The sequence below is a fragment of the Colletotrichum chrysophilum genome (assembly GCF_026319265.1).
Source record: "Colletotrichum chrysophilum strain AFK26 chromosome Unknown scaffold_10, whole genome shotgun sequence".
Taxonomy (NCBI): domain Eukaryota; kingdom Fungi; phylum Ascomycota; class Sordariomycetes; order Glomerellales; family Glomerellaceae; genus Colletotrichum; species Colletotrichum chrysophilum.
In genome coordinates this window covers 286,596-421,684 of record NW_026517297.1, presented here as the reverse complement: position 1 = coordinate 421,684, position 135,089 = coordinate 286,596, and the positions used below count along the sequence as shown (strand labels likewise).

At 54.0% G+C, this 135,089-nt stretch overlaps 36 protein-coding genes across 36 annotated transcripts in view; 21 read left to right on the top strand and 15 right to left on the bottom strand.

Moving 5' to 3' along the window:
• The window catches only part of ATG1_1 (Serine/threonine-protein kinase), a gene marked incomplete at both ends in the record, with an annotated part of 1,476 nt that extends 777 nt beyond the window's left edge, over positions 1 to 699 (top strand). Inside the window, 2 exons of the mRNA XM_053175086.1 lie at positions 1 to 493; positions 548 to 699. The exon at positions 1 to 493 is cut by the window's left edge and continues 777 nt beyond it. Of these exons, the coding sequence (XP_053041030.1) occupies positions 1 to 493; positions 548 to 699 (645 nt within the window). The remainder of the gene's footprint in view (positions 494 to 547) is intronic.
• A 723-nt stretch (positions 700 to 1,422) lies between these two features.
• On the top strand, positions 1,423 to 3,716 carry COL26b_002156 (uncharacterized protein; the record flags this gene model as incomplete). Its single annotated transcript, XM_053175085.1, has 3 exons — positions 1,423 to 1,464; positions 1,598 to 1,713; positions 1,925 to 3,716. 3 exons carry the CDS (start codon positions 1,423 to 1,425, stop codon positions 3,714 to 3,716), a joined length of 1,950 nt encoding a protein of 649 aa, XP_053041029.1.
• Positions 3,717 to 6,383: 2,667 nt separating this feature from the next.
• On the top strand, positions 6,384 to 7,026 carry COL26b_002155 (uncharacterized protein; the record flags this gene model as incomplete). Its single annotated transcript, XM_053175084.1, has 2 exons — positions 6,384 to 6,710; positions 6,811 to 7,026. 2 exons carry the CDS (start codon positions 6,384 to 6,386, stop codon positions 7,024 to 7,026), a joined length of 543 nt encoding a protein of 180 aa, XP_053041028.1.
• A 222-nt stretch (positions 7,027 to 7,248) lies between these two features.
• Positions 7,249 to 8,091, bottom strand: COL26b_002154 (uncharacterized protein; the record flags this gene model as incomplete). Its single annotated transcript, XM_053175083.1, has 1 exon — positions 7,249 to 8,091. The coding sequence occupies one exon, from the start codon at positions 8,089 to 8,091 to the stop codon at positions 7,249 to 7,251; it is 843 nt and encodes a 280-aa protein (XP_053041027.1).
• Positions 8,092 to 8,461: 370 nt separating this feature from the next.
• Positions 8,462 to 10,021, bottom strand: COL26b_002153 (uncharacterized protein; the record flags this gene model as incomplete). Its single annotated transcript, XM_053175082.1, has 3 exons — positions 8,462 to 9,318; positions 9,361 to 9,869; positions 9,930 to 10,021. The coding sequence occupies 3 exons, from the start codon at positions 10,019 to 10,021 to the stop codon at positions 8,462 to 8,464; spliced, it is 1,458 nt and encodes a 485-aa protein (XP_053041026.1).
• A 1,234-nt stretch (positions 10,022 to 11,255) lies between these two features.
• Positions 11,256 to 12,212, top strand: COL26b_002152 (uncharacterized protein; the record flags this gene model as incomplete). Its single annotated transcript, XM_053175081.1, has 1 exon — positions 11,256 to 12,212. One exon carries the CDS (start codon positions 11,256 to 11,258, stop codon positions 12,210 to 12,212), a length of 957 nt encoding a protein of 318 aa, XP_053041025.1.
• Positions 12,213 to 14,189: 1,977 nt separating this feature from the next.
• On the top strand, positions 14,190 to 15,641 carry COL26b_002151 (uncharacterized protein; the record flags this gene model as incomplete). The annotated part of the gene is made up of 3 exons (XM_053175080.1): positions 14,190 to 14,328; positions 14,381 to 14,709; positions 14,772 to 15,641. 3 exons carry the CDS (start codon positions 14,190 to 14,192, stop codon positions 15,639 to 15,641), a joined length of 1,338 nt encoding a protein of 445 aa, XP_053041024.1.
• A 945-nt stretch (positions 15,642 to 16,586) lies between these two features.
• Positions 16,587 to 17,517, top strand: COL26b_002150 (uncharacterized protein; the record flags this gene model as incomplete). The annotated part of the gene is made up of 2 exons (XM_053175079.1): positions 16,587 to 16,783; positions 16,893 to 17,517. 2 exons carry the CDS (start codon positions 16,587 to 16,589, stop codon positions 17,515 to 17,517), a joined length of 822 nt encoding a protein of 273 aa, XP_053041023.1.
• A 146-nt stretch (positions 17,518 to 17,663) lies between these two features.
• On the bottom strand, positions 17,664 to 20,171 carry COL26b_002149 (uncharacterized protein; the record flags this gene model as incomplete). Its single annotated transcript, XM_053175078.1, has 1 exon — positions 17,664 to 20,171. The coding sequence occupies one exon, from the start codon at positions 20,169 to 20,171 to the stop codon at positions 17,664 to 17,666; it is 2,508 nt and encodes an 835-aa protein (XP_053041022.1).
• Positions 20,172 to 20,555: 384 nt separating this feature from the next.
• Positions 20,556 to 22,415, bottom strand: COL26b_002148 (uncharacterized protein; the record flags this gene model as incomplete). Its single annotated transcript, XM_053175077.1, has 1 exon — positions 20,556 to 22,415. One exon carries the CDS (start codon positions 22,413 to 22,415, stop codon positions 20,556 to 20,558), a length of 1,860 nt encoding a protein of 619 aa, XP_053041021.1.
• A 1,003-nt stretch (positions 22,416 to 23,418) lies between these two features.
• COL26b_002147 (uncharacterized protein) lies at positions 23,419 to 24,449 on the top strand (the record flags this gene model as incomplete). Its single annotated transcript, XM_053175076.1, has 2 exons — positions 23,419 to 23,463; positions 23,523 to 24,449. 2 exons carry the CDS (start codon positions 23,419 to 23,421, stop codon positions 24,447 to 24,449), a joined length of 972 nt encoding a protein of 323 aa, XP_053041020.1.
• Positions 24,450 to 25,805: 1,356 nt separating this feature from the next.
• COL26b_002146 (uncharacterized protein) lies at positions 25,806 to 30,005 on the bottom strand (the record flags this gene model as incomplete). Its single annotated transcript, XM_053175075.1, has 3 exons — positions 25,806 to 26,545; positions 26,597 to 29,903; positions 29,955 to 30,005. 3 exons carry the CDS (start codon positions 30,003 to 30,005, stop codon positions 25,806 to 25,808), a joined length of 4,098 nt encoding a protein of 1,365 aa, XP_053041019.1.
• Positions 30,006 to 30,368: 363 nt separating this feature from the next.
• Positions 30,369 to 30,705, top strand: MIC10 (Mitochondrial inner membrane organizing system component; the record flags this gene model as incomplete). The annotated part of the gene is made up of 2 exons (XM_053175074.1): positions 30,369 to 30,443; positions 30,511 to 30,705. 2 exons carry the CDS (start codon positions 30,369 to 30,371, stop codon positions 30,703 to 30,705), a joined length of 270 nt encoding a protein of 89 aa, XP_053041018.1.
• Positions 30,706 to 32,812: 2,107 nt separating this feature from the next.
• COL26b_002144 (uncharacterized protein) lies at positions 32,813 to 33,633 on the top strand (the record flags this gene model as incomplete). The annotated part of the gene is made up of 2 exons (XM_053175073.1): positions 32,813 to 33,184; positions 33,259 to 33,633. The coding sequence occupies 2 exons, from the start codon at positions 32,813 to 32,815 to the stop codon at positions 33,631 to 33,633; spliced, it is 747 nt and encodes a 248-aa protein (XP_053041017.1).
• Positions 33,634 to 34,061: 428 nt separating this feature from the next.
• RPL7 (60S ribosomal protein L7) lies at positions 34,062 to 35,585 on the bottom strand (the record flags this gene model as incomplete). Its single annotated transcript, XM_053175072.1, has 3 exons — positions 34,062 to 34,688; positions 34,878 to 34,989; positions 35,572 to 35,585. 3 exons carry the CDS (start codon positions 35,583 to 35,585, stop codon positions 34,062 to 34,064), a joined length of 753 nt encoding a protein of 250 aa, XP_053041016.1.
• Positions 35,586 to 35,991: 406 nt separating this feature from the next.
• Positions 35,992 to 36,754, top strand: RPS14 (ribosomal protein S14, S11; the record flags this gene model as incomplete). The annotated part of the gene is made up of 4 exons (XM_053175071.1): positions 35,992 to 36,058; positions 36,154 to 36,226; positions 36,385 to 36,545; positions 36,603 to 36,754. 4 exons carry the CDS (start codon positions 35,992 to 35,994, stop codon positions 36,752 to 36,754), a joined length of 453 nt encoding a protein of 150 aa, XP_053041015.1.
• Positions 36,755 to 37,200: 446 nt separating this feature from the next.
• Positions 37,201 to 40,684, bottom strand: COL26b_002141 (uncharacterized protein; the record flags this gene model as incomplete). The annotated part of the gene is made up of 2 exons (XM_053175070.1): positions 37,201 to 39,374; positions 39,427 to 40,684. The coding sequence occupies 2 exons, from the start codon at positions 40,682 to 40,684 to the stop codon at positions 37,201 to 37,203; spliced, it is 3,432 nt and encodes a 1,143-aa protein (XP_053041014.1).
• Positions 40,685 to 41,439: 755 nt separating this feature from the next.
• Positions 41,440 to 42,738, top strand: COL26b_002140 (uncharacterized protein; the record flags this gene model as incomplete). The annotated part of the gene is made up of 1 exon (XM_053175069.1): positions 41,440 to 42,738. The coding sequence occupies one exon, from the start codon at positions 41,440 to 41,442 to the stop codon at positions 42,736 to 42,738; it is 1,299 nt and encodes a 432-aa protein (XP_053041013.1).
• A 6,302-nt stretch (positions 42,739 to 49,040) lies between these two features.
• On the bottom strand, positions 49,041 to 49,456 carry COL26b_002139 (uncharacterized protein; the record flags this gene model as incomplete). Its single annotated transcript, XM_053175068.1, has 2 exons — positions 49,041 to 49,184; positions 49,253 to 49,456. The coding sequence occupies 2 exons, from the start codon at positions 49,454 to 49,456 to the stop codon at positions 49,041 to 49,043; spliced, it is 348 nt and encodes a 115-aa protein (XP_053041012.1).
• Positions 49,457 to 62,249: 12,793 nt separating this feature from the next.
• On the bottom strand, positions 62,250 to 70,042 carry PRPF8 (Pre-mRNA-processing-splicing factor 8; the record flags this gene model as incomplete). The annotated part of the gene is made up of 2 exons (XM_053175067.1): positions 62,250 to 64,729; positions 65,413 to 70,042. The coding sequence occupies 2 exons, from the start codon at positions 70,040 to 70,042 to the stop codon at positions 62,250 to 62,252; spliced, it is 7,110 nt and encodes a 2,369-aa protein (XP_053041011.1).
• A 945-nt stretch (positions 70,043 to 70,987) lies between these two features.
• On the top strand, positions 70,988 to 73,703 carry NIP1 (Translation initiation factor 3 subunit c; the record flags this gene model as incomplete). The annotated part of the gene is made up of 3 exons (XM_053175066.1): positions 70,988 to 71,339; positions 71,398 to 72,380; positions 72,435 to 73,703. The coding sequence occupies 3 exons, from the start codon at positions 70,988 to 70,990 to the stop codon at positions 73,701 to 73,703; spliced, it is 2,604 nt and encodes an 867-aa protein (XP_053041010.1).
• Positions 73,704 to 74,792: 1,089 nt separating this feature from the next.
• On the top strand, positions 74,793 to 75,554 carry COL26b_002136 (uncharacterized protein; the record flags this gene model as incomplete). The annotated part of the gene is made up of 2 exons (XM_053175065.1): positions 74,793 to 74,954; positions 75,117 to 75,554. 2 exons carry the CDS (start codon positions 74,793 to 74,795, stop codon positions 75,552 to 75,554), a joined length of 600 nt encoding a protein of 199 aa, XP_053041009.1.
• A 279-nt stretch (positions 75,555 to 75,833) lies between these two features.
• COL26b_002135 (uncharacterized protein) lies at positions 75,834 to 76,838 on the bottom strand (the record flags this gene model as incomplete). The annotated part of the gene is made up of 1 exon (XM_053175064.1): positions 75,834 to 76,838. One exon carries the CDS (start codon positions 76,836 to 76,838, stop codon positions 75,834 to 75,836), a length of 1,005 nt encoding a protein of 334 aa, XP_053041008.1.
• Positions 76,839 to 79,492: 2,654 nt separating this feature from the next.
• Positions 79,493 to 80,049, top strand: COL26b_002134 (uncharacterized protein; the record flags this gene model as incomplete). Its single annotated transcript, XM_053175063.1, has 2 exons — positions 79,493 to 79,994; positions 80,036 to 80,049. 2 exons carry the CDS (start codon positions 79,493 to 79,495, stop codon positions 80,047 to 80,049), a joined length of 516 nt encoding a protein of 171 aa, XP_053041007.1.
• Positions 80,050 to 80,503: 454 nt separating this feature from the next.
• Positions 80,504 to 81,644, top strand: COL26b_002133 (uncharacterized protein; the record flags this gene model as incomplete). Its single annotated transcript, XM_053175062.1, has 2 exons — positions 80,504 to 80,529; positions 80,981 to 81,644. 2 exons carry the CDS (start codon positions 80,504 to 80,506, stop codon positions 81,642 to 81,644), a joined length of 690 nt encoding a protein of 229 aa, XP_053041006.1.
• Positions 81,645 to 83,983: 2,339 nt separating this feature from the next.
• COL26b_002132 (uncharacterized protein) lies at positions 83,984 to 84,421 on the top strand (the record flags this gene model as incomplete). Its single annotated transcript, XM_053175061.1, has 3 exons — positions 83,984 to 84,030; positions 84,083 to 84,239; positions 84,302 to 84,421. 3 exons carry the CDS (start codon positions 83,984 to 83,986, stop codon positions 84,419 to 84,421), a joined length of 324 nt encoding a protein of 107 aa, XP_053041005.1.
• Positions 84,422 to 85,413: 992 nt separating this feature from the next.
• On the top strand, positions 85,414 to 86,127 carry COL26b_002131 (uncharacterized protein; the record flags this gene model as incomplete). Its single annotated transcript, XM_053175060.1, has 1 exon — positions 85,414 to 86,127. The coding sequence occupies one exon, from the start codon at positions 85,414 to 85,416 to the stop codon at positions 86,125 to 86,127; it is 714 nt and encodes a 237-aa protein (XP_053041004.1).
• Positions 86,128 to 86,878: 751 nt separating this feature from the next.
• On the top strand, positions 86,879 to 88,976 carry COL26b_002130 (uncharacterized protein; the record flags this gene model as incomplete). Its single annotated transcript, XM_053175059.1, has 3 exons — positions 86,879 to 87,073; positions 87,128 to 87,415; positions 87,474 to 88,976. 3 exons carry the CDS (start codon positions 86,879 to 86,881, stop codon positions 88,974 to 88,976), a joined length of 1,986 nt encoding a protein of 661 aa, XP_053041003.1.
• A 17,144-nt stretch (positions 88,977 to 106,120) lies between these two features.
• Positions 106,121 to 107,213, top strand: COL26b_002129 (uncharacterized protein; the record flags this gene model as incomplete). Its single annotated transcript, XM_053175058.1, has 2 exons — positions 106,121 to 106,349; positions 106,414 to 107,213. The coding sequence occupies 2 exons, from the start codon at positions 106,121 to 106,123 to the stop codon at positions 107,211 to 107,213; spliced, it is 1,029 nt and encodes a 342-aa protein (XP_053041002.1).
• A 646-nt stretch (positions 107,214 to 107,859) lies between these two features.
• COL26b_002128 (uncharacterized protein) lies at positions 107,860 to 109,910 on the bottom strand (the record flags this gene model as incomplete). Its single annotated transcript, XM_053175057.1, has 4 exons — positions 107,860 to 108,145; positions 108,198 to 108,397; positions 108,450 to 109,825; positions 109,886 to 109,910. The coding sequence occupies 4 exons, from the start codon at positions 109,908 to 109,910 to the stop codon at positions 107,860 to 107,862; spliced, it is 1,887 nt and encodes a 628-aa protein (XP_053041001.1).
• A 2,159-nt stretch (positions 109,911 to 112,069) lies between these two features.
• COL26b_002127 (uncharacterized protein) lies at positions 112,070 to 113,683 on the bottom strand (the record flags this gene model as incomplete). The annotated part of the gene is made up of 1 exon (XM_053175056.1): positions 112,070 to 113,683. One exon carries the CDS (start codon positions 113,681 to 113,683, stop codon positions 112,070 to 112,072), a length of 1,614 nt encoding a protein of 537 aa, XP_053041000.1.
• Positions 113,684 to 114,320: 637 nt separating this feature from the next.
• On the bottom strand, positions 114,321 to 115,847 carry COL26b_002126 (uncharacterized protein; the record flags this gene model as incomplete). The annotated part of the gene is made up of 1 exon (XM_053175055.1): positions 114,321 to 115,847. The coding sequence occupies one exon, from the start codon at positions 115,845 to 115,847 to the stop codon at positions 114,321 to 114,323; it is 1,527 nt and encodes a 508-aa protein (XP_053040999.1).
• Positions 115,848 to 117,272: 1,425 nt separating this feature from the next.
• On the top strand, positions 117,273 to 118,966 carry COL26b_002125 (uncharacterized protein; the record flags this gene model as incomplete). Its single annotated transcript, XM_053175054.1, has 3 exons — positions 117,273 to 117,670; positions 117,925 to 118,399; positions 118,628 to 118,966. 3 exons carry the CDS (start codon positions 117,273 to 117,275, stop codon positions 118,964 to 118,966), a joined length of 1,212 nt encoding a protein of 403 aa, XP_053040998.1.
• Positions 118,967 to 121,639: 2,673 nt separating this feature from the next.
• Positions 121,640 to 122,830, bottom strand: COL26b_002124 (uncharacterized protein; the record flags this gene model as incomplete). The annotated part of the gene is made up of 3 exons (XM_053175053.1): positions 121,640 to 122,322; positions 122,380 to 122,542; positions 122,603 to 122,830. The coding sequence occupies 3 exons, from the start codon at positions 122,828 to 122,830 to the stop codon at positions 121,640 to 121,642; spliced, it is 1,074 nt and encodes a 357-aa protein (XP_053040997.1).
• A 1,076-nt stretch (positions 122,831 to 123,906) lies between these two features.
• Positions 123,907 to 125,348, top strand: COL26b_002123 (uncharacterized protein; the record flags this gene model as incomplete). Its single annotated transcript, XM_053175052.1, has 2 exons — positions 123,907 to 123,952; positions 124,129 to 125,348. 2 exons carry the CDS (start codon positions 123,907 to 123,909, stop codon positions 125,346 to 125,348), a joined length of 1,266 nt encoding a protein of 421 aa, XP_053040996.1.
• Positions 125,349 to 133,926: 8,578 nt separating this feature from the next.
• COL26b_002122 (uncharacterized protein) lies at positions 133,927 to 134,417 on the bottom strand (the record flags this gene model as incomplete). Its single annotated transcript, XM_053175051.1, has 2 exons — positions 133,927 to 133,951; positions 133,987 to 134,417. The coding sequence occupies 2 exons, from the start codon at positions 134,415 to 134,417 to the stop codon at positions 133,927 to 133,929; spliced, it is 456 nt and encodes a 151-aa protein (XP_053040995.1).
• Between the last annotated feature and the right edge of the window lie 672 nt (positions 134,418 to 135,089).

The following is a 135,089-nucleotide window of genomic DNA, read 5'->3' as shown; positions in this document are numbered from 1 at the left end:
TCCACGGGTGTTGCTGCTGCCGAGGTTTCCAAGGAGAGCCTTGCACAACGCATCAACTCTACCGTACAATGGGTCCGGGGCCGCTTTAACGAAGTCTTGGAGAAGACGGAGGTTGTCCGGCTCAAGCTCATTGCCGTCCAGCAGAAGCTCCCCGATGATCACCCAAGCCACCCCAGCAACCACGGCGGAGAGTCTGCTTCCTCGACCGCGTCCGGCACGAGGGATGTCTACCTCACACCTGGTATCAGCGCGGAGAAGCTTATGTACGACCGAGCCTTGGAGATGAGTCGTACGGCAGCCATCGATGAGATTACAAACGAGAACCTTGAAGGCTGCGTTACCTACTACGTCACTGCCATTCGTATGCTTGAGGCTGTCCTAGACAACGATGAGGACACGGTCAAGCGAAGGTACTCCGCCTCGAGCAAGGAGCTTGTTCGAGAGGAGGTATCTAGCGATCTGGACAGTGACGACCAACAGGTTGTTAATCGAAGTAAGCCTCTCTGCCCTTATTACTGCGATCCATCAGCAAGCTAATAACACGCAGTGATTCAAATGATTACTGGACGCCTGTCGACCGTCCGCAAGAAGATGGCGATGATTGCCGAGGCATCGCGATCTCAACAGGCTATGCAGCTTCCAGTGCGGAAGCGAAGTGGCGATGTTACGCCGCGCAGCGTGCCCTCATATGCTTCTTAAAGGTAAGCTGGCACCAATCGGAGCATGGCTCCCATTGACTGGAACGACTTTAAAACAACACACTCTGCCTCACGGCCACGAACTTCAACTTCTGCTTTACATAGGCCTGGAGGATTCCTGTGACACGAATCTCGGATGGCAAGAGAATTCGGACAGGAGAACGGGTCAGACTTTTCATGCATCGGCGTTGGGGAAGGCAAACCGGCATATCATCGGTTCCAACCATTTCTTTTTCATCAAGGCCTGTTTTTTTGCTTCTTATTATCTCCATTGGCGTTGGGAATCTGCAAACTGCGAGGGTTTCTTCCGCAGCCACGGAACAGTCACGGTAGTTCTTTTTTTGGCGTCCGCACGAGGGCAGGGAAGGGAAAACACAGTACCTTGAACCGGCATAGCAGCTTGGCTTTCATTGTGTTCTTCTCGTCACACCAGGATGGCCACGGAAGGATGATGGCAGGTTTACGGCCGTCCTGCTGAGAGGCGGTACGTTGGACACTAACGGATGAATGTTGCATACCCTTTGAGGTTTTGCTCGCAGACACTGGATCTGCTTTCCTTTCTAGTTGTGTCAAAAATGAGATAACATTTCAGCAACTTTCTCTTGATCCGTGACGAATCTTGTGTAAACTCATTTGTCCATCATTTGTCGCGTCTGGCAGGTGAGTGGCACTATCTACCATCATCAGTAGACTAACACCGATACATCAGTTCATTGACCAAGGTATGATTGCGCTATGCCTAGACCCCGCAAAACAGGGATCCCGGGTACGTCGGAATGCCTGCCGGCGTCGGAGGTGAGCGAAAGTGGATCTCATCACCCCAAAGCCGACCTCATGCGCCCCGGATAACGCAGACAAGTTCATGTCTTGCAGGATGTTTCACTGATACCCATTTGCAGCTCTTTAGCTTCCGTGTTGTGCCACCTGTAGACAGATCCCAGGTCGGAGAGTCAAAGGGTTTCAAAGCCTCAAGATGCCGGTTGGGCAGCGGAGGTCCAACGTTCGGCGGAGCAACGTAACGGCCTGTCATCGGTGCAAGTCTCGCAAGCAGCGGTGCGACCAGAACATCCCGGCGTGCTCCAATTGCGAGCGCGCCGGCGTGGATTGTGTGGGCACCGACATTGACGGCCGAGTGGCGCCCAGAAGGTCGGCCCTTTTTCCCTTCCGGCGCACACCTCCGGAAACACCATTCCGTTGCCATGTAACTAACTAGACCGGCACATCAGCTACATCAAGAGCTTGGAGGATCGCATCGCCCAGTTGGAGACGCAGTTGATGTCACACGGTCTCCGGGACCAGAGCCATGATACGCCAACCTCTGTAGACTTCTCGGCGGTCGTCACTCATGGCGTGTCCAACTCGCCCTCTTCGCAAGGCCACAATAGCCAGGCGGACGAGGACCTCGTCGGTCAGATTGTCCTCGACTCACTCCGGGCAGACCACTTCTCCAGTGCAATAGCGAACCACAATGGCCTCTCGCTGCTCAACTCTCTGCTTTCGGGCCCCATCACCAAAGTCTCGCGGCCCGGGCTCAGGTCAGACCACCGCACCCTCTTCGAGGATCTGCCGTACGAGACGCGAATAGATATGCCGCGGGGCGAGGCCGCCAGCCGGCTTATAGACACGTACTTTGAGCACTGCGACTTCTTCTCTCCCATCCTCCCGTCAAAGGAACACCTGGCCGCAATGATGGAGCCCCTGTACGACGCTCCCGCGAACCTACCGCCCAGTAGCAGCCGCTCGCTGTCGAAGGCGAAGTTCAGGGCGTCCATGATCTTCGCCACGGCGATCCTCCTCATCAACAGGACGGACCCGTCGGTGCCCGTGGAGAGGTCCCATGTGTACTTCGCCGCCGCGATGCACATGCTCTCCCAGGACCCGGCCGCCGTCTGCACCGGCGACCTCGGCCACCTCGTCGACCTGCTCCTCATCGTGCAGTACTGCTGCTTCAGCCCGAACCTCACCGCCGCGTGGCACTTCCTCGGCCTCGCGACCCGCCTCGCCGTCGAGCTGGGCCTCCACAACGAACGGCAGCAACGACAACACGGCGCTGCTGCCGCCGCCGCCGTCGCTCTGGACCCGGCCCTGGTCGAGGAGCGGCGCTGGGTCTTCTGGGCGACGTACACCTTCGAGCGCAACCTCTGCGTCATATTAGGTCGGCCATTCTCGATCCCGGACGAGGCCATCGAGACCCCGCTGCCCCCGGAGCCCCTCGGCAACCCGCAACGCGCGCAGGCGCTGCACCTGATCAAGGCGCGCCGCTTCGAGTCCGAGATCTACGCGACGCTGCGGCAGCGGCAGCCCGCCGGCGCGCCGCTGGACAAGCCCGCCTGGCGCGCGAGCATCACCGCCCGGCTGCGCGAGTGGTTCGCCTCTGTACCCCCGCTGGACTGCGCGAGCGGCAGCAGCCAGCTGATGCCGCAGCAGATCTTTGGCGGCTTCTTCCACAACGCGTTCGTGAACGTGTACTACCCGTCGCAGCACTTCCCGGATCTGAGCGCGGCGGACGTGCGGGCGCTGGCGCGGCATGCGGCGGAGGGCGTCGCGTGCTACAAGAACTCGTTCCGGTCGCGCGAGCTGCGGTTCTACTGGCGGTGTATCCATAGTCTGTTCAAGGCGGGCGTGGCGCTGGTGTACTGCATCCGCGTGGCGGCGACTCTCCCGCAGCAGCAGCAGCAGGGGGAGGGGGAGGAGATGAATGTGCCGAATTTGATGGATACGGTTAATGACTGCTCGTCCATCATCTGGGCCATGGTCGAGCGGTATCCGCAAGGCCAGGCGTACCGGGACGTGTTTGAAAGTTTGGTCAACTCGGTCCTGGGCAAGGACGGCGGTGACCAGATGCAGCAGCAGCAGCACCCGTCTTTGGTTCAGCAGCAGCAGGCGAGTGCCGGTGACGAGCAGGAGCATTCCATCTTTGACTCGTTGTTTGCGGCGGCTTCGGAGGATACGGATCTGCCGTTTACCGCGATCGAGGCGCTATCTTGGGGGTTTGCGCAGCCGTCTCCTGCTGGGTGAGGTTGATTGGCTTTTGCCGGCTTCTTACTCCTTGATCCGGTGGCTTGCTGCCAGTCCCAAGGTAATCAAGACATTAATGGCGCTGTAAGAAGCCGCTTTATGGGAGGCAAGTATGTTGCTGTCGGCAACATCGAAACACCAACAACCTCGAGTTTAGAGTTGAGAACAGCAGCAAGGTCGTTTACATGAGACGTCAACCAGGAGACAGGTCAGTGTTCAACGGCAGGGTTATCTTCTGTATTTGGATAATGAGGACACACTACTAGCACGTCTCGAACACTTCATCCTCGAGATCTTCTCTCTTTACATTCAACCTCTTCGGCAGAAGTCTCTTCCAGTACACCTCCTCTTCCTCCACTTCATCCTCAACCTCACAGGGCTTCGGCAACGCCCACCCCTTCAAATCCGCCTCTCCGACAACCACCCCGCACACATCCCTCCTCTTCCCGCGCCTCCCCTCCGCCAACAACTCACCAGCCAGCCTCACCGCATCCGCCTCTTCGACCACGCCCGTCTCCGCAGAAATCCAATCGCCCGCCTGCGCCCCCGAGATCTCGTCCCTGCCCCAGTCCGCACTCTCGAGCAGCCTCCGCACCAGGCACACGCCGCCGACGCGCCTGCAGCGGCCGCACGGCCCGGATGGCTTGAGCTTCTGCTCGGCGGTGAAGAACTCGCACCGGGCGCCGGCGAGGGCGCACTGCAGGCACTTGCCCGGCGTGCATTCGCGGTAGACGACAGGCGGTAGGGGTGGGCGGGAGCAGGGGGAGCAGGGGGAGAGCAGGGGGAGGCCGTTGCGGTATTGGAGTTTTGGGCGGATGGGCGGTGGTCGTCGTGGCTTGGATGTGTGCTGGGCTTCGTCGCTGTTTTCAGGTTGTGAGGGTTTCATGACGTTGGTTAGTATATTGGACAAACTTATTTTGTGATAGAGTCGCACGTCTTGAACCGGCCGCAAGGGCCGTTCCTCAAAACTCTTAAAAGGTTGCGAGGAGGATAGGATGTTGACTCTGCTGACGGAGTTGATATCAGGTTCCAGCAGCTATGTTCAAACACAGGTTGTAAGTCAGATCCTATGTGTTTTGATGACCGCCAAACAATTCCATTTTCCTTCAAGCAAACAAAGAGAGAACAGTAATAGTAAACCCTCTAGACCAATGGGCCCTTGTCCTACATCAGCCTCCATTGTTCAAAGCTGGTCGTTGACATGATCGGCTTTGACATGCTCGGTATTCTCATTTGGGCTTCCGGCCCCTGGATCGAAACTAAGAACCCAAGTTTACAAAGAAGCCGATAACATGAGTGCCAAACAACACCGCAGAAGAGGATGTGATAGCTTCAACTTGAGGAGGGCTTGATATCCCTCTAAGTTAAGCCAAAACACTCTCTGAATCATACTGTTCGGAACACGTTATTTTTACCCCCAAGAATATCACACGATATTTCACGTTGATCTAGAATGCATGCCTTTACTAGGGGATGCAGCTATTGCGCTATCATCGCGATGCCAGCCTGAGTGTGAGGATACCATGCCGTACAAGCACCAAGTACTGTCATCTTCTTACCAAAATCCTCCCAGGCATCGAATTGCGACGGCAGTAACGCGGGTCTATTTACAGCAACAATGATGATCAACTTGGCCAGATCCAAACAAAGCTGAATGCTCTACAGAGTAGCTCAGAAGCTCAGCTAATGAGGTGTTGCATTGGGGGCGAAGACATAGAGCAGCTTCAACTAGGCCCCTTGCTTCAAGACCAGGATCAATTCGGTAATCTTCCCCAACTTTCTCAAGGTCATGATGTGTAGGCTTTTTGATTTACCGTGGAGAATTTGCTTGAAAGTTGCTGCCTGCGTGCACAGGGGGTCGCAGTCAGACAACCGCAGATCGCTTGTTGGGGTCTCAAAGCTTGATCTGTTGCTGCCTTGCAGATCATCGGCTTGGTTGAGCGACCATGTTACATCGAAACTCGGGAGCGATGCAGGTAAGAATGTTCCGATTGAAGATGAATACACGCTTAAAATAATAGTTGGAAGAATTCAATATGGTCACACAATTAGTGTCATGTGATACTACTGCTGTGGTGGTTTGTTGCAACACAGGTTGGACGATATGTCCCCGGCGTCATTTGCGAAGCATCGAGCATAAGCACTAGTTTCTACCGTGAACTATGATATACGATTTGAGGTCGACCAAAGATGATATGCGTGAGTTTGGCACTGGTCTCGGAATCTCACGATCCTTGGCAGTGAGACAAGGCCCTCAAAACATGGCCCCGAAGCTTATACCTTGAGTATGCCAAGACGTGAGTAAAAGCCGCCAGGATTTAGTTACAACATCACCTCAGCCCTCTGTCAATAAGCGGGCCGGTAGATCATTGAATCCTTCAGGATGCAATTGTGACCGCGGCTTGGCAAGATCAACCATGAGGCAGTGCACTGCCTCGCGATGATCGACGATGGGCGAGATGGTCCATTTCTCACAACAACCTCGGCTGAAATGTATGCGATCATGAATCATCAGCAAAACTGAAGACTCACGACCTTGTAAAATGTTATAAAAGTGTCGACTTCTTCTTCTCTTTTCCCGTCTCGTCAATTTCACAGAACATCAAACATTTCAGAACCCGAAGCCTAAGAATCTTCTTCCACTTCATTCCATTACCACTTTACGTCATGAAGACCTTCAACCTCCTCACCACTCTCTTGGCCGGTGTCTCCGCAGTCTCCGCGGCAGCCCTGCCGAGCGCCATAGACGCCCGCGAAGTCGCCGATGGTTTCTATCAGGTTTCCACCGACGATGCCGGCAACACGAAGACCACTTTCAAGCCTTGGGATGAGGTTGTCACGACCTCTGTCAGAGAGCGGTCGCCTCTTGAGAAGCGCAGAGAGGACTGCGGTCCCGGGTCCGTCAGCACTGGCGAAGCGGACGATGCGAACACCTGCCTGATCAATGGCTTCAGTGGGGATAACGTGTACTTGGAGAAGAATGCCTGGTCATACGTAAGTTTCCCAGTTTCCGTACCCCCAATAATTTTCCCTTGGTGTCCGTCTCTTGGTGGTCTCATGACGGGGAATGGCAATAGACTAACTCAGATCGCAGTGCGTTCGCGGCAACGTCGTCTCCTTCATCTGCCCTTACAGCCAAGGATACAAGGGCAAGGCAGACATCAAAGGGACTTGGTCTTATGTCAAGGGACACTGCGGGCCGAGCAAGATGGGCTACGCGCAGGTCTCCAACGGCATCGGCGACTGGACGGCTGGGTATGCTACCAAGGATGATCACTTCTGTACTGCGGACTTCAAGGTTGGATCTTGAACATGTCGCCCCCCTTTTCCTCGTTGCATATAGAAAGATGTCTTTCCTCTTCATCTGGTTGAAGATGCCACAAGCAGGGTAAATAATTAGTCACATTGCACGCAGTCAGAATACTCGTCACAATCCACTATGATATTTACTTTTGAAAGCGTCGTTCTATAGATGCCCGTTTCTAAGTGTATGTTGCTCCGGTCCCTGTCCCAAAACGCCGAATCGTCGCCTTCATTCATCTTCATCTTCATAATCAGCATCGGCATCATCATCATCATCCCCTTCCACTTCCGTTTCCTCATCCTTAGCTCGCTGCTGCAACTGCTTTGCCCACTTCTTCCCGCCCAAGTTTTCTTTCTTGGCCATCCGGATTACTTTGGCTTGAACTGACTTATCGCTCCTACCCAATCTAGCTCCTATCTCCTCATAATCCTTTCCGGCAGCAAGCATCTCTTTGACGGTAGCAACTTCGCCTCTGCCCCACATCTTCTGCGGCCTAGCCCCCGGCAGGAAACTCATAGGACCGAGCACCTGGTCGGGTGCTGCGGCGCCCTGGGGGTTGTTGTTGATGAACTGCCGGATCGCATTCAGACGGTTGTCCTGGATCAAAACTTGTTCCGCGGTCCAGAGGCAGCCGTTGGTGCCGCTGCCGCAGTGGTAGCCCGCCCACAGCGAGGGGGCGAGGACGGGCACGCGGGCGTCGGCGCGGTGCGCGATGAAGCGCTGCAGGCCGCCCATGATGGCGTTGGAGAGGTTGTGCGTGGTGACGGAGATGATGTTGTCGCAGCCGGGGCAGCGGGCGATAGGACCGTATTCGGGGTCGTTGCCGGTTGTGAAGCGCGTGTTCGGGTTGTAGGCGCAGCCGGGCGTTGCGCAGGTGTGGCCGATGGCCAGGGCTCGGTCGTGGGGGAGGGGGAGGGATTCGCGGAAGATGAGGCCCGCATGGTTGGCTTCGTAGTTGGCGGACCTGGTGTCTTGGGTCAGGGAGAACTGGCATGCTTCGCCGGCGTCGGCGGATTGGTTTGAGATTGGCTGGCGGCAGGAGGCGCAGAAGTACTTGATGTTGAGGCACATGATTAGTTGTACGGTCTTTTTTGTGTTCTTAGTGATCGGTTTCTGGTTGGTTTGAGTTGTTGGTAAAATTGTCGCAACCACGGACTCGTGGCTATCTATATGACATGAATCTCGCGGCAGCTTGTGTTGACAATGGAGACAATTCTCTTGACACTCAATACTCAACAATAATGAACTATGAACATTCTTAGCGGTTGGCTTGATCAACGCTGTTGTGTTCTTTATGTTAAACCATTAATTCAGGGGGTTTCGACGGATTCGACAAAGACTCGGTTATGGGTATTCCGTAAAACATCAGAAAGATTTCGGGTCATTGTCTCTCAGGTGTGCCCCGGTTTTATACCTATGAAAGCAGTTTGTACAAAGATGGTCATAGATCAAAGCGCTTCTCGTCCACAACGCCATTGTTCTCATCTGAGCTGGTCTGGGTCTTGCGGTTGGCCCTCCAGTATGTGTACATCAAAGCCAAAGTGTTGGGGATCGAAGCTCCGTACAGCAAAAGAATCGCGAGAAAAGCCTTGGGATACCTCGGAGCGTCGGACTCTTGGAAAAGCTGCTGCCCGGCGAGGCCTCCGAGATTGCTCCCCATCACCGCCATCGCCAGTCCAACGCTGCGATTGCTGGGCTTGGTCGAGTTGATGTTCAGCCAGGCATCGTTGATCGCCTGCGAAAGGGCGTTGCCCCCAGTGAGCAGCGTGAAGAGCGCATACTGTACCCACCTGTTCGCCCCGACAGGCAGCCCGCACAGCGCGCCGGAGAAGGCAATGGACCAGACAAAAGCCACGATGCACCAAGGCCCGCGCAGCCGTGTCTTGTCTGACGCGACGGACAGCGTGTAGGACAGAATGATGACGAGCACGTTGCCGACGGCGTTGAGCAGGTTGGCGTTCGTCTTGGAGAAGCCGAGGCTCTTGATGATCGTGGGTCCGTAGATGGCGAGGCCGCCCTTGGGGGTGAGACTGAGGATGTTGAGGAACATGTGCAGCCAGAGGCGCAGGTCGACGAAGGCTTCGCGGAGACTCTTCAGGGTGATTTCGGCCTTGTCCGCGCCCTTGGATTCGTCGCCGAGAATGATGCGGGTGCTAAGGATGGTGCGCTCGCGGTCGGTGAAAAGGTCGAAGCGGCCATGGATCGGGCGCGTGTGCTTTGGGCTGCGGGGGAGGAGGAGGACGTAGCCGAAGAAGATGAGGAGGGTGAATGTGCCCTCGACTGGCGCCGTTGTCAGATCTGGATGTGATAACGAGGATGGCTTTAAGGGGTTCAACTTACTGACAAAGAGCCACTGCCATCCGGCGAGCCCTCCCTTGCCGCCCATTTGCAGGATTCCTGCGGCGATCAATGAACCAGTCGCGGCGGCTGAATAATTACCGAAGTAAAATATTGATGTTCTCAGTGCCAGCTCGTCTCTCTTGTAGAACAAAGCCAGCATGTACTGAACTCCGGGGATGAATCCTCCCTCAAACAGCCCCAAGAGCATTCTCGTTGCGTAGAATGAGTGGACGTTGGTGCACCAAGCTTGCATTAGAGCGATCGTGCCCCAGATGGCGACCTGCAGTGTGAGCCAGACCGGAGCGCCGACTCTCTGCAGAACCAGGTTGGAGGGGATTTCTGCAATCACGATACCGGCCAACATCAGCTGATTACCAATGTTGACTTGGTTGTTGGTGATGCCGAGGTCTTGCGTCAGGGTGTCGGTGAGGGCGTTGCTGATGTTGGTTCGGTCGAGCTGGAGGACGTAGAAGCCGACGACGAGGAGAGGCATGAGATACCAGTCGAGTCTTTGGTTGAGCTGCTGTCAGTGGTTTGGCCTCGCTGGGAAACAAGTGCTAAAGACTGACTTTCTGACCACGGCCTTTTCTTCATCATGAGTCCACGACTCGCCCTCGGATGGGCTGTGGTTGGACGCGTCGGTCTTCTTCTCTTCCTCCATGGTGACGGCAGACCAATCAATGGAAACCAGAATGCCAAAGCGAGATGCTTGAGAGAATTCCAAATTAATGACCCGCGCTGGGTGATGTCGAAGATATACCCAGGCCAGCTCTTGGCTGCACGCGATCAACGGAAACCATGTCCCTCGCCGCTGTTCCACGGCCCCAGCATGGGCATGGTCCAATCCGAATCAGCGATTGCGCAATTGGCTTTCGTGGAAATGATCATGGAGTTGAGCGACGGAGATATGATTGTATTGATCCACATTAGTGAGAGGAGGGGAAGTCGTCGGAATTGAGCGTCGGAGGTCAGCGAAGCTGATCGGTTGTGGCATCGACTTCCTCATGTTGAACGCCAAACGATGTATTCACTTGCCGTCTTTGGATAACGTTAGAAGAACTTAAAGAAGGAATGATCAAAGCATGTAATCAAAAAAAAAAAAAAAAAGGAAGACTTCACTGTGTTTTCACGATTCCAGCGTCGTTAAAGTTCAGGATCAGAATGCCAAGGCCGAACTTACACGACTGAAATTCAATCCGCCGATCTACCTTTTTATCGAAGGTACATTGAACATGCATCTATAAAATAATAAAAATGCTAATAAGCACAAAAAGAACATCAAGTAGTTCCATCAAGACTGAGAAAAAAGACCCTTATCACTAGGTAGAGATTAGCCAGCAAGACCAATCGCCCGACCTGCAGGGGCCTGGCGGAGCTGCCGATCTCGGCCCCGGTCCAGGGTCTACCAGACTCTCGGGTCAGAGACTGGGTGAACAAACACGTGGGATTTTTTGTCCAACACACTTCCACTTGTGAATTTCATCGAAAAAAGAGGGCGTTGGTGCGAACGATAGAATATCTTAGCGTCTTGAGGTGACGTTAAAGTTGAGTTGCCGACGGAGCGGAGCTATGTCGCCGCCAGTTCGTCGATGACTTCATCAGTGGGGCCGAGATCGCGTGGGGGAGCTCTCAGCCCGCCGCACCGTCTGGGCTGTCATCTCAACCACCTTCCAATTTTAGAACCTAGACTCAGTCACATCCATCGAAGGCTGTTCTAGAACTTCTGTTAACATACCTAAATAGGTCCCGCAAATTGGGTACATTATCAGACCAACAGCCACCCCATCAATCAGCAATCTCAACCCCGAGGACACCCCGCAGTCATCCATCCCTGGTTACACAAGCCAGTGACACAACATCAAAGGTCACATCATCAACGGCCCCCTACCGCCAAGATGCCGCCTCCGCCAGATCTATCCCACCACATCCTCCCCGAGCCCGTCTCCAGAGAAATCTTCCAGACACAGATCCTCCCCGCCGACCTGCCCGCCACACTAACCCCGCACCCCACCCGAGCCCGGCCCTTGGCGGTGCTCATCGTCGGCCAAACCGGCGCTGGCAAAACCCGCACCGCCCCGGCCGTCCTCTCCGCCATGAACCGCATCAACCCCCCGGCGCACTTCATCGCAGACGTCTACAAGGCCCACCACCCTTCCTACCTGACTCTCATCTCCTCTCCGAACCCCGCGCACGCATCGCCGGCCACCGGCCCAGACGCGCGCAAATGGCTCGCCATGGCCGCGGCGGAGGCCATCTCCCGCAAGCTGGACGTGCTCCTGGAGAGCGCGTGTCGGCACCCAGACGACTTTCGCGACCTGGCGAGGATGTTTGGGGAGGCGGGGTACCGCGTCGAGGTCGTCGTGATGGCTGTCCCCGCGGCGCTGAGTCGGTTGGGGATCCTGCACCGGTTCTATGAGAGACTGCCGGAGGCCGGGAGCGGCAATCTGCCCATCAGGCTCACGCCGGTCAAGATTCATGATGATTCATATGCTGGACTGATGAGTGTTGCGGAGTGGATTGATGAGGTGGACTACATTGACAGGGTGCTCGTTGTGAGACGTGGAAACCTGGTTGTTTGCTCTGATGACAACAATGAGACAGGTAAGCTTAGTGGCAAGGTTGCGGAAGCGTTAAGGAGGGAAAGGGAAAGACCGCTCACCGCGGAGGAGAGAAAGGTTGCTGTAGCGGACCTGGAGAAGTTAGAAGCCCGAGATGGCAAGTTGGCAGTGGAAGTCAAAGGTCTGTTTGAACCGTTACTCAGGTCAGAAGAGCAGGGATATCCAGAGCTGCTACCGTTAGAGTTTCCACCCAGTACAAGGAAGGATGCTCTGCTTACGCTGGGTGAGGTATGAGGACATATACGAGCATAGTTATGCAGCCATTCGAGTTGGCAGATATCAAGGCATTGCCCCAGCTCTCAAGATATGGACCGAATGCAGACAGGCTTAGACGAGCGATTGTCCTGATTTTGCTACTATAGTATGGATGCCTCATTTGCTATATAATTTGCTATATAATTAAACAAGACTGCCTGCCACATGGCACTTCAGAAAGCTGCAAGCAATTTTCCTTTGAATGAACGGGAGTGATATGTCATATATGCCCGTCCTCGCTGAGTAGTCTGTCAAAGCAGCAGGGAACTGCTGTCGATTGCCATTTGCGCCCGGCGACGTTAACTCTATAGGTGACATTCGAAATCCTGCATTCAATACACAAGGGTTGCCATTGAGGCGTGCCGTCCGTCGCAACATGCAATTGGTGAAGTTGATGTTGTCCTGCCTGGCCCCCATCGGCTTGTGTCGGCAGGTATCCACCAGGCCCGGAAGGCACCACCCACACCGTCGCCGGTTGCCCACCCGGAAGGTAGTGGCTTCCGTGGAAGGTACCTGACTGCCCTGGTGTACCGGCAGGTTCGACATTGGTCCAAGCTCCACGCAGCGGGCAGGCCCTGACGTGGAGGGGCACGAATTGGAAGTGGAGCTGGGTGAGGTCACACCAACCTTCCAGAAGCCCCCGCGTAAATCGGCACACGTGACGCGGAAGGGTTGCCTGCCCTACAGAGCTCGACCACTAAAACTTCCCCGACAGGCCTGGTCCTCCAGACGAACATCATCACCAACACCTCTCATCTCAAAGGACAAGTAAGTACAGCGCCCCCCACCCCACGGTCATCGGCACGACGGCGGCGCAGAGCTCGCGAAGCTGCCTGCGCTCCTGTCGGCTGCCCGATTGGCCCGGTCGCATTTCGCTGGCGACATCGACTAACCGGTCACCAGCTTCGTGGTCACGATGAGAGCCAAGTGGAGAAAGAAGCGCGTTCGCCGTCTCAAGCGCAAGAGAAGAAAGATGAGGGCTCGCTCGTAAGTTGCACAACACATCGCGGGCGCGAAACTGCCTGGCTGACAACTCTTTCAGCAAATAAACAACTCGCACCCTCCCCTCGACCATGACCATCTTCTGAGATGACGACACCAAACACCATCACGCGATACGCATAACGGAATTGCACTCGCCAGCTTCTGTCACCAGCGACTCAGTCTGTCTCGTTTACCGGGACGTCTATATTCACACTGCGAATTGGAACTATGGGACTTGGGGTCATGACGATGATCAGGCACGCAGTTCCGGCGGCCTTGATGAGGATTTGATGAAGAATGGACCTGCCAACTGCGGTCGGGATGACTTTACGATGAGGATGCAGTGTTTAGGACAGCTGAAACTACGACGTCACAATGACTTCGAACGCAATCAAATCATCAGTGAAACCACAATATGCTTCCTGCCTGCCATGTGTCCTGCCTCCCTCCGTGATACTGTTCGAGCTCTTCGTGGGCTCTTTGAAATCAGACATGGTGATGAGAATCATTTCACCAGTTGGCGCCAGTTCACAGACCTTCAGCTCCAGCTTTGCGATTGCGAGCCGCCATGGCAGACTCTATACCATGCGCGCGACTCATTGAGCGCCGCATCTAGTACACAATAACTGTATCAATTCATGTAGCCCGATGCCATTGATGAAGATGATGCGCAACAGCAATATTCGGCTTCAATTTCTTCTCGCGTGAGCTGCATTTTTCGTCAATTGAGTGCGCAGAGCTGTGACGTTCGCGCAGCTCCAAGTGGGGTCGGTGCATGCGCCGGTAGCGTCCAGCTTGTTCCACACCGCCTGCCTGTCAAGGTGGTCGCACGGATAAACGCCGGTTTGCCGACAAGGGACTTTTTTTTTTTTTTGAGGCGTCCAGAAAATTTCCAGCAGACTCGCAAGCCAACTACTAGACGTCCAACTACCACCGGTCCGCACCCGCCAGTACCCAGAGACAGCAGAGACGATGGCGGACGCCAACGGAAGAAAGAGAAAGAGAGACGGCGACGCCGCCGCCAAGTCGAAGAAGAAGCAGGCTACCGACATGCCGTCAAAATTTACCATCTCTTCGATTTCACAGGCCAAGCTCTGCCCACCTGTCGTTGGTACGTACGATCGTCTCCCTGCGATTATTCACCATTCGCTGACAGTTTGCAGCCTCTTCCCCCGGCATTAGGATATCAAAGAACACTCCTTTTACCCCATACGTCAAGTCAGACATTCAATTGTCAGGCAGGCGCAAACAGAAGACCCCCGCAGTGGCGCAGGACCTCGTTCTGCACTCGAATACTCACCAGACGATGGACTACACGGCCAGAGAAGACGGCAACGGCGACTCCGAAAAGTCGTTGAAGCACTACATTGGAGTGTTTGACCCGAAGACGGGCAAGCTGGAAGTGGTGGAAGCCAAGAAGATGGTGGTTCGGGGTACAGCTAGAGCCAAGCAGGCCTCGGATGAGGCGATGACTGCGCCAGCAGACTACCAGGTTCGTCTCTATCGTCCACGTATGCTGTGCATACTGTGTATACTGTTACTGACTACAATCAGAGCTTCTACGCGCTCAAGACCGATCTTGGTCAGACCTTCGGTACGAGGAAAGCCAAGAAGGCCATCGAGTCTGTCACACTCAACGCCATCGATCCCAACAAGGGCAAGGCTGGCGCTTCGCCCCGCAAGTCTACCGCCGCGGACAAGGCAACGCTCAAGCAGATCGGCGAGATCACCGCGACTATGGCGTCCAAGGAAGAGCTCCAAGACATCGTCGACCAGGCCAAGCCCGTCCCCCGTCCCAACCTCGAGGCCGACGCCATCCAGGACGTGTACGATCCCGACGAGTTCATCGGGCGCGAGGTCCTCGCCGCTGTCCCCGTCAAGGACTGGATCGAGCCCACCAAGAAGGGCGAGGACGTGCAGGTCTACTCTAGGCACGTGGCTGCGCGCGTCAAGAAGATTGTCGACACTGGAAACGTTACCAAGATCCGCCTTCTGCGCTACTTCTACTTCTTGTTCCTGTTCTATACGATGGCACAACCAGGAAAGCAACGCGGCACGAAGCGTGTCCCTCCTCGCGAAAAGCTCAAGGAGAAGCTCGCCCCGGCGCCCCAGGCTGTTATCGAGCAGATTCGTCGCAAGTTCTCAGACGGCGGCGAGATCCGCAAGTTCCACAGCGATTTGCTTATCGCGCACTGCTGCGCTTTGGCTTGTATCATCGATAACTTCGAGGTCGATACTTCTAAGCTGCGGGAGGATATGCGTCTCGATCAGAAGGATATGAATACCTACTTCTACGAGATTGGTGCCCGCGTAAAGCCTGTTGCCAGCAAGGAAAAGGGCAGCAAGCAGCAACACCACATTGCTAAATTGGCCCTGCCACTACAATTCCCCAAGCTCAGATCTCTCGCATCCAAGCGCCGCTAGGAGGGCGTCGCGGGCGATGAAAAAGAGGTTCAGAGGGCGCGCAGGGAGACAATTCCTTTGCGCCAGGCCTAAGCAGTGGCGAGAACAACTCACGAAGGCGACGGCGGCGGCGGCGGCGGCAGCGGCAGAAATAGCGGGGACGGACGACAGTAGCCGGGAGAAGCAGAACCTACGAAGACGGACGACGGAAACAGACGACGGGAGCAAACCATAGGGATGAAAAGTGACGAGGCCGGCGGCTGTGGCACCGGCACCGGCACCAAAAGTAGTCAGGAAGGACGGGGACGAGAAGCGACGGGGCCGAGAGACGACGGGGAAGGAAAGTGACAAGGGCCGGCGACAAAGGCACCGGAGCCGGACGACAGCGAGGACCAGAAGATCTGCCGGACTACCGACAACTTGCATACTCTATCTACATGGCTACCATGGCTTACCTATAGAAAGTGCACAACCCAAGTGCACACGCCAATTGATGACCAAAAGTTTCGTTTCATGAATCAGTCGTATATGAATCAGATGGCCCGGGGCAGCAATCACGTCGTTGGCCCGTGAAATATGAATCATTAGTACCGAGCCAGCAGCAATTGGGAGAAACGTTTCCCGATGTGCGCTGCCAGTACTGACGCTAACACCCCGCAGTGGCACCCCCGTCCTGCCGAGGCATCTCGGTGCAGTCGTGGTCCAGTGTGTGTGTGGGGTCCGGGGTAACTCTCCCCTGGCACAGCTCCTGTGTCTCTCATAAAACTAACCAACCACCTGCGGGTGAGCCGCTGTATCTATGTTTGTAGCCTATCTATTTCATGCGGTGAGCTTTCGGGTATTCCTGTAGCTCCCATTTATTTCATTCCAATATTACGATCAGAAGTGAAGTAAAGAAGAACCGAATTCGAAGACAACAGATTGTAGAAGAAAGACCACATAGACACCGGCAGATCAGAACACACAATGGCTAGTCCCGAGGATCCCGTCGTCTCGCTCGAGTACCGCGGCCGCGTCGCGCTGCTCACAATCGACAACGACCGCAAGCTCAATGCGATGTCGCAGCCACAGTACTACGACCTCGCCCAGAAGCTGCGCGAGATCGCCACACATGACGAGGTCTTCATCACCGTCCTGACGGCCAAGGGACGTTACTTTTCAGCGTGAGTTTTGTTCTCCGTTTTCAATTCAATTCAATTCATCTTATCCCAATCACTCGATTTACATCAAAAAGCTCCAAATAAGCAAGAAATGTAAACTAACATCAAAAAGCGGCGCCGACGTCTCCATCGCCCGCGAATCCCCTTCCGGCGCCGCCGCCCACAAGCACTGGCTCCAGGGCTTCGTCGCCTTCAACCTGAACATCACGCAGGCCTTCTACACGCACCCCAAGATCCTCGTCGTCGGCCTCAACGGGCCCGTCATCGGGCTCTCCGCCGCGCTCGTCTCCTTCGCCGACTTCATCTACGCCACGCCGTCCACCTTCCTGCTGACGCCCTTCTCGTCGCTCGGCCTCGTCGCCGAGGGCGGCGCCTCGCGCGCGCTCGTCACGCGGCTTGGCCTGCCCAAGGCCAACGAGGCGCTCATCATGAGCAAGCGCATCTCCGCCGAGGAGCTGCTGCACACGGGCTACGTCAACAAGGTCTTCGACTGCGGCAAGGGCGAGGACGCCAAGTTCCGCGACCTGGTGCTGCAGGAGGTCGATGAGAGGCTGGGCGCACACCTGATCGGGGACAGCCTGACGGGGATCAAGGCGCTCATCAGGCGGCCCGAGATGGAGATTATGGACCGGCAGAACTCGCAGGAGGTGTTTGCGGGTATTGAGAGGTTTATGAAGGGGATCCCGCAGGAGGAGTTTAGGAAGATTGCCAGTGGTGAGAAGAGGCACAAGTTGTAGATGAGTTAGAAGATTCTGCTTTGCTGTAGATATGTTACGTCGCAACAAAGGAAAGCTGTATTCTAGATCATGACTTTTTTTTCTCTATTTCATTCTCTCACTCTAGTGTGTGTATCTCATCGTACATGTGACCGGGTATCTTTACATCATGCGAGCAAGCCGAATAGCAGGTTCGTCTTCTTGTAGTAGTCTTGTGAAGACTTGTTGATGCGCTGTCGAGCTTCGCTGCTGTCCAGGCCTGTCTGCTGGTAGACCTTCTCCTCCACAGCCTCAAGCTCACTCTCCTTGCCCATCTTGGAAGCGTCGAGGAAACAGCGTAGATATGAGACGTCATAAAGCCACTGGGTGAAGAGATCCCGACGCTGCTGGGCGAGTTCGTCTGCTTTTGGCGACGGCGCAAGTTCGGCATCCTCCGTGGAAGCTCCCTCTTTCTTTTCTTCATCTTTTTTGTCTTCCGAAGATTCCTCTTCCTTACTCTCCTCGTTCTTAGTCCCCTCGGGAGTGTCTTCATTTTCTTGCTCCTTTGCCGGGTCTTCGGGCGCAGGCTCAGTCTTGTCGCCGTTGGTTTCGACATTCGCATCCTTCAAGTCGTTCGTCGCGATAGCCTCAAGCCACTTCTCGCAAAGCTGCTTGCTGAGATGCTGCTTCATTACACGAACGGCCACCGCACTCCAGAGATCCATACCCGCATCACTCATCTCCTTTGAAACATCCTTGAAGAACCGGAATAACGTAGGCGACGGCTGCGTCGGCAGCTCGGGGCTTCCCTCCCATAATGGCCGGCTTACCACGGTCGTTTGTGAAAGTCCTTGGTTGACGAAGGTTTCTATCGGCTTGGCGGCCACGGTGACTGACAGCTTCTCGTGAAGAGACGGCACCACAGTCAACCCGAAGCCCTTGACCGCGTCGAGTTTGGGCAGGCCTTGGCGCACGTCGCGGAGGATGCGGAGGAGGTACATGGCCACTCTGCCGCTGTTCGACGCACCCTCCTTTGTTTTCCACAGGCTCGTGAGCTTTTCGTCGAGTTCCTTGAACGCTTTGGCGAGTGTGGATTCGAGCTTTTCATGCAGCGTCCGCGGGTCGTCTTTGCTGAGAAGCTGCTGCCGCGCTTCGATCGTCTCCTCGTCCTCAATTTCATCAATGTCGTTGTCCCAGCGCTGCCTTCGAAGCTGCTCCACCACTTCGCCGACTTCATCGATGATACGCCGCCAAGATTGGAAGCCATTGACGGCCTTGGAAACCGAGTCATTGCGGCCATACATTCTTGCGACTAATTCTTGCAAGATGTGATCCGCTCCGTTGATCAAGTCGATATCAAAGCTCCGCACATTCCAGAGGTCCACGGTCTGATCCGTCACACCGTCCTGCCATGAGTCCAAAGTGGCCGCAACCTCAGACCCAATGATATGCAGCTTGTTGACCTTGACCTCGAGGACGTGCAGCATGTGCCCGTTGATGGCACCGCGTAATTCGTCTAGCATCTCGGAAGGATCAAAACCTCTCGCTTTGCCACCTTCGCGGATCCATAGCTGCAGCACGCTAGTACGCAGCTCCGTGATGGCCTTGAATTCCATCATCCGCTCCATCGTCTTCTTGAGCCCTTCGACAAGCACCTCACTGCCTTTCTTCGCCCAGCTAAAGAGCATATCGCGTGCCTGTGGGCCATCCAGGTCGTCGTAGCGGATGAAGGGCGTGAAGAACTGAATCTCCTCTCCGCACCATCGCTCATAGACGTCCAGGCGCAGACCCTCAAGCCTTTTGAGTGATGGGTCCGCCAGCAGAGGACTTTTCTTGAGATCGGACAAGGCGTTTGACAGCTTGAAAGGTACTAGAGCCTGGACATCGAGCAGGGCTTTGGTGTAGAGATTCAAACTCTTGAGAACGTCGCCTGCGCCTCGCTGGCGCTCATTGTCCTCAACCTCGAAGGACATGGCCATGGCAGCTCCTCTGACCCGGAGGAAGTGATCGACCACATCACGGGCTCCGGAGCTGGTAGCCAGACTGTACGCACACAACGCTTTCAAGACGTCCTCCTGCTTCGCAGACTCTCCAGTCTTCTCCATCAAGCCATCAATATTCCGCAGGAGCCGTTTCCTCAGCACGACCAGACTCTTTTTCGTAGCCTCAACGACGTGACTGACGTCGCCTTCCAAAGCCTTCTCCTCTCCCAAGCTTTTCACCAAAAGTCGGCTCAGCACCAGAACCTTGCTCGCCAATACGACCCTGTCCCCTCTGCTCAGCTCCAGGCTCCCGGCCCCAGACCCCTTGAGCACGCGTCCCACGACGAGCCCGCAAGCCTCGAGGAGTTTTGCCCTCGCAACGACGCCCACGTCCCCGCCGTACAGCTCCTTTATGCTCCCTTCGAAATTGCTCAGCCCAGCGACCTTTGATCCGACGACGCCGCGCCCGCAGCGCCCGCCCATGCGGCCCAGCACGCCCTGCACGGCGTCGTTGTCCTTCCGCATCTGGACAATCGTGTCGGCTGTCCCGAGGAGGTCGCGGTAGGAGCTACCGACCTGCGTGCGCAGGCGGCTCGCTTTTTCGTCTATTTCGACATGGAGGGATTTGTGTATCGCGCGGATTTGGGGGAGGGTGTAGTTGGAGGAGAAGATCTGGGCGGAGGACGTGAGTGTCGAGAGGTCTGGAGTCGCCATGTTGGGCGTGGTAATTGGCAATTATCGACTTCAAAGTGGCTTTCGTCAATTCGCTTCGCATGCGATTTAGCTTCCGGAGCCGTAGACTCCTTTGCGCAGGCGTCGCGCTTGCCTCGTGGTTGGTTTGTCTCACGAAGAGTTGCTGATGTTGGAAAGTTGAAGCTCTTCTGGCCAGATGGAAATTGGTGGGGCCAGCTGTCTTGGAGCTCGGGGGTACTTCGTATGCTGTCACGGCTGTGCACATCCCACTTACGGCAATCTCACTCGACCCCGGATGAATCAAACACACACTTGCTGCGATTAACACATGAAAACTTGTGATTATGCCTCCCAAGTCTTGGAAACTTCGTGTTAACTCCAATTCTATTTTCCGACCCAAAAAGCCTACAATTTCCTTGCCCTGACAATGCCCGTTGTGATACCGGACATTTCTCCGCCATAACCGCCCTTGGGCTCGCCTCCCTTCCATTGGGCCTTCATGCTCCTCAGCTTCTTCTGCTTCTCTGCGTACTGCATCTTCTTTTTCACACGCGGGTTGCGGTTCTCCTTCTTGCGCTTTGGCGTGAGACCCTTGTTCTTCTCGATGGCGTACGTGATCTTGCGCTTGCCGTCCGCCCCAACGACCTCCTGCTCGACAACGCGGTCCGCCTTGCCAGCCGCCTTGAGAGCGTCGTAGTATGCCTTGTTCTCCTCCTTCTTCTTCTTGGACTTGGCCGCGACCATGTCGTAGTACTCATCGTCACCATCACCACGCAGCGCGGCAGCGGTCCTGGCGTCGTCCTCGTCGCCGCTTCCCTCGTCTCCGAGGTCCGCGCCGTACTTGGAGCCCTTTTGTCCACGGCGCTCGGCCTCGGCATTGAGACGGGCCTGGCGGTCGCGGAGACGCTCGCGGTAGGGCAGATCGTGATCTCCACCGGCGTCGCGGCCGGCGTCGGTGCGCCTGTTGGCCTTTTGCACAATCTGGGAGGTGTAGAAGCGCAGGGACTTCTTGCGAGCGGCCTTGTCGGCAGCGGTGCGGGCGTCGAGGATTTCTTCCTCGCCAAAGTCCGAGTTGTCGTCCTCGTCGGCGGTCGTCTTGGCAGCCTTCTTCGCCTTCTTGGTCTTCTTGGACGGCTTGAGGAGGTCGTCGAGGTCTTTGAGAGAGTCTTCGACAGCCTGTGCTTGCTTCTTCTTGGCCTTGGAGGCCTTCTCGAGCTTTCTGAGCCTGCGAGCTTCCTCTCTTGCGGCGGCAATCGCAGCGTCGTCTTCGTCCTCCTCGGGAATGACTGCTTCCTCTTCCGAGACGTCCATCGAGTCGACCGGGGCGGCTGGCCTGACGGTCTTTACTTGTTGCCAGGCCTCGCGGCACTCGAGAAGTGTTTCCATGACCTCGTGGTCACGGAGCTCCGCAGGATCCAGAGTCTTTTGTGTTGATGAACCGTCGCGGGATGGTGATGTGAGAATGGCGAAGTAGCTTGCGAGAGCGGCGACGTAGCACCCCAGAATCCAGTATTTGACAGCCTCGAGCGATTGGCTGGACTTGCCATGTGCCTCCTTCTGAAGGGTGACAAGCTGCGGTTGCAGGTCCTGGAACTCGTTCACCAAGTGCTCAAATTCGGGGTATTTGCTTTGGAGCATCTTCCTGCGCTCTTCGGGGCCCATGTCGTCTGTGATCTCGATGTCCTTAAGAACCTCGGTGACAACCTCCTGGTCCTCGGCTTCGTCAGGCTTGGAAGCCAGCCACTCTCCTTCGTCGAACAAGAAGTCCTCCTCGGACATCTTGGCCAGCTTCTTCTGCTGCAGGCGCTTGGCCTCAGCCTCTTCCTCGAGGGCGTCGGCCTCCGTCTCGATCTGGTCGGCATTGTAGTACTCCTTCTTCGAGGATCCCCACCAGCTTGGGTCGGCCTCGTCTCCTTCACCCTCTTCCTCTTCATCGGACTCAGCAACAGCCTGCCCCTTCTTCGCGGCCTTTTTGGCCTTCTTCAGCTCCGCCTTCCTTTCCTCTTCCTCGGAGTCGTCGCCGTCGTCAAAGTCCAAGACCTCCTCGTCCGAGTGCTCCAAGAACTTATCCTCCTCTTCGTCCCTCTTTCTCCTTTTCGACTTGGGCTGCTCGTCGAACATGATCTTGTCGCGGTTCATGAAGTACTCGTCCTCGGAATCGGCAACATCTTCGTAGGTGGTGATGGGACCAAGGCGAGCGTCGGCGGGGTCGAGCTCCTTGGGGCCGGTGCGCGCGGGCGCAGAGGCCTTTCTCTTCTTGGCCATTTTGTGTTTACCGGCTGGGTGTCTAGAGAGTCTAGAATCGGTTCGAGTGTGACGGGCGGCCGGATTGCTGGTGGGAATCAGACGTCGAGACGGACACCAGATGGGGCGAGTTCAAGATGCAGCTGCCGATTGCAAAAAATGTTCTTGGTTCACTGCACCGAGCGCAGAACTTTTTAGTGGAGACAGTTATTGGCGTCGTCGCTCATTGGTTGAATGGCCCAGCTAATAGTGGGGCTAACCCAGCCAATGCGACTCGGCTTCATTGAAGATGAAGATGCCTTCTTCGCATGGCTCTGTAAGTGTAGATATTTGCGAATACAATTGAGACGACGGAGGTCACTCTTGATTAGATTTTAGGTGTTTGAGTTATCTTACCTCCATGGAATTGATACAGAGTCTTCTGTTGAGTTTAAGGCAAGCTATGCAACATCCACCAAGAACGCACGAGTTAAACGAAAGTTCATCGGAAAACACTTGGGCGGGCTTCTTCTACTAGATTTCTTTAGCTAAGATTTGGCCAAGCTTCCTACATCGGCAATGCAGTTAAGGTCTATTTAACGTCTCGAGGCATCCAAACTTGAGTCCATCTACCGGCTAACCGCCATCGATTTTCTCCAAGATGGATCCATCTTACCTGGAGAAGTACATCGTACCCTTGGTCCAGGGGAGAGGCGCACTAAGACGGCCTGAAGCGCATCAAGGACCCCACTAACACGGACCACGGCGGGAGCTGCATTGTGAACCCCTCGAATGAGGTGAGCTTAACCCCGTCTACCACTCAACGGCTTTCTCCTGACCGACGCGTGCGCCCGACTACCTATCGCACGACAGTGCCCCCGAATAAGCCGAGGACATCTGCTATAAGCATTGACGCCCCCTTGCATCCTGCCTAGCGGCAAGCTGTCCTCTTCGCTCCTGATCACGCTCGATCGGTATGGAAAACGTATCACAAGCTGTGTGGGTAGCTCTGGGAGGTCTCGCAGCTGTCCTCTTCGCCTCCGCCATGGGTCTATTTAACTGGAAGAACCACATGCCCGTTGAGGGCAAGGTGAGTCTGCGTCTCCAAGCATCGCAAATGTCGTCTCCTAACGTGCAATCCCCCCTAAGACCATCCTCCTGACTGGCGCGTCAGAGGGAATGGGCCGCAGCGTCGCCCTCCAACTCGCCGCAAAGGGCGCGAACCTCGCCCTCGTCGCTCGCAACGCCGCCCGTCTCGAAGAGCTCGTCACCGAGTGCAAAGCCGCCGCCAAGAACCCCTCCACCCAGCGCTTCACCTTCTTCACCGCCGACATTACCCTCGAGAACTACGCCGCGCCCCTGCTCGCCGACGTCAAGGCCTGGAACGACGGCCGCAGCCCTGATATTGTTTGGTGCATCGCCGGCATGGCCAGCACGGGCTTCTGGATCGAGACCCCCTTCGCGCAGACCCGCCGCAACATGGATGTCAACTTTTACGGCACGGCGGAGATGGCGCATGCTATTCTAAGGGAGTGGCTGGCGGTCGATGCGCCGGTCGAGAAGGAGCCGAAGCATCTGATCATGACTACGAGTGTGGTGGCCTTCTTCACCGTTGCGGGATACGGGCCGTATGCTCCGTCCAAGTGGGCCATTCGTGGCCTGGCCGACACGCTTTCGCAGGAGCTGCTGCTGTACCCGCAGAACGTCAAGATTCACGTCGTGTTCCCTGGAACCATCACCAGCCCTGGTCTGGAGAAGGAGAACTTGACCAAGCCCCAGATCACGCACCAATTGGAGGAGCTTGACCCCGTACAGTCGCCTGAAGAGGTGGCTAGGTTGTCTATCAAGGGTTTGGAGAGAGGAGACTACTTCGTCACGGTGGCCTTCTTGGGCAGCCTCATGAAGTGGAGTGGTCTTGGAGGCTCTATCCGTAACAACTGGGTGGTCGACACCTTCATGATTTGGATTACCTCGTGGGTCTGGGTGTTCATGCTGCCTGATATCATGAGGCAATGCAGGAACTATGGCAAGAAGCACGGCCATCCTGCCACCTACCCCAAGCCCAAGGCGGCTTGAGCGCGGGGTGCTATGTATGATGGGAATGGTTGATACCCTTAATATTTAATACAAAAGTCACATGTTGATAAGAAGGATGTTTGTTGCGACTACTCGAATTTTAGACGAAGGAAATATTGCCAGTAACCTTAGGCTACCCAACACGACAGCCCTTGCATGGAATCGAAAGTCCTGGTAGGTGAGGTGCAAAATCCACCAACACTAACAAGAGAACGTCGCCGGTCTCCCTCGAAACGAATACTAAGCCTTCACTTCGTCCTCTTTTAGGACCCGAAGGTGACATTTACTAGACGAGAGCCCTGACGGAAATTGCCATACAAACTTTGCAGCCGTCAACAAAGCTCTGCCAGGATTGAATGATCGCCGCCGTCCAGCAACCCTGAACTTCGGCCTTGAATGGCATCTATTCATTGATCATTCCACTGACACTCAGTTTGAAGAGTCTCAAGGGGATTGCTTTTTATCCAACGGATCTCCAACACCGCCATCGCTTTTGACACATGACCAGGCCACAGTAACACTTGCAAGCGAACAAAGTGAGGACATCGAATTCTTGGTTGGGATGTTTCCATTACGATCCTGTCAAAGTCCGATTTATATACGTACATTAACTGTACGTTACCGTTTCCCATATCTTACTCTGCTAGTCCTATACTGGCCAGCTTTCAGTTATGTATTAGCAGCCTTTTAAATATGCCTGCGCACGACCTCTATTCGTTGAGAACACCAATCTTAGGGGTTTTGAGAGAAGAAATATATGCTTACTTTCTGGACTGCGATGATTTTTTACCGCAAATTGATTCTGTCTGTTGTTCAGGAAGGTATTCATCATATATACGAACAACGAAGGTGAGAACCAGATGGCGCGCCAGTAAGCAGGAGGAGTCACAGCCTCATGAATTGGTCTCTATACAGCCATTCCCGGCAATGCACCTCAACCAGTCGTGCGTCCTTTTGGTACTATAGCAATTACGAAATGTTGCACCACATTCGATTGGTGTTGCAGGTTAGTCATCTTGGAGTCTAATGAAGGGGTCATCGCTGTTATAATGCTGCATACTGTTGCGTGCCACTGAGCATCGTTGCTACGAGGCTCACAGCCAGAGCTCGAGTACTTCGGGACATTTCTCAACCTAATACTTGCATCTCGAGAGTTCGAGGAGCCCGCAACGAAGCTTGTTCCTGAACAACCGAAGTCCTCTCCTGTTTGCATTGATCCAACAAGTTTCCTAGACGGTGATGAGATGCACAATCAGACAAAAAGATATCACAAGACTTGAAACTCTGGAAGGCAGAAATGCTGTATTATATCTAGGGTATCTTGCACACGGCCACCACAATCCCTCTTGGCCTTTTTTACACACCGCTCCACTTCCCAAACTTGGAATACCTCCTGTACATCTCCCTCAAAATCGCTCTTCCGCTAGCATCCATGGCATCGTTCAAAATCTTCCTCACCTCAATCGGCGTAATATCAAACACGGAGTTCATACCCGGCTCAAGCGCCTCGCGGACATCCCTCGGGACATCCACGTCAAGCTGCATCTTGACATACGCCATGAGTACGAGGTACATGTGTCGGCCGGCAGACCTCTTGGCCGCATCGGTTGCGGAGTCGAGGGCGCTGAGGTGCTGCACGCGCGACACGGCGGCGGCGGCAGGCTCGCAGACCAAGGTGACCAGGCGGGTGAACTGCGCGGCGTGCTTCGCGCGGACAGCTGCGGAGGTCTGTTGGCGGGACAGGGCTCCAAGAAGGGCTTCCAGGGTTGAGACGAGGATGTGGTAGTGGCCCTCGAGACGGAGGCGATGCTTCTTGATAATCACCTCCATCAGTTTGCAAAGCCACTGGTAGACGCTGGGCGAGGCGTCGAGGAGGTTGTTCGGGTCGGTGGCGACGATGACGGCTGTGGTGCTGAGGGTGGTCTCAATGTTCCACTGCGTCATTGAGTTGGACTTGATGTCGAGCAGCTGCTGGAGGACTTCGGCTGTTCTGACGAATTCGCGGACGGTCTTGGCCTTGGTGAGGTATCTGATCAAAGAGCCGTGTGCGGTTGCCAGATCGAATGTCTTGGACTTCTCAAGGCCGGTTGGTGCTTCTGTGTTGCGTGTTAGCCTGAGATTGGCGACTGTGGTAGGATGCGACTTACCCGTCATCTGAGCGATGACACGGCGAATAGCCAGGAGCTGGCCTTCTGTTGATGCACCGGCCTTGGTAGCAGAGTCTTCCTTCACGCCTTCGAGGAGGCTTTGGATGTAAATAAGCTTCTCGCTGTAATCAAGTCCAGCAACTACAGCGTCAATACAATCCTCCAGAATAGCTTGGCGGTTGAAGTCGGACAGCGGATCAGGAGCCGGTCCACTGGGGAGGGGTGTAGCCACGGCGCTGCTGAAGAGCTCGTTGAACGAGATTGGGCGAGGGTCGGCAAGTTGCGATGGGAAACGTTTAATGAGGAAGGATCGCAGCTTCCAGCCGCTCAGGTGCCCGTTTGCGACGGCCTGCTGGCTTGCCTCTTCCAATTGGGACATCTTGACTTTCATTTGTTTGACGGCAGCGTCAGGCAAAGTTTCGGCAGCGTCCAGAGCAATTAACAACCGGTTGACTACAGTCTTGTCGACCTTCTGTTTGCGAGATGCCTTCGCAAAGTCGCCCAGGGCTTCTTGTACCCTGCTAGCAAGTGCGGAGGCAGTCTTGTCGACGTCGATGACAGCCGTCTTTTCCTTCGCGCCAGCATCAGGTAACACCACAGACAGGAGGGCCTTGAGGAGAGTCATCTGAGCAAAGGACTCGGCACTGGCAACATCCCCCAGTAGACTGGAAACTTTCTCGAAATATTGCACACGGTACTCTTGATGATCGTTCATCTGTCGAATAGTCGCCGTTGACAGACTGCCAAGAAGCAGGGACAACCCAACAGCCACCTTTGAGTTGTTCTCAGTGCAGGCTGTCGAGATCGAGGCAGCAATCTTTTGGAGATCTGAGAATGCCATGTCCTTGTAAAACGTCGGTTTCCTCATGATCTTGTCGACCAGCCCAAGAACCAAACTTGAATGCTCCGGGCTTATGTTTTTGACGGCTTGGATCTTGTGAATCAAGATTTCCATAATGCGCTCCCGCTGTTGTCTCGTCAACGCTTCATCGGGCACCCTCGAGAGCTCAACCATAGCCGTCCTGCTTCGCTTCTCAGTCCAGGGAGACGACTTTCCAGAAACCTGCGCGATAATTTCGATAGTGTGGTCAACGACTCCAGCCGTCAGCTTTCGGTCGCGCAGGTTATTTTCATTTGAGAAGACAGAATCCAGCACGTTTCCAAGCCGCGATTCGCTGTCGTTCTTGTCGCCAAGAAGCTTTTGTAGGTACTCTGGCATGGAACCAGATGACTTTGAGAGCAGCGAAACAAGTCTGGACGCAGCCAGCGGGTACTCGGCGCAGAACTTGGACGCATTGGAGGTGTCTGAAGCCAAAGAATCCCGCGATTCCAGCAGCTCTTTCACATCATCGAGCTTCACCTTCTTCAACAACCTCTCCACGAACGATGTGAGGAGCGAAGCGAGATCAGCCTGGTCACGGCCATCGGGGTACATGGCTAACCAGAACTGATACGCACACTCCAGAGCCTCGCAAGCATCCTCGTCCTCGAACTTGGCCTTTTGCAGTGCCTTCGTCAGATCGGCGCGAACGTTGTCCCAAAGCTTGGTCGCTCCTTCGTAGTCCACCCACGACACTGTCTTTGCGATGATCCTCCACCGCAAGGAGCGGATATCTGAAGGAACCTTGCCAGATGACCATACTTTAAGGGTCAAATCTGACAGTTGCGTGCCAATCGCATCAGCGTAATCATCGTTGGTTACAGCGCTGGCAATTGTGTTAAGGAAGATGAGCACTGCTGCGGGTCGAAGAGTCTCTTGGTTCTCAACCCATTCCAGGAGGCTCGTCAATTGCTTCGTAGTCAACGATTTCTCGATGCCGCCGATGAGAGTAGGGCTACGGTGGACTCGAGTAAACCAGACAGGCCTATCTTCGGAACGCAGAGTCTTATCCTCAAATTTGGAAAGCTGGTCGAACCACTTCTTCAGGAAGGTAGATAAATCACGGGCGCTTTCGAAGCCAGTGATCAGCGACGCAATCAGCTCGTTCATGGACACCTCGCTTGCCTCAGCGCCAGCAACAGTAATTCTATCGCAAACTTGATCAAAGAGCTCCATTCCCTCCTCGGATTGCAGGAAAACATCCGCGTCGCATTTAGCGATGAGAGAAAGGAGTGTCCAGTCGGTTTCGCTGGGGCTGCCAGTTATGGCATAATTACTGCACGCCATACGCAGGTCGTCCAAGGCAATACGGGCCTTGTGTTCGATCGCTTCTTCCAAGATCGATGTCATAACGCGCGCCTTTTCGCTGTTGGATAGTTGTCTGTTTGCACGCTCAGACAATCTGAACACCTCTTGCATCCAGGCGTCATTGGCTTTGGATGTGGTGAGTCCCCCAACAACCTGCGGCGCGGCCGAGGCCAAGCTGTAAATTACGGGCACCGAAACGGATGCGATACTTTGCAATATGCTGAAGGCGCGAGTGACAATCTCGAGGTCGGTTTTGTTGAAGTATGCTGATCTCGCAGGAAGAATGAGGTTGCGCTGCAGGAACTTCTCCAGCTCGCGCGTCCAGAACTTGGCCACTGCATCGCCCACAGCAGCGCCCTGCTTGAGTCTACCCAGAATGGAGAATGAGGCACGGGAGAAGTGTGTGGCTACCTCAAGCGCATCGGCGCTTCCCTGAAGATGCAGGTCCCATGCAGAAGAGAAGACTTTGACCCAGGACTCCTGGCCCTCGAACTGTTCGCCATCAGCGACGGCCAGCGATTGGTTGCAGAGCGACAGTAGAGGCGACAGGTATTCAACAGCATCGGCCGCAGGTTGCGCGAAAAGCGCCTTGATGTGCTCCGCCCCCATCCTGTCGTGCGCAGACCATTGCGCCGCCGGATCCAGTCGCGCCAGGAGTATCTTCAAAGCACTGAAAATAGCCTCGCCAGTCGCCAGACAGCCATCGCTAGATTTCAGACTCTGCAATTCGAACTTTGCAGCGCCGGCTCTTTTCCTCTTCTTCGAGTCTGTTGTGTCGGCCTCGGTGCTAGGCTTTGCGACATCCTTCAGCGTTTGCTGAAGAACGGCCATAAACTTTCGATCGGCGAGGGATTTTGCGAGAGAGAAGAGAGGTATTCTCTGGAACGAGCAGCCGAGGATGCGCCACGTCAAAGGGAATCGTCGGACAATCTCTGCTTCGTCGTTGTTCGTCTTCATCGTCTTAAGGAGCCATCGCAGAACGCTCTCCTCGGCAGCGGAGAACTGGCTCTGACCGGAGGATGTGAGCTGCTTCCACAGCCGATCGAGCTTTTCGCCATTGGCGCCGGGGCCAGTTTGATCGAGAGATCGCACAGTCTTAACCAAGTCCCTGTCTGCCGTCTTTGGATTGTCAGTACGTCAGAATGCACAGTTGGTCGATATTGGACTTACAATGGTCTCTGACGACCTGTCAGGACTCGCATCGGTCATTTCGACATCCATGGCGACCGTGCGACAGAAAAGGAACCCGGCAGACGTATGTTGTCTCTAAACAGGTAAATGTTTAAGTCGGCATCAACTCCCCGCGATGTTTGGCTTGAGCTTTCCCAAAATTTCGGGATTCTGCCGCCCCACCCAATCGCATCCAGTCACCGAATCTCACCGAGGTCTCACCGCCCTCGGGTGTTCAACATCAATTTGCCGGGTCTCTCCGAAAACATCATTTGGATCAAATCCACAGTTGAAGCTCCAAACCCGGACACCCACCAGTGCGTATCTAGTCAATTGCGTGAGTGTCGACGCCCAAAGCTGCAGCAGGCCGCATTGACGCTGACCAACATCTTTCCAGGGCTACCGACGACGACCATGGCTGAGAAATCCGTTCCCCCTTCCCCGAGCGCTGTCGCGCGACCCGTCAGTGAGGCACTTCTCAACGAGAAGGTTAGCTAGCTCCCCACTTCTAGATACACCAGAGGATTCGGCTGTTTCTGACATCTTGTTCTTGTAGTGGGACCACTGCCTGTCCAACCTCCTCGTCAAGTCCACCCTCGGCCTCGGCTTCGGCGTCGTCTTCTCAGTCCTCCTGTTCAAACGCAGAGCGTGGCCTGCGTTCATCGGTGTTGGTTTCGGAGCTGGACGTGCGTACGAGGAGTGCAACTCTAGCCTGAAGCAGGCCGCCAGGGAGATCAGGAAGCAGGCATAGGTCATGCCTTGGACCACCGTCGAAACGAGACAGACCGGAAGAACGGAGGCGAACTTTCGAACGACCGGAATGACACACGCTGTACAAAACCAACTACGTCACACGAGCACGTGAAGCTCGCCGGGGAAAGCCAGGAGCCGGCGCGTGCCCCCGTCGAGATCACCCTTTTTGGAGTCGGCATTGCTAGATTAGGACGGGGAAGAGCGATGGGAATAGAGCCATTTTCTTTGTTTGTCTACTCTGTTCGTGCCATGCTGCTTGCGTACTGCTACCCCACGAGGTCGAAAGTGGAGGGTGTTCTGAAATTTCTGTGTTCCTGGATGTTCCCGCCGTTCTGCCTTCAAAAGGAATAGGGAGATGTGCGGTGTTCAACCAAGCCCTGGTATGTGTTCCGAAGAGCAACCGTTATCCATCTCTGCCAAGGCGATGACCGAACCCAGTCGCCATCACCAGAGTTCTGACCGCTGCCTATACACCTGTATATCATTACCACCGATGTGCCTTTCGAAGTTTAAAGGTGTCATTGCTCGTAGGAAGGGATTTCACTGTCCCAGGGATCAAGATGCTCTCGAAGTCCACTGAAGAATGGTGATGCAGCATGTGATCGATGGATCCTAGTACATCCCCAAAAGACGTCTCTTTCGTTCTCCCTTAAGAACAGCAGAATCAGTAGAACTGGAAGCCCGCTGCCGCATCCTGCATTCCTTTCGCCTGGACAAGATGAGGTAGAGGGCGACAGTGATAGATACGGCCAAAGCTATGCTGACGAAGACAAGAGCAGCAATTTTCCAGCCTGATATGCCCTGGCTAGGACCAATTCCTCGTTCGTCGACCTCCCGGCTTTGATGTAGACCATCGATGGCGGCGCCTGTGGCGAGCTGGATGATTTTCGTGCTGACGGGCCGGGGGGCGTGACCGCTGCCTTGGTGAAGATGTGGTCTTGTTGTTAGATTGACCCCGGGTTGGGTATCGTTGGCGAGAGCCAGCTTGAGGGTTACAGATGTCATGGCGACATAAAACTATGTTCCAAAATGATACTTCGTTTCCAGGATTTAGGCAAAGACGTGTAGGATTGTTGAGAGTCGTAGATGATCAGGGCTGAGGGTGATCGACGGAATTGCGGAATGCTTGCTGCTTCCCAATCACCATTGTGAACTTTACCGAAGCTCAGTCGCTCTTTCTGCGATGAACCAGACCAAGTCTGCAAACGCAGGAAACTATGACCAGCAAGGTAGGCTCGCCTTCAATGACACAAGATACCTTCCGGGTACTCTTGGCAATGGCACTGGCATAATTCGTCTTTCAGGAGGCACTGACCGGCAGAGATCAATTGGAAGCTTTTACATTGCTGCTACCAACCTCATCTTGACCATTTTTAGGAACGCACTCGAGCAGCAAATGCAATCCACACGTTTCGTCACTTATAACAGGTCAGCGCCGAATTCCACACTCAGTGATCATTCGATCTTTGTTGACGTACTAAATCTGTTGTAGTGCCACTTATAAACACTTCCAAACTCGTGATATCAATTGGCTGCATAATTTTGACCGGACTCATTGCGGGTTGTCGAGACTGGCGGTTGACCAGACCCTAGAAAGCCGGGGCAGCTCGGCGATTGCAGCGTCTCCGATCTGAAGTACTCCACAGATCCGAACAACCGGCTCCGACAACCTCAATAACCGAGCCAACAATCTTTCAGATCTGGTCAAACATGCAAATACCTTGGTTCTTAGCGGAGATTCCGTTGCCCGGATAGAAGCCATTGAAACGGTAACGTGTAAGCTCGATCACAGATCTTTATGTCGGCCAATGGGCAAACCAGCCGCACCGCCGCCAGAGCTTCATATATGAGTAGAAATCCGTAAACAACGATTGGACAACAGACATCCTTCGAGCTCCCCCAGAGCTGACTAATTTCCCCCGAACTGCCCCCCAATGCCAACTGCCGCCACCTACCGCCCACCACCTTTTACATCATAAGCTGTGCTACACCCGGTAGGTAGCCGGAGCTGCCACCCTCTGTCTGCAGGTCAAATTTCTCCAAACCCGGCCCTCCACCTGCGACTTCAACGAGCGCATCCGACACCCCCCGAATACGCAGCAAATATGGCAACATCACTGCGCTGCCTCCACGCGCCTTCGAGCGCAAACGTTTTTGTGCAGCTTGCATGCCGCTCGGTGCCGACTCCGACGACGGCTAGCGCCCCGATTCTCTCGGTTCTGATTCCGAGGTGGAATACCGCCACCGACACCACGACAAATCACCCCGGCGGGGCGAGGAAGCACAGTACCGAAGCTCTTTCAAGGACAAGGCCGACGCCACAGAATTTTGCGAGGAGAAACGCGGCAACAAAGCACCAACAGATCCGCAAGTTTACGGCTTCGGCGACGAGGCGGCAGACGAGATGTGTCTATAACCCGCAAAACGACGAGGACGGGAAGGCGATGGTGCTTGAGATCACAGACAGGGCGGGCAAGGTATGTCCTTTGGTTTTGCCTCGTTGCGAGGCTTGCTGAGACCTGCGCGGAAATGGCTAACACAAGCTCCACAGCGTCTGGCCGACATCATGAAGAAGGACAACAACCCGAACCTCGCGCTCAGGATACAAGTAGAGAGCGGCGGCTGCCACGGCTTCCAGTACCTCATGAGCCTAGTGACCCTCCCAGGGACCGAGAACGTGGAGGACTGGTCAAAGGTCGTTGGAGAGGAGGATACGGTATTCCAGTACCTTCCCGAGGGCGCGGACCCTTCGGCGGCGACATTTGGGGGACCAAAGGTGGTGATTGACGAGCCGTCCTTGGATCTGTTGAAGGGAAGCAAGGTGGATTTCACGATGGAACTCATCGGCTCCCAGTTCAAGATCACGGATAACCCATACGCCACGAGCAGTTGCGGATGCGGGACGAGCTTCGACATCAAGATTTGAGGCATGAGTCAGCAGGGGGACCTGTACTACCTACGTACTAATATCAAGAGGGGGACATGAGTGTACACTACGGGGTTATGGTGGGTAGAGAGCGAGAACTTTGGGTATGCAGGCTCAACGAGCCTCGAGATAATTCCAGACTCACTACTTTTCACATATTAGACACACGAAACACTACTCTCTTCAGAAGAGGCTTGCATTGCTACTCATAGGGAATGAAGAACCCAGGCGTCGTCAAATGATCAATTCACAAGTTTCCCTTTTGTGGTTATCAACGCCGTGCAACCATGCCAATCATAAAAGTAACCCTTGGTATTCTCAACCCTGCCGAAGCCCGAGTAAAACTAAGACAAACCCGTCTTGTCACATTGCCAGATCCCCGATTTTTTTGATTCAATTAACCCATAACCCTAGGACAAACAAATAACTTAGTTCATCTGGCGGATAAGAGCGTTGATCTTCTCCTCGCGGTTGCCAAGGTCACCACCCTCGATGTAGTGCTTGAACTTGCGGGGGCGGAAGCCACCAGTGGGGTTGGAGAGCTTGAAGGGCCACAGGAAGTTGGACGCCTGCTTGAAGTTGGGGCCGACGGAGTAGATCTCGTGGATGAGGTCCTCCATGCAGACAATGCCGTACTTGCCGAGGTTCTCCTCGATGATGGCGTTGTCGGTAAGGGCAACGCGCTGCTTGTTGACCTTTCCGTAACCGCGCTTGTAGACGAGGTCCTTGACGGACTTGAGGTTGGGGTATCCGTAGGCAACCCAGGGCTCGATGACCTTGATCATCTCGGTGGTGGCCTTGGTGACCTTGATGAAGACACCGTTGTTGATCTGGAGGAGACGGAGGAGCTGGAGGATCTTGCGGGGCTTGGGGGGCATCTTGTTGATACCCTTGATGCGGATGAGGAAGATCAGGGTAGCCTCGGCGGGAACGTAGGCGGAGTCGTTCTCGCGAGCGACGCGGGAGAGGCGGACCTTCTCACGCTCGGCATCGCGGTACTCGGTGATGTACTTCTCAGCACGCTTGAAGATGACGCCGCGCTTCTCCTTGTTGGCCTTTGAGAGAACATGTTAGCAACTGTTGCAAGACAGGGTGGTGTTCTCAAAATGAGGCGTTGAATCCGATAAGTGTCAGACCCGAAAGAAGGTTAATTTCCAACAGCATCGACCGTAGTCTAGTCGTGAAGGTTTGTTGTGCATCATGTAGGGAAGGGTGAATGAAGAAATTGCGGCGAAGGCACTTACAGTCTTCTTCTTCTCGGCGGCGGCGTTGCGCTCGGCGCGAGCCTTCTCCTGAGACTTGCGCTTCTTGAGAAGGGTCTCGGGGACCAGGACCTGGTTAGAGGTGGGGACGGAACTGTTGATGCAACTCAGATTAGTACGCAGTCCGACATACTGCATGCAGCATGGAAGAGAGCGCCGGTGCGAGAACTGTAGCTGAAGCGCGACATTCTCACTATGGCTAACTCGAAAGATGACTTTGATCGGTGAGACGACGAACGCGGGAGGGTGTTTGTGCTCTTGTTACAGAGGCTGATAGCACATCTCCGGAGCGCAAGTCTTCTGCTCATCCGACAACACCTCGAACATGGACATGTTCAAGAAGGAGTGCGCGCAGATGCTTGTGTGCAACCAGGCAGACTTTTCAGCGCTGCCTGGTCGACCCCATCATGCGGCAAAGATTTTCAGGGAGAACGAGTTACCGTTCATCCCCAACACCCCAGACAACATCTCTCAATCCGCAAGCCATGTTCCAGGTCATGAAGGAAGGAGGGAGAGGCCCGGGAGGGTTCGAGCTGACGAGACCCAGAGACTTCACGACGAGGTGAAACTCATGTTCTCCAGCGAGAGGACCACGACAATCTGCAAGACATCCAACAACACCAGGCACGCCCTCGAAAGGGGAGAGTGCTGCGTTCAGGGGCAATGGTGAACGTACGTAGCGGCGGCCATTGTGAAGGCGGGTTAGTATTTGTCGGCGGGTGTCGTCGAAAATTTGGTCGCTGATCGGAAGAAGGAGAGGAGAGAGGAGGGAGAGGCGGGATCACGAAGATTTTGAGCAGATTCTCCAATTGCAAAAACTGGGACCCGCCGCCAAACGCAGGGGCCACTTTCACAAAAATTTCACCCTACACCGCTGAAGGGCTGCTCGCTTAGGTAGGGTTTTCCATAGCGCTAAGCCTGTTCCAGCGTTCTGCCGGCCGACACCGTTGAGCCCCGGTCAGGGCAGAGCCGTCCACTTTTCGAGCGTCGAACGCCTGTGTGAAATTTCCTTTGGTTGCGCGCATCGAGAGGAAAAAGAGCTTCTACCATTCCCGACTAACCACCACCGAAGCAATTCGCCAACACAGCAGTCACGATGCCTCCCAAGAAGACCACCCGCCCTGCCCAGGAGAACATCTCCCTCGGACCCCAGGTCCGCGAGGGTAAGTCGTGAACTTTCCGCTGCTTCGCTGCCTGCGGGCGTCGCGGCGTCATAATTGCAAAAAGATTGAAGACTGACATGATACCCCGCCAACAGGTGAGCTCGTCTTCGGTGTTGCCCGCATCTTCGCCTCCTTCAACGACACCTTCGTCCACGTCACCGATCTCTCGTAGGTCTCTCCCGCAAAGAAAGAAGTCAGTTGCGCGTTGTCGCAGAGCCGGGGAGGATTCCGAATTTCCCACGAGCTCGCGCGCCGCACAACTGATGGAAACAATGTCCCAAGAAGTACTGGTGGTTCCAGATGGCTAACGTTCTGGGTGATTCCAGTGGCCGTGAGACCATCTGCCGTGTCACTGGTGGCATGAAGGTCAAGGCCGACCGTGACGAGTCCTCCCCCTACGCCGCCATGTTGGCTGCCCAGGACGTCGCTACCCGCTGCAAGGAGCTCGGCATCACTGCCCTCCACATCAAGATCCGTGCCACCGGTGGTAAGTTGCCCTCCTAAGCCTTGCCTCATAACAAGTTCTGATCGTTCCGTCTTCCAGGTAACGGCACCAAGACCCCCGGCCCCGGTGCCCAGTCCGCCCTCCGTGCCCTAGCCCGTTCCGGCATGAAGATCGGCCGTATTGAGGACGTTACCCCCACGCCCTCCGACTCTACCCGCAGAAAGGGTGGTCGCCGCGGTCGCCGTCTCTGAGCGCCCGGTTGCTATCAATCGTCTGGGTGGCTCTGGGGCAGGAGTGCTCATTATTTGGTTTCTGGGTGGCATCGCGAAAAACGCGGGGAACGGCTTCTTAGCCTGGTCCCCATTCTACGCACTGTGACATGCCTTCTGCTGCGGGCGACAGTATCTATCGTAGACAGAATAGAAACTCGCCATAAATGGCCTGAACTGAAGAGTAGCTCCTGAACCCTACCTGAGTCTGTGCAACATTACTACGCTATTACCAAAGTGAGACGTGAAGGTTGTGTAGTGCGTGTGGTGTCTCGTTAAACGGATTCGGCCTTGATCTCTTGACGGATATCTAGTCTACCTAAGCTCTGATTTGTGTCTACCACGCTGACCCCAACTCCTGCTCAAAATGCAATTGACCCAAGTTTGCCCCTTTCTGGCGGCTTAATCAACGTATCTACGTACTTCCCTTAAAATCCTGGCTTGAGCGACCACATACCCCTGCCAGTGCTGGCTGTGCCTTTCTTGCTCAGGGTGGCGATCTTGTCGAGCGCAGACTTGAATTCGTCTGATTGTTTCGCCGTCTGACAATACGGGCTGAAGTGATCTACCAGCATCTTGCTGGGGACCTTGCCTCCGTGGCGCTTGATGAAGCTCTGGATTAGAAGAATAAAGTCCTTCTGCTTCAAGTTGCTGTTCGGTTTGCTGAGTCCCTGTCGATCGGCTAGGATGTTCATCACGCCAGATGAACTAGGTCCTCCCCGTCGGCGATGGGCGCCAGGACGGCCTCCGTCACCAACTTCACCAGTCCAGGTGACAGTCCCGATGGGAACGTTTCTTGCTTCCTCGCCGGCTCGGCGGAGGTGAGCTGCAGCCTGGGCGGCCACCTTTCTGGCTTCGTGCTCGTTCATCGCCCTGTCGGCCTGCACCGGCTTCTTGCCGTTCATGATCTGATCGTGCTCGTAAGCGCTCTCCACGGACCGAGCAAAGAGGTTCTCTGTCATGCGCTTCTCATCATGAACCTCCTTCTCTTCGTGGTACTCCTCCATTGCCACAACTCCAGATAGCTTTCGGACGGTGTTGACTTCCGCGTCATCCGCCTTGCCTACAGAGGAGATGGGCATGGCATCCTTGGATGGTTTGTCGTGCTGTACTTGAGCCTCTTCTTTGTTGAACTTGACCTCTGCTCCCTGGAAGATCTTGCTTCTGTCGGCGCTTGCCATGCTATGGCCGGCGTCGCCAAAACTGAAGAGGTCGTAGAGGTCAGATAAGTCAAAGTTGGCACGCTGTTTGGGATCCTTCAAGACCTTGTTGGTCATGAACTGCTTGAAAATTTGTCGGTGGTAGATCTTCTCCTCGATGGTTCCCGATGTCATCAACCGGTAGATAGCAACTGGCTTTGTTTGACCTAGTCGCCAAGCCCTCTCACGAGCCTGCATGTCGGTGGAGGGATTCCAGTCGGGATCGTAAATGATGATGCGTGTTGCGCCCGTAAGATTGATACCCAAGCCTCCCGTCCTTGTCGTCAATAGGAAAACATCGATGGATGGATCGTGGTTGAAGCGGTCAATCAAGGCCTGGCGCTGCTCGATGGGCGTGTCACCGTCCATGCGAACGTAGCTCACGCCGTCCATTCTGCGGATGAACTTCTCAAGAATGTTGAGCATCAACTTGGTCTGGGAGAACAACAGCGTTTTATGTCCGAAACGCTTCCACATTGGCAAAAGCTCGTTCACCATCTGCATCTTGCCTGACTTTGCCGGGTCTCCCCAGTCATACTTCGCATCCCTCTTCAGACGATCATCAAGTAGGTCCGGATGGTTGCAGATCTTCCGCAGAATGTCGATCCCGTAGAGAGCCTTCCGTTTCCTCGTCATGATCTCGCCAACCGCGTCAGAGCTTATAAACCTAGTGTACGCCGTGAGCTGAGATTGAGTCAGCTTGCAGAATAAGACCTGCTCTGTCTTCTCTGGAAGATCCGATGCTACGTCGATCTTGAGACGCTGCAAAAGGTACTGGCTGATGGTTTCCTTCAAGGTTGTGGCGCATTTTTCAGCTGTCATGACCTGAAGGTTGGTTGCGTTCGCATAGCCGCCCTGTTTGATGGGGAGCTCGAACTGCGTCCGGAAGCTCACCAGCGTGCCTAGGCGCATTGGGAAGATGAAGTCGAAGAGAGACCAGAGTTCAGTCAGGTTGTTCTGGATTGGCGTGCCGGAGAGAATGACTCTGTTCACGGTATTCAGGTGCTTGCATGCAACAGTGATTTCAGCGTTAGGGTTTCTGATCTTGTGGCCTTCATCAAGGATCGCATAGCCCCATGAGTGCTGCAGAAGCTCTTCGTTGTAGGATTGCAGACCGGCGTATGTGGTTACGAGCACGTGGCCGTGCTTGACAACCCGATTGACGATTCTCCGGGCAGCGACACGATTGGTACTTTCCCCTCCATCATCCAGATCAGAATCATCCTCATGTCGATTCATCATGCCGCTGCCTGAAGAGTGCAAGATGGAGACTCTCAGTGGAGGCCACCATCGGTGAAACTCGTTTACCCACTGCTTCATAACAGTTGCAGGAACAACCACGATGACGGGCTTGTCAAGCTTCTTGCTGTAGTGTAGAGCTGCTACCATGGCAATTGCTTGGACTTTCAAAGGATTAGCAGCGAGATCTTGTCACAGTGCTATTCCATAGCTTACCTGTCTTGCCCAAGCCCATCTCATCGCCGATGATGCCGCCTACGCCTTGTTCGTAAAGCTCCGCGAGCCAGTGAACTCCAGTCTTCTGGTATGCAAATAGAGATGGGTGGATGTCGCCTGGCAACTTCAAGCCGTTACCGAAGACATGGTCAGGATGGTCAGGCGACGGCTTGAACCATTCTTCTTCATCATCTTCGACCAGCTCAACCCCATCAGCTTCGGCGCGTCGCCGCCGGGCTCTGCTTCGCCTCTTCACCCAATCTGCTAGTCGTGATTTGTAATTGGATTCATTGCCATCGTCGACACCGGCCAAGTCGACCTTTCCATCATCGGCCGCAGCGCCTGTGGCCTTCTTCTTTGATGGGCCTTTTCGTCGCTTGCGGCCAGTAGCCTCCTCTTCGCTCGTGTCAGAAGCATACTGGCTCTCTGCCTCCGATACAGCGGCAGCCTCTGGCTCAAATTCCTCATCCGAGGCCTCTTGCTTCACCTTGCGCTTCTTTCTTGGCCGAAGGGAGAATTCATTCTCAACAGCTGCTGGAGCAGTTGGCGCTTCGGGCTCTTCGGCAAAGCCCGGCATACGCAGAACCTGGTGGGACTTTGGCTCTTCGTCATCGCTTTGAAAGTCGTTCTCCGCTGCATCCTCTTCAGCTTCCGCAAGAGCGTCTGCAAGCTCGCCTTCGAAGCCAGGGGGTCGATCACCGCCAATATTCGCGAAGGGCGTGATCTTGCCGGTACGGACGAGATACTCGCGATTCGTCTCTCCAGGGAGTCTTCTAGACTTGGTCTTGGACGATTCGTCTACTGCCGCTGCAGCTTCTTCGCGCCTCCTCTCTATGCGGGCCTGAAAATCGGAAATGTCGTTGTTCACATCCTCAATCTCTTTGTCGAGCTTGTCGATTTGGGTCTGGATCTTCCGAGATTTGTATGGGTTGCGATGCTCTTTCTCAAGATTCTGGCGCTCCTTCGCTCTTTGATTCTGAAGCTTTTCTCTTGTGGTCTCGAGCTTTTCAATACGCTGTTGGTCCCTCTTTTCGTCGGCTTCCATCAATGCGGCATTTGCCTGTGCTGTGATGTCTCGTTCCAGATCATCCTGATCTCTGATATCGGATGTAATGTTCCGGAGAAAACTGGCCTCGTCGACTTCTTCCTTCATCTCCGATGTTGCCGGAAGGTCATGAGAAGCGTTATCACCAATACTGTTGCCCTCTTCGCCGGCCAGTCCGTTGCTCGAGACGACGTCCTCATTTTCGGGAGCCATGTTGAGCGTCAACGACCTTCAAAGCATACAACGTGTTCTTGGTGAATGTGTCGACAACGAGATCCCTTGTTGCTATCAGGAGAGGCAGGCGCATTCGCGATGGGAATATCTAGGAGCAGGCGCGAAGCGCGGATACCTGCTGGCTGTCGAGGCGCTGTTGTGCAAAGCCGACGCGATGGACTTGTCTGATGGAAGTCACCTGCCCTCCTGAGTGAGTTGCTCAATGCAGCCTGCAAGAGCGAGCCTGGCGCGTCGCTTCAGTAACTCTCATCGATCTTTCACAAAAAACCGATGACGCCACGGCAAGGCAGAAGCGAACTGGGCGCGTTGTCATGTGAGCAAGGATCTTAATTGCCCAAAGGCAGGTTTGATTGGCTCATCGGAGTTAGATCGGCATCCTTGCCCGAGCGACAGGTAGCCACAGCCGTCGCAGTTTTCTCTAAGCTCAAGCCACACTATTAGGTCAGCAGGTATTGAAGCACAGTAGGAATTCGTCTTTCTATGACAGCCGTTTCTACTGTACATCAGACAGACCCGCATCTTCCTCCATCCGTCGTCGACTACGCCATACCATCTGTTCCCGCCGGACTTTGTTCACGACTCTCCCACCAGAGTCCTTCGGATTTCAATCGGCGGGGTGTTGCAAAAACACCTCCCCAGTCATGATAGGCGGGAGAGTCTCAACGCGTCTGCTCTCCACAACTCCTTGGGCAGCATCACGGTCCTTTTCCAGAGCCCTGCACAACATTCCAAAAATGGTCCCCGGATGGCTCCAGACACTTCTGAGCACAAACAAGAGTGCGCCAAAGCTCTATGCCTGGAGACCGTCTGATATAGAGGATCCGACCCTCTCTGAAAATCAGGCTAAGATCGCAAGCTCTGAGCTTGTTCGTCAGGCCGACGAGTCACGGATCTACGTTCTTGGTGTGGGAAATCTCGGCGTCCTTTATGCTACTTCGCTTGCATCGCTGCCAAACCCACCTGCTATCACGCTCGTTTTGCACAGAACGGAACTTCTGCTCTCCTGGCAACAGGAACCGGGCCTCGAAATCACCAGAGGCGGTGTGTTCCACAAGCATTCAGGATTCGACGTCGAGTTGTGGTCCGAAGAACCACCGCCAGCTCGTCAACCTCGCGAAGTTGCCAATGGCCAGAAAATTCGCAATCTCATCGTTACCACTAAGGCGGCTCAAGCTCTACCGGAAGTTGATCGCGTCCGTCGTTATCTCAATGGCGACTCCACGGTGGCTTTCGTCCAAAACGGCATGTGCAAGATGTGGCCACCGCACGGAACTACCTACAACTCGGAGCGTTATTCGCAGGGCCAGCCAACCCAACACCCCAACTGGCTGGCTTGCGTGACAACGCATGGTGTTACTTCCGCAGGCCGCTTTAGAAGCGTGCACGCGTCCGAGGCGGATGTCAAGGTTGGCCCAGTCCTCTTGAGTACCAAGTCTCCCGAAAGCGCGACCTATCTCTCTGATGCTCTGGTTCGAGCACCACATCTCAATGGGACTTCTGTTTCACGACATGATCTTTGGATCCTTCAACTGGAGAAGCTGGTGGTCAATTCCATCATCAATCCGCTCACCGCCATCCTCCGTTGCAAGAATGGGAAGCTGTTCGCGGAAGAGGGTAACATTGTCGCACAATTAATGGACAGATTGCTACAAGAAGCAAGCGGGGTACTCCGAGCTCTGGTTGCCGACAGCATCGCCACTTCGATTTTGCAAGCGACGCCAAATGGGGACCACGTATCAAGAGACAAAACGGTTTCCCCCGAGGACCTCGCGAAGCGCTTCTCTCATGCTCGACTCAAGGGGATGCTCTACGAAGTCGGTCACAAAGTCAGGCAGAATACGAGTTCAATGCTGCAAGACGTTCGAGCTGGAAAGCAGACCGAAATCGACGAGTTCAACGGCTGGCTTGTCGAAACGGCAGCATACCTGGGAGACAATTTGGATGTCACCAGTCACAAGATCCTGATCGATCTTGTGAAGAAAGGTGTCATTCTGGACACGGATTCGCTCAGTTCTCATTTCCCCCATTTGTGAGCCCTTGTGCTATTTAGTGCCTGAGGAAACTCTCGACACTGGCTTCGCAAATCGCAGCTCAAACCGCACCCCCTATTCTGGCTCCAGCCAAGGTGTGCCACGACGTTTCTTCATATCCACAGGGCTCCCGTTGATCTTAACCCGCCCCCTTATGGTGTCTATCAAGACCCGCACTCTTTTGAATCCAGGCATGACCATGCTGTTGAGCACTGGCTGCGACTCAGGGGAAGTCGATCGTGGCCTCCCAGCGATGGTCCTGCCGCCTTCTTTCACGGATGGAGGGTTCAGGTTCGGTAGGGTTCAGGGACAGGGTGTCTGCAGAATGGCCACTCCATGAGCGGGGTGACTTTGCGCTTCTGAGCCGGTCGAGTGCTCACGAGCGATCTCAGGAGCAAAAGCGTTGCCCCGCCTTACTCTGCGAGCCGCCACCTCTGCTCCCAGCCTCATGGCATTCCCGTCGCTCTAACGTGGCCGTTTCTCATCCACAGGCCTATCATGACCAGCTGTCTTAGTCTTTGCAACCTTCACGGGAGGTGCTGGTTCAGGTGAGGGAGATTTTCCTCATTCGCCACGTTCGCTTACCTCCCGCCCCTTAACGGACCACGTTATAGTCACCATATTGCACTTGATATACCGGTATAACACCTTCAACTATTACACCAACAGCACAAGTACCTTTGAAATTCACCGGAATACTTGGGCCGGCAACTTGATTCCTGAAAAAGCGCCTCGTTTCCCACAGATTGACACCCGCCGCTTACCCAATGTCGATGACAACGGCGACGGAGCTTTACTGACAGAGAAACTGTGCGAGCTACCACACGTCGCTATATGTACAAATGTTGCCATTTTGGAGGCATTGGAATTATTTCCGTTGGCTCTCATCACACATTTGTGTTTAATGGCAAACATCGGTCTTTTCCTTGATGGCTCTCGGCTTGTACTTGGCAGAACAGAATCGATGGAGTCGGGACAAATCGAACAGCTAGTCCACCATCAATGAAATACCGAAATCAATCGAAGCGGTCGGCCGTCGGCTTTTTCATCTCAAACACGCGGACTATGCATTGATATCTGTGCATATCAAACTTCATGTTCGGCCCCAAGATGTGGAGCTCTAGCAGCAGGCCATCGGTTCGAAAACCACTGGCAGCTCGATCTGAAGACGCCCTGGATCTGGAAGCCATCTTGCTCAGAATCACGCCATTCGTCTTATAGCGGCGCGGCCTTGGACCTTGTGCAAGGTCCAAGGAGCTTGCTTCTTCAACTGATACATGACAGACATGCGAACGACAGGTCGTTTAGGAAACAATCAATTACAAGCAGGGGACATTGACAAAAAGATCACAATCAAGGGTCACACCTCCTCGTCTTGATGTTTCTGTGGTTGCATTTATAAGTCACTCTCCAGGAAAACTTATCAGCGAAGCACAAGACAGTGTTGTGGAGAGACCAGCGGAGTCGCCAACGACAACTGCGATCCAATTTCATCAATTTGAATGGATCCAAGTTGTCTTACTGCGTCAATTCTCCGATTGGCCGGCAGGGGTGAAAAAAACTCCGGTGCATATTTGACGGAGATTTTTGGCGATGCCTGTCTGATGGGTTCTCATCAGCCCGATGTGGAGACGTCGAACAACTTCAATTTAGAAGACATCAGGGACGCTCTACGCATTACCGAAGTTCAAGGCACAACACCGCCAAATATCCCACAATAATTGAGAGCTCGCTTGCCATTATCCGGTTTCCTCGAGCAAATTTTTGTTGGCAAGCCAAGCCGTGGCCAAGGCCTGGGCCAGGTCAAGAAAAGGATGCTGTGTGGTTACATTGCAGAGCTGACCCGCATCGCGCCCACACGCAAGCGCCGCCGATGGGCAGGTCGTACGTTTTTCTAGCAACCAACAGTGCGCTCAAGTATTTTCAGGGAGTAAACATCCATCCTGCTTAACGGCCGAAGGCCTTCCGATCGGTTGCTGAAACCCTGAGTACACCCGGAGTCGGCTGGGTCCTCGGCTACAACCACGTCACTGAGCCGCTTGATCCAAGCTTTCCGGACTTGCGCACGGAGGAGTCGGCTGGTAAACCACCCAGGCCATGGGTTCCCTGCCGTACGGATTTCGGGGTCCTGCCTTCGTCATGGCGCTCAACCGCAGCCGGCCGGGGTGTACAACGACTGCGGCGGCTGAGAGCTTCGAAATATTTCTGCGGTCGTCGTTGCCGTAAAATCTCGTATGGATTGGCACGCTCACAGCTTTGCCTGGCCTGAACCATGGGGCGAAGCGGTGCAAATATGATGATAACGGTTCCTTGACCACTAAAACGGGACGATCCCTAGTCTGACGTCGGTCAAGCACCCCCCGGCTTCGCAACCGAGTCTCCTCACCGTCTGGCCCGGCAGTTCACACACAATGACCCATTATCAATCGCACACCATAGGTTTCACGTTTGGCGTATCATGCGAAGGCTTTTGCCAGTTCAGCATGAAGTTCGCGAACTACGTATTGACATTCGTCCGATCAGATTGCGAGCTGGTGAGGGGACCATTTCGCGCAGCTTCATGGGCCAGGAACAGAAAACGAAAAAAAAGCTTTTCTCCCAATTTATTTCGAACTCCTCGCATGAGACAAACGGCGATTCCCGTACGTCACGTCCACCACTCCTCTATTGACCCTCTTGTTTTGGCCTGCCTGATCTGCGCCATGCGACGCGTTTCTTGCGCCTCATCTTGTGGCTAAACGAGGTCACGGTCAACAAAGCTTATGCATCTAGATCGAAGGATACTCGACTTTGACTCTAGACCTTTGGAAGGGTCGAAGTTTCTGTACCGTGGTGCTGGAAAGACATCTTGTATGCTGGTCCCCCACATCCGGAAGGCGGCCTCCGGTTTGCACGTATCTTGAAGCTTAAACGCGATTTACTCAGAGTCCCGGCGTTGACAGTGAACACCACTACTGAAAAGGAGGGGGAGAGAGCATTTGGGTGGATGGATGGATGTTGCCATGCGTTTATGGAGCCGAGTCCCGATGACTGAACCTACCACGGCTGGTCTTACCTCCTGAGGGCGCACTCTCGCACGCTCTCAGGTTCGAGCCCGGCGCCCCGATGCAGTGATCAGTATCACCTCGCATAGGGTAGCACGCGGGAACTTCTTTCAGCCAGGCTAACCCGTCATGTCACTGTCACCACAAGACGCGACTCACGACGCCCTCGCGTGCATGCACCGCATATCACAGCGATCTGCTTGTTGGGGAGACAGTAGAGGATGGCACCCTGTGGGAACCACGCGTATGACAACTTTTCCGAGTGGTTGACCGCTCCTTTTCTGCTGGCAAGCAGGCACAGGCTTTGGCCTTTCGGCGCAGGTGGCTGGGGTTTGCTCGCTGCCGCCGCCGCGCCCGGGAGATGACGGGCTAGGGGGGGATATATCAGAATCCCGGTGCCATATAACACGCCTGGGCCGAGTGTTTCAACAACGGGGAGCCGCTGCCAAATCGGCCTTCATGGATGGACGCAGAGAGAAAAAGGACAGGACAGACCTGCACGATGGACTTAATGGCGCGTTATCAACTGGATCCCCTCTTGTGCGGGAGATCCAGATCATACGTCGGTCATCGTATGGACGGGCACAACAAGGTGCCAGGAAAAAGGGGACTTTGGGCAACAGGATCGGTCACGCCCGACACGGCACATGCGGAGCAGACGCCCACACTACGAACAATTCTCAAGCTGCCTTCCCTGTTCCACGGATCAGGTTCAGCACTCGCTCCAGGCCTGTATGCTTGCTTTTGGGCTCTCACATACGGGTTGCCTGCCCCGAGAGCCTGAGAGACAGAGCAACACTGTGCCGAGAAAGTAAAATACAGAGCCCCGAGTGCCATGCTATCTGCTGCCTCGCTCTCGCCGCTCTGCGCGACTCCCGGGGTTGGGCGTTCAGTATCCATTCCTCTCTCAAACGGCCCCTCCCCTTTTGATGGGCCGGTGGGCGATGACTAGGCCCCCCTTTCAACAATTACTCGGCAACTTTCTTTGGCATTTCAAACAAGCGCAAGCCTCGCGCCAGAGATAGAGTGCGAGGAAACAAAAATATAGAAAACCCGCCGATGTCAAAAAAGAGATCTGGCATGCGCGTCTCGCCTTGCGATGGGCGTGTGAAACGCGGGCGGAGGCGCAATCAATCACAGACAAACGACCTCGCCTATCCCGCTTTAGCAACAAGCCCGTCACCCGTCAGTCTGCGATAACACACCCCGGGCCTTGTTTAGTTCCCCGGACTTTTTTTGACGTCTACCGTCGACGCAGAAGCGCACCTACATGACATGCCCGCCATTCCGCTCGCTCGCCAAGCCACACCTGCCACGTCCGCGCTAAGGTCAGGGGAAAAGAACTGTCGTAGGAGAGAGCGGACGGTCTCCTTTCCTGCGGCCGACTTTACCGTTACCTATCTCGGCAGTTTGTGCTGATTTGGGTAGTAATTGCTAGGAGGGGCCCGTTGCTTTTACAAGCCGCCTCAACTACCTACCAACCTACATAATCGCCTTCCAACAAGCAAAGCAAGACTTGCCGACCCGATGTGTAACACAGGCAGCGGGGCGGAAGAGGGCACCGGAATGCATGACTTGCGTTGCCAACACCTGTGTGCCGCAGTGCGCCATATGCATGTCCTCTATCTTGGTCACAAATCTGGATCGTGCTGTCATTTCTTTTTTTCTCCCCCCTCGTAAACTCGGAAGACGCATGCGAGGTTGTAATTCTCGCATTTCTGGGGGCCCTAACTCGAAATGACTCTAGCCTTGACGAACAGGATTCTGGGCCCAGAATACGCGGTACAATGCTACTTTTCGTCCACTTGGCGAGGCCGGCCACTCTCACCGTTGGACTGTAGCTTTTGATGTGGTTCCTCACGATTCAGGGCCCCATTTCGTTGCGGATGATCTTTGGTCTAGAAGGAAGACAATAGCGGTTCCGGTGCCCCCACCGATAATATGGGTTACGGTACCCCCGGTGGGAGGGGTTCGAGTTCTAGCTTCTTTGATGGCCGCACGCAAAAGAGAATTTCGTCGCGCCCGGACGCGCGGATCATAGAAGCCGGACCCGTAATAACGTACTTGTTAATATCACGATCCCTATTACAGCCCTGCCTGGGCGTCGAAAACGGTTTGGACCGGCACATTAGCCTGCCGTTGGTTTGTTTCACGGACTGGTAGGGCTGCCCGTCTCGTCGGTATTCGGCGATGATTTACACAACATGAGGCCATATACAACCCGCAGATCCACGTGGTCCAGGGAAGCTAGAGCTGTTGCAAAGATTATTGAGCAAAGAAGTAGATTCGAAAAAAAAAACTGTTACGTAAACTACAAGATCTCGAAGAAAAAAAAGAAGTGAACAGAAAATCAAAAAGGGGGTAACATGTGGAAACAAATGATTGTGTGGTGAGAACGAATCGAAGAAAAAAAAAAGGTGAAAACAGAGAAAAAAGACGTCATCGTTGATGCTGAACCGCGCGTGTATGCAGAATGCTTCTCCCTCCCTTCCCCCCTTTTTTTTCCACCCACAAGACGCCACGCCATATTATGCGAAACCATCAACGCAGTCCCAATGGTGGGACGCACGCTGAAAGAATCTCCTGTATGGTGCAAGAAGAGGTATGTCGTCTGTCGAGAAAGCAAGTCGTACGAAGGATGGGATGAACAAACAAAAAGGCCGTATATTGCATAGTTCGGTGTGTGTGCCCCCCAAGTCTAATGTGTGTTGTGTCATGATTCGGAACCGTAAAAAAGAAGAAGTCGGTCGAAGGTGCGAATTTGAAGGGTAAAAAGGGTTGAATAAGGTAACCCGTGATGTCCGGGGGTATCTCTAGAATTAGGCGGAAGGGGAATCCAGCAAAAATGAAGCAAAAGGACTATGATTCCCTCGGCCGTGATCGAGGGGCAAGACATGCTGAAATCAAAGAGGCGATGTGCGGTTTGCGGTGTCAGGGCCTCCATCTCAGAGTAATGCTCGAAGGTCGGAGCTGGAGCAGGTCTTCGAACCCCTGCGTACTCTTTATTGTCGGTAGCCCAAGCTATTACAAGCAACGACGGCAGATTTATCGTAGACTCTCGCGTCCTCCCGACAGTCCGCGTGATTATTAGAGTGCGGTGTTTGGAGGAGTCGGTCTGAATGCTCTGGTTGGGCCATGTCGTTCCATGTCGCGTAATGGAGATCATCGCTGAAGGCAAGCTCCTCTTCATCACTGAAGCTGCTGCGTGTAGATGGTGTCTCCAGCCGGGGGCTCAGTTGCTCCCGGTGGAGACATTGAATGCTATAAAGGAGCACCCATACCACCCATCAACTCCTGGGCGCGCTCGCGGCAAGCGGCAGGGGTGAAGCCGGTCCCGACTTTGTTGGCCACAATGCGCCATTTCTCATTCTCGTAGTCTTGAAGTGCAGTGCGAAGCTTTTGGTCCTAAGCCAAAAGGAAGATTAGAATTCGTACTTGGGCATAGATTCGATGTCAACACAAGGGTAACATACCGTCTCGTCGGTCCATTGGGTTGTCTTAGCTTTCAGCTTCGTGCAGTAGCGCACTTGCAAGGTTCCAGATGATCGACCAGGGAAAAAGTCGGCGATTTGTTTCCAGGTAAGTGATTTGTTCTCCTTCAGGTCGATTAGAAGTTGGTCGTCTTCAGGCGTGAACTTGAGCTTCGGCCCTCGCGGTCTCGGTGCTGGAGCGGGCATGCCAGCTTGTCCTACCACGCTTGGAGCGCCGCCTCTGTCCCCGCCATCTCCATCGCGCCTCATTAGCTTAGAAGGGGGCCCTGTGTCAGGAAGTCGATGGTGGTGGTGCGTGGGAGGTTGTACTTGAACTCCTTGCCCGTAACCAGTTCCCAGTGGCGTCTGTTGCATGCTCTCGAGGTCAGTCTGCTCCAGATCCGGGATTCCAGGCACGGAAAGGTCGAGGTCATCAGGTCTGGGTCTCTTTGGGGCTCCGTGCGGCGCGTGGGACTGGGTGGGCGTTGTCATCGAGGGATACAGAGGAGCAACCACAGGACCCGGAGCACCATAATGAGGCGGGCCAAGATGTCTGGCATGCCCCATCTGGTGCGCTGGATCCATTAGTACCTGGTGGGAGTGGTGAGGATGGTGCTGCTGCATTCCCGGATGGTGGGAATGGTGGCTCGGGGACGGATCATGGAGCGTGGGCGTGTGTTGGGCGCCATGGTGAATGGAGCTCCTATGATGCTGCTGATGGGATGGCGTCGTGTCATAACCATGCTGCTGCTGACTCTGCTCGCCCGGATGCGACTCCTGTGCAGAGTAATCGACATTGTAGTCCCCTACTCGGTAGTTGCCCGCCAGTGTGCCTCCAATACATGGGTTCCGCCAGAGCGAACCGCTCTGGACGGTCGCCGGGCTCTGAAGTGAAAGAATTGGTTGAGCGAATGCCCTCTCGGGCGGCGTCGGGAGAGGGGAGGGTTGTTGGTGCGACGTTGCGGGGTCGCGAGCTGGGTGGAAGTCTCTCAAACTGCGATCCTGTGACAGCGCTATGGTGTCGCCGTGATGAGACCTCCCGTCCAAAGTCAACGAACATTCGTGCCCAGGCGGTGTGGAGAGAATGGTCGCGGTTGGGTGCGGAATCTCGGGAGAAGGGTATTGTGGAATTTTGAGAGATTGTTGGCGGTCGCCGGTGATTGCAGTGGTTGATGCTGGTGCTGATGCTGATGATGACGGAGACTGGAAGAGACAAGTCCCGAGTTGGTGGTGTTGCCGTCTTGTAGAATTAGTCTCCTCGTTGGTGGAGAGCTGTCTGACTGCACGGCCAGACGGATGGGTTCCCTTTGGCTGGCGTAAGGTGGGAAAAAATTATTAAGACGAAATAGAAGTCGAGGTAACCATGCTACCCTTTTTGAACTGGTTGTTGCCACGCGCTGTTTAAGCTCACGGGATCTTCCCTTGACTTATTATAAATCCCGTTGGCCCTGGACAGCTAATATAGTGATGAAGGGGTCAAAAAAGAGAAAGCGCGGGCGTGGGCAAGGGCTGCATTATATCGTCCGATGTGCCTTATCGAAAAGAGGAATAGAGGGCTGTGTGGGTTCCAGTCTGTCTGGTCCCGTCTGGGGGTCTGGTCGGTTGAGGCAAGGCAAGGCAAGGGAAGACAAGGGAAGGGGACCGGGCAAGAGAGGAGTCTTCTGAGTGACTGACTGAGTGCGAGGTAGGTAGGAGAACGAGGGACGGAGGGCCAAGGGTAGTAGGTATGGTATGCACAGGGTGTGAGGCAAAAGAAAAAGGGTACATCGACTACCGCCGCTTTTGTTCCCGAGTTAAAGCACATTGTAAGCGATTCGCCATGTGCGAGACGTATTCTGTTCCTGAGTAGGTTGCGGAGACTCAAGTTAACCTTGCCCAGTGATGACGGTAGCATAATTTGGGGATCTTATGCCATGGGTTTCGCTGCCGGATATAGAAGCAGGAGTGCCCCCGGCCGGCTCTGATGATGCAACGAGCGAGGGGTGGGCATGACAGCAGACAGCTTAGAACAGTTGACAGACAGGGTACCCGGGGGCCAGGTCTGAACAATTTCGTAACTCTAAGAAGCCCCCGGATAACTTCGATCAAATCCTGGAAGGAGGGCTAGGCGACCCAGACAGCAGAGAGGTCTGGAAAAACGCATGGAAGGAATCCAAACACCTTCAGTCGAATGAGGGATAGAAGCTGAAACGAGCCCTACCATGCGCTGGCTGGTTGGGAAGACCATGACAAGTGAAGTTCTGAGAAGAAGGCCGCCCATGTTGCTCGGTCCCCTGCTTCACTGAGGGGATGTGCACGCTGAGAGGAGAGGAGACGAAAGGTCAGAAAAGAGAGAGGGAAAAAAACAGTACCAGGGGTGGCAGCTCTTGGCCCAAGGCAGTTGACTTGGTGTGTGTGTGTGTGTGTGTGTGCGTATGTGCGGGAGCTTGAGTCCCTGGACCTCCTCCCCCCGGTCGGCCTTGACCAGGGTGTTTTCTTCGGGTGAGGACCAGCAGTGAACAGCGCAACCTGAACAACTCTGCCCATTCTGGCCAGTGCAGTGGAGCCGGTCGGGGGGCAAACAGCAGGTTTTGGGAAAGAAAAATGGCTGGGTGAGCGCTGAGAAGTCATGCCTTGGCCCTGAAGGGGGTATATCTGAAGCAGGGAGGGTATAGCAGAACCGTGAAGAGAAATCGCCGCTCTAGTATGCGATAGGGCCAGCAACACGGTAAGGTTGCAACAGCCACTCGTCCTAGTGGGCAGATTGCCGAGGGGTAAAAACCAGGGACTGCCGGGTGGGAAAGGAGAAGAAAAACCACGGCCGGCAGACAAGGCCGGGCCTTTTCGACGTCGAATGCTGGATCGACCCTGTGGTTTTCTCTGGCCCTGATCTCCAGTGCCGCCAGTTGGGGCTTGTGGCCTGCTTTCACCCCTCAGACTCCCGGCCAAAAACTCGGGAGCGACTCGGAAGACAACGTCAGTGGTCCCAGGAGGCATGCGACCCCGGTTGACACAAGATGAAGTCGACCGCAGCAGGGGGATTTGCGTTCCAAAGATGAGAAACGTCGTGACTCTTCGGTCTTCGCCTCCATGGCGAAGCATTCGAATCTGGCAGGTCAGGGCGCCAGATGGCCGTATGCAGAGCAGCGACTTGAGGTGTACAACTGTGAATGAAATTGGCCGAGATGAAGATGGCCGCGGCGCCACGGTTGAGGTTCTGCTTCGGCAATGCGGCGGCGGCGGCTGATAGAGGTAACCACGCCCACGCGGGTTGCGGCGCGCGCGCGCGTCGTCGTCAAGATGGGACGGAGGGGAGGGTCGATAAGACAAGACTAGTTAGCCTGTGGGGTAACACTTTTTTTGTGAAGAATTTTGGGAACTTGGGACGTGTGCGACTCGACGTCCAGGCCACACGATGGTGCCGTCGTCGAAACCATGGGATGATAGCCGTTCGCTCGACTTGACTATTCGTCTGTTTGCATGGGAAGCGCGCGCTGCCGCCGACCACGTGTGTTTGGCTGGCCCAACTCGACATATTCGTCGTTTCCACGGCCATGAGGGCATCCCAAGACTACTGCACAGCAACGTACACGCGTGCTCGCGCGGTTGCACCCACCCACCCGATGGAGCGCCAGCCGGGAATGTGGTGGGTGTAAGCAGATGCGGAAAAAAGAGAGAACCCCGGCTCTCGGCAATTAGGAGATTGTGCGACTCAATGCACATCCCGGGCTCTTGGTGCGTGAAGGTAAGCAAGTCATCATACAAGCTGCTGGTGGTCGCCCAGGACTGCATCGGCGCCTGGGCAAAAGGTACCGCGAAGTACCGTGTAGTCGAGCCAAGGTCAACAACTGCTGGCAAGGAAGGTTGGCTCGTCTCGACGAGGAGAGGGCCGAGCCAGTAGCAGGGGCGCTTGGACGAGAGAGGGCTGGGACGAAAAGTCGAAGAGGAGGGCTGATGAGGTAGGTAGGGCACTCGGACGGAGCACGGCGAAGGGCTGCCGCAGAGCTGGCGGTTGTGGTGCGGTCGAGTGTCTGGCGGTATCGCAGTGGTTCCGTGTGGGTTGCTGGTGGGCGAGAAGCCGGGCGAGTTGACTTTGTCGAGACATGATGGATCATGGGAGGGGGGTAGTTTTGAAGCTGGAGCAGGGGTCAGACGGGTATCGCATGAAGGAAACGCGTTTCACGCATACCTGGCAATTAAAAGATCAGTTATGCGACCCAGGGATCCCGGGCAATCTTTCTAGAAGGAGTGGGACTCCATTCTAGCGTCTGATCACCTTATTTCTTCGTCGTCAACCTTGAGGCTTGGAAGGTCCTTTTTTGCATTTTGGGGGTCCTCTGGGTTCGGTGGAGGGTCTCAGCCGCGAATCCGAAGGCTGGGCAGTGGTCATATCGGTCGAGTCTGTGGGCACGGGGATGGTGATCAGACGCGGACGAGGGCTTGGAAGGGACGGAGTGGGTGACGACGCCGGCGACGATGATGATGGGTGATGATGATGATGGGGGGGCGGTTCTGCTGGATGATGATGGTGGTGGTGGAGATTTGCGACTGCAGGGCAGATGACCAGACCGGACCACTAAAGACCGGATGGACGAGAAAGGCAGAGTTCGACCGAGACAAGATGCCAGGATTGTGGAAACGAGCGGACGAGGGAACGGACGGAGTAAGGTCGACGAGGCGTCCGAAGATGGTTGTGGTGGTGGTGATTATGATTGAACAAGGAGAGAGATTGCGAAATTTACGAGAATTGAGACAGAGAATGCAATGAATGCACGTCTAAATTGAAGCTGGTGTTGGTCTCGAAATTGGTCGCATACAGAGACGGAGACACGTTGTGAGGTGGTGTGTGTGAGTGTAAGCGTGTGTTCCAGCTTACGATTTCGTCATGTCCAAGTCACTTTTGCGGCAACAAGATGTGGGAAGGTACCTTCTGCACCTACCTTCTTACCTCGCCCGGCCCTACCTAACCGTTACTTGGGACTTTGCAAAGAAGGTACGTAGGGGACTTGGGGACTTGGAGACTTGAGGTGAGGTGGTGGTGGCCTCTGCGGCAGGTTCGGCTTCTTTCTCAAATCACGTCTCCTCGTAAAACTGCATTTGCGTTGGCGAGGATTGGAAACGTCCCGTCGTCAGGCAGGCGCGGACACAGTTCGCATTGAGAGCCAAGCCTCAGTCTGAAGACGAGGCAGGCACGTACCCGCGAGGGGGCCTTCCTTTCCTTCCTAAGCTTACAGTTGTTACCTTACCCCAAATGCAGGTACCGCAATGGAAAGATCAGGAACAGGCAAGTGCGATGGGTTGACAGAAGATGGGTCCATCAGCACCGAGTGGAGGCAATCCACATCGCTCCGGCCTGCCAACAGCACTCAGCGAAACGGAAACAAGAGGTCCAGAGCCATGATCCACCTGCGCCAGGTTCAGTGTTAGCGTTCACACTCAAAGCCCGTCCCCACAAACGGGTGGGCTGGGCCTTCCTCTTGTCGTAATATTTTTCTCCTAGGCGCCGTCCTGCCTACGGAAACCCAGCATGCCGTTGTGGTGGCATGTCGTCAGTCGTCAGCCTCCCCCTTCTTACCATCGTCATGAAGGGCCATCGGGTTCATGTTGGTCACCGACCGACCATGAGGCCACCGGGCAGGACCTGAAGGGGAGAAAAAGGCAGCAGGCACGCGGGCAGTGTCCGATGTCCGCTCCCACCTTGTCTTGATTGGATGTACTATGTAGGTGAGGTAAGGCACCTTAGATAGGTACCTTCGGAGGCAGGCACCGGGCACCTCGCATCTGCCTCCTTCCTGCCTGAAGAAATGCAGTGCAAGCAGGAGCAACTACAAGGCGCAGGAAGGTACCTTACAGAGTACGAGGGCGATGCAATCTGATGGTTCCTTCCCGTTCGACACTAAGCCGTTGTTGGGTAGTCGGCCAAGGAACCTAATACACCTTAATGGACCTTAAGGTAGGTTGGCACTTGGTTGGGGTGTTCTCATCTCAATCTTACCAAACCTAACCGCAGTCGGCCCTCACCTCCTTCTTCTGCACTGCACTGCACAAGACAAGACAAGACCCAGGCACCAGGCCATCAGGCAGGCCTCCAAGCGGGCGCAGACTGCAGACGACAGGCCATTGATCAAAGTGTTCGGACTTGGGGGATGGGATTCTCCAATTCTCCATCATACCTTGCCTTGCCTTGTCTCCTAATCAGGTCCGCCGCGACTGCTGCACTGCACGCTGCAACGCGCTGCGCTGCATTGCATCTGCAATCTACTGCCTGGCTCCCGCTCCCGCACTTTAGCTGCGCTGCACTGCACCACACCGGACATTGCACATGTCAGCTCCATGGACGGAAATCTCCATGCTTCCAGAAATCAGCCCCCAAAATTCATACCGGCCTTGGGTCTGTCTGTCTGCCCAGCCGTCCCAGCAGTTCGTCTTCGCCATCCTCGTCTCCCGCGCAAAACAGATTGATTATTGCCAATAACCGATCCACCTAAGACCCAAGATTACCCCGGTGCCCGCCAGATATCCTCCAGGTTTTCTTACCGGCGAGATCGCAATCTCAGTCCGAGGACCGACACTTCTTCTGGTTCACACTGCTTGCTTGCTCATCAACCAACGGCCTGACCGCCAGAAGAAACACCCCTTGCCGGCCACCCATCCATGCTTCCTTCATCCCTCATCCCTAGGGACTGCATGCATCGCATGGATTACATCTCGGCAGCTCGGCTCCAGCGTAGGACGCGGTGGGTAGTGCAAGATTGACAGCCACTTACAGTCCCATTACACGAAGGCGAGGTGCAGCCTGTTCCAGAGTCTGTCTACTCTACAACGAGATACCTGACCTCGCGTTTTTTTCAGCTCGTCATCCACTTTCCGCGTCGACATTCCCTCAAACACCTGGCCGTGCCGACACTGCAGCACTTCTTGTCTTGGCTGCCCTTTACACTTTGGGCCTCTCACATTACACCTCCTGGGAACATCCTCCTTGCCTCGTCTGAGGGCCCGAACTTGCCGCAAACCTTTTTCGTGCCCGTGAGTCCGGACCGTCAGTATACACCGGATGACAGCCGGCGCTGTGCCTGTACTTCAGGTACCATGTCAGGGACAGCGAACTACCTAACAATGACAACGTTGGTCTCACCTGAGGGACTGCTCCCCGGACTCGAGCCGAAAGCCTGCCGCGCTTCAAAAGGAGGCCATCATACGATCGACCTTTGCAGCGTGACAGCGACCCCCCTGTCTCGCCCTGCGAGCCTTCATGGGCTTGTGTCGCTTCAGCCCAAAGCTTGATGAACTTTCGTATTCTTGGCGGTTTGGGCCACTCGTCGCTCGGCGGAAGTCATCAAGCCTGCCTTGCCTGCCCAGCACGCCCAGCACGCCCAGCACACTGACACCGCCGAAATGAGCACCTAAACGCCGTGCCCTACCTCTTACGTTACATGCTTACCACTTCACTTTAGCTTACCGCCTACCAACACCCCGCATATTGCAACCATCAGACACTTGCCTCAGTAGCTTGTGCCACACCACAGAACCGCTGCCGTGCATCGTCTGTCTCACAGGGCAGGTCTCACAAGTCATTGTCTTTCCAGGGTTCTGACCCATTCCCCGGGACCGGGTCGGCCGACCTCTCCTCTCCGCCCACCGGGCACCCCCACCAGCAAGATGGAAGAAAAAAAAAGTTCAAGGGCTTAATTGCTGCTGACCGGCTGGCTTTTTTGGAGAAGGCCGTTGGAGAAAGATCCAAGTAAAAGTAAGATGGGAAGGGGTCCCTGATGCTGTCACAACTCACACTAAACCCGGTGGGTTTCTGCTGGACAACAGGTCAACCTTGAATTCCTGAGTAGCGCCGCCGCCGCTCTGATCGCACCTAGCCACCTTGCCAGCTTACTAGTTCAAGGGACCTGGTCAGCCGTTTTCCTCGTCGTCGAGGTTGAGGGTCCATTGGAAAAAAAAAGGCCCAGCCCTGTCGAAATTACACCGCTTCCCGCCCTCCACGTCTCCAACTGAACGTTAAACCAGCAAACGTGTCGCAACTTCTTCGGCGTCCCGATTCCGAGCGTCTCCTGAGATCCGCGACAGCCCCTCCCAACGACGTTTGATTTACCTTGCGCCACCTACGCTTTTGGGTCTGCCGACGAGCGAAGCGCCGCATCCAAGCCTCGCATTGGGTTTGGGAAGGAGAAAACGAGCAGACGATACGACAAGAGGGCCAGGCCACGAAGAAGACGGCCAACTCCTGTCCTCGATCTCGTAACTGCCGGGTCCCCCTTCAACCCAGCCGCCAGAGCCAAAGCCATCTCCGGATCGCAGTGCTTCATCTCCACCCTCCAAGCGCAATAGTTCGTCCCGACTGGAGAGGTCGCCCGATCCAACGCATCTTGCTCCTCGCCCGACGGGGGTTGACCCAGAAGTCATTTCGACGTCTTCATGCGCCGTCCTGTGGCTCATTCAACAGACGCTCAATTGCGGCGTCGACTGTGCTGATCGCCAATCACGTTCCCGAAAACAGCCACATCTCCACGACCAAAAATATCCGCACCTTGCCACTTTTTTCTTCTGTTCCTTTTCGCGAACCCTTGTTCGTCCAACGACGTTGCCAGGAAGAGCCCCCATTCCCGATGGCCTGGGCCAAGAGATACCCAACACGGAATGCATCGTCAATATCAGCCGCACCTTAAGCCCATCCCGACCCCATCTCCAAGGATGCAGCAGCTCGATGACGTTTCGTTCCATCGCCGCCACAACGAGTACACAGACAAAAAGGCCCGAGAGACACGGAAACAGCCCCCTTTTTCCCATGCCAATATCACGACAACGCTGCCGACATATCGGCCATTATGACCCAATCTTCGTCAACAGACACGTTTGCCAATCTGCCGCCCCAGCTGCCAATATCCACAGGGCAGCTAGCCTCTCCGGAGTGATCCAGCACAGCGTTTCCATCGCATCGACCTTGAACATTGGGAACCGCACCGAAAGGGGAAGCCCTGTCTTAAACTCGCCCAGTCGCATTAATGCATGAAATCTCCAATTTGCGCGGGCCATCTACCCCGCTGAATCAGCGATTAGACTGCCCACCATCTTCAACGGCCTTCCCGCCGCCTTACCGTTTGCAGCCACTGTCGTCCGAAGATAGAAGAGACAGAGACATCGCTAGACACCAAAAAAGAACTCCAACGGTCGGGGCCGGTGTAGCGGCCGCGGATACACGGGGCACAGCAAAGGCCACCCACGATGAACGACATCGACTCCACAGACGACGCAAAAAAACACGACTGACAGTCGTCACGCATGCAACTCCCTCCCTTCTTGGACCGCCGGGGTACCTGTTTTCAAGATGATCCCTTTCTTTCTCGGCACCCACCGTCCGTACCTGCATATCGTCCAGCCGCAAGCGAAGCAAGGCCCCCTGCCAACTTCTCCCAGATGAGAAGCTGCATGGAAGCCTTGGAACGAAAATCAGGAAGACCTTAGAAGTTTTGCCTCCCCTGATGTTCTATTCCAAGGCATCCACATCATCCGCCACCCCCGTGTTCTCCGACCTTGACCTGGTCATCTCGTGCCCCTCAATGACAAATTCCGGCAGTTTGGGCCCGGTCGAGAGTCGAACGGGGCTCTGCGTATGACGGGCGCCCGCGGAGGCAGCGTTCGTCTTCGCGTCAAGCGCAACTGCCTGCCAAAGTCATGACAGCTCATGACAGTTGTTGCTTGTTTTAGTGAACACCTGTTTGGCAACACGGAGGGGCCGTATAATGCCCTTCTCTATCATACTTTTTCGTGTTTCTATTATTGCTGCCTTCAACATCGCCAATCCCGTCTTCAGTGTCAATCTCGTTCGCGTGCCCTCGGGCATCCCCATCTCTGTCGTCCGGCCTCCATCATCACCGTCGGCGTACATCTTTTGTCTCCGTCCCCGTCTTCGCCGTCTTCACAGAGTTTTTCCAATCTTTGTCTTTGTCTCGCGGCCCCTCCCTCAAGGCCTTCCTCCAAGTGCAAGGTGGTTACGTAGCCCCTTGGAAGAGGATGTTTCACAGAACACAGGACGCATTAACAGGAACGAAATAAGTGCGGCTGACAGGCTGTGACAGCTCACATATCGTTTCAACTAATTCCAAACGCATGAAATAGAGTAGTTTCTTTTTTTAATTGGCAACCTTTTTCTTTTTGCTCTTCTTGTCCCATGCAAATCCAAATAGCGTTATTGGTGACACTGACAAACATTGCATTGTAGAGCTGTGATCTGAATGTCTCATGATAATTTCCACGGGACCTGATTTTGGCCGAGGTTGCAATGTAAGTGTCAGTTTTGCGATTACTGATGCTTGCGTCATGTATGTTCGTTTTGTCAAAGCTTGGCCGTGAGTAGATAGATTGCTTCTTTTACCAGACGTCATAGGTACGGGATGGGATGTGCGGAATAGGTTGTGGTCAAACATAATTGCAGTGCAAGCAAGATATGGAAAGCAAAGCGCGATGTGTGCGCGCGTTGGGTTGAACTAAATAGCAACAGAAAATTGAACAGAAAAGAAAACAAGACGTGCAGGTCAAGAAAAAACAAGAGAGAGACAGCGATTTTGACCGCCATGACCTCTTCCGCTCTATCTTTTTGGGCCAAGGCAATTCTGTGCAACGTGTCGGGACAACTGAGTGAGCTATTAACATGGGGACTATCGCGAATTGGTTTTTGTGTGTTTTTTTGTGTTCCATTGGGGGCCAATTTGTGAGAGGTGTGATACGAGGTGCTGTCGTTCCATTATTTTGGCTATCAACTGAGGGATTAATACACGGCGTAGCAACGAATATCGAGTTTCTGTGGGGATGAAGTAGACGTTGAATCGTGTCAGCCTCCTCATCGTGATGAGTTATACCTGATGCGATTCTTTGCTGTTTCAACATGGCTTGATGATCTTCTTGGAGCCAGGCGTGCTGTGGATTGATTCCGCTTTGCCAAAGCCTGTTCGAGCTTCCACCCACAAAGCTGAATGGGAATGTAAGAGATGGCTGATGTTGAGAACATGGTGAGGAGAGAATGGGTGGTGCATGTAGTAGTAGTTCTGGTTGATGCCAATTGCTGGTGTGCAGCGTTCTTGTAAACCGTTCTATGCTGGGACTCTCATGAAACCTTTCTGAGGATGCGAGCAAGAGGAAATGCGAGCATCAGGTTGGCCACAAGATGTATGCGCAACATGGCCGGCGACGCTGGCCCAATGGAGCTTCTGTTGCCCATGCCTTTGGCAAGTGTCCTTCTCTTCTTTCCATACGGCGATGAGAAATGTATCATGTCTACCTACTCTAACGGGAGGGCTCGAACACGTCTTAGAGTTGCGTATGGAGAACTACAGACATCTAGACAAATGGAAATGGGAGCTCTGTGCTACATGATATTGCATTACATATCCATGGACCTTCTCGGTCCAAAGAGAAAAGCGCTGAGCTTTTCAAGCAGTCCAGATCGTCACTCCGAGATCGTGACACTTATTGCGGTCATTGCCGAATGATTTTGGCTACAAGAGTTGATATCAGGGTCGTTGATTCCGGTTGGAATTTACTCAAAAAGATGGATTCCACATATTTGTTCATCATATCAGCCAACTTCGGTCGTCAAACGTTGTAGTTGCCGAAATTGTTCTCTATGAAGCCTCAAGAGCTCATGAAGTGTTTCCACAAAGTCCATCTTCGTTGTGTTAGCTTCCGCGACCAGTACGAAAACCACTAGCAACGTCTGCACATCATATCTGCTGCCCCCCTACTCCTTAGTGTCCTTGCTGTCGCAGCTTGATACGTTTCCGTAAGCTTGATGTGAGGTCAATGGCGGACGTTGGGCGTCTATATCTGCTCGAAATTTTGAAGCTATTATCGATGGCATCATTTCCGATCTCGTTATGGGTTGTTCCTGCAGTAATAGTTCGCGTTTGCGGTGATTGTACCACCAGGCGGGGGCTACGTTGTCTTTGGGAGTTTCCTGACATCGCAATGGACATAACCTTCGTGATAACAAGGTCAATGTACAAGTCAGCTGCAACTGAGTTTCGCAGAGACAACGTGGAGCTTGACACGCCAAGCCTGGGTCTTTGTTGTGATCGCGTGTTATACGACACGGACCGAGGGGTTATGTCAAGGCAGGGAACAGGATGCTCGTATTTTCACCTGAGGCTGATGTTAATCATTGGATCGCCGTCTTTTTCTCTGGTTTGAAGTACAAAAAGCAGAAATATTCATGAAGTGAAGTTGGTCCTGGTAGGCGTTGAGAATGAAGAGGGAAACAAGGCCTTAGGAAGGTATGGACGTTGAAGAAATGCGGAAAAAGAATTTTAGGCGACTCAATGAGTGGTAACTAGCATGCTGCATTTAGCTCTAGCAGAATCACCAGGTAAGGACCTGTCTCTGATACCAAGGAGGCAACACGGGAAGGAAACCATGTACCAAAGGTCCAGACTGTCCTGCCTGTCGAGCCTGTCTTCTCCGCCATCAAGCTTAGGGAGCGGTAGTGACGAACGGGGGAGAAGGTGACGAGGACGACGGCACTGAGAACTAAGATTTTTCAAGACGGTGAAAATGGACAGCGTCGAGGGAAGCTAGGGGATGCCAGGCGCGAAGAGCGGAGGCAAGGGGAACCCCCAGGGCACGCAAGGTGTAATATCAACGCAACAAACAACAAAGTGAGCGGTGAGGAATTCTATGTAGCAACAAATCAGCTTAGATCACCGGCACCCTCGTATCGGACAAATGTGTACTCTGAGGACGCCGGGATTGTCAAAAACCCACGTTAGGTTTGCTGCTAAAGACAGTCTACTTCTCAAAACTTATTGTCACTCATATTGGGACGCATATTTTTGGTTCACAAAAGTACACTTTGGATTTAATTAAAACCCCATGGGCTGCCTTTCTCAACGCCAGATGCCAGACTAATCATACAAAAACATGTAAAACCCCCCATGCCACCTTCCCCTTCGTGTCTTCTTTTTGTCAACTTTAATGAACAAGAAAATGAATAGTGCAAAGAAAAATCTCGCTCGCCTCCACCTTAGGCAAAGTTATCTTGCCTATCGACCCAGATGTCCTCCAATTCAGCAAAGCTGTGGAAGTGCACGGGGCGGTGCTGATCGCTGTAGAACGGCAGCGGGGTGTCGAGCTTGACGTGGATGGGCTTCTTCTCCATGCCGGCGAAGGCGGAGCCCATGAAGCTGTAGTTCCACATGCCGTTCTCGGGTACGAGGAAGAAGCCGCGGAAGCGGGGACTGAGGAGCAGCTTGCGCTTCTCACCCATGGTCGTGGTGAAGCCCTGCGGCTGATCGCTGCCCGTGTCCTTGTTCTCGGCGCCCCACTTGTAGCCTTGCGGGTTGAGGCCCCAGGCGGAGAGGGAAACGGAGCCGGGAGTGAAGGCAACGTTGACGGTGACCGTGTTGTTCTTGTCCCATTCGGGGTGGGCGTCGATGAGACGGGCGTGCTCGGTGACGTCGGCGGCGGACATGTAGGGGAGCTCGGAGCCTGAGGCTGTGTGGATGACACCGAGGGGCTTCATGCCGTCGAGGAAGTCGGACTGAGGGAGCTGCTGGGGTAATTGGACGTTGCGCAGACCGCCAATCTGGGGAATCATGACAATACACTTAATCTCCATAACCTGGTCGTTGTCAGGGGCGGGGGTACCGTAGAGGTATCCAGCAACCTGGACGCGGAGGTCGGCGATGGTGATGAAGCGCTTGAGGATGTTGTTGGGCATGACGTAGGTGACATCGTCCAAGTCGTTATCAACGGACGAGACGTAAATGTTGTTTGCCTTTGTGCGCAGGTTTGAGGTGGCAATTGCACGGGTGCGCCATTCCGTCTTGGACGCAAAGGTAGTCTGCTCGAACTGCGAGGTCGTAGTGACGATGATTTCCTCGCCGTGGACGTTCTGGGTCTTGGTCGTGACGGCAGTCAATTGTTGCTGTTCCTGCTGCTGCTTCTCGATCTCTGCGGCTTGCTGGCGTTGCATTGACGGCGCAGAAATCTCCATACCGAGGATGATATCACGGACTTCACTGCTAGTCAAGCTAGAAACGTTCACGTTGTTCTTCTTTCCGTAGTCGTTGAGGATGAGATCACGAAGTTGGGTTTCAACCTTGATCCAGTCCTCGTCGGACAGCGTAGGCCAGATGTGGTGGTCCTGGGTGATGACCGTCTTGTCCGGGCGCAGAATGAGCTTCGTCTTATCAGGGTTGACGTGCAGGGCACGCAGAATGAGGATAAGACGAGAGAAGGCGGTGTACGAGGAGATACTCTTGAGCCACTCGTCGTAGAGGTTGAAGAGCACCATCTGCGGCTCGGTAGCACGAAGGATCATGTCTCCTAGCTTCTCGACCTTCATCGCAGCCTGGAAAGGCAGTTGAAGCTCGGAGGCTCTAATGGAAATGTTCGGGAAGTCGAGCAAGTGGACTTCGAGAGGATCCAGCAGACCCTTACGGGTCACGATGAGCTGCTTGGGCTGCTCCTCGACAGGCAGGGAACGAATGAGGGCCGCCACTTCTTCTGCCGTCTTCCACTTCGCCAACTGTCCCAAACGCTTCTGACCCGCCCAAACGCTGGTGTGAATGATCTTCAGGAACAACTGACCAGTTCTGGGGTTGAAGATGAAGATGGCACCGTTGATGGGCTTGGTTGTCAAGTTACCCTCGAAGGTCTTGTGGATGGTAACACGGTACACGTTGGTATCGTCAATGAAGAGCTGCGTCTGGTTGCTGAAGAGCTCCGAGTAGTTCTGCGAATTCAAGAACTCCTGGTTGCTCTCCGAGGCGTACAGCTGCAGACCCTTGCGGATACGCTCTCTCAAGACGTACAAGGCAGGGTTGGCCTTCATGATCTTGGCCATGGCCTGCTGGATGAGGACCTTCAGACCGGGGAAGTACATGCCGTAGGCAGAGTACAGGTTGTAGGCCAGATCAATACCAATCATAAGACCAGTGGCCGAGGGGTAGATACTGGCACTGTCGGTGGTGTAGTCAAGGTACTTGGCTCTCGTGTATCTCTCGATGTCGTGAGAGTCGTAGTCACCATATCTCAGCTGAACATCGATCCAGAACTTGTTTGTTGTAGTCGGCTCAATGACATCCTTGGTATCGAACAGCAGGGAAGGCCGCGTGACGTTCCACTTGTGGCTGGCGAACAACAGAATATCTGCGCAAGAGCTGTTCATCTTGTACGACTTTCTGGGATGGATGGTCTCCTTCTGCACCGTCTCGATACCAAGCGACTCCAGTTCCTGGTCAAAGACTTGGCACAAGTCCATGACGACGGACTCGTGAATCTTTTGCCACAAATGGGCACGGAAGATCTGGATGAGCGAGATCTTGAGCGTGGGGATCTTGCCGTGAAGGAAGATGCCAGTAAGATCAAGTTGCACCTGGAAACCGACGTAGACGTTGGCTCTGTTGATCGTGGGTGACCACCAGAGGGTGAAGCGACGATTAGGAATCTGGTTCAAACCGGATCGTTGGGCGTTCGTCAACTTCTTGAATTTCATGGACTCTGTGAAAAAAAAGTTAGCGACGCTCTTAAGGGTGATGGACACGGATTCAAGAGAGCAAGAGAAGAACGACGCCGGAGGACGCCTGGGGACGACGGCGACGACAACGAAGACAGTGATGGTGCCAGCCGAAGGCAGTGATGGTGCCAGCCGAAGGCAGTGATGATGCCAGCCGAAGGCAATGATGATGCCAGCCGAAGACAACGACTACGCCGGCCGAAGATAGAAACAACGCCGACCGAAGATGGCGATGTCCATGACCGAAGACAGCGAAGATGGTCGGAGATGACGCTGAAGACAGCGACGAAAGTGGACGAAGGCAGCGACTACGCCAGTCGACGATAGCAACGACACCGACCCGGGCCGGCGTCGAAGATAGCGATGACATTGACCGAAGACAGCGACAGCGACGGCGCCGGGAGATGGCTTCAGGGAACGACCCCGGGGGACGACGCCGAGGGACGACGCCAGAGGACGACGACGGCGACGACAACACCGGCGACAACGGAGGCACCGCATGCCCGGCACAGACGCACGGGCCACTCGGCCGCATGGTCCGTGCGCAGGTCAACCGCCGGCCCAGACATCGCCGCCATCATCACCATGTTCAAAAACCTCCAGAAAATCAAGGAAAAATCGCAAAAACAAGGGAAGAGATGCTTTAGGACGTAAAAATTCCGCAAACCTTCGAATCCGCTGGCCTTTTCCCAGAATAAGCCTTCCCAGGATGGAAATCCGGTTGCCTTGAAGAGGGTGTGCTCGAGAATGGTCTCAACACCACCCAAGGCCTGGATAACGTCGGTGCGGTAAGCGTTCAGGTTCCAGAGCTTTCCGTCGTGTCTCTGACTGGTCCACCAGAACGGGTTGTTCTTCATGAGCTGGTAAATCTTGAACTCGGCGCGGGCGCGGAATCCCTTGTCGAAGCTGAGGGTGCTGCGGTCCTTCTGGAAGAGAGTGTTGATACGGGGCAGACCACGGTCCCAGCTGTCCTCGAGATCCTCCAGGGTGAGGCGACGGTTCTGCTGGTTAGCTTCCATGCGCTTCTGAGAGTACTCCGTCCAGACGCGCTGGGAGTCGATGAACTCGGCCTCCCAAGGGATGATGTAACGGAAGATGTTGGGGATGAGCGTTTCCTCGTCGTGCGTCATACCGGCCCGGTAGTGAGTGACGCCCGTGTCGGTCTGCTTGGACCAGCGCTTGTCGCTGGCGGGAATCAAGATGTGGGAGCCGGAGATCATACCCAGACCACCAAGTTCCTTGGGGGTGTAGAACACGGCCGGAGGGAAACGCGACGGCATCTTGGAGTTCAGACCGATCTTGACTCTCGTCTGGATCTTGGTCTCGCACTTGACAATGGTGTCGAGCAGGGTGACGGTGGACACAGCCGCCTCACGGTAGTAGGTGAAGAGCGCGATCAAAGCGGTGTTCCACTTGTTGGCAATCTTCGTGAATGTTGTCGAACCAGAAGACATGAGAATCTGACGAATGCGGTTGTTGAACTTTTGGATGTCTTCCTCCGTGACTTGGAGGAACGCGTGCGCCGTCCTCTCCTTGGTGGTGTTGTCCACGAGAGACCACACACTGTCCTTGACTGAAAAGTCGTCATTCTGATTGCGGCACTTGGGCAAAATGCGGACTTCGAAACCACACATGGAGAACAGCAGGTTCGGGTTGTCACGACTGTAGACGCTGGCGAAACTGTCGTCCCATTCGATGGTGGTGACGGAACGGGGCAGGCGGTTCTTGAGATCCCAGAAGACGGCCCTGCCAAGGTTAACGTCGTGTCTCATGAGACGCATACGAGAGTCTCGCGGCCAGCATTTCTTGCTCTTGTAACCAATGACGTTCTCAAAGTTGGGGTCAGGCTGTTCGGTGAGGAATCGCTGAATGAGATCGCGAGACTCATCAGCGGTGAAACGCAGGAAGACCCAGATCTTGTCAATGTAACGGGTGTACAGACGGATGGGGTGCCTGGTCTCAGTCTCCTTGTCACGGAATTGAAGGAAGTCGTTGGGGCTTTGCGGCGGACCGGCAATCTCACTAGCGCGCTGGGGACCGAGGAGGAGAAGGTCGAGGACAAGGCCGTAGTACTGGAACACGAACGCCGAGAACTGCAGACCACGAATCATACCGTAGCTGTTGACGTGGTTCATGTCCTTGTACGTCAATTGGACGTTGTTCTTCGCCGTGATGTAGTCTGCCAAGTTATGGTCCATGATCAGGCGGAGCAGCGAGTTGAGCAAGGTCAGCTCGATCTTCTCGTAAACCTTGGACAATTCTGTCTCAATCATAACGTTGCACTCTCCGTTCTCGGTTTCCCAGACCTTGTCCAGGTTGTTGATACCCTGAGCCCACTTGTACGTCAGAAGAGGCGGCACCTCAGAGTCGGAAGGCTTGATCCAGGCAGGGAACAAGTGGCGCTGATCGGCCTGATACCACAGGTACTGGTCGAGGTAGGCGTCGCTGATCTTCTCGATAGGCTCGATATCGTAAACCGGATTGATGGTGCTGTAGTTGTCGTTCATGTCGATACCAACTTCCTTGAAGGCACGCTGCGTAAGCAGGAAACGCTTGATTCGCTCCAGCGTAGTACCAGGGCTGTCGTAAGCCTGCTCGATAAGAGCCAGTTCCTCACGCTGGCTCTGGTTGAGACGTCCCTTGACTGAGTATGCCTCACGCAAGCGCTCCAAAGCGAGGATGAGAATCTTGGTGTCGTGCTTGTATGATACAGATGGGAAGGGGATGGGAGAGAACTTGCGAGACTCCAGCCAGTGAACCGTCGTCGTGTAGATGGCAACGGCCTCCTCACTAGAGACATACGGGCCGTCCTTCATGTGGTTGTGCTGTCTCTCTTGCTCAGCCTTGAGCCAGAGTCGAGTGAGACGGCCGACGTTCTTCTTGGCGACGGTCTTATCGACGGTCGCACCGCGGCGAATACGCTCGCGGTTGTAGTGTGCAACAGAAATCCACCAGTCAGCCTTGGCCTTGACGTAACGGAGAATGATGTTCTCGATGGGCGCGGGCAAGCCAGGCACCTTCCAGGGGATGTTACTCTTCCAGCATCTCCAGGCCTCAGACAAATGCTGGAGAACAGTGTTGACCTTGTTCTGCTTGATACCCTCAGGCATCATGTCCATCAAATCGGCCATAACGGAAGCACGCAGCTCGAGATCGAAGTGCGACTCGACACGCTGCTTTGTGACCGTCTTGGCAACGCCCTTGCTGTGACGTCCCTCGAATTGACGGGACAACAAGTTACCCAACCATCTCTCGAGAAGAGGAATGATACCGCGCATGAAGAAAAGCCAGACTCTCCAGGCGGGAGCCCAGAAACCACAACCGGGACCCTTGCCAACGGGCGCGGAGTTGAAGCGGTAGTAAATTAAGTGTTTCAAGTCCTTGCACGAACGAATCTGGTGCATGAGCTTGTACTTGTAACGGTACATACCAGTCAACTGACCGACGTGGTTGAAGGCATACAGGATACCATCAGCTAGCTGGAAGGCATCGATGTTGCCCAGACGGTATTGTACCTGAGCATCGACGATGAGCTTCGTCAAACGCAGGATTTCACGCATGAGATGGAATGCGTTTCCGAAACGAGACTTCTTTCGCTCCTTTGTGGTCAGGGTCTTCACAGGCTTCAGATTAAAGTTGTAGTCGAGATGAAGGTAGGTAAGGTTCTTGCGGTGAATGAGGAGGTTAAGCATGTTGAAACCTTGCCTGCAGACCTGGAGACCTGCTTCCACCCAATCGATGGTGGTCTGCTGGAAAAATTTCGTTTGCTTCAGGTTACGCATCAGATTCTGGTTCTGTTGCGCCTTGGGCTTCTTCTTGTGAAGCTCATTGAGAACAAAGTTCTTGAGCAGCTTCTGGTAAGATACGCGGACCTTGACCGGAGGCTTGTCGGACGGAGGGTGTTCCAGGTACCACTGCTTGATGAGAGGGACATCTTGAGCGCGGACCATCTTGCCTGAGCGGCGGTCGAAGGGGAAAGGAGCCCACCACAGCTCAATAGCCGAAGCAGTGTCTTCGTTGGACAAGTCCTCCTCATCAAGGAAAGGCTCGAAGCCAGCGGGAAGCTCAAACGCCTCGTCCTCAGGCTCTTCGTTGCTGTCAGGGCCAAAGATCTCGTCCTCATGGCTCACAGTGAGGTTCTTGGGTGCGACTGCTCGGGAAGAAATGGGATGAATCCTCCGATCGAAATGGAAGGCGGGGAGATCAGGGTTATCAGATCGCTCAAAGACAACCTGAGGGTGCGAGTGCCACGCCAAGTGAACGCTTCGAGGAAGCGAGTTGTAGAGGTACGGGTAGGCCACACGGAACTCTGTTCGCATTGCGTTTCTGAAGATGATTCGGTCAATGGCGTTGAACTCTCCAAAGTCCTCGTCGTTGGGGTCGATATCCTTGTACAAAGGCTCGAAACGCGGACCACCGGGAAGCGCGACGTTGAGCGCCTTTCCGGTAAGGAAGCTCTTCCGATCAAAGAGGTAGAAGTAGTTCTTGTCCACCACGTCCGAAATCAAAGGTCGACTCAGTCTGAACAGGGTAGCCATCTGTTGCAAGCTGAGGTTCCATGACCTGTAGCTCGGCCCGTTGACGTGGGGGGTATCGAGAAGCGGGCGGTGGTCGTAGAACCATTCGTACACGGCCGCGTCTTCGTCCTCGTTGAGTTCCATCTGAATCGGCTCGAGAGGCTCGACATCCTCAATGTTTTCGGACCACGACAGGGGCGGCTCTTCGTCGTCAAAAGGAGGGAATCGCATGCGCTTGAACAGTTGTCTGTCGGCCTTTTCTTTCCTCATGAAGGTCCACATCATTGCCCACTGTGCGAAGAAGACAGGCTCGATGACTCTCGGGATCTCGTTGACAAGAGTCAGGCATCCATTGACATGGTACAGAACCTTAACTTCTCTCGCCGACTCCCAAGGCATGGGCATATTCTCGAGCAGCTTCATGACGGCGTGCGGCATGAACTTCAAGGCACCCAGATAACTGCGCTTGTCGCTGGTATACTTCTTTTGCGATACATCGCCAATATCCTTGACGATCTTGCGCAGATGCTCTGGCGGCATGTCTGCCTTTTGTGTCTCGACGAATCCGCCCTTACGCTTCTCGCCGAAGCGGTTGCGCTGATTCCGCAGCCATTCCTTCTTCTTCTGGGCGAACTTCGCGATTTGGGGATCGGTCGGGGGGCGATAACCCGGAGGAGGGGGAGCCGGCGCGGCAGGAGGAGGAGGGAGCGATGAGGATGGCGGAGGAGGCGGCGGTGGAGGAGGACCCCAGCCGGGGGGAGGAGGTGGTGGGAATGACATCTCGACTCGATGATAAGACTCGTCTCGCGTGGGTGTGATATCGTCAAAGTCGAGGAGTCGCAGTCGCGACTGTCAAGACGCGAAAGTCGTTTCAGGTGTCGCAGAGCAGTTGTACTCGATTCCGGAAACCGATCGAAGCTGCCTGCAGATGAAAAGTTGATCGAATGGTCCCGCAAAAGTTCACAGCGATGACCGGTGTCGCGATGGTGTTGAAATTAGGCGGTGTTTGATGATTTCATCAATACAATGAACCTCGCCGCGCCAGCGAATTTTTTGGGTATGCAGCTCTCCCCCGGGGCGAAGAGAGATAATTGCGCTAAACCAGTTTGGGATCAGCGGCCTCACGTGAGAACGCGAGCTCCTGCAGCGGCGACGGCCACACTAAAGTCCGGCGGAAGCACCTGCCAGGTGGAAAACGGCGGGGTGTATCGGGCCAGGTTCAGGTTTAGTGGAGCTATCAGTTTAAACCTAGAAGGTGGCGTGGGCTGGTGGCTTGACTCTTACCTGGGTGGTGAGTCGAGGCAGGAGTGACTGGCAGGCTTAGTCACCCCTCCACCACGGTGCACTCATCCAGCAGACTCGTATCTCCGTCGCGGCGGCGCACACAGTCACCAAAAGACAGCTTGGAGCCTGAAACTTTTTGAGGTGGAGTCATCACACTGCCACCTGCCAGCGTTCTGGTGTACCGCTGCTCGCACCAACCCTTGCAGTCACCGCAAGTAGCCCACACCCCGCTGCCAGCTGCAACCCGGCTTGCCAGCTGTCTTTCGCTAAACCCCAAAATCCCCCACCAAAATTCAAATTTCTTTATCACAATTTGAGCCCCTCTCGAGGTTGACCCAGCCCGTGACAAGTCATCGACGACAACAACCTCCCGTGCACCCCCGCGCTTACAGTCGCATCACCAAACCCGTCGTACGAACGATCCGATAGCGATAGCCCAGCATGTCTCGCTTTTTCCGCGGCGGAGACGACAGCTCCACTGACTCTTCCTCTGACGAGGAGGAGCTCTACTCCGAGGAGGAGGAGGAAGAGGAGGAGCAGGGCCAGGAGGACTCTGATGAGGAGGAGGAGGAGGACGATGACGACTCCGACGACTCCGACGACAGCGATGGAGGTCAAAAGTCCGGCGCCAACCGTTTCTTGCGTGATGCTTCCTCGGAAAGCGAAGACAGCGACGATGAGGAGCGCGTAAAGGTCAAGAGTGCCAAGGACAAGCGCATCGAGGAGCTCGAGGCCACCATCAAGCTCATCGAGAACGGCCAGAAGAACGGCGACTGGGCCTCCATTTCCACAGGTGAGACGCGATGGGAAATCTGCGAGGTCGGAGACCACGTGCTAACGTGACGATGCAGAGTTCGACAAGCTCAACCGCCAAGTCACAAAGCTGCAGGATGCCGGCAAGACCCCCAAGGTCTACATTAAGACGATTGCCGAATTGGAGGATTACATGAACGAGGCCGTCGCCAAGCAGAAGGTCACCCCCAAGAAGATGAACGCCACCGCCGCCCGTGGATTGAACGCCGTCAAGCAGAAGATCAAGAAGATCGTCAAGGACTTCCAGACCCAGGTCGATGCCTACCGCGCCGACAACGATGGCTTTATGGAGTCCGAGGAGGAGGAGGAGAAGCCCGCACCCAAGGCCAAGAAGACTGCCCGCTTCGTCGATACCCCCGAGGATGCCCCTGCCGGCGACGACGACGAGGGCTTCGCCACCGTCGGAAAGGGCGGTCGCACCCTGCAGTTCACCCCCGAGAGCATCTTCAAGCACCTCCGCAGCATCATGGAGACCCGCGGAAAGAAGAACACCGACAGACAGGAGCAGATCAAGATCATGGAGAAGCTCTACGAGATTGCCAACACCCCCTACCAGCAGATCCGCGTTCTCCTTACCCTGGTATCAACACGTTTCGACCTTGGTGCTGGTGGCGCTTCCTACATGCCCCTCGAGCACTGGAAGGCCGCTGAGAAGGAGCTGACTCTGCTCATCAACGTTCTTGAGGCTAACACTGACTACGTCGTTGTCGAGAACGCTGAAGAGTGGGATGACGACGAGAAGCCCCCTGTCCTGGAGAAGGGCCAGAAGTACATCAAGGTCCCTGGATCCATTGTCTCCTACGTCGAGCGCCTGGACGACGAGCTCACCCGCTCCCTCCAAAACATCGACCCCCACACCTCCGAATACATTGACCGCTTGACCGACGAGGGCGCCCTCTACAACACCGTCTTCCGCGGCCAGCTCTACTACGAGTACCTCCGCAAGGACGCCGACCTCGACATTCCCCAGGAGAGCATTAACCGTATCGTGACTCGCCGCCTCGAGCACGTTTACTTCAAGGTATGTTCAGGAAGCATAAGTCATCATCCTGCATTCACTAACCCAATTTTACAGCCCGCCCAGGTTGTCAAGATCCTCGAGGACAACTGCTGGAAGACGGTCAAGGACACCGTCGAGTCCACCATCACCCCCCGCTCCCAGTCCCAGGATGCCGGAAACCTCGTCAACGTTCTCTGCAACTACCTGTTCAGCAACGCCGAGGGTATCCTCCGTGCCCGCGCCATGCTGTGCCAGATCTACTTCCTGGCCCTGCATGACGAGTACTACAAGGCTCGTGACATGATGCTCATGTCCCATTTGCAGGAGAACATCCCCAACTTCGACGTCACCTCCCAGATCCTTTACAACCGCACTCTCGTACAGGTCGGTCTCTGCGCTTTCCGCAAGGGTCTTGTCTACGACGCCCAGAACACCCTGCAGGAGATCTGCGGCAGTGGCCGCCAGAAGGAGCTGCTCGCTCAGGGCGTCATGATGCAGAGATACAACCAAGTCTCACCAGAGCAAGAAAAGCTGGAGAAGCAGCGCCAGCTCCCCTTCCACATGCACATCAACCTCGAGCTGCTCGAGTGCGTCTACCTCACCTGCAGCATGCTCCTCGAGATCCCCCTGCTGGCGCAGACCGGCTCCTCCCCCGACGTCAAGAAGCGCGTCATCAGCAAGACCTACCGCCGCATGCTCGAGTACCACGAGCGCCAGATCTTCACCGGACCCCCCGAGAACACGAGAGACCACGTCATGCAGGCCTCCAAGGCTCTCGCGGCCGGCGAGTGGAAGAAGTCGACCAACTTCATCCACAGCATCAAGATCTGGGACCTCATGCCCAACACGGAGGACATCAAGACGATGCTCTCCAAGCAGATTCAGGAAGAGGGTCTGCGGACGTACCTCTTCACGTACGCGCCCTTCTACGACACCCTGGCAGTCGAGACGCTCAGCAACATGTTCGAGCTGGACGCCAGCAAGGTCCTCGCGGTCGTCAGCAAGATGATCAGCCACGAGGAGCTCGCGGCCTCCCTGGACCAGGTCACGTCGACCGTCATCTTCCGCAAGGGCGTCGAGCTCAGCCGTCTGCAGAGCCTGGCCCTCGCGCTGTCGGACAAGGCCAGCGCGCTCATCGAGACCAACGAGCGCACACTGGAGCAGCGCACCCAGGGCTCGGCCAACGCGTTCGAGAGACAGGGCGGACGCGGAGGTCGCGGCGGCGGCAGGGGTGGCGCGCGGAGAGGAGGCGGTGGCGGCCCGAGGACGGGCGGCAACACCCAACGGCAGGCCGGCGGTACTCAGTTCACGGGCGGCGCGTTGGGTGCCGCGGTCCGGGGTTAAAGGGAAGAAATGGGGAAACGGGGAAACTTTTTCTCTCTCACGCTTGTATCTGCATTACGGTTGGTTGCTTTTAATTAAAATTACCGGCCGCGGGGTTCAGAAAGATCACGAGTCCTGGTTGGTAAGGTGTTTGTAGCTTCAGGGAATAGAAGCTGATAGAGTCATGATGTATATGACCCGTGTTTCTGTGACGTGCGTATGTACTATGTGACGGTTCCGTTCGTGATGTTTTCACTCTGATGTGCTGCTTCACGTGGCCTTTTCCACCTGTAATCCAGATCTGCCACTTACCAAAGCATTCAGTCCAAGCATCGAGGGTCCTCTCGTCCGTTGAACGCCGGCACCAAGACTGTGCGGAGCGGAGCAGAGCGGAGAAAAGCCGGACAGCCACACCGTACCGCGCGCGCGGCACACTCGCCCCAAGTCCTCAAGAGCGAGGTCGCGCGCGATACGGGGGCGTGTGGGTGTGTGGCGCACCCGGCCGGCTTTGAAAGAGCTGAGTAAGAAGATGACTTTGAACTGACCAACCAAGCGAGGCGCATTAGAAAATTTCTAGACTTGGATGGAGCAGGAAAGGAAAGAGAGAGAAGCGGAGAGGCTGGATTTTTGGACAGCGCGAGGGCTAACAGATAGAATCGCTGTGTTTTGACGTTTAGATATTGGATCTTAGAAGCTGAGATTGTGTTATTGTTCAATGCGGCAACGCTCTCAACTTCCAAGTGACAAATCTGACCTCTCCAATTCGTCCCAACGCCACATTTTGGCCCGCGCGTCTAGGGTGTTACCACCCGCGCGGTGTACTTCCTGGCAGCCCCTCCCCTCCAGGGTCCAAAGCAGTGACAATTGTCCGATCTGACGGCTGCTCTTCGTTATCCGAGAGGGACCGACCATTTCTGGAAACAGCTTAGCCCCCTCCAAGAAGACATGAAAGCGGCTGCTGCCCTGTCCAAGAGGATTTTGTCGCATACTCGTCGCATAGTTCATCCCAACCTTGGCTACAACAGCAACCCCGGACAACTCTGCTCTGCCCTACGCAAATTGTGGCCGCCCTCTAGGTTGATTCCAGATATCCGCAAGTTGTATTTTACAATGTCGTCGAGCGCCGCGGAGCAACAGCCCCAAGAGGCTTCTACTACTACACCAAAGGCCGAAGAGACTCCCGCCGCCGCGCCGGCAGAGCCTGCGCTGCCCCCGTTGTCGCCGGCCGAGTTTAAAGTGTACAACCAGATGGCTGAGAAGATGGATTACTTTGTAAGTCGAAAGCGAAAACCCGCACAGATCCTTTCCATTGCCTTTGCGTGGAGCTTCGTGGCACCCCGCCACCATCGACCCCCGCCATCACCAAGATTCTCTACTTTCCCAGTGTCCATCCTCATCCCGTCGTAAACATGCGCTGACCACAATGCTACCCAGCACAACCACTTCCGCGCACAATGGACAATCCTCCACGACGCCGCGACCTCGGGCCGGCGCCCGCGCAACATGTCCCTAAAACAATTCATCGACACGGGGCTGCAGTTCGCGCAGCACCTGACGGCGCACCACGGGATCGAGGAGCGCTTCGTGTTCCCGATGCTGGCGCGGCGCATGCCCGAGTTCCGCGCGGGGCGCAACGCGGACGCGCTGCTGCAGCAGCACCGGGCGATCCACAAGGGCATGGACCAGTTCGAGGCCTACTTAAAAGCGTGCCGCGCGCGCGAGACGGAGCTGGAGCTGGGCGTGCTGCGGGAGAAGATGGACAGCTGGGGCGAGGTGCTGTGGACGCACCTGGACCAGGAGGTCAAGACGCTGGGCGCGGAGAATATGAGGCGGTATTGGACGATGGAGGAGGTGAGGAGCATGCCCATGTGAGCGAGCGCGTGGGTGTTGGAGAAGGGGAAGAGCATAGCGTGGTGTTGGGTAGGAAAGAAGGAAGAGAAAATGTCATGAACATATCTGAGAACTCGTATTTACTTCCGGCGGGCGGTGTTCTGGCGGCACCGCGCGGATGATATCTAAATGGTAAGAAAATTAAAGTCACTGCATGGCCACATACCCGCATGGCCTCGTCTATCATTCTTGTAATGTACCTTTCCTTCCATATCCCATCTAAGAACCTTCTCTTGCTCCGTATCATATCCCCCTCTCCTTTTACGCGTTCGCAGTCTCCTTCCATAGCTGCCGCATCTGCACGATACCAGGGATGCTCCCCAGCAACCCAATACCCATCTCCGGCACGAAGCCCTTGTCCATGCTCCAGTGCACCGTGAGCGGGAACCACGCGGCCTGCCTCGCGAGGGTGCGCGACCACACGCCGAGCTCGTCCTGGTACTCGGCGCTCGCGACGTCGACCTTGCCCTCGCGCAGGGCCTTTCTGCGGCGCAGGTACTCGACCGCCAGGCGGCCGAGCTCGCTGCCGACGTAGCAGGACCAGAAGCGCACGCTCCAGCGGGCGGCGAAGCCCTGGCGCGCGGGGGACATGGGCAGGACGCCCTTGGAGGCGAGGTAGGAGGCGCTCTCGAGGGACTGGAGGAGGATGCAGACGGTGACCTGGAACCAGGAGATGAGGCGGTCGAGGGCGGCGCCGGAAGCCTCGTCTTTGGCCTTCTCGTCTGCGGTCTTTGTGGTGAAGGAGGTCTTCATGAGGCGGCGGAGCCAGAGGTACATGGGCAGCAGGGCCCAGAGGCGGGTGATTGTGCGGGCCTCGGAGGTGAGGGTCGCGAGGGCGCGGAGGTGGCCGGCGGTCTGCTGGGCGAGGGAGGCGGCGGGGGAGGACGGGGGCGCGGTGGAGAGGAGGATGGTGGCGTCCTTGGGGAGGGAGAAGGCGAGGGAGACGAGGCGGCGGGCGGAGCGGCGCAGGGAGGAGGTGTAGAGGGACTCGAGGGCGGAGGCGGAGAAGCGGGAGGTGTAGCAGAGGAAGCAGAGGACGGCGTCGATGCCGGAGGGGGTCGCCAAGCAGCGGGTGAGGTGGGCGACGAAGGCGTCGACGTTGGAGGGGGAGAGGGCGAGGAGGACGCGCAGGGGCACCTGGGGCGGGCGCGGTTGAGGCTGTTTTGAGGATGCGGCGGCCGGCGCGGGAGGAGGGACGATCGGGTCGCCGGAGGGGAGGTCGGAGACGACGGGCGCCTGGTCTGCTGTTTCTGTCTCTGTCGACATGGTTGCGGTGGTGATGGCCGTCGACGGCAGACGCCTCTCTCTGTCTCCTTCTGTGTGGTGGTGTGTGTGAGGATTGAAGGTTGAGGGAGAAAAGAGGAGAGAAGAAAAGGAAAAAAAAGAGCTCAATGCTGGGATGTTTCCAGGGTTTATGGAAAGCTTCTGGAGCTCGGTGTCGGTGGTAAAAAAGCTTTGGCCCGAGGATCGGAAGACGAGGAGGGATTGTGGGCTCTCGTTCGAGGTTTCGATGGATATCGACAGCTTAGGGAAGCACACGACGTAAGGTGTGGAGGTCGTCGGTGTGAGGCCGAAAATTGACGCAATTCTGGGGGAAGACGTTGTCGCCGGTGGGAGTTGCGTCGTTGAAAAGAGAAGGAGAGACAGCTGCTCTTTTTTTTGGGTGGACCTCAGAGAACAGAAAAAACAAAGCTTTGCTGCAGAAAGGAATTCAACCGTTGTTCAAATTAGCCATGTTCATGCGCCGAGGTGGATGCTGATTGACTGGGCTTCGACGGGGGGTGACCAGCCAGCAGGTGTCGCCGTGTCGGTAAAGATGCACGCGGGAGGCTGGGCGAGAGCTGGGTTTAGAAGAGAGTTTCGGCAGGAGCACACCATTGACGGCACAGGTGACACAACTTACAAGCCCGCAGCTGCAGCGGCGCCCTCCGTTTTTACCGATGTGCCGCGGCGTCTGCCGTCCTTCCATCATTCACAGTACTGCAGCCAGCGGACGGGACGCGATGGGATGGGATGCAGCGGCAGCGGGAAATCGACCCTCCCACCGTTTCCGTGACCTCGGTACTTTTTACTTTCGGCAACCGCGGCGGGGTCCCCAGATTCAAGACCGTTATCAGATGGAATTTCTGTTGGAGACTCACCGTGCTGCATCGCCCTAGTTTAGACTCTTGACGGTTGGTGAACCGGCTTGGAAAGCACTTCAGATTGATTGGCTCAACGAAATAATAGCTGCATTCACAAACAACTGTCGGGTGACATCCCGACAATTGAATGAGCATAAGATGCATTTGCACATGCACTGTGAAAATCGTCAATTGGACTTTGACCGTTTCCCCCGTGAATAATTATCTTATCCATCCATCTAATCGCCGAACATCTCCACTTTGGGAAATATTTTTATTGTGGATTTTGTCCTTTTCACCTTTTCAGAGTCGGAAGAGCTCCCGATCCGTGCGAGTTTGATAGACAGGCTTAAGCGACACATTTCTATTACTTTTCACACCATGTAGTAGCTACGTGATGGGCTTGCCGCGTAGCAGGATCAATCATGATGACAGATTGACGGCGCTACCTACCTAGGAATGTTGATGCTTACCTACTTGTTAACATAACGTATGTGCACATTGGGATCTTACCCATTTCCGGGCCAGCAAAAACCTTCGGCGTAGCTAGCAAAACCCGAAGTTAATCGGTAGCATTGCGCCATAGCATCGATTGGTATGACGAGGAAACTGTGAGAAGTGGCGCTGTTTCTAGGGAATTGAGAATGCAGACAGCAGTTGAGGGGTCGCAGCTTCCCACCTTTGCAGGCAATTCGTCTGTCTCAGCCAAGATCTTGGACAAGAGCCTTGCCCGCGAATCATAGAAACTTCCCTAGAGTTGGGTTGTGCGGGCTTTGTACAAGGCAAAAGCCGAGATCGAGGCAGTCACGCGGGTCACAAAAAGAAAAGACTGTTACACCATCCGCTAACAAAAGCTTCGAAAGGGAGCGACTTCCACAGGAAACGTACATTATCCTCACTATGTTAGATAATCATAAAGGCTAGATGACCAGGCCAAAACACTGGTTTCTTTTACAATCTGGTATTTCTGTTGGGCCAAGTAAGACGTGCTTGTACTGAAGGCCCTGCTAAGTGTGCCACTGTCTTTTCGCAGACCGAGTGGTAGTGTAAGGCGGAAGTGTCATGTTGTCTTACCCAGACCTTGATGTGGCAAACAAACGAGTGTGGAGGACAGCGGCCGTATTAGGAAGGACGAGGCTAGGCTGCAACCCTTTACCCTGCCGATCTCAAATTAGTGTTCAGCTACATTCCGAAGAGACAAACTTGTTCTGCCTGAGACCTGACCTATAATAAAGTCTTGGTAAACTTCTGCGCTGTACATAAATACCATATACATGCTCATCCCGATATCCATCATCAAGATTGTGGTGCCGTTTCATCACTTGACCCTCCTATTGCTGCCTAAGTCATTTACATCTTGCAATAACTTACATTTGATAACTTTGCACAGGTCTATTCCTGACTATGTATCAACCTTTAAATCCTAATACATCTTCGCAGACCTCAGCAACGCTCTGGAATACTGCACAGACTCGACGAATCACCGGAAAACCAGACAACAGACATGGGGAACACAGTCTTCCGCTTCGCGGGCTGCCTGATGAGCCCACGGACCAACATTCAATGACCCCCGACGAATTACCCAAAAGCCTGGACCCTTTTATAAAAGCCAGTATCTTTCTCTCTCTTGTCTCTGTCGCAGCCGCCTTTACCTTCGTCACTTGGATGTGGTGGACTCCCCAGGACGACCAACGCTGGCGTTCATGGGTGCTGGCAAACCGGCTTCAGCCCAGCGTGACACTTGCCTCGGTCACGATTCGCACTGCGGTTGGCACGATCGCTGCCACAGCTACAACAATGATCGCCTCGATTGCCGTGGAGCGTCGCGGTGTCCACCCCCATGCCGTCGCCCAAGTCTCCATCGCCCGATTCTCCAACAGCGGCCCGCTCTCGCTGGGATACCTCGCCATAAAGCACTCACAACTAGACGCAGTCGTCAGGTTGATGATTGTGCTTCTCATCTTGACAACTCTCGCCGTGCAGTTTGTCTCAACGCTGCTCGTGTCTGACCTCCAGCAGAGCGAGATCATCTCGTTCGCGCGGACGGTGCCTACCTTGTTCTACTATCGAGGTCGCGAGAGTCCAGCTATTTCGACACGGGAGTATCCCGAAGATAATGTGGATATGGGAGCCGATCCAGACTACTATTGGTTTCAAGGACCGCGCTCGGCCGAAACGTTCGCCGAGTACTCGGAGCCTCAGATAGATGTCGATGGGATAGATGATACAGGCCCGACCATCCGAGCGTTTCTTCCATTACCCTCGACGGACGCAAGGCAATCGCTCGCCGAATTTAGGGGTATGGCGCGTGTTAGTGATTCACGTGTTGTTTGTCTGCAGCCGGAAATCAGTAATCTTACATTTTGTGAGATCGACTTGGGCGATTCTAGGGTGGAACCTGGTATATGTGGTGTATTTCACCTCAACCATTCTGTAGCCGCTGCTGCAAGCTTGGATTGGCCGGAGAATGACGAAATTGCCTTCGTATGTCCTGTCTCTGGTGTTCAATCCGGAATGTCAGAAAACTTCTGGCAGGTTTGTCAAAATCATATTTTCGATCATCATTCGATGGGGCTTGAGTGGTCTCTACACAATCATACCAGAGGAACTGATATCAAGCTTCTTTGGCACGTGAGTCAACCCGCCATCCTGGGCGACCACAAATCCTTAAATCAATCAACAATCAAAATGCTGAATACGACAAACAACGGACCATGGACAAAGCAGGAGTTGGAAATCAGATTTCCGACTGATCCAGAAACTGCAATCAACGAGATCAAATACCTTTCGAGGAGCATGGCAGTCAACATGACGATATGCGCGCTGCCCAGACGGTAAGTTCCCAGACAGCCAAGGGCTTGAGAAACTTTTATCACAATTTCTAAAAGCTTCTACAAACCACAGAGTAGGATCAATACATCAACTTGATATACACGCTTCAAGGTCTCTAATCAGTCAGAGATCCCGAGCTGAGCCAACTTACTGTTGGGACGTTGATTCGGGGAGTTCCACGACAAAAATGGTGCGCAAACAACTCAACGCTATCGCGGACCCTTCCTCGGGGCCGCGAGCCCACAACCGAGACGCAATCCTAGCCATCGACCGAGACGGACTGAGTTTGCGTATGACCAAGGCCCGCAACGGCACGACATGGACCAAATATAGAACGAATCAGGCAATGAACAAATTTCTTAGTGGGGTGTTCGATGCATCGCGAGGCGCGTCACTAAGACTCTGCCCATCTTGCGTGCCGAAGCTGACACCATCTTACATTATTCCCGACAGCCTCTACATGCGAATATTTGCCGACACCATCACGGAGACGGGATCGCCCGCGCGAGCTTTACAGGCGCTGTACTTCACACTGGAGCGGTCGATATACTACAACAGAATGAGCAGCTACTCACTCAACGAGCCTGATCGTGAGGCCGCTGTTGCAGATATAGTGACATTTGAACCGATGCAGGTTCCGAAGGATTTCAAGGGATACTGGGCCGTTGCGGGCATTCTGGCCGTCTTTCTTGCCGCCTTCGCCGCGGTGATCTGGCTCTATCGCCCGACGCAGTACAGCCTACCGGGAAACTCTTGGCACGTCATCGCGCAAGTTTCTGAGAGTGCTGAGCTTGTCGAGGTCCTTCAAAAGGCGAGGTTGGCAACGGACGATGAGGTTGATAAGTTGATTGAGGGGATATCGTACCCCCCTTCCAGTCCTGTCAGCGGTGGCGCAACTTCCTACGTCAAGAAGGTTCTCGATGAAGCGCGGCGGCACTTCTTGGCCGGTAGGGAGTCCTTCGTTGCTTCGGGTTCACAGAGGGCAATGCCGCGTTTCGTTCTCCAGAAGGGCGTTTTTGTCGGTGTGCCAGAGGAGGAGATGAACACCACACTACGAGCCAGCGGCTTCCAGCGCTGCACGGTTAGGAAAGGCTCTGAGAGCGAAAATGTGGACTGAAGGCGGTGCTGCCCAGGGAAGAGCAGTCTATCTTGGTTTTGAAGGAAAAGTTGGGGTTATTCCAGACGCTTTTGAATGTATTCACAAAAGCTCGCAGGGACTTCGAGACTGCTTGGAGAGAATCTGAAAGTCATGCAGGTGTGTCTGTCGTTACACTCGCTTCGATGAAGACTGAGATTTACATCAATATCGGTTGACCTCAGGTTTGAAGACCTTCCCCAAAGATCGTGGTTCGGTTTCACGGTGAAGCCGACTCCTAGCGTACCGCTAAACTCCATGTCAAGTTTTGGTCACGAAGTGGACACAGCGCCAAGTTTTCATCACAGCCCGATGACCCCCATAAGACCCACGTAGCGACAACTGAGCCACTTCGTGATTCTCCATTGAAATGTCCACCGGTTATGATGATATGATCGCGAACCTGCTGACAGTGTAGATCGTACAAGTAGGTCCTCAAATGAAATTGCGATTGTGGGTTTTGACAAAATTTATAAAATGCTCGTTTCTCATGAGGTGGGTTCTTGATGGCGACAGTGGGCTCGAGATGACGTTGGCATGCAAAGGGCTGATAAGTCAACAGGCAGCTGAACGCTCTTGTTAGCAGTTATGATCCAGTTCTACGACGTTAATTTCCTACCACTAAAACGATGATTTTGATGGCGGTGTGAATCACAATGGGCAGTGTTTCTAGCTTATAATCAACTCGAGATCAGGGGCTTCCTAAAGGGGCAAGTCTTTCAACGGTGATCCCGTACCGGCATGCTCTCCGAGTGGAGCCAAACAAACCCGGCGCAACCGGACCGGACGGAGCAGGTCAGGATGTTCGGAAGGGTAAATTGTGAGTTGCAGTGAGGCTGACTGCATCATCACATTGCGTCGAACGGTCAAAGTCAGCAAGTCGCCCGGGAAGATCTTGCCGAGTTATCAGACGATAACATCGTGATGCCAAGAGGGCAACTCTGCCGAAGGGCTCATCGTTGTTGGTTGCGCAGCCCTAGACAAGACCTGCCTTTTTTTGACATGTTCGCGGGGATGCATAGCGCCCTAATCTCGCTTCGCGGTTCCTGTGCCTTGAAAGCTGTGTTGTTTGCTCCCACATGCCGTGAAGCACAGACACCTCCGAGGAGACCCGCCTCCCATCGGACCTCTTCCGCTGCGATGTTCCCAGCATCCGGCACCCGGCCGCTCGGACGTGAAATAAAGGGGAAGGAGGGAGCACTCTCTGGGTCCTGCGGTCCCCGCCTTCCGGGGGTGACGTGAGGGAACGCCTTGCATGACTAAATATAGTTCCCGCGGTTAGTGGCAAGCTTGTCAAACCGCTGGCCATGCCAAAATTTGAGCATGTTTTTAACCGTACCGCGGGAAGGAAGCATTGATCATTTTGCAGACTGTAGGGCTTGTACAAGCCTTCGGACATTACTGCTTTTGAATGAATTGTTCGGATGACCCCCACAGATTCCACACATAGCTCGGAGGATTATACATAACTCCCACTTTACCGTTGTTTATCCCGTTGAAGGCGGCTGTGCTGGATGTTTAGATGAACTGATGACTGATTGTATCCGTGATGTTGTGAGTATGGTATGATCTGGACTGAGATTCATACTTCATGGCATTTGCTCGTTAGGTGTTCACTTTCCTCACTTTGTAGTAATTGTGTCTTCATGCTGTTCTTTCACGTTTTCATACGGAGACCAGAATCTCTCGTCGTGCTCCCCGGGTAATCGAAAGACGCAACTTTGGCTATCGCATCCCACAGTGAATGTAAGCTAAAGCAGCGATTTGGGGTTGTCAGACCAACACTCTCCGCGATGCCGGAATCGAACCGAGGAATTATCCCTATCATAATTCGAAGGCATGAATGATAGTACCGGATGTATGGACACTCGCTATGTGGGATTGCTCATAGGGGTTGTTGTGCCCGAGGCACGGACGCCTTGTGGAGTCTTCCCGCTCACTCCCTAGGGGATCTCTAGTCATGCAAAGCACCTTGGCAGAGCCTTGTGGGCCGTGATGTTACTTCACGATCCACGATCCATCAGTGAGATGTTCGAAGCTGAGCCTCCGCGTCGTCAGCGTCGAGCGGAGCATGTATCTCAGTGCCCGACAGGCCTTGGTCGAGGAGCACCGGAAACCCCATATCGACATCAGGAGATGCGTCTTCTCGAGAGATAAATAGAGACTGGTTTTCCCTCTCAAAAGTGTTTCTCTCTTCATCCTCATCACCATCCACTCACTCACACTTCAATCTTTAATCCAAACAACTCACACTCTTTCAACCAACTTTCTACAGTCTCTTCAGGTTACTACTTAATACCAACCCAACCCAATCCATCAAAATGCAGTTCTCTACCATCCTCGTTGCCGCTGTTGCCTGCGCCACTGGGTAAGACTACCACCTCACTACAAGTTGGAATACATCTTCTAACGCTTCTCAGTGCTGTTGCCAACCTCCACACCGCTGCCTGGTGTATCTCTTCGGGCCTTAAGGACTCTGACCCCAAGAACGTCGCCGCCACCGAGGCTGCCTGCGGTGCCTACAAGGAGCGCCACACCGGCAACGACGTCTGGGACACTTGCCCCGACTGCTACCTCGTAAGTCACCACCGCAACATTCCCGCCAGAATTCATATCAGAAGCTAACCCATTCTTTTCAGGGTGTCAAGGACGACGACGCCGAGGTCGCCACCTGCAACTCCCCCGCCAAGCACATTGGCGGTGACGAGTGGGAGGAGTACTGCATCCAGTACGGTGCCGTCAACGGCGCTGCCAACTAAGAGTTTGTGGATGGCTCGATGGCAAGACATGAGAATAGGACGTTTTCCTCTTGTTACTATATTTGCATGGATGGGAGTACTTGATTTGGTCAAATATGTCTAATACTTAAATCAAAGAGTTCGGACTGCAATGATTGGTGCGTCAATGAGGCTTTTGTGAATGTTTTCCTCGACCTTGCTCTCACTGCCGGAGCAGAGATGGGCAGGTTGGGGGTTGAGTCGTGCGACCGCTTGGAGCTTCAAGGTTAGCGCTATATCTAGGTATGGCCTCCGAATGAAAATGCGAGTTCATGCTTCCAGAACTTCAATGGTGCGCCCTGAGGCTTACCTGGGCCGTTGTCTGAACAAGTATTGCCTCGTTTCTGTGATGCTTGACCAAAAGAATACACCGGCAATTGAAAGTGTGTTGTCTTGGATAAACTATCGACTTCCGACTGCTGTGATTCCAAGCCATGACTCAATAAGCATGCTGGCTAAGCTTAATTGAAAGTTTTCGTGGAAATTCCCATGTGGTATGATTAGTGTACTGTGGCTGGGGTTAACCCCTTGAGGTTACAGGGGAAGAGTTGGTAGAATTTAGAAAGACGAGTCAAGACACCAGCTGTTCAGCTTCGCGCCACAACTCAAAATTTCCAATAGCCAAGTTGAGATGCTACGACCAATTTAGAAGTGTCTCTGTCTCTGTTAATATTCAATGTGACACATCCAAAATACAAAAAGCAACTCAACACCAGTCATGAAGACCGAAGTGGTTGTCATTCCATCCGCGCGCCTTTCACAGTCTTTTCCGATCTTCATTCCTTCCAGCCATGTCCGTCCCAACTTCTCCGCGGCTTAGTCTGCGCGACACACTCCTTGGTCTTCTTCTACTTCCACTTGTTCCCGCAAAATGCGTTCCTCGCAGCAATCCCTCCAGCGGCCCCCAGCCTGCCAAACTTGCCAACACCTTATATGTAGGCTGCTTCGTCACAACCCTTGTTGAAGGCTCGGCAATGATCCCATCTCAAATCGGCTCTTACAAGAATGAGGCTATGACTGCGGAGCTCTGTGCTACACAGTACTGCAAAACATCAGCCTATTTCGCCACGTTCGAGTCAAACAGATGCTACTGTCACCACGCTGCACCGACCAAGCGCGTTGCTGAGTCGGAATGCTCTTCGCCGTGTGCAGGATCGAAAACCGAGCTCTGCGGCAGCAACACCAGGGCTAACTTCTATCGGCGGGATCCTCGCGTGTTCAAGCTTCCTACCGATTCAAGCACCACCAAGCTGGCCTCGTTCTCGTTCAAGAGTGATTCCGACCTCCAGCTCTGGACTGGCTCTAAGGGAGCAGAATCCTCCTTCGTGCCTGGAAACACCAACCCCACGGCGCTTAAGTTAGAGTCGAGAACGTCGCTGACGACGTCTGTCAACGCTACGATCGGTGCAACTTACCGGATTTCGCTCCGCTACATGATGGGAAATGTTTGGAGGAGTGGTCGCCTCATGACTCTTGAAGCCTCTGCTGAATCGGGAGAAGTCTACAAGAAGCAGATGGCTGAGTTCAGTCCTGGATTCACTTTCGAAGAGTGGCAAACCATGTCGATTGAGGTTACTGCCAAAACAGCAAAACTTTCTGTCAAGCTGGAGTACAGGCCAACGCCGAATGGGGGCTATGCGATCTGGGATAATCTGGCGATCGACCTCATCAAAGCCCCGAAGTCCTGAGCTATCACCAGGGTTCCCCAGCATCAGACAATTTCATCTGCTCTGATTGGCGTTCCGATGCATTGACCAAACCTGCATCATCGGCCTGATCGATGAACATGCTGGCCGAGGACATCTCGAGGAATGTAAGGCTAGGATCAATGTGGGCTGAGCGCGATTGTGATACAAAAATGTTGTGCAATCGCTTTGATGCTTAAGTCAGACTTGTCATCAGCTAGACAATAATGATCAAAAGAGTTGCTTTCGCATCAAGGTATTTTTTGGTATCTTAGTACATTACACTTAATTATCTAGTTATTTCCTCCATCTAAAGTAACAAATCAGAATAACCTCGTTTGCCACAGTCTTTGTTTCAGGGGTTTCCTGCATCCATCTTCAAACCAACAACGTGAAAACAGGCAGCGCTAGGCAACAGCCAGCCAAGACTGCAGCAATGAGGGTCCTAAATCCACATGACCTCGCGACAATTTCGCGTTAAGAATTAGCCATGCTTACCGCCTGACGCCATGCTCGATTGGCTTGGGGAGCTACTGAAAATAGCGCGGTAGCCTGCGTGCCTAAATTTGACTCCAAGAACCTTGTGGCTTCCCTAACAATTCTTTCTAGCAATCCTCTCGATACAAAAACGAGAGAAATTCCAGTTGCACCACTACAAAGACTGCACAATACTCATAGATCACCATCGCCTGTCTATCAACGCCGACCTCTCCACCACCCTTAATTGACACGTGCTCAACGAGCGTCTGGCCACATGTCGAAAACACCATTGACCGCCCGAGACAGACTCGTTCTGCGTCACTGGGCCGAGCAGCAAGGCTCGCAGAAAACGCCGACCATTCCAATGGCAATGCAGTGGATCGCCGAGAACTTGGGAAAGGATGTGGAAGAAGACTCGATCCGATCCGTGCTCAATAAGGGAGATCTCAATGAGGGTTTCCACACCTTTGTGAGTTCGCCATCCAATGCGCTTCAGGGCGGCCAACACTGACTTCAAATCAAGGACGACGGGGAGCTGAACAAGCTTGTACGACCAGGATTTGGTTTGGGTGTCAATGCTATGCCCAAGAAAATGTTTCCCAGCGCGGTGCTCGATTGGACCGCCATCACATTGACGTACTCGGAGCTGGCCATCATGTGGTTCATCGAGCAAATCACCAACAAACCGGATTGGCACGTGAAGGTTTTCAACGATGACATCGCTGCTAAATGGAAAGCCGAAGTCATGGCTGTTGACTGGGCTTCAGTGGGCCTGAAATATGCTCACTTTGATGACGACATGTTCGAATGGGTTCGTCTCATGCCTCGCCCTCCAACTCAACAAGACCGCCCAGCTGACATCATTCTAGTCTCTCGAGGAGCTCCGACAAAAGGCCAAGCTGTACGAAGCCACAGGGATCATTCCGGTCTTTGATTATTCGGCCGCTGTGATCAAGTCCGACAATGCTCTGACGCCGGAAATCAAGGAAGAGCTGAAGAAGGCTGTGGCCATGCTTGAGGATGTCCCGGATGCACACAAGGATTGGCACCCCGGTAGCGATGAGAAGGTTCTTGACCTTGTTCACCCGTCGCTTTGGCCGCTTGCCTACGGCACGACCCGCGTCCTATCTGACAAACGGATCCCATTGGCGGACACAATGAAGTACTGCGGCAGAGGAGACGTCATCCCGACTCCTGACGAAGATGTGGACCTATGCTGGTCTACCAAGTTTCAGTGGCTTCCTTGCGAGGTCGAGCTCGATGATGAAAAACCTCGAATTGCAAGTTACATCAACAATCTACATCCCACCAAGCATGCGGATCTGTATTCGGTGATCGAAAAAGTGCTGGGTAAGGTCGTGCCCCTCTGGGATGTCGTTCACCGATGGCCCGAGGAGTTCGAAGTCCAACGCCTGTTGATGCCCAAGGTTGGGAGGTGTTGCACTACTCCCGAGATCTGCAACAAAGGTCCTTACTGGTGCCGCCCTGAATCCCGCCCCCAGGAGTCGGATGAGCAGCCCCGCGAAGTGGACGAGTACAATGACGACTATGAAGATAGCGACGACGAACCTGAATCCCTGACTTGGCGCAGAGACAAGATTTGGTACAACGCAACTCATCCTCTCTCACGCCCGAATATTCCTCCCTACACACGAATGCCCATCACTGGCGAAGATGTCAGGTTGCAAAATGGGCTTTTCGATAATGCTGAGCGGATTCAAGTCATCGTGAAGCTTGCAAATATCCATCTCACTCCAGAGAAGCCGACTTACGACGGTGGCTCTTGGCACATCGAGGGCCTACTAAATGAGCACATCTGCGCCACGGCCCTGTATTACTACGACAATGAAAATATTACGGAGAGTCGACTCGCCTTCCGAACCAAGTCCAACAGGGAAGATCTCATGTCGGAACTCCAGTACGAGCAGAGCGACTTCTACTCTATCGGAAGGACCTTTAGCATCGACCCCTCGGGCAACACTATTCAGGACCTCGGCAGTGTACTCACTCGCGAAGATCGCCTCATTGCTTTCCCGAATGTTTATCAGCACTGCGTAGCCCCCTTTGAGCTTATCGACAAGACAAAGTCAGGACATCGCAAGATCCTGGCGCTGTTCCTCGTAGACCCGGACGTCCCCGTCATTAGCACCGCCAACGTGCCGCCGCAGCAGAAACACTGGTTTAGAGACGAGGTGACTACGGGACGGATGCCGCCTGAGATCATCGACATGGTATTTGAGAACCTCGAAATTCCGTTTGGTCTCGAGAAAGCCAAGGAGATGAGATTGGAGGTCATGAAGGAGAGAACAACAGTTGGGGATAACACAAACTATCGTGTTGGCTCGAATGATTTCAATTTTTGCGAGCACTAGATGCAGCTGGAAGAGTCATATATAGTCGAAGATCAAATCGACTCATAGGTGCTGCAAAGTACGGAGTAAAAGTTTTGTAGAAGTACGACACCTTTAATCTCCCTATTAGTATCCATGGATGGAACTTTGATAAGCTTGCCATGATACTGATGTTAATGTACTGCGGCACGCTCTCAGCAGCTGGCAGCTGAGCATGTCTCTTGATAGACTTTAGCTGGAAGCTTCGGGTGAGTTCGTCTTGAGATCTAGCTCAAAATGAATCTTGCATTAAGTTGCATTCACGGACTTTGAGGGTCTAGTTAATTATCGTTGAGAGACACATGGGTGCCGAAGCCTTACGTGCAGGCTAATTTGCTCCGTGCTAAGCCAAAGTTTGTGGTCCAAAACATGAAGGGACGTGGATGGGAGGGACGCTCACTGTGGGATGCCCAGCATTCATGTCGGAGTTCTGGCAAGAGAGCTATGAAAGGAAGTCCTGTGATTCATGGGTGGCTTGGGAAAACAGATCGAAATTGTTACTTTCAACGTGCGTCCCAGATTTAATAGGTGAAGATGTAAACATGAGTGAATTTGGAGAAAGGTGTTGGCGCCTACGAAAACGAGTTCATTCAACACACATGTTCCAAGTTGCTAGTCAATTGACTCAAGTCCTTTCTCTTTTCCTCTTCCATGACCAGTATCAGTCGTGGCGTTCTCAGATGAATATCGAGGTGCGCTATAATAGCCTGCAAGCTTGATTACTTGAACCGAGCGAGGCACTAACCTGGCAAAAGATCTCCGGGCGCTATCAAAGCTTCGAAAATTACGCAGCGCCCCTTCTGATGTCATATTATTGCTGCAGCTATTGATCACAAGATCATTTACCAGATTACCGGAGCGTAAATCCCGATGATAGTTTCCGAGTCCCGAGTAAATCTTCAAAGTTCTACCGAGTGAGTGACTTCCCCATCGGGAATCAGGAGTCGGTCCTTAGATCCGAGTCAGAAAAGCTCCGTTACTTCCTAAAATCCAGCCTTCTATACTTCAAAGCTAATCGCCATCCTCGCCGTCTGGTGACGTGAGTATTCCTGCTGAGCAGACGGATTTGGAATGTTTATCGCCAACCGAAGGAGTCAGCCGTGAAAGAGGCCTCGGCCCGGCAGGAGGAAGCAATCCGTGTGAGTGGAACATCACCCCACGCCCGCCCTTCCGAATTCGTGTTCGCTTATGCTAAACTTCCTTATCACGGGTGATTTTCACGGAGTTCGCGGAGAATCAAGCTTCATCGAAAAACAAGGACGGGAAGCTAGGGAATGCGGTCATGGTTCGTTGGGGCGGAAGAGATGGTGGGAACGTCCAAGTATAAAGCTGGCAATGACCTCCCGGCTTGATGGACGATGAAAACAAATCATTCTAACCTTACCCTCATCCAAGCAATATCACCGTTACATATTACCACACACCACCGCACACCAAACCACCTTAGTTTTGTCAAACAAGCATCGTCATTCCCGTCAATCTGAACTTTATCCACGTGGCTGGGCTCTCGTACCCGCATTCCCCGAAAACTCAATCCTGACAACAGCACGCCCATCTGACTTCTTTGTTTCTCCAACTCCCCCAAAAAGAAGATGAAGCTCACCACTGCGGCCACTACCCTGCTCCTCTTTGCCACTCCCATCCTCGCCGGAGTCGCCCCCGCTAACGCAGCGGATGAGTGCGGACAGCTCGGAGTCATGTCTTATACCGCCGGCTCTATGGACGAAAAGGGCGTAGACCCCTCTCAGATCCGAAAGTGCAAGGAGCATCCTCTTGGCCCGAACCCTCGACCCGAGGGCTCTGTCGGAACTCGCCCCAACTATGCCGCGGCTGCAGCTGCTGCAGAGGATGCCAATAGCAACACCAGCGCACCCCTCACTGCTGAACACTGGTGGTGGAAGCATGGCTGGGGAAAGTGTTGGGACGTCGACCCCGGCGAATACGGATGTTCTAGGGGCTACTGTTACAGAGCTTGTGATGGAGATGGACGGTGGTGCTGGACTGCTCGGAACCGTGGTTACGGGTCGTGGAAGACTTGTGATGCTAGGGCTGATTGCAGAGTCGCCGACGACATTAGCTGTGGGAAGGGATGCAGGGCTTGTGGTTGTTCTTGCTGAGCGTTCGCTTTCGCTTATTCCCGCTCTTTGAATCCTTGTTCTTTCAGCCTAGCGGTGCGCCTTGGTGTTGGTGTTTAGTTGGTGGATTGATGTAATAGGCTTCTCGTCGCGTCGGGCGATTTGAGTTTTGTGATTGGGTTGGCTCGGTAGTTTGCTAGTAAATATTTGTTCTATTCCATTCCTGCACGTGCTACTTCGGACAGAATGACCGTCTCGTCCCAAGAGTTGAGATAAGGTTTAGGAATACATAATCATGTAGTTAAATGAGACTTTCAACAAGTGGATACTAGTTGGTAACACTGCGTATGCAATCAGACTTTACCAACCGGCAAACGGAGAGTTCATGTAGCTAGCAAGCTTACGCTTCAGCCAACCTTCCCGAGTCAGGATATTATTGGTGATAATCTTCCGACGCATCCTTGAGGTCCAGACTTCTCCTTGAGTTGCTCCTGAGAATCCTTCAAGCCATTTTTGCTGTTGAAGGAATGAAGGATCTGACCGGTTATCATTACTCAACAATTACTGCTCAGCAGATCTTTTCGAACCCCCTAGACTGAAAGTAATCGTCCTTCTCCCACAACTGAATTGGTGCCCACGTCATAGTTCTGACTACTAGCCGCGACATCCGCATAAGTTGATCTTTGATTATGTTTCGGTGTCATTATTGGCGCTAAACCACAATGACTCATTGCAGCGCAGGCGCTCTCCATACTGTTTCCGGTGAGCCGAGGCATATTCTCATCCCTGATGCGCCCAACAGTCTGAGCCTGCAGATCTGCCCACTCCTTATCGTTCCTTCGAACGTCCGATACAAAGAATCGGCGTCCTCCATGCTCGAACTCTCCAGCAAAGTTGCTAGACCGGGCTATGCGTTTCATCCGTCTCCGTCGTGCATTACGAAGGCCTTCACGCTCCCGAGGCATTTCGGCGACGGGTGAAAACGCCTGAGCCTCGAAATATCTGCCATCTATATCGGTAACGATGTAGACGTCGAGGCAGTCGTCTGTAACTTTACGACTTTGGATTCGGTATTTGTTTCCGATGAGATCCTCTGTAAAACCAAACGATTGGTTTCGAGGTGCGTATGAGTGGACGGTGCTAGTATGACACATCCTGTCGGTTTGGAGTTCCAGATGCTACGAAACTGCAAAGAGGTAATGATTGGTGACCATGCTTCATTGAAATAGACACAATTTTTGATGTAAACGATCTGAGTACTCACGAAGAAAAAGGCGGAGAAGATGCTTCAATGATCTCTCTAAGTAGATATGACATGTAAGAGATGACATCAAGAACATTATAATCCATTCAGAAAGGCAGCTTTTCTGCGATTTGCAGTTGTGTCACAAGGCCGTGAACTTGCCGCGAACGTACGTGAAAAGGTTCATGACTTTGCACCCCACGAGGACACATCCAGGCAGTTAAGCCTCATCATATCAGCTGAAATCAAGAGGCAGGGAAACAAAGCACCTCTCAATCAATTGAGTTTGGCGGGCCGAGAAGAGTCCTGTGTTCCCATGTTGATGGGCCTAGCGCAAGCCTTCATATTTTCTGTCCCAGCCCTACGGGCCATGGTGAGGCACATTCGAATCTTTCGATCCCATGGTCGGGGTTGATTTATTGGAGCACATGAATGTCCGATCGGGAGGGTGCCCTGAACTAAGCCGAAAGAAATACCGAACGCTCTGCAGCGTGACGGGTACAATCCATAAGAGTCAGATCTAAGCGATGATTGATGCACAGGGATGCTTAGAATACTTGACGGCCTGTTAGAAATGAGCCTCAACAAGGGTCTTCGAAACCAATGATACGTCTGGAGCTCACCGAAAATTAGGCAGAAATTGGCCTCAATCTTAGCGGCCCGACGCATTGTGTCATGAGGAGGGCTGACGTGAATGCCTATTTTCTGGTTGTATCGAATGCCCGGTCTCGGCCGCCTTGGCCCGCGTGTGGTTCGCATCCTAGGGCGAATGTGACCAGGAAATCAACACATCATGAAATAAATGGCTCTGATATAAAGAGACCACAAACCTTCATGCTCTTGACTAATTCAACAACACGCATCGACATGACTGAGTGTGTCTTCGTACTTTCTGCTTCGCATTCTCGGCTTCATTTGCTTCCACGTCTCAACTCTTCATAAGACTTTATTTTTGCTGCACCTGCTGTATCACTAAATGCTGATCCACTCGTGTTTCGCTAACGCAGGTTAGTGGGAGGAGGCCTCCACGGGTGTCGACTGAGCTCGAGTTGCGCGCGTCGAGATGAGTGAATCGATGATTACCGCAAGATAACATGGCTCAGGATAAGGGTAAATGTTCATAAATTTGAGGCGCGATAAATACATAATGCCCGTTTCTGGTGATGACACGAATACCTAACGAAGTAATTGGAGAAGGGTGTATTTAAATGCTAGCTATTCATATCTGACTTGGCACAGAGGCAAATGAAAATGTGACATGGTGCTGCAAAGCTGCCGGGATTTGATAGAAGAAAATTGAAACAGAGTGGGAAATTGATGAGACTGGCTTTGTTGATTTGAAGATGGTCGTTATTCGAATGTTGTTGATGGTTGGTTACGTATGCCCGGCCGCAGTCAGCACTGCCATCTCTGAACAGCCCCGGAGAGCGCAAGGTTCAGCCGTGAGAGCTGCGAGAACTGTTTGGTGGGCGTCCGGCCTTCTTCTTGCCGCAGACTCGAACATGAGTCAAATGAGCATCAAGATCGGCGAAAGACTTTTTACAAATGCAGACATAGACCTCATTTGCAGAAATCCTCCCCCTACAGCTGCCAGTCAGGTGTCGAAGGTAATTGCTTTTGCGTGTGACCTGGTAGCTACATTTGCATGTGTACTGAGGATCGCTGTCCTCACGATGCACCTCTGTTGCGTGCCTCCGTGCTTGTCTTGAGTCGCCGAAGGTCTTGTGACAGCGTTCGCAAGTAGTTATCCCAGAGCCGTCAGTATTGACGCTTCGATTGCTGACAGCATCCCAGCCGGGCGATGTGTAGGTGAGAGATTGGCCCAAATCATCTAGCAGGCTAGGCGTGGTGGTGTTTGTCAGAGTGTGGTAGGTAGGGGAAGCAGGGTAATAATTGGGCGTCAGGTATTTTGGTCCGGGTGCTAATACATGAGTCCAGGGCGAAGCGTTTTGATGCCCTAGACCATTTCGCACTTGCTGGAGTGCAAGTTCAGGGTCCAAACCCGAATACTGGTCTGAATGCTGCAGTGCAGGGGTTGGTGGGGAGAAAACGGGAGGTCCAGGATGCAGATCGATTTCTTGGGAGTAGGAACCCGAAGAAAAGTCAAGATTGTCTAGAGCACCCAGATCGGAACCCGCGAATTGGTCGTAAGCGCTTCCGTAGGTGGGCGTATAGCCTTCATAGGCGGCCGAGGCGTCCTGACTGATGGCCTCGGAAGTAGCATAGTAACCACTGCCGTACCCGTGGCCAGCGGTCTCATCGAGGGAGCGCGACTGGTTGTCCATGCTTGCAGGTGAGCCTGAGAGATCACTCAGGTCGGGGGATACTTGTGTGTGACGGTCGGTTCAAGGATGATGGTGCGGCGAAGTAACTGTGGACTGGTTAGGAACGAGCATATTGGTTCGCGCACAGCGATCTGGCCCCTTGTAGGCGAGTCACTTACCAACTGGTCTTATTGTCGGGTCCAAGACGAAGTACTGCGGAAGTGTTGATGTTGGAGGTCTTATCGGTAGTGACGGTGCCAAACAGAATGAATTAAAGAATGAAACGAGAGGAAGAGAGAAAGTCATGAATGAGACGGGGACAGCAGGGTTTTACGAGGACGAAACGTGAGGTTTATTTGAGGTCTATTTTCTCTCCAATGCGGTCGAAAGGCGACAAGCGTTGGCGTAACAGTACTAGACAGCACCACTCGTGAGCCCAAGCCAAGACCACCGGCGCGCTACCCTCCCTTGGGACGGGTTTAACGGGGGAATGAGTCGGGCGAGAGTGGTAATGCCATGCATCCAAAATGCACCTCAAAGCACAGTGTTGCAGTACTCGTGGGGTAGCCGACTCTGCTCAAGCCCAGATTCTACGATCTGCTCCTTCAAGTCCATCAGTTACCCGCAAGGCCTTGTCACGACACATCTCGCAGCAATGCAAACGTGTGGCACAACGGCAAAGCCAGATACTGACATATCATTGGGTGATATGGTGCCCTATGATCACTAAAAAGCGAGGCCAGCAAAAATTTGGCCCCGAAAGAAGCCGCTCCGTCCTGTCGTCAATTAACCTCTCGGATCTACCGTTCCCATCACGGCCCCGGCCTAGAGACCCACATTGACCGGCCGGCTCTGGAAAGGAAGCTCGGATGGCCTGTGCCCTTTGGAGTTGAGCATACGAGAGCTCGGCTGCGAAAGTTCTGACATTGCCTGGTGTCATGATACTACAGCTTAGACCAATCTGACCGGTACCTAACCCATACTAAATAGCCCCTTGTCCATCCCCTGAGAGGGATGTGCTGCCTACGTCGTTGACTTAGTTGATAGTCCTAATATCTCTTGGGGCAGTTCCGTTACGGGCACTTATTCTAGCTGCTTGTTTGTGTGAAGGTAAATACACTGAGAACATTGCATCCGATGCCATGAGTCTCTATACATAATAAATACCTCAGAACCTACCTGTGAGCCAGACCGAGTCTTGAGTATCATGGTGATTCCTAAGATTTCGGACTAAATTTGTATTAATCCAGAGGATATCTAAGTGTCAAAGGCCGGTATGCATGTGGCCATCTCTGAACTCGAAGACTGCTGTATATCGTTAAGAAAAACAGGAAGATTGTTGGAGTGGCATTGGAAGCCTTCTTGCGATATTTATGTTGAACGTGATGCTCGATTAGACTCAGGCAGCAATGTGTAGCAGCTGAGGGACTGTAGTAACGGTTGCTTTAGCTTTGTACAATTGCGCAGAGCAAGCCTTCAAGCAAGGCGCAGTTCCAGATGGAAGTGAGAACGAGATCATGCATTCGACAATGAGGCCGGCGAATCCAATGCTAATGGCAATTGCCAATTCTGACCTGGGAATACTGGGTTGCGCCATTGCGAATCTTGTGCCGTCTTTCGACCCAGCCCAAGCTGCCTTCGGATGCCTGACTGGTCGCCTGTTGCCGGCGTAATTTTGACCCTGTACAGTGGTGTGTTACCGGTAAAGGATGCACCCAAAAAATGCGCCTCAATGGGGACTTGGAACCGCCTTCAGGAGTGCTGCCTAACGAGACGCCTACTTGGGCGGAGATGCGAACGAGGGCATCCTGGGGCGCCTCAGGGGTCTTGGGCAAAGAGGGCGATTTCCGCAGATATTTGAAGGTCGAAGACGCCGCGCGATGTTTTTTGGAATGGCAATGCACTTCATTCTTCAAACACAACACTCCACCACAATGCTTAACCTAGTCTCAGGCGCTTGTCCTTCGTTTGGGATGATGCAAATTGTGTTGCCGCTCGCCTAGACGCGACGTCACCTGGAATGGATTGCGCACGCTGACGGACAGATCTGTGGTTCCGGGGGTGGATTGGCACTTCTGTTCATTGTCGGTATGTACGGCGTATCGTAGCGTCGCTGATGCAATATGGGCAGCCTTCAGAAACGTCAAGTGACCTACGTCTCTTGTCAAATCGCCAGACACTACTTATCAGCATAAAGGTCGTCTACGAAGAGCCATCAGACGGAGCAAATAATGCCGACGCAGGTTGGATTGATGCGCTAAAGAAATCTAAGTACAACATCCTCTAGCATGATTTAACCGAAAGGCATGCACCGCCCTTGCAATCCGTTTTCATCAAGACACCGCCGACAACAGGCAAACCCCAAGAGCCACAACACCCTTACAACGCCACAAAATGTGAGAATGCGGCCCGACAAGACTGAGAGAGTCTTGAAACCGAAACTCAATTCCATGTTGTGTATCCACACCGTTGAATCATCCCGACCGTTCAACACTGAATTGGGAGCCGTTTGAGCGACGCCCAGCTTGCTGCTTGCCGCAGCGTTTGACATGAGTCAAGTGTTCGTCCAAGATGCTCTGTTCCAACCCACAGATGCAAAAGAAAGACCCTCCGGCCTCGTGCTTCATCTTGCAGGACTTCGTCAGATGCCGAATGTAATTGTCTTTGCGTGTAGGCGAATGAAAACACTTGCAGATGTACCTCACTGTACCATGAACTGTTCGCATGTGCCGCTGCCACTCTCTGGGGGTACCGAGAATGCTGCTGCACTGCTCGCATTGCGTGGAGCGATTGGAGTTACCGGTTTGGCTGGGCGACGCCGGGGTGCCCAATGGGGGCAGGCCTGGGTACCCATGAAGTTGCATGTTGGCGTGTTGCATAGGGAGATGTTGGTACCCGTAAAATGTTGTCGAGGGCTGGTGAACTGCACTGAACGGATTCCAAGGCTCGCTAAGCGAACTGCTTTGCAATGCTATTCTGCTCTCCAATGTGGTGCGAGCTGCGTCACCATATCCTTCGAGTTGGGGAGACCGGATTTCAGGAGCGAACCCGGCAGCTCCGCCCGTAGCGAAGGCAGTACTCGGATGAGAGTAACCATTGGGTGGATTATTCGGATACCCGCCCGAAGTTACGATCGAGCTGGCCGGCATATGATGCGCAATGAATGCATTGTCGTTGCCGTTGCCGTTGGGACGGTCACGGCCAAAGCCAGCTGTCCCATCTTGGGGGTGCGGCTGGTTGCTCATGTTCACTGTCCCGTGGAAATCATCAAGTCGCAGGACTATGGCACGCTATCAGTACTTATTCGTTACTTCATCACTGCATCGGTGGTTAAGTCGACAAAAAGAAGGCAAGTTCATACGGGAAAGGTAGTTTCTTGAGCAAAAAGCAGGTGAATCGCGGTTGTGAAGGCGAGTGAAACTGTGCACTAGAGGGACACACGGGGAACCCGCTCAATTAATGCAAAAAGAATCCGGTGGAAGTGGACATGTTTTCATGAGGGAGCATATAGACTTTGGTCAAGTATCAGGAGGCGGAGTGTATGTGAGGCACATTGCCTAATGTGCCTTTGTGCCTCTGAGGGCATTTGTCAACGATGCCATTGGGCTGATGTTGAAGAAGAGGCACATCATGATGGCTTGGAGAAGCCTCAGAGGCGCGAAGCGCGTAGTTCAGCAGGGAATGATTGAAATCAAGGGCCCTTCACATCTTCTTCAGTACCCGGAGACCTTGCGTAACCGGAGCAGCCGGGCGGGAAAGTGCCCCCCCCTCCCCCCGCAGCGGCGAAGATTGGTCGGCATCGACAAACTCCCGCCCCCCTCCTCCAAATTTCCTTGCCTTTCTGTGTGCTATAAACGCGCCTTGAAGTTATGTCAGTAGAAATGAAAAGTCGCAGCCCATGACCTCGAATCCAGAAGTGTGACGTGAATGGCCAGGACAGCGCGCTCAGTGAGTGCCAGGTCAGGGGGGGAGGGAGCGGAGCGTGGCGCAGTGGAGAACAACGCACCGTTCCGCGACGGCGCAATGTGTAAAAAGTACCGGGAAGACAGAGATGGCTTTCTCGCGTGGCCATGTGCCCCTGAGTACTGACAGTGATCAAGAGCTCTGCGTCTTATTTGCAGAGGGCTATCAAGGACGGCCGAAACACTTGTTCCCGGAGGGCACTGAGAAAGGCTTGCTCCGCTTGCTGCTTGGTGGGAACGAATGTGCCAGCGTCTCGAAGGACGTTTACAGCAGTTCCGGCTTCTGCTCCAATGATGCGAGCGAAAGCGCACTATTTGAGTCGGATGCCGTGATGCTGTTGGCACGTTCGGTTGCACAGCCTATGGACATAGATAAATAAATACAAGACTTCGGGAAGATCGAGAACTAAATCACACCTACTTGCACGATGCCTGAAGTGGTCGATGTTCGGTTGAGAACTTGGGAGTGCACATCGCGGCAAAATATGCCAACGATCTGCCTATAAATTTTATTTTGATTAGGTATGATTACCATATTTACGTAGAAGCCCCCTGAGGTCAGGCTCGAACGACGTAGTCAATATTAGATTGAGATAGACTTTCCGCTTTGTTCTCCTCAACCGCTCCGACCAAGACGCCCACTTTCGTCCGGGACCGGCCAAGCTCCAGCGACTAGCCTTTCAAGGTATTTTTTTGCAGGGGCTGGGCGTGTGAGTGCAACGCTAGATTCACCAAATACTGCAAACCAGGCGTGCGCTTCAGAGTTCGTACCGACCTAGACACAGTTTGCGCCCCTGTGTTGCCTCATTCACGTTACCTGGATGATTGTGGTGCTTTGACAGCATCTCCGCGTAACTCGGACCTACGAGATTCTGCCGGCCCGCCTTCGTCGATGTTTCCTGGAATCACAGCCCGGAGCTTCTCGATGCGTTTCTCCGGAGGCGAGGGCAAGTTTTCTTGCTGCCGTCGCCCGCCCACTTGTGCTTCCAAGTCTATCCATTCTTTTTGATTTCTTTGTACTTTGGAGACAAGGAAGCGGCGCCCCTCATACTCAAACTCGTCCTCAAAGTTGTCAGAGCGATAAATACGTTTCATGCGTCGTCGACGAGCTTGAAGCAGTCCTTCCCTCTCTCGCGGCATCGCCGAGAAGGCCTGAGCTTCAAACTGCGCACCATCTGTATTCGTGACGATGTAAAAGTCAAGGTAGTCGTCGCTGACTTCAGGTTTACGACATTTGATCTGGTATTTGTCTCCAATGAGGTTTTCGTGGCCGCCTGGATTTGTGGCAACCGCCATTTCGGCCAACCCTATGGGAGCCCGAGTCTAATTTGAAATTCGTGATCAATTATCTTAGCTACTGAAAATCTGGAGTTGCTGGACTTACTCTCAGCAGAGCGCTAGGCATGTTGCGAGAGGTTTCGTCGTTTCTAACGGTTCCTTGGGAGACAGTTGTACGTTGAGAAAGATGAAGCATACGAGAAACAACTCCAAGTGCCTGTTATAAAGACTCGATGATAACGCATGTTCAGGTTCGTAGCTCAGCAGGCATCAACGAAGCCTTGCGGTTCAACTTCCAAAGGATGAGTCTCATTATATCAGTCATAATGACTGGGCTCACGAGGTATAAGCCTGCGGCCGTGCCATAAACTACACCGAGCATGATCTTGCTCACGTTTTCTCAATTGGCGAATCGGATACGTTTTCGACTTTGAGGCACATTTAAAATCCTTTCTGGCCTTTCCGTGTGAAGAATCCGCATGCCTGCGCCATCTAGGCAGCAACATCGTCGCCTTGCAGGTGATTGTGGCAAGGCGACCAGCACAAGTCCAACTAATCCAAAATTGGACACCGACGTCTCGGCTCAGCTTGTTGCGACATCTTCGCACATCTTCACTGAGAGCAAGGTCTAAAACGCAGTGCAAGACTTGCGTCATAGAAGGCCCTGAAATGAACCTCAAATGGGGCGTGAGAGCCAATAATAGGGCTGTCTCTCACCGAAATTACAGGCAGAAATGGGCCTCAAATTCTGTGGCGACCGTCTCAATCAGCTTGAGTCGGATTTGGACCTGGCAAGCCTGCGCCTTTGACTTTCCAAGCAGGCTGCAAGGCGGCATCATCTGAAATAGAACCGTGGCAATGTTGCCAGCACTATTTGTAATCATAAGCTCTTCTACGATGTACATATAAGAGGGACGTGAAGAGAAAGGCCGAAATCTCTCAGACTGGTCGTCATCGTCGTTCTACGCGATAAATCTGTGGTCTCAAAGCTGCTGGCTTCGTATGAACCATCTTTCGCTCAGTTGGTGGTTTCTTGTTATTCCCGGCGGATTGTAGCTGTTAGCGCGCGCTCCCCTAGAAGTACGTGAAGCAGAACTCAACACAAGCTTGCAGCGACGTGGTACGTAGTAGAGGACTGAGTTCGATGTTCCATTTGACACATAAATAAAATCAAGGTGAAGGTGTACACGATGCTGCAGCAGTGTATATATATATTCAAGAATTAACGACAGGACCTCAAAGAATGTTGACGGCAGCACGATCGCCGCGGTTTGATAGATCCCATGAAAGGACATGAAGACGCAACCGCCGGGCGCAACTTGATTTGTGTCACCCCAAGGGACCATAAAAGTTTACCCTGCGGAAGGGAATGGGAGCCACTGAACTTTGCGAGAGCTGGCCGCAGGCCGCCCGGGAGGAAGTTTGCAGACCCCGACATGCGCCCAATGGTTGTTGAAGTCGTCGGTCCGTTCACCGCATTTACAAGTAAACTGCTGATCGGTATCTTGCCGCTTCCTGCAATTGCCAAGGTGCCGAAGGTAGTTGTCTCTTCGTCCACTTCCGTACAGGCATCTGCATCGAAACGTGTTGCCGTGGGCCGCCCTCTGGTGCCGGTTCTTCTGTCTCACGCTGCGGTACGTCTTCGAGCAGAACTCGCAGATCGTCAAGGATTGAGAAGCGGCCGTTACTCCACTGCGGATGCTGCAGGTGTCGAAGACAGACGACGCAGTTCGGCTAGGAGTTGCGGTGCTCGGTGATAGCAATTGCTGGTTGGGAAAACCTGGGGCAATGTGACACTCCGGCTGGATGCGCAGTGATGTGACCCCCAAAGGATTCCATGACCCCGCGTCAGGATGAGCCTGACGGCCGTATTGCCCCAAAAAGGGGGGGGAGGTCGTCGACGCCTGTAGCATTGGCGTCGCCGATTGTTAGCGCTGAAACATCGATATCGATATCAATGTCAAAGTTGGCTTCTGAGTTGGCAGCAATGTCGGCGTCAAAGTCGATGCCAAAGTCGATATTAAAGCCGGCGTCTAAGCCGACGCTTGCGTCAGGTTGCTGATGTGCAAAACGGCCGTGGGCGAGACCGGCGCCGCGTTTGGAGGTAAAGACGCTAGTTCGGGTAATCGCTGATGGGCATGATGTTGACCAGCCGGTTCGCTCGAAAGCGACGGCAACCGGTCGTTCATGGGGTGAAAAATAAGCTCAGCCAGGTGCTGGGCTATCGGGTGAAGTTGGGATCAAGGTTGGCGAGGAGGAACGGCTGTGGCGCCAGTCAGCGATAGATTTCGCAGATGACCAAGGGACCCTTTCTCTCGATGGGGCCGTGCCGGCTGGGTTGAACCTTGAGTCGGGATGAAGGGGTGGTGGCGATGGGATCGTGAGTAAATCTGTACAAGAAGCACTCGAGATGCTCGCAATGCACGACCTTAGTTGACTGCAAAGCAAAGTTCAGAAGCAACCACCATGGGTGGCGGATGATTCTTGTAGGACACCGGCGTGGACAATTGTGTGAGGATCTTTTCCATCATCACGATTGGGGGGCCAAGACCAACGACTGCTATGGTGGCCCCAGAAAGACTGCGAGATGCATGACGCGGTTCGTACTTCGCAGGAACACTGCATCGATGAACCGTCCTATGCCAACGCCATTATCGAATTTGTATGCGTCCAAGGGACCTGGAGCTAGCAACGAGACCGGAAGATTTGTCTATGCATCACAGTACCAAGAGCTATGAACCAGGTCCCTTTGGCCTTACGCGTGGTAACTTCAACAATCGTGGGAGCTTCAGGATGGGCAAAAGAAAGACGTGACGGAGGTTCGGTATTGGCAGCGGCGCAGCGGTGCAGCAGCTCCAGCACGCTACTGCAGGGGACTCCTCACCCTGTTTACTAGATGTACGGTACCTTAAGGAAATCGCAGGAACCTTATCACCGATCCCTATCGCGGAGACGAACATTCACAGCCCCAGGAGTCGGGCAACACGCCGCCTATCCAGTAAGTGTATCGACTCTTCAGGATGATGGGGAAACCATGCAATGTTGGGTCCGCAAGTCTCCTCATGCTGCTCAGGCATTTCACCCAACCTCTAAATTACTACCCGCCCCGGGTACACCACACAATGCCGGCAGCAGACGCAGCCTTTATGGATGGTGGGTTGGATTCCGCTTATCCCGGCCCGAGAGACATCTCTCCGCCTGGGCCGCTGAAGCACACACCTTGTAACTCGGCTGTCAGGGGCTGTGAACGGGCAATGTAGTCGCCCTGTCAAACTGCATCTCACTACTTCCAAAGCGGGGCAACACGCCCTGAAAGAGACAACCGATCTGCGATTCCAGATGGGACTCCACTCGCCAACTAGCCGACAGCGCAGCTTATCTTACAGCTTGACGCTTAATGTCTTCTTCTTCATGAACTGGCGCTGCTCATGCTCCCAGACGCAATCTAAAACCAAGCAGTCCCTTCTTTGGCTGCGTAGAGGTCTATTCATGGATGGATTCTAGCCTCGCTATTTCCTGAGATTTGACTGCGGAAACAGAGACACAATAAGTTAGATTCTGCAATGCCTGAAGCATGTGATCTGACAAGAAACATCTGCGTCGTCATACACCAGACTTAGAACCTCGCGATATCCATGCCCTTTCATCACCTGCGACCATCATTTCTAAGGTTTATAAGTCGTCACCGATAGGTTGATACTTGCTGGCGCTAGGTCTCTACTAGCCTGCATGAAGACTGATATACGGTTTGGAGTACTACTACGGCGATAGCTGTAAGTGGGATGCGGTTCATGGCACCAACAGTGTAAATATGACGGTATTGGTTCTATCCTAAGCAACATTCATAAGATCACCTCAAGATACAAGAGGTAGCGTAAAGAACGAAGAAATGTCCTACTCCGTTCTCGTGATTCACGAAGTGCTAGATACGAGTGCTGTTTGATGCGTGGTTGGGCTTGTGTGCTCACCGTGCCCAACCTATCATAAAGATATGTTTGCCTTTGGCTTCACAGGCTGCATGGAGACATTATCTAGCATCAATATTGATACAAATGAGGAAGAAAGGTTTGAGATTAGGGCAAAGAAACACTTGAAGACACTGTAAAACATCACGTAGAGAGCTGACAGCTCTCTACAAGGCTTCAAGAAATATAAGTAGTACTGCCAGCTGTGCTCATCATTCATCAAGCAGTTAACTGTCACAGATTGCCCTGCTGCAAAGGTTTTCTTGTCTCAGAATTGCCAGACAATGCAGTTGCGAATAACAGTAGGCCGTTACAGCTGGAAATCTATCAAAACGTGTAGTCGCCTTTCGTGGGGGTAAAACAGGTGCTGTGTTCTCCGCATAGGCCATTCATCTCGTCTCCTCCGATAAAGCTACCGTCGCAGCTACGCGATCCGAGAAAACATCCGTCGATAGCATGCGCCTAGTTTCTTAGTTAACCGAGTCCTTAAATCCCACAATGGGAAAACGGAAGAGCGAGTCACATATTTTCCTGCAAGAGGTGCTCCCTCATCCGCGGTCCAGACTTTCAGGTCTGGTCTTGTTAGTAAGCGGCTTCGCGACAGCTTGACGAGCGATTGTAAATAAAAAGGTGACAATCATATCTCACTTATGACAAAACTTCCTTTGTTATCGACAGCAGTCGAGGTAAGGGTGTCATCAATAGCGTTGCCTGCAGTATTTGTACAAGCACATAGACGGTGCTTATCGCCCAGCGCGGTAGTACTCAACCAGCGTTAGCATCCTGCTGCTCTGAACCAGAGGTTGAGATACAAACGTACGAAAGTCCACGGACAAGGATGGGGAGTATTGGGAAGGTGAACATGGCGCCCGGTTCGTTGTTGGTTGCCGATTCAAAAGCTTTTTGTTGTATGGAGCGGGAGATGGCTAAGACCGCAGGCCACAACTTGAATCTGCTAAGTTAGGTTGCGTGTATTTTATGTACGGAAATGTCTCGTCACACCCACTGTTTAATCCTACGGAGTCTGGCATGAGTCTCCGATGATGTTGAGTAAATGGTGAAGAGGCGGACTGACATTTGTTCCACGTGGTTCCAGCGGAAGAAGCACCGCTTGCGGGTGGTTCCGGGTTGGCAGCAGCGCAGGGACGCGACCTGGAACAAATGGATGCGTTTCTCCTCGTTTGTCAATCTCATGGTTGCAGGCCTGCCGAAAGATAACTGAAGATTGCGAAGATGAGCATCCACCTGCCCGGCCCTGCTCTGAGAGGCGGGTCTCTGCTCGGCCCCCGGGAACACGGATACCTTACCCACGCATCCCGATCGAAATGCACCTCACCACCCACAAAGCGGGTCGCCCAGACAAGTACCCCGCCAGATCCTCAATTCAAGAACACTTCCCAGCGGCATAACTTGTCTTCCGGCATGACCCCGCGCCAGGTCTTCCGTGTCTGACTCCCTGCTACCCAGGTAGCCTGAGGTCAGAGTCTACCAGTCTCGGCCCTGGCTGTAGATTCTACAACGTCATGGGTATCTGATGGGAAAAGCTCTCTATTGATCTCAACCTGAAAAAGAGTAGACTTGAAATCGACTAAGTACTATTCGGCTCATTCAACATATCAAGAGTCTCGCGAGACTGGTTAAAGCGGACATATGAGGGCACCGCAACTTGACTCTATGAAATCTGCTTCTTTTCAAGTTTTATGATGGGAAGAATTTAACAAAGTGAATTACGTGGATCCGTTAAAATTAGTAAAATTAGACGATGTCCAGGCATCTCTCTCACATGGCCAATTTTCCTGGTGGTTTCGACTCGCTAACAAAAAGCTGATACTGGCTGGCGATAATGTCCACAACTGGGCCCACACAGGGACGCACCACCGGTTTGGGGTACTGCCACGACAGCCATAGGTGGATCTGGGCGACAATGACAGTCATGGCCAAACAGCTTTCTGCTCGCCTCGCGACGAGATTGTTTGTATTTTCATTGGTCTCCTCACGATAGTCCACATGGAAAAGTCGGCGTGCGTATGGTGTCAACTCCACGGGACCACAGCACCCCTGTCAACGTGAGCCGCCATTGGCTGCCGAACCTCCCCTGCATTTTGAACCCACAGCACATGCTTCTCACGGCCCAATATTATATACCCTCTCGCTCATTCTTCAGTGTCACCGCAAGAACCCCATTCGATACCATCAGAAGCTACGGTTTGTATCTTGAGAGCGGACATCCTACTTGAAATCAGGACGTTCATTTTCTGTGTTCCTGTCCGCTGGACGGCACTGCAGCTGACGCCCAACTACCAAAGTCTGCCCGCCGCTATCTCTCACCGCCATTCGAGATGTCCACCGCCGTTGTTTCCTCCGCCGCCTCCGTCCACGGCTCTGACAGCGGCTTATCCACTGCCACACTGTCTCGGAAGTCTATCAGACGTGAGGTAGACGTCGTCGCTGGCGTGACCGTGAGGGAAAGGAACAAGCAGAGCCTCACGGTCTGCGTTGTCCGCGAAGAGAGTCTTCACAAGCTGGAAATGGCTTGCAAATACATTCGAGGAATATTCGAACGAGACAGTAAGAGAACCCCCCTGCTGCATGTTGCAAGTGCATCAACCAACATTTCTGACACTGAGAATAGCTCCGCCCATGCTCTTCACCACCGTCGAGCTCCTCCAGCAAACTATCGACGCCGCCGAGCTCTCAGCCAAGCACCGCGTCCTCAACCTCCTCTTCAGCCCCGAGATCGAGGAGGTCACCTTCGACGTTCCCCCGCACTTCAGCCAGCTCAAGGTGCTGCGGTGCGCGGACCGCCGCGACCACGGAAAGCTGTTCGTCGACGGCGCCGCCACGTACAACAACGTGCGCCTCGACAAGTGGCAGGCTCACCGGCACAAGAACCACACGCTCATCATCGGCGACGAGCGCGGCGTGCGCATCAAGCTCAGCGACATCGTCACGCTGCCGCACTGGGCACGGTGCCGCAACAACTTTGACGGCGCGGAGCAGAACGAAATCTTCCAGCATTTCCAGAACCTGTCGGGCAAGAGCCGCTGGGAGGACGTGAAGGGCATCGTGTCGTCGATTTTGGGGCTGGCGACGGGGGCGGCGAAGCTCGGCGTGAGGCTGAGCGGCGCCGCGGGCGGGATTTATGCGAAGTACACGTTCGGACTGCATGCGTTGGAGATTGGGGCTGCGGGTGTGAAGGTCAGCGCTGTTGCGACGGCGGCAGGCTCTGCTGTCGTGCTGGGGGTGGCGGCTGGAGCTGCGGTTTACTTCATACCCTGGGAGGGCCTGTTTGAGTGGTTGAAGAGGGCGTTTTTCAGTTTTTGGGACAAGATTTGCTCGCTCTGGCAGCGGTTCAAGGGCTGGGTTGTGGATCTGTTCACCGGCGGATCTGAAGTGGAGAGCAAGCAGAAGATGCTGGTCAAAATGAGGTAGTCTGGCTTTCTTTTCTTTTGTTATGGGTTTGGCTTGGGTATTGGGATATCTGATGATGCGATGGAAATTGGAATACAGTACAAGAAGTACAAGAACGACGTTTCTTCAGGGTACATACAGTAGAATGCGACAAAGAGAATGAATAGACGATAAAGCTCTGCTAGACATGATTGAAATAAGGTCATGGCGCCGGGTCACTTATATCCTGCACAGCACTAATGGCTTCATGGCTAAGGTACTCAGTGAGTGGTAGTATGGCAAGGCAGCCTATTTCCTTAACGAGTGATTAGCTTTCCGGTCCGTTGCCTCCGGTGACGGACGCCGGAAGACCCACCATCGCCGAAACTTTCGGGCTAGGCCAGCACCGAACGGCGCACATATGGAACCGACTATGGGGTACAGGAGCTTAGAAGCACATACAGTTATACAACATCAAGCTTTCCCATACTCGCCTATTATGCAACATAATCAAGCCAGATCATCAACAAGATTGACAAGGCCCGGGAATTTTCGTTGCAGAAATTCAAGATCAAAATTTGAATGCATATATAATCTTGTTGGTTCGTATACTACATAGCCCATAATCCAATTTTGTTTCGTAAAATCGTACAACAGCGCCATAACCATTCAAACGTTAACAATCGTTTTACAGTCCAAGCAGTCCGCCACCGCCCTTCTTACCACCGCCGCCACCTCCAAGAAGGCCGCCGCCTCCTTGGCCTCCGCCCAGCAGTCCGCCGAGCAGTCCTGGGTTATCCTTGCCTCCGCCGAGAATTCCTCCGAGAAGTCCCGGGTTGTCTTCTCCTCCACCAAGGACTCCACCGAGGAGACCGCCGTTGCCGCCTCCGAGGAGTCCACCTCCACCACCGCCCTGCTTGGAGTTTTGCTCGCCTCCCAAGCCACCGAGAACGCCGCCCAATAGACCGCCAACACTGTGATATTGGTTAGCTTCTTATTTTATGATTAGGATGTGAGACTGCTTACCCATCACCAACTCCGCCAACGACGTCACCAACACCGCCGAGCAAGTCGCCCTGGCCGACCTTGCCAACGCCCTTGCCCAAACCTCCAGTGATGCCGGTAACAGCATCGCCAGCACCCTTGCCAACACCACCAACGACGCCACCCAAGGGTCCGCCAACGGTGTCACCAAGGCCTCCAACAGTACCCCCGACAGTGTCACCCTAGAGCCTTCGTCAGCGTCCGTAAATTGTTCTCAGTAAGAGGAGCTCTTACCAATCCCTTGCCGACACCGCCAACAGTGTCGCCAACGCCCTTGGTGGCACCGCCGACGGTACCCATGACATCGCCCCTTCCAAGCGCGCCGGTGGTGTCTCCCAACGTCTTGCCGAGACCGCCAGTCGCGGCGCCGAGGGTGTTCGAGACGCCGTTCGTGGCCCCTCCAATGGTCTTTCCGAGACCGTCGACGCCAACGGTCTTGCCAACGCCGTCGGCAAGCCCGCCAACAGTCCGGCCGGCTCCGTCAACGACACCGCCCACGGTCTTGCCGGCACCGTCGACAACGCCGCCGGCAGTCTGTCCGACTCCGCCAACGGTCTTGCCCGCGCCGCCGAGGACACCTCCGGCAGTCTTGCCGACGCCGTCCACGAGTCCGCCCGCGGTGTTGGCCACGCCGCCGACGGTGTTGCCGACGCCGTCGACCAGCCCGCGCTTCCGGGCCTCGATCTCCTGCGTTGGGACCAGTGCGTTGGGGTGGTACGTCTTCTTCTTGGGCGTGTCGGTCTGCTTGCGCTGCGCCTCGAGCTCGTCGGTCGGCACGAGCGCGTTGGGGTGGTACGTCTTCTGCTTGGGCGCCTGGGCGGGCGCGACCGGGGCGTGGAAGTCGCGGAGGGGTCGCGGGGCCGGGATGCCCGCTGGCGCGGGGGCCTTCTTGGCGGGCGCCGGGGCAGAGGCCGGGGCTGGGGTTTTCTTGGGGAGGTGCTGGGAGGCTGGCGTCTTGACGGGCGCAGATGCGCGTGATGGGTTGACGGAGGGCTTGGTGGGCTGCGGGTTGGCCGCGGCCGCCTTCCTGGCTTGGATGCGCGCGACGATGTCGGCGCCGGTGGTCGGGGTGTTGTTGTGGATGGTCTTCTTTGTTGATGGCCTGGATGATCGGTGTGAGGAGTGGTGGTCCTTCATGGCGGTGGATGAAGTCTTGTGGCGGTGGGAGTGTGATTGCGAGTGAGATGATGTGTGCGCCTTGGAGACCGGCTTGGATACCTCGCTCGCAACTGGCTTGGTTGCCTCCCTGGCCGAAGGCTTCGCCTGCTCCTTGGCCGCTGACCTCGAGACGCGAGGCTTGGCGGCCTCGGCCGGTGCAGCGCCGGCCATTTGAGCTTGAAGTTGAGCCTGAGCCTGAGCTAAGGCCAGGGCCTGGGCCTGAAGCTTCTTCTGTTGAAGCTTCGCGATGATCTCGGCCCTGCTGGGTTTACTGGAGTCGTTGGCGGTTCGCCGTGTTGATTGCTGGGCCGCGGCCGTCTCTTTCTCGGCGGCGGCGGCTTCGGCCTGCTTCTTGAGAGCCTCGGCCTTGGCTCTTCGGGCGGCCTTCGCTCGACGGGCCTCAGCGACGACCGCGGCCGATTTGGGGTTGCCCAGCGCGTTTGGGGTTAAACCTGCCAGAGGACGTGTAAGCTAATTGAGGTCTGCGATGAAATTTACCCATGATGACTTACTCTGAGTAGGTGCTACTGCAGCCATGATGACTGATTTGGATATATGACTTCACTCTTCGAGGTATGAGATGTGAGAATACACTGGCTTTATGGGTCGAACCAGGTTGAGTGAGAGATTTGATGAAAGCGATTTCGAGTTCGCATCGTTCTACACATTGCCGATGGTGTGTGGCTCGTACTTGTATATGCTTCCCTCCCTGTGGCGGACATGTCTCTCTGAGTGACGTAGGGAGGCAGAACATTCGCGAGCTGCAGCCGGAGAAGGAGGAGGTTGAGGCACAGACGGAAGAGAGTGTGTGTGTGGTGTGTGGTGTGAGCTGACGTGCGGTCTGTGTCCGGTGACGTCGAGTCTCGGGTCCGTACCGGGGTTTGATAGGTCTGGTCTCTGCTAGCCCAGACGCGCAATTATGCGAGACCGCCAATCCAGACTCACCCGTGGAGCCAATCGAACTTCATTTGCCCACACACGCCACACTTTTCTCAAAGAGAGATGCCTGCAACTGCACCGCCGAGCCACACACACACCACACAGCAGAGTCTCTCTCTCTTCGCTTATTACGAGTGATGTGAGTGTGTGTCGGAGCCATCTTTCTCTTCCCTTCCTTCTCCCTCATTAGCCACCACCACCCATCCCATCACCCTGAGCTGCTGATCCCTGATATGACATACCCCCGGCCCGAACTTCTGATGGGCCTTTTCTTTTCGCTATCGATGTGGCGTTTTGTGGATAACGATTGGACTGAAGTGCGGGGTGGTTTGCCGAATCGCCGATCGGTTGGTAAGGGATTGTTGTGTGTGCTTTTTTTTCTGGGTTCGCCAATCACGGTTTTCTCGGCCGTGGGAGCTTGGCCTCGTACACGATGACATCCATGGGTGTCTAACCGTCGGATGTTCGGACGACACTGCGACACCCGCGGCGAAAAATGCTCCAGCCCGGCATTTCCATCTACTGCGGTAGGTTCAGAGCGCAGAAGGGTCGAGATCATTCGGAAATCGTATTCAAGGTTAAGCTTTTTTTACAGTGGTAGAAATTTCTAGGTTTCCCGGAAAAGTGCTCGATATCACGATGGGGAAAGGCAGCATGATGGGAAAGCACGCAGACCCTGGATTTGCTCACACGATTTCGATAATGGTGATGTCTCTCTGTGGATCGCGGCATACGCCCCCGTTATGATGTATGGGACTCATGGGTGTGGCATATCCAAAGACGAATGGCTGGACAAGAGTCACACTCCACCCATGATTGCGTGCAGTATGTACGTCGACGTATGAGGGAAGCTGGGGTGCGGGCTGGATCCCAACGGGCGCCGAGATGCCTGCTCTCTCTCTGCTGATCGGTGGATAGCAACCCTAAGGGTCCAGGCCCCCGCGCTGCCAATGGGCAGCCACAACACTCTTTGCCTCACTGTTTAGATGAAACGGTCGTCGTTCACCGCCGTGTGGCGTAACGACCCTGCGCAGCTGAGCATGTTGGTTTCCCGTACTGGCTGTGTTGGGGAGATGATCTCGGGCTCTCCAGAGGCGTGCAGGTCGGAACTCAAAGACCGGCTCTCGCCCTCTCGCCTTGATTCAGGAACGGCAGGCAAAATTGACATCTCCGGTGAATGCGAGACACCCTCAAATCTAGATGGATCCTCGGTTCACGCAGCCAAAAGCCTGTGAGTAAGCAGCGTGTCAAGCCATTGGACAAGTACGTGTCCGGCCAAATCCGGGAGGGAGAAGTGGCGATGTCGGAATCCGAACGTTATCCGCGAAGCGTTCGACTGCCATTGGTCAGTCATTCTAAGAGACCAATGACATCTGATCCTTGGCTCCTGAAGTTTGAGTTCTTGACATAAGAGAGTAAACGACGACTGGGCTCAGATTGTGAAGGAACATCAGTAAGATGGAGTACGCAAGGGGCTTTCAAGGCAAGTAAAAGTAGCCTTGTTTTTCGAATTCATTACGCAGTCCTTAACATCTAAGATACAGCCCAGAAGGTCAACAGAGCTTTACCGTCAATTAACTGCCAATTAACGCGGGGATAAAGTCGACTTGTAAGCTGTGCAATTCTTTCATAAAACTGATATCATCTCGAAAGGAGACTCCGATTCTTAAATGTTAATTGGAGATCTATTTCCCCGTACGTCTTTCTGCTGCGCCATTCAACAGTTGAAACATTAATATGCCCGGGCTTCCTTTTGGTCAAATCTCATAGCGGTCAGTTTCATCATGAACAGGGCGGTACACAAAGTAATCAAACGTAGCCTCCCGCGCAGTCCCGTTGCAATCCGACGCCGCCACGCCCACAAACGCACCCGTAAAGCTGCCGTGCGCCTGGTGTCCGCCGCACTCATCCGAGATTAGCGACGCGTCAAACACCGGCCCGATCTTCTTCAACTCCTCACCCTCGAGCGCATAGTAGAACTGCAGCGCCGGCCCGCGGATCGTCAGCGCGAGCTTCACCTTGCCCGCGTCCGGCAGCGGCACGGGGTCCACGAACGGCTCCGTGAGGTTGCCGTCGGGCCACGACGCCTCGGAGCTCTGGATGAGCAGCTCGCGCTTGCCGTCCGAGTGCGCCGTCACGGTCAGGTAGAAGAAGTTGTAGCGGCAGTAGTAGGCCGTCAGGCCGGCGAACTCGCGCTCGTCGGTGGGGGAGAAGGCGACGACGGTCTCGGCGTCGTAGGAGAAGTGCGTCTGCCGCCGGGCGACGAGGGCCTGCTCGAACCAGGAGCCGACGGACTCCCGCCCGATGAGGGTGAGCTTGCCGCCTTCGGTGCGGAATATGCGCTCGGGCTCGGGTGTTCTGAGCCATTGGAAATCCTGCGGCAGGCCGTTCTCGAAGGTGTACTTCTTCTCGGCCCAGTAGGCTGTCTCGTCGGGGGTTCCGGGGACCTCAACGTGCAACGAAGGGACGGGCCCGTTCTTGACGTATAGCCAGTCGTCGTCGGCCCAGTATGCTTCTTGCAGGGCCGTCTCGCGGCCGAGCACGCAGCGCCGCTTTTGCGTCGTCGGACGGCCGCTGAGGTGGACCATGTACGTCTTGCCCTCGGGGGTGTCGACGATGTCGCCGTGGCCTGCGCGCTGCAGGGCGGCGAAGGGGGAGTCTTTAGAGGTGATGACGTACTTTTGCGGGTGCAGCTCGTACGGGCCCCAGATGTCGCGGGAGCGGGCGAGGGTGCAAGCGTGCTCGTAGGCGGTGCCGCCCTCGGCGGTGAGGAGGTAGTACCAGCCGTTGCGCTTGTACAGATGGGGGCCTTCAACGAGGGCCAGCTCGGTGCCGCGGAAGATGTTCTTCTTGGGCCCGACGAGCTTGCCCTGCTTGGGGTCAAACTCCTGGAGCACGATGCCGGTGAAGGCGTGGGGGCGGCGGCGGTGGTCCCACATCATGTTGACGAACCACTTGCGGCCGTCGTCGTCGTGGAAGAGAGACGGGTCGAAGCCGGAGGAGTTGATGTAGTACGGATCGGACCAGGGGCCCTCGATGGCGGGCGCGGTGACGATGTAGTTGTGGGTGTCCTTGTAGGAGCCGTCCTTGCGCTTGACGTCGGTGTAGACGAGCCAGAACTTGTCGCCGTCGTGGGAGAGGCAGGGCGCCCAGACGCCGCAGCTGTCCGGGTCGCCGCGCATGTCGAGCTGGGATTTCCTGGTCAGAGGGCGCGTGGCGAGCGTCCAGTTTGCGAGGTCTTTGGAGTGGTGAATCTGCACGCCGGGGAACCACTCAAAGGTTGAGGTCGCGATGTAGTAGTTGTCTCCGACCCTCACGATGGAGGGGTCCGGGTTGAAGCCGGGGAGGATGGGATTCCGTACGGTAGGCATCTTTTGGGTGGTGTTTGTCTAGCTGGAGAAATGGAGAGAGGCAACAGTGAACTCCAGAGCAAGACGACCAGAGTCAACCTTTATCGTGTTGTTGCTCTCTGCTAAATCCATTGAAGACTGAGGTGCCATCCCCACGCCTCCACAAGTTGCATTTAGCCGGCTTGGGGTGATTCGTGAGAATGTCGGCCGAGGGCCTCCACCTCCATGGATGCAGTTGGGGCTTGGAATTTACCCCGCATGGGGTGAGGGGAAAGCAAGTTGGAGAAGTCGATGTTGCTGACCTTATTCTCCACAGATTATTCAGGAGGCGTGCGGAGTTCTTCTTCAAGCATACACCATCGAGTTTCATCTTCTCATGCTATATCACGGCAACTTTTTGAAACGCGCCCTACGGTGTTTTACTGTCACTGCTGATTCGGAAACGTAAGAGGCTCAGAGGCCATCAGCTGTGGTGCAGACTGAGGCCATGTATGGCAGTTCACAACTCTAGAGAAAACATCCTATTACTTGGATATGGGCTTGAAGAAATGTTTCAATTTGCTAACTCAGCCTAGGCCTTCCCAACCTGGCAGTCTAGTGTTTCGTTTTACTATTTCCCATTTCGACGCTACACATCCCATCACAGCACAATGCCCCTCTAAGGCAGGGGAATGGCCTGCTTGTGGTTGGTAAACAGACCCTCGGGGTCAACGGCGGCCTTGATCTGCTTGAGGCGGTCAAAGTTGGCGCCGTAGAGACGCGCGCTCCACTCGGCCTCGGTGAGCTCCGTGTCGGCGTAGTTGACGAAGCCCCTCAGCTCCTGGCCGCCGGCAACAAGCGCGTCCTCGAAGGGCTTGATGAGACCCTTCATGTAGGTGGTGCCGTCGGCGGGGTAGGGGGCGTTGGCGTCGGCCGAGTTAGCCTCCCAGCGGATGAGCCAGAGGTTCTTGCCGTGCGCGTAGGCGGTGTCGGCGTCGGCGATGTCGCGCGAGACGCCGCCCCAGAGGTCGAGGAAGCCGGACTTGCGGAGGTCGGTGCGGTTGAAGGCGAGGGTCGTGCTCTCGAAGAGGATCTTGGCCTGCTCGACGGTCAGGGGGTGGTCGGTCGTGGTGGTCAGCGCCTGGGTGTAGAAGGAGCGGCCGCCGAGGGTGCCGCCCTCGGGCTGGTTCATGCCGGCGCCGGCGACGGCGACCTCCATGTCCCAAAAGGGCAGCTCGGTCTTCTGGACGACGGTGGCGTTGGGGGCGAGGGCGTTGAGGGAGGACACGAGCGGGGCGATGACGGCGTCGAACTTGGCCGGGTCGCCGTAGAAGTAGCCGGTGCCCGAGTACGGGGGCGCGCTCAGGCTCCAGCGGAGGGCGAGCTCGTCGGGGCAGTCCTTGCTGAGGGAGTAGTCCTGGATGGCGACGAGGGCCTTGGCGGCGGTGTCGACGTCGACGCTGCCGATGGAGAGGGTGAAGTTGACGGCGGTGGGGAACAGGGGCGCGTGGGTGTTTGTGGTGACGGAGAGGATGATGCCGTAGGAGGCGCCGGCGCCCTGCGCGGCCCAGAAGAGGTCGGAGCCCTTGGCGGCGTTGACGACGGTGCCGTTGTACAGCATGTACTCGATGGACTCGAGGTTGTCCATCGGGGTGCCGAGATGGCGCGAGGACGAGCCGTAGCCGCCGCCGATGCTGGAGCCGGCGAGGCCGACGTGGGCGCCGCGGACGTGGGGGAAGTGGCGGCCGGCGGTGTCCCAGGTGTACTTCAGGACGGGGCCGACGTGGGAGCCGCCGCCGTAGGTGACGCGGTGGGTGGCCTCGTCGTAGGAGACGGAGTTGAATGCGGCCATGCTGATGACCAAGCTGCCCGGGTCTCCGAAGCCGTAGGCCTGGAAGGAGTGGTGCGCTCCGAGGGCGGTGGCCTTGGCGGAGGCATTGCGCGCGCAGTCGAGAGACAGGGCGATCTGGTCCTTGTTCTCGGGGAACGAGATGGCGGCCGGGTCGACCTTGATGCGCTTCTGGAAGCCGACGGTCTCGTCAGCCCAGGTGGCATCGGTGCTGATGATGTTGCGGACGCCGGCGGTCTTCAGACACGCCTGCAGAGCGACGCCCTTGGCGGCAGTGTCCTGGGCACTGGCCAGAGAGGGGGCAAGGAAAAGGAGTGAAGCGACGACGAAGCGTCCAAAAGAGCGTGTAGAATCCATGGCTGTGGTATGTACAGACGGTACAGCCCGGTGATAAGAAACGAATGTAATGGTTTACGATGGGATATCGAGCTGTAAGGCTTGAGGGCAGAGCGAACAGACTCAATGGGGCTCTGTGACTACGAACGGGTTCATCTTATACTGATGGGGGATATATGGATCTGACCCATAAGGGGTCTGTTCGGATGGGCAGAAATCCCAGAAAACAGCTTCGGCTTTTCGGTAGAGTCGGGCGCCTCTCTGCTCGATATCCGTCAGAAAGGCTAATAAGTGACGGGTGTCTCTGCTACAAGGGCCATCCATCTTGGCGGAGCCCCCCACGACCCCCCGTCATAATGACCAGATTTGCATGTCCAACGCCCCAGGGCCAAGTTTAGACAAATGCCTGTTTAATCATATCAATCAACCTGGTTCGTCGTAGGGCTTGGCGCTCACCTGCTCAGCCTCTTGACCTACTCAATCTGTAAAACCTTGTCCGGGTGATTCGCCCTATGAAGCAGGCAAACCCCTGCTTCGAAGCTCCCGCCCCGGCGCCGTCGTTCTGGAACCGGAGTCCGTCCCCCTTTTCGGCGGTACCGATGCCCCCGGCGGCCGTTTTTTAAGGTTTACATTAGTATGCTCATTGGGGCGCAAAAAGGCGCAATAAGGTGTTCTTCGTTCGGAATAAGGGGCCCATGGAGGGCAGCAGAAACGCGTCTCGGCCCCCACCCGAGGGAGAACTTGCTGCGAGTGCGAAGAAATAGAAAAAAGAGAGCTATTCCCGTCATGGTTCATGATGGTCGTCAAAAGTCTTGGCTCAATGCTGCCACAGGTGAGACTCGTCTAAGAGGGACTGCGGACGAGTCATGGGACGTCACAAATCCGGGGCCCCTTCAAATCTCCGTCAATACCGACTTCTTGGGATCGTCTACTCGGGTTCGGTAGCGACCGGTTGGCATTACTAAGGGCGGATGTTGTCCAGAGTCCGGAGTATATTAACACGTTGTGCAGCCCCGTGGTGATGATCGTGAAGCCTACGAGGAAGAGAAGAAAGCTGCGCAACTTGGCTGACTAGCGGAAGCATCATTATCGGATCAGCAGATCGCTTCACTCTTTTCAAACACCAGGACCAAAACGTCCCGGATTCCATTCGTTTTCTGTCTCTTGCAGCAGCGAGTCGCAACACCTTGACTGATTCCCACACCATCTCGGTTGCGTCGACCTGCCTGTTTTACTTGGAATTATCACCAAGTTCCGCTCATTCCACCAGTCGCCCACTCTTTCGCGATAGCTCCATTCTTTTTCCATCTCAACCTTGGGTGAGCACATTTTCCGTCTGTCTCTTCATCTCTCCTGAGAGACAAGCCAAGTCCTTTAGCTTGGCTTATCAAATCGGCCACTAATCCTCCGAAAAAAAGAAGGTTCCTCAAATCAAAACACACAACCATGCGCTCCTCATCTCCCTTGAAGAGCCTCTTGGCAGGCTCGGCCTTCTGGGCCGCCTCCTGCAGCGCCGTCACGCTCTACGCGGCCGACTCTGGCGGAAATGTCACGACGCTGTCGCTGGCCGGATCGGCCGGGGGCAACTACAGCTTTTCCGTCGCCAGCAAGACGGCAGACTGCGATGTCAACCCTGCCTGGCTCACCCTCGACGGCGCCAACAGGGTGCTCTACTGCCTCGACCGCGGCTCCAACTCGCAGCCCAACGGCTCGCTAAACTCCTTCTCCATCGGGGAGGGCGGCGCCTTGACCCGCATCGCCCGTGTCTCGGCGCCCTTTAGCGGCGTCGCTGGCGAGATCGTCACCACACCCGCTGGCGTCCGGGGCTATGTCTCTGCTTCATAGTAAGTACTTACACTATCTTTCACAAGTCCTTCCTCCGAGTCGTCGTTCTCCGAGCTTGCAAGCTCTTTGAATGGGATGATTATTCGCCCGTCCTTCATTTCATGGTGGTCCAATCGGCAACACCAATCCCCCGTTCCCCAGAAATCGAGACCCCCATCTGCGGATATGCGGGACTGTCTTATCCACCTGCCCCGACAAGTCTAGAAGGGAAAGCAACAACATCAAGAGATACCAAGCTCACACATCTCGGTAGCAACCGAAGCGCAGCGGCCGTCTTCGCCCTTGGCGACAAAGGCGCCCTCCCGGGCACCGGTCCCCTTCAGGAGATCTTCCCGACGCTGGACCAGCCCGGCCCGGTAGCCTCCCGCCAGGACACATCCTACCTGCACCACGTCATCAACGACCCCAAGGGCCAGTACGTGCTCCTCGCGGACCTGGGCGGCGACAAGGTGCGGGTCTACTCCTACGACTCCAACACCGTGGCGCCGATCAAGGAGGTCGACGGCCTGGTCACCGGCCCCGGCGTCGGCCCCCGCCACGGCGTCTTCCGCACCGCCGCCAACGGCGACGTCTTCTTCTACTTCAACGGCGAGCTCGACCAGAACATCTACTCGTACAAGGTCGAGTACAAGGAGACCGGGCTCGCCTTCACAAAGGTCTTTTCCATCCCGGCCATCAGCGCTGACCTCCCGGCGACAAAAGCCCCGACTAGCGAGATTGCCCTCACTGTAAGTTTGTGTCGTTCCACTATTCCCACATTCTTCATCTTCCTCTTTGGGGCCCCTTGCAGGCAGGCCTGCCGATCATTTTCTGGGCCTTATTTTAAATGCCGTACCGAGTTGAATTTTCGTTTAATTTGTACCGCCCGGCCGCATTCTGCTTCCGCGATTTGTAATGTTTTACACGTCGAACAAAAGATCATTTTTGGCTGACCACGTGGGGGCAACTTACAACAGCCGGACAACAAGTTCCTCATCGTCTCCAACCGCGACGTCTCCTTCCGCGACTCCCCGATCCTCGGCTCCGGGCCCTCGGACACGCTCTCCACCTTCGCCATCAAGGAGGACGGCACCCTGGAGCTGGTGCAGCTCGCGCCATCGGGCGGCTGGTCGCCGCGCCAGTTCTCCATCAACAAGGCCGGCGACCTCATCGCCGTGGGCCACCAGAACAACCGCACCGTCGTCATCTGGAAGCGCGACCTCGAGTCCGGCAAGATCGTCCGCGAGGCGGAGGGCGGCAAGGTTGGCGTGGTTACGCTTACGGGCGCTGTTGTCGCTACCATCTGGGACGAGTAGATGACGCAAAGAGGAAGAGTATGAGACGCAGTCAGGTACAGATATTTGGCAGGTTGATGCACTTCACGTTTGGGCAGCGTCGGCGTCAGTTTCTAGTCTTGATATATTAAGATTTATGAGGCAACTCAAATTACCTGGCCTTGGTTCTAGCGGTGATTTCCCACTACTGCCTCTGACTTGTGCTAACTACATGTAATCTAACACTAAGAGTGTGGTCACATTGAGTTTCGCCTGTAGTGCATGAGGCGTTTATCAGATGAACATGTAGTCGCTCCAGCCGGTGGGATTGCGTATCTACGACGAATCACTACAATGATTGAATCAGAAAACATAAATAGCACCGCAATTTTTCGGAAGTCAGGGAGCAATCGTCGAATAGCTTTGTTATCCTCTCTATCCGGAAGGAATTCAACTCGTGACCCGCTTCGCATTTCTACCTACATATCATAAAAACGGTTGGAAGCTTCGCATCATCGAGGCGTATACCAAGCAATCACTATCACTAAAGTGTTCTAATACAATGGTTCGGAAAAAACTGATTCCTGAAAACCGTTGTGTAAAATTGCTGTAAAAACGTTATCGGACTTTGAAACCGCAAAGTGGGTGCAAGCAAGTTGGCTGGAGAAATACAGCAACCTACCTTATCCTAGTCACATGCACTCATAGCAGCGGGCTAATCTCTCGAGTTTCTAGGCCCACAACATCTTATCTTCCTGTACCTGTTTCCTTCAGACAGATTATCCCCGACAAACCGGTGCTGTTCTCTAGTCATTCACCTCGTCAAGACGGCCATTTAGACGGAGTTTCCCTCGCTGCGAACATCTTTCATCAATCTCACCTGTCTTTTAAGATTGCGATGTCAAGTCATTGACGATCAACAACATAAACTACCTAACTCCGGTCTGCCATGACTCGCCCCACGTCCCAGCGCAAGTCCAGACGCATCACCCAGGCGTGCGACTTCTGCCACAAACGGGGCATCAAATGTCGGGCTGCCCCGGCAGATGCGTCGTCTGCCGGCAACAAGTCATGCTTGACCTGCATTGAGTACGACCAAGAGTGCACGCGGCACCGGCAACCCAAGAAGCGGGGCACGAAGCCGCGAGGCTCTGACGGTAGCCACGGTGCTGGCAAAGACGGGCGCTGTCAATTAGATAACCGCAAGATCGTGACTGCGCTGCTTGATGTGTACTTGGATACGATACATCCAACGTAAGTCTTCGCATATTCGCGATCATCGTAATAGCTGCTCATTCACTCTGCAGGTTCCCTTTCTTCTGCGAGAGAGAGCTATGGGTTGGCTGGAGAGAGGGCACATTTCCATCCGGTTCGTCGGAATACATGAGTCTCATTTGCATGTGCGCTCTGAGTGCTCAACATGTTGGAAAGCGGGCCCTGTTCACCGACGACATGGCTCCGTCTGACTTCGCAAGTCTCGCGAACGACTATCTCCAGGAGGCTGTGCGACTTGTGCCTGTTGATTTTGACCGTCCGGACATCGATCTTATACGATCATATGGCCTCTTAGCTTTACTTGGGGCGCAGGAGGGCAACACCGCCATGATCCATAAATATCTGGCACTCTATCACGGCATGGCAGCCCAGTTCAGCTTCCATGATGAATCGCGATGGCCGGGTGACACAACGGAATGTGATAGGGAGGTCAGACGCCGTCTTTGGTGGGCGCTGTATCGACTAGAAGTGCACACAGCTTGTGTTTTGGGGAGCCTCATTCGTTGCCCCAAGGCTCATTCTGATGTTAGCTATCCTTGTGGGACACATCATTCAGCATTCATCCCCGGCCGAGATGGGAAGTTCGAGAACTGGTTTGAAGGATGGAACCTGACGACCGATTTGTACCGGGTCCTCGAGCACGCAATATCAGATTTCCGGACGCGGAAGCAGAATCGGAGGTCAATACTGCACAACAACCACGACTCTAGTAAATCCAGAGAAATCTCGGAAACTCTTTCCAGGATTCAGGCGGAGTTGTTACCCCATTTTGTCAGCGCAACTACTCGGTCGAGCGACAGCGGGAGGAATCGGTGCGGCTTCCAGGCGGCGAATATTCTGTGCACTATCCACCTAGCCAGGATGCTCTCGACAGTATCAGAAGAAAACAACCTCCATGCAGCATGTAAAACAGCGCAAGAAATGATGCAGAACATGGAGGCGATACCCTTGGAGTACATCCGAGCTGGCGGATCTCCTCTCGTCCAGCAGCTTGCCGGTGTTGGCCACATGTTGATTGGCGTCTCGGGTAAGCACAACTTGACACGATCGGATTATGGCAATTTGAAAGGGGTTGTCATGTCTATGGTGGGCTTCTTGGGACACTTGGAGAACTACAGCAACGTTGCTGTGACCGTAAAACAACGCCTATTGTCTCGACTTACGGACGTGGATCGGCGTGTACCTATTAACTCAAGAGATCACGACCGAAACTGAACCGCAACTTGTATGGTCTCTGTACTCGGACAATATGTCAAGAGATGGAGAGGACGGCGATATTTTCTCTGTAGCCCTTTTGAACAGCTTTACTTGGCCTTTTGACCTGCCAGCAAACGAACGAGAAGCTCGACGAAGGCAGATTGAATATTTCCTATACGCAGACAAAATCTTTTTTTAGTTCGACTCCGATGCACTCTTGCAGAAAAACTCAAATAAGTTTTATTACTTCTGATCTGCCTTGGAGTTTCTGGTGTTTGTCGACTTCTGCTTGTTCGTTCTGAAGGCGTAATACTCCCCACCAGTCATGATCGGATACTTCATCGGATTCTCATCGCTGATACAAGTCGGCACAGGCTCCAGCACCTTCTGCCTGTCGAAGCCGAAGAAAAACGGGGCCGAGTACCTCTCTCTACCGCTCTTGTTGATAACTCGATGAATTGTCGACACAAAGAAATCGTTCGTCTGCCTCATGAAGCAGTCGGCAATATTGACAACAAACGAGCCAGGGATAGGCTCTGCCTTCACCCAGTTACCAGTTTTGCTAAGCACTTCCAAGCCCCCTGAGGTATCTTGGGTGACGATGGTGAAGCACTCCACATCAGTGTGTGCGCCGATGCCGTTTTGATCGTCCACTGAGTGCTTCTGCTCGGGGTAGTGCAAGATGCGCATGCCCGCCTCGGGCCGCTTGATGTACTCGTCGAAATAATCTTCAGGTAAGTGCAGAGCGAGTGCAAAGATGCGGGTCAGGCGACGAGACAGACGAAGCAGCTCAGTATGATAGGCATAGAGGTTTTCGCGGAATCCGGGCACGTCGGATGGCCAGATGCTGACTGATTCTTCGGTCTTGTCAACTGCCTCTGGGTCTTCTCGGGCATCGTAGGCCCAGTTGAAGGCTTCGCTTAGATCTTTCACGACTTTTAGCAACATAAAACTGGCACGTGTTCTGGGTGATGGAGGCCTACCTTGGTGCTTCCACCCATTGCGGTTGTAGCACTCCATTGGATGAAAACCGACGTATTCGTTCGGTACGAGACCGGTGAAGACCTCCATCTTCTTCTCTTCAGATAAGCCGAAGAAACGCTTCGCCTGCTTCATAGTCTCATCCGCGAATCTTTGATCGATTCCCTGGGGCATCGAATTAATTAAGACCTCCTCTCCCTTCATACATGGTCTAGTAATACTCACATGGTTGATTAAGTAAAAGAACCCAATGTCCCTCGAAGCTTCTCTAATCTCCTGGGCAACGGCTTCTCGTTCCGTGATGTCGTCACTCCAGATGCCCGCAGCGTCAATGACGGGGATCTTCTCAAGGTTGGTGGAGACGTTCGAGTTGAAGCTGAACACTGTCCCGTTATGTAGAGTGACGGTCCTCTTCCCGATCCCGGACTGAGAAATCGTTTCTGTTTGAGACATGTCGAGATCAACGTTGATGATTCTGTGGTCAATATGTTGCGCGACTGGGAATAAAATTTACGACGGCGCTTTTGGTAAGGGACCTGATGGGTCTTGATGAAAACCTCCCGCTAGCACCTACAACTTATATGTGTGAAGATGTCACGAATTTCTGTAGATGATACGATGGTTTGATAGGAGCTCGTACTGTTATTTCGGAAGAACTGATCAACTCTTCGACATCAGCTCGAACTGCGGGGCTACCACGGACATGCAAGCTTATCGCGGGGCGTACGACTGCTAAACTGGTGAACTGGTTAACTGCAGTCTTTGGAGATGCAAGCTCTCCCATTGGTCATGAACATCTGCATGGGTCCACAATCATCATGGAAGGGTATGATCTGCTGGGGGTCACGAAGAGGGGCTTCTCCGCTATCTTCGCAGCTCTCGGTATCGAGAGACCGATCCTTATCATGACTACAAAGCATGCTTACACCCGGCAAATGCCCGAGGCGGGCAAAATAGAAACGAAAAATGTACTTCTTATCATTCTCGACGAAAGATTGTCTTGCGAAAAGATCAATAGCTTTCTATAAAATTAAACCTCCCGAGCAAAATACACTCTCATGCTGGCTTAAGAGAGTTGAAAACTTCATAGGCGGCTCGCTCGCTTTGGGTCAAGTCGACAGCAACGATTAGTATTGAACGATGGCGACACCAACACCTTTGAGTCGCCGCCTCATCAGACGCATTGAGGTAAATCGAGATACCGATACAGATGTGGACATTTACGTCAACAAAGACACGCGGCCGTTGCCCCCTTCCCGCCGCACATATGGCCCATGGGAGTTCGTTGGCCTCTGGATGGTGACAGGTTCTTTCAATGTTGGGGGCTGGACAACAGGATCTTCCCTCATTTCTCTGGGACTCAATGTTTGGGTAAGCGTCGTCTTCCTCTGTGGCTGCCGCCTCACATAATCAACTAATCAATGAGCATAGCAATCTATGATTGCCATCATCGTCGCCCATACCTTTGTTGGCTTTGTCTGCATAGCTGGCGGTCACCCTGGCGCAAAGTGGCACATTGGCTTTCCCCTATGGATGAAGCAGAACTGGGGCATCTGGGGCTACCTCTTTCCAATGGTATGTCGCCATTCGGAGGCTCAAACTAATTCCTCTGACATGCTGGCTAATAACAACGAAGGCCATCCGCGTTTTCTTATCCTTTGTCTGGACAGCCACCAACACGTGGTACGGAAGCCAATGCCTAAAGGTTCTTTTGACATGCGTCTGGCCGTCCTTTCTCAATCTGGACACAGAGCTCGCGGATGGTACGATGAGGACGTACGACCTCGTATCCTTCGTACTCTACTTGCTCCTGTGCCTCCCAATGATCTGGTTCAGCCCAGAAAACTATCGGAAACCGTTTCTGATCGCCTCCACAACTGTTGCTACAACCGTGTTTGCACTTCTCATCTGGTCCACCGTGCGAGCTGAGGGAGGAGGTGCCCTTGTCGCAGATGTGAGTAAGGTCTCGGGTGTCAAGCCAGCTACGGGAGGCGATCTCGGTTGGGCCTTCGTCGCGGCTGTTACGGCAAATATTGGGGGCATCGCCACGCACATGTGGTCTCAGTCGGACTACACGCGATACGCACGAAAGCCGGGAGATCAGGTCTTGGCGCAGCTAATCATGGTACCTTTGGGGACCATCATCGTAGCCTGCGTCGGGATCATCTGCACTTCATGCGCCGCGACGCTGTACCCCGACGAGGGCAAGCTCCTGTGGCAGCCCTACGCTTTCCTGGAAGCCGTGCGCAAGAACGAAGATAACTCTGGTGCCCGAGCGGGGATCGCGTTTGCGAGCATCGCCTTCATGTTCTCGCAGTTCGGCATGGTGGTCGCATCCAATTGCGTGGTTGCCGGAATCGACTTAGCCGCCCTGCTACCGCGTTGGTTCACGGTCCCCCGCGGGGGCTATTTCACTATTGTCTTCGTGTTCATTATGCAGCCCTGGGCGCTCCTCAACAGCGCTAGTAAATTCTTGACTGTCGTGGGCAGCTTCAACGTTTTCCTCGGCCCGCTCATGGGGATCATGTTCGCTGATTACTTCCTCCTCCGCAAGCGGACAATCAAGTTAACCGACCTCTACGGGAACTCGTCCAACAGCATCTACTGGTACACCAAGGGATGGAACTGGCGAGCAGCCATCGCCTGGTGCCTGGGCGCGTGGCTGTTCATCCCAGGTCTGGCGCAGCGCGCTGTTGCTCCAAGCGAGGTATGGGCGGGCTGGACGAGGCTTTATCAATTGTCGTGGTTTGTGGGCTGTCTTGTGTCAGGTCTGATATACCTCCTCCTGGACTATTTGTGGCCCATGCCGGAAAAACAAGCGGTGGACGACCTTGATTATTTTGGTACATTTGGGGATGCGCCCGTCCTACGCGGGGTGGCTGAGCTCGACGCCATCTCCACGATGTCTGGAGCTGTGGACATTGACGAGAAGACTTCCGGGGCGGGCGGAGAGAAAGTCCAGACCGTCTGACGCCAGTGGCATATTTTCGTGTCCATTGCCTTTTCCGTCGTTCACTCATCATATCATCTAATCTATCTGCCCATATATTCAGCCACACGCGCACGAGACTAGTAACCCAATGTCTCAGATCTCCGTCAATGTTGACACCTCAACGCATCATGTTTCCTTTGCCTTTTGATCTTCTGTCTTTCTTTCCAGAGCTTGAACGGCCGCATTCTCCAGATGAATTTCCCCATGATCGGTGCATCGTACAAACGGCAGCTCGATCCTAGGTAGGTATGCCGTTTGCATAAAAGAGCTAAACTGTCCAAGACATCAGCCAAAACCCACTGACTCAAGGCCCCGATTGGTCCAACCTTAAGCCACAGCTGTGGACGGCGTCTGCGGGTAGCTTGCACCAATTTGGTTGAAGATCGCATTTCTAGAAGGTGAACATGCCCAATAGACATGTGAGCTGGTGCCGCTCCTCTCCCCGAGTGTCAAGCTTTCCTCAAGCTTTCTTCAAGCTTCTCGCGAGTCTGTCTCATGGGTCATCCTTCCCGTCGTGCCGTCAACCTACTGCATCTGCCATACTTCAGCCGGGAAGACTCTATTCATACCGTCGTTTAACCTCCGCCCGTGACTCAAGACTGCTGATCTTGAGTTCCTGTGCTCAAGTGCCGACCCAAATACTTTCTTTTCCCGCCCTCTTTAAAGTTCCGCCGGACGCCGCGTGGACGTAGATCCTAGCCGCCCCCCCTACGCATCCGTGCCCCCTTGCCGTCGACCGCCGTAAAGGGGCCAGGCCCAACGCCGCTAGGGATCCTGTTCCAGCAATAGAAGACGAAGGATTCTGCCCGCGATCTTCTCTGTTTTCTCGCAACATACCTTGATCCTGTTTCTGCTGCCCGCCGCCATGTCGCCCGAGTAGAGAGTGGTGGACCTCGTAAACGGACTTCAATCCCCATCGGAGCATGGTGGATGCCGACGTCGACATCGATCCGAACCGACCTCGCCGCGTTCTTGCGGTTGCCATTCTCTTTCTCTGCCTCACGCCCATCGTCATCGCCCTGCGGTTGTACTCGAAAGTTTTCATCACGCGAACCGTGACCTCCGACGACAAGCTTCTTTGCCTGCTCCAAGCTGTTTTTACGGTGTTTTTGGTCACTGAAATCCTGGGAGTAGTGCATGGTACGGGCCGCGATGCGACACAGATAACGCCAGAAGATCGACGGAAAGCTCTCCAGGTACGTTGCAGACTTGGGGTCCACCTCTGCGACAGATTTGACGACAACAAAACGAAATTACCGGACTGCTTTGTTGACTTCCAACGTGCAGTACTTCTTTGCTGGCGAACTCCTATATCTCCTCACGACAATCCTCCTGAAAGTCTGCGTCGGCATCCTACTTCTGCGCATCGCGATCGTCCCGACGCACGTCTGGATCCTGCGAGCACTGCTGCTGTCGACGCTGGTTTTTGGGTTTCTGTACCTATTCCTCGTCGCCTTCCAGTGCCGACCGGTACACGTATTCTGGGACGAGGGTCCTCGTACCCCCGGCCATTGCTTCTCGAAAACCGTCGTTCTCGGCACCACATTCACAGCCGCCACACTGAACTGCATTGCGGACTGGGCATTTGGGATATTGCCCTTGTTTATTGTCTAGTCGTTGGACCTGCGCAAAAAGACCAAAATTCTGGTTGTGCTCTTGTTAGGGTTTGCTTCAATGTACGTTTCCCATCCCGATGGTTTGGTGGCATGCGCAACACCCAACCTTCCGCTCCGGTGGCATAACTATGATTGGTGATGGAGATGCTGACATGGATTGACTTTTTGCAGCGCGAGTATCGCCACTATTATTCGAGCGGTGACAGTACCGTCGGTATTGAGCGAGGGAAACTTTCTTCGTACGTCAATCGATCTGCCCATGCCCACCTAAACTTTACCAGCTTGGAGGGGCACGAAGCCCATGAATGGCATTTAAAACGCGTGCTTACTCTTTCATCGTACAGGAGAGACCGCCAACTTCGCCATTTGGAGCACTGTCGAACCTGGAATTGGTATCACCGCTGCTTGTGCACCGAGTCTCACGCCTCTCGTCCGACAATTGTGTGGAAGGAGGCAGCGGGAGGAACAGGGCAGGGGGCATTGGAGGACTAGATCGTTGCCAACTATCGAGTTAACGGGCGTAACAAGCGAGACGACCGACACGATGTCTAAGAACTTTTTCAGGGGCTCTCTCTCACGGAGCGAGCCGTCGCAGTCGATGGAGATGCCGAGGTTGCGTTTTGACGACTTCACCTACGAATCACGAATCTCAGGCCCAGAGTCACGATCCTGTCGGCCAACACCGAACAGAAATAGGGCGTCCTGGACTTTTCCACTACGATCAGGGTCAGGATCGTCGTCTTCCTCTTCTTCTGGGTCGGAGTCCTGCACCGCCACAGCAGGAAAGTCAGCTACTGCGAGTGTTGGGGTTCTTCCCGAACCTCCATCTTCAGGCATCATGAAGACGATGGAGATTGAACTGTCATACGAGGACAGGACATGGACGAAACAAGGACGGATGATGCCACGAGATGAGTGCATGCTACGACCGCACTCTTTATCGGGCTTCAGGAGGTTGACGAGTGGGGAAGTATCCCTTTTACCGGATATCGATAGCAACAATTTGTCACCGTTGTCTGCAGACTTTGACCTAGAGTCTGGTTTTGGTTCAACGACGTTCAGACATTCATCTCCCCCTGAGGCGAGCTGGCAATGGTCGGACAGCAGCGGTACTAGAGAAACCTCAGAGCATACACTGGGACTGCCATCCCCAACAGAACAAAGCAGGCAGGATAACGGGCAACTTGGGGATTCATGAAAGGTTTCTGGGAAGGTGATGACTCCAGATGAGCTGGGACGGGATTACGAACACGAATATGAATGTGATGATATTTGGAGTTTTGAAATGCTTGGCCATTCGGTCTTGCTGAATTGAACACAATTCAATACAACAACTAGGACTTGGGAGAATCAGAAGGCGCCACAAAACTCCCGTTGAATTCTGTGATGCCTGCCCCCCCGAGTCCCATTTTTGACCCCCACTTCCGAGGTTGACGCTCTGGAGTCCGAGGTAATAGCTGCGAAATGACTGAGTTGGCTTGTCATCCACAAATGGCGGTATCTTGAACGTCTTCTTCGAAAAGCCCTCCAATTCTGCTGTTCGTCCTTCGATAACGACTGAGGTGGTGACTGAGTCGGTTGGACGACGGCTTCAAGGAGCCTTTTGGCCGACAGCCCAACTCTCCTACCGTTTCCTACTGCTTACCGATAACATGTGGGGTCTCCGTCCGTCGCTAGACCAAATGCTGAAGATATGCGGTGCAGGTTCGAGTACACACTTCTGCGCTTTTCAGGGCTGTTAGTAGATCGTGAGTGGATCTTGCGGTTTGACTGGACCCGGAATTTAACAGCATGATCCAAACGTACACGAGTTCTGTCGGATATGAAAGATTTGAACTGTGCTTGAGGATGGCCCGATAAAAGGTAATGCGTGTCTCTTCAAGACTGGAGGGCTTGAGTCGTCCATACCTGCGGTTGCGGAGCACGTGTTCAACCGCATGCCCGTTGAATGCGCTCAATTTCACACCCGCAACTGGAGAATCCGTTCACACGTGGAGGCTAGCCGCCGCAAGGTATGGTGTCATGCGGTCTTTTGCGGTATCTGCCTGGTTGGCTTCAATTGGTTGAGGGATCAAAGTGGAGGTTGGGCAACTCAATTGTCAGACACCCATGCATAAGCTTAGACACCCACAATCAGGGACATCTCGTACACTTACCCCGTGTTCGAAGACTCTTGCGTAAGAATAATCTAGTCTCTTTTTATCGTGGTAATTCTATGCATGAACATATTGAAGCCACTGATTTCTCTTCGCATGGAGCCAATGTGTTTTCGGGACCGTCCACAATCAGCGACCTTCAAGGCATTATAGTGCAATTTGAAAGCTCAGATACCAATCAGACTCACTCCAATACACTCTCTCTCAAGCATCATCTTTGTACAGTACGAGTTAGATCACCTAAGCAACTACCCGGCTTCGGCGAAGGGACGTGGTAAATGTTGACTCACAAGTTACTGCTACCATTCATGCAGAGAAACTCACGATTAATGCTTGCCTTGTCTGGAATTCACTCATGTCAGACGAACCAGTCCCCAGTTCCAGGTTTTCCCTGGGAAACGAGTAATCAATGTGCGCTCCCGGCCTTCCCTGTGATGGTAGAGGTCTATGCCATTCCGCATTGGTCTCTTTAGAGACTTGAATGAGCCATTAAACGGGGTCCAACGCTATGCCAGCGAGTTCATGACGGGTCTCAATGTACACTCAACTGACAGACCCACCAGGTGGCGTAGTTGATTTGTCCTCCAATTGCGATAGGAAACCTACAACTCACATTCGAATTGATCAGCAGACCCAAGAGCGGCATGCATGGTTCAACTCAAACGACAAGATGCCAATAGACCTTCCCCTTCTTCGCCTAGTATCCTGTCAAGCAAATCTGACTTTCGAAGGCCGAATTTTGATTTGGAATCATCTATGATCACTCTTGCTACCTGCAGGTTTCATGAAATTGCGGAGAAGGATGAGACCCGGCATACCAGCAATATTCAAGACTTTCCGAATATCGACGAGCTGACCATCCGCCGCGCTGATAATTTGGGAGCTGTGCCAAGAATGAGAGACTGGGCCCCAGTTCCGTGGTTTCCAATCGTGGACATGACAACGTGGTCGCTGACAACACAGTTCTGACAGTCGGAAGTGGAAACACAAGGCAATCATCTTCGGGTACGGTGACCTATTAAATGGTGAGGCAACGAATTGGTTCGCAGCGGAGAGGGTCGCAAAATTGGCGCAGGAGAATGGAGCGCATATGCATGATAAGCCACTAAGACCAGGGTATGTCAGCTCACTCGCCTAGAAACGATTTTGTCTAAAACCAGGCTGGCCAATGGTACCGACGCTTCTGATTCTCAACCATTCACAACATTTGAACACTGCATACGACTGCGGGGTATCTTGTTGGCGAAGGCGGTGGCTGGTTTCAATGGTCTGTTGCAGCGTGGCAGCCTTAGTTTGGATAAGTTGGCGCGAGGGCACCCGCCCTGGATTCCCATGTCCCTGGCCCCTCTTCTTTTCTTCTAATTATGCGAGTGCTTCACAGCCGCATCGGATTTTCTCTTTTTGCCTGCGGATCCTCCACGCGACTTCACAACTCGACCTCGTGCAACTGAACCTCCAACGATGACCTGGCGACGGTGACATCCCCATGCCGGAACGCTCCTGTACAGACTTGGTTCTTTTCCGACCAGGCAAAAACACTGGAACCTCTGCGGAGCGGTCCAGTATGCCTGGACCCACGCGCCGTGTTCATATAGTTGATGCAGATGGTAAACCCCAACACTCAGTCGTGAGTTCAGTCTCGAGATCTCCCAGTAGACAGGGCCGCCGATCTTCATCCTCACAATCCACAACAAATCCGGCACCAAGATATCGGCCCTTGCATGCTGCAGCGGGTTCAAGAGCCCCACCAAGATCATCATCTTACCACCGACCGTCCGTCAAGGGCAAAGAGCCTTCGTCATTTTGGCGGCAACACAGGCGTCCAACGAGTGGCAGGAACAGGGACGATTCACCTGGAGTAGGCCCATCACGTCAACATACTTGGAACCAGGAGTCATCTCAGCCAAACGAGAAGATGCATTCAAGCCCGAACAACGCGACTTACGGGAGTTATGACTATATCACAGGGGCATATCGTCGTCCAAAGTTTCACGAAAATGTTCCTGGGATGGTTCCTCCAGATTACCATCCACCAGGCCCCTTTATGAACATGAATTCATACAGCTCTATGCCTGGCCGTGCTTGTGGGATGCCGCCGCCGCCCGTAGAACCTGCACATATACCGTACATGTCATCGCAGGCTTTGCCAAGTGTGCCTCCTCCCCCGCCACCGCCTGAAGCCACTTCAAGCCTGTCGCCAGACAAAAATCGGGAAAGCGAAGAGATTGAAAGTCTTAGAAGGGAACTAGCGAAAGTCAAAGAAGACCAAAGAGCGAGGGAAGAGCGCCAGAGGCAGGAAGAGTTCGAGAAAAGGGTTCAAGAAGAAGCAGAAAAGCACATGAAGCAGAGGATGGAAGAAATCCGACTTGCTCAGGAGGCCGCGAGAAAGGAGCTCGAAGAAGCAAAAGCACAAATAGAGAAAGCCGCCCGAGAAGCAATCGAAGCTGAAAGGCAAGCTGAAGAACAGCGCCGAATACAGGAACGAGAAGAACTCGAAGAGTGCCAGAGAATCGCTCGAGCGAAACTGGAGGCAGAATTACGTGCCCGAGCCGAGTGGGAGCAGCTGAAAGAACAGGAAGCACATCGCCTTAGAATGGATGCTGAAGCAAAGGTGGAAGCCAGGCTGGCCCATGAGCAAGAGGAGCGGCGACGGATTCAAGAGGAAGAGGAAGAGAAGGAACGAGTGCGCCAACAAATCAGAGACGAAGTGCGGCTTGAGTTTATGAAACGAGAGAGAAGATACATAAGCTCATCCTCAGAGACCGAGTCTTTCAGCTCACGATCTTCTCTGAGCAGCAGCTACTTGAGTCTGAGTACCACCAGTCGGAGTAGGTCTACTAGCTCAAAGATCTCAGCTAGGTTGAAGGCTCCGAGCTGTAGCTCTTGCAGAGCCACGAAGGCGCTCAGTATCGGCTCATCTGACAATGTCAAGGTTCTGGACCTTCAGACGTCGGACGATGGCGTAGCAGGCAGTACAGAAGGAGACGACAAAACAAGGAACGCAACTCTGGACCCGTTCATGTATCTTGAAAAGACATCAACATCGCCGCCACCGAACCTGCAAAGAAACGATATTGAAACGCAAGAGCCATACTGGGCTTGGGAACACTACTCTAGAAGACTACCGTCTGGGTCTATTCCGGAAGACGCAGGATATACATACGCCGATCTAGAGAATCATGCATTACAGGAAGGCCAGCTTGCATCCGACGATGACGAAAGTGCAAGTTCATCGAGTACTGGGACAGATAGTGACGACAATGGCTCCAGTTTAGGCATTGGAGGTATCTTTGAGCACGAAGCTTCTGATGATGAGGACTCAGATGCCGGGACTGTGATTGCGGCATTCGATAAGCCCAGGCTCACTCCATCGTTTGTTCGCGATGATTGTTCTCGTACAAAGGGAAAGGAAGTCTTGTCGGTCCAAGGAACGCAAACAGAGCGCCTTTCGAACCCTGAGATGGGGAGTCCTTGTTACGGAAACAGTCGCTGCCCGAGCACCGAAAATCCGGAGCAAAACCGACCGAAGACGCAAGAGCTTCCGCTGAATATCCCAGCTCAAGGAGAGGAGACCTTGCCCGCCGCTTTGATTCAGTATCTTATTACAGAGGATAACGAGGAACAGCAGCAAATTGTTCTTGAGGAGTTTCAAGAGGGGATCGGTAATGGAGACGGAGGTGCCAACTTGAAAAGTCATCCACAACAGCCGACCATGAGCCAAGCTGTTCCTGAGCGGACCAAAAATGACTTTTTGGCGGATCCCCAATCGATTGCGTATTCGCTACGGACACGCTCATCTCGCGATAGCCCCTTGCTGCCCCTGCTTGCAAAACATATCTCCGACTTTGAAGAGGAATCGTCTCAACGCAACAGGTCTAGCAACTCTTGCAGGGTTCCTCTGCAGTCGCAAGATATGAAAGGTTCCGATGGTAGTTTTCGCCCCTTCCTACAGGAGGCTGACTACCCAAATTGGACCGGTGAAGGAAATTCAAACCTTTTGTTTCCATTTTACTTGGGAAACCAGGGACGTCAGTCAACGAGCAGCTTCGACCTCAGACAGGTTCGCTCAACGAGGGCTTCGAGCTCAGTTTCTTCTGAGTACCAAACAGAAGTGCCCATGGCTCTTGTGCCTTGCATCATGGTTCCATTGAACATGATTCAATCGGCCATGCAAGGCCCAATGTTCTATCCAGGGGCTATGCACAAACGCGACATGGATCGTTAGAAGAGATAAGACATGCGGTGTCTCTGAGGAGTCATATTTTGGAAGGAGGATCGAAGCACTTTTAGTGGATTATTGCTTGGGGCGTCAACGGGAGTTTACTGTGCGAATGATGATTATGATGTTAATGATGAATGAGGACAGTCATATGCCCTAATCCCCTGTATTGTATTTCATGTAGAAATAAATAGAGTCTCGGACAGGCACTTCTTTCAAAGCTAGGCTGCATGCAGCTTAACGGCTTCCATTTTGGATACCAGCCAGTCCAATAAACGCGGTTATTTTGACGAAGGCCAGCAGTCTTTTGGATTGTCTGGCAAAAGATCATCTGCCAGTTTGAAAAAAAAAACGATATTTAGAGAGAGGCCCCGGTTAGCGTACCGGCGCTACTACCCCGGAAAGATGATTTTGGTACCCTTCGGAGGGATCGTCGCAGCACATAAGATCCGAAAAAGGGGTCGCGAACGTGACCTGTCACTGGGCATATACACACTCGGCGGAAGTAGTGAGTCATGAAGGGTTCTTGCTATCCAGAATTATCATACTGACTAACTCCTATATCATCAAATCTCCTTTTGGCATACATCTCTGTGGTCTTAAAATCAGACACTGCCAACACAAACACAAATCCCGCAAGTGCCACGCCACCCACTACTGGTACCAAGATGGAGAACACGGTGAACACGTAGCTGGCCTTCTGAAAGGCCACACTGGCCGTTAGAATCTCCTTCGCCAGGCCCACTTGCATTGCTGTGAGAACGATGGCTAAGAACGCGAGGGCCGTCGCGAGGGACGCAAAGTGGTCGGACAGGAAGCTGGCGTACACAGAGGGGTTGTCTACCTGGGAGTATCCTCGCCACAGGGACTTCGTTTTGATGCGCCAGATGAGGTTGAGGCGTTGGAGTCGCAGCTCGCCGTACCAATAACGGGGGTTGATGGCGCAGTAGCGAAACTCAGAGAGGAACTCGGCGCAGAGGATGCGCCAGGCTGGCCAGGTAATTGTCCTGGGGAGTAGACCAACATCTTGGGCAAGGCGGAAGTCTGTCTCGTGCATGATCAGGGCCGTGTAGGAAAAGAGGAAGCCGAGAGCACAGGCGTATATCTCGTCGCTAGGCGAGGCGGTGATGGTTTGGTCGGTCGCGCCCCAGCTACCAACTGGGAGTTTACCGACAGGCCTTGGTGCCGAATCAGATGATGCTGATGGTAAGAGATAGGTTGACCAGAAGGCTGGATCCAGAAGAAACAACGGCAAGGGCTTTACGAAAATTCGATTCTTTGACCAGACCAGATGAAGATCTACCCGCTCGGTGACTGTAACTATTCGCGATATGACGATTTGATGGTGCAAAGGCCGTGGAGGCATCGGTCGACCGCACCAGAACATCCACCTGTGGATCTTGTTCAGACGCCGAACCAATAGTTCTTGTTGAAGTAAACTCAAGTCCACCTGCGCAGGCAATATATCATCTGAGTTTGTGCGATATGTTGCCGGCATGTGCGCAATATCAAATTCAAGCACTCGAGTTTGGAAGGGCGGTTGAGCAGAAATCATTCTTTTCGGGGCTGTTGGCAGTTGCAGGAGAAAACAGGAAATGGACTGTAAACATAACGAAGAGACAGTCACGTCAGAAAGTGAACTGATTTACTCCAGCCTATCGAGTATCCATTGGGAAAGCTCGCATATGTTCAGCCAGGCTAGAAGGAAGGCTCGCTGATGCATGATTGT